A 144179-nucleotide genomic window follows, 5' to 3' on the forward strand; every position below is an offset into this window, starting at 1 on the left:
TAGTGCCCGTCGGAAGTGCGGGGCAAGTCCCGTCCAGGGACAATTGCCAGGCGCGCCGTCCCCATTCCCATGGCTTCCAGGCCCCCAGGGCTCCGTTTGAAAGACTAAGGTGCGGCTTCCGTGGGTGTGAAGGAGCTCAGGTGCAGCCCACGGGCTGCAGGGCTGAGACTCGGCGGGGCGGGGCCGGGGCAGATCCGGCGGTTGCCGAGGCCGAGGGGCGGGCGGGGGCGGGCCTTGGCGCCTCAAGAGCTGCCAGCCGACTTGTCCCTGCTCTCACCCGGGAAAGGAGAGAAGCCCTCGGAACGGTTTCTTTAGTCTCTGGGTTCTCGGTTCCTCTGCAATCCCAGAGTAGCTCCAGCCTCCAGGGCACTGTCAAGATGCGGCCCAGACGGACAGGGGGCGCGCCGCTGCGACTGGTGTTAGTGCTCAGTCAAGGTAAGCGAGGGGTTTGCTCCGCATTGGCTGCAGGGGAGACCTGCGCGGGTCCCGGGGGAAGGCGGGAGGGGTTGTGGTGGACCAGGACACCGGCAGCCGGCGTCTCCGCTCTGGTTCACGTGGACCCTGGCTCTCAGCCATCCGGAGCCAGGTGGAGAGAGACTCCCCAACCCCACGCTTCCCCACCTTGGTGTCCCCATTAAGGCATGTCTCACGCTATCTGTTAAGCACTCTTTAAGGTCACCTCAATGCGAGCTTTGGTGTTAGGCACACACGCACGCGCACACAGATGTGGAGAGTGGAGATGAGTGGGTGTCCCGGAGTTCGGGAGTCCTGCAGCCTGGCTTATACAGGTGCCGTGCCAGACCCGCACCAGTTCAGTGGGTCCCGGGAATCCGGTTCTGGGCAACAGCCTGCACCTCCTCAGAGCCTGGTGGCTGTGCGGGAGCGCAGGAGGCCCAGGTGCTGTTTGTTCAACCCAAGGGTGTGAATAACGCCCCCATTTCTTGAGGCCACAGCACTGATGTTTCTTGCCATAGGGGACATAGAAAAACCAAGCGCCTCTTAAATACTTGGCAAAGGGGAACTCTTCCTTTCTTTCTGCCTTCCTCTTATTGTTGTAACGTCGTCTGTTCAACGAATGTAAACTCAGGCCAGGAAAAGTTCTTTCCACTTTCTTGATCTTGGCCGCCACAACAAGAGAACCGAGCAGCAGCTCCAGCTGCAGGACGGTGAGAGGGGGGCCCACCCGTCACCTGACTTCTTTTGCACTGAGTGGGGGAATGAGGCTGGGGTGCCCAGCTGCTGTGCGACCACTGGGCATCAAGAAGACTTTCTCCAGACCTTACCCTGGGCCTCACGTGTAGCTACTTTAAGAACTTTCGTTTCCTTGGTGAGGGGGAGTGGCATTTGTATTTTGTAGTTTAAACAGCCATCAAAACAAAAACATGGTCTCTGATTTTCAAATGTTTTTACAAAGAAGATAAATGTGTCCTAAACTGTCCTCCTTTGAGGCACTTAGCCAGTCACTATTCTTTATTGTGGAAGAAACCTAATCCAGATGACCATGTAGCATTTTTTCCAGGTCACAGAGAACAGAGAAATAGCCCCACCTTTCCCACCCCCAGCAGGAGTAGGCATCATTAGATTTGCTGTCTAACACTGTTGCTTCACAGATACTTTCTCCTGGGCACCCAAGAGTGTTTTGAGGGGCCATCAACCATAACCTAGGGGTTTCATACAAAGTTGGATTCACATTGAAAATCGCCCTGGAATACCACAACCTTCCCAAAAGCTAATAGACATTTAATTCCAAGCTTTTCATCTCTTTTTAATTGCCCATTATTAACCGAAGCTATGGAAACATAACATCATTTTCTTTTCTTCGAAGTGTTCAGGCTTGTTTTTCAAACAGCAGTGAGAAATACTTTAGTGGAATGTATTGCTTTAAGGCATGAAGTCAAGTACAGAGATTTTAACCTGGAGTTAGTTAGTTCATCAGGACAACTCAGAGCAAGCAGAGGTGATTTAAAATGATACATGTAAAAATATTTTGTATTGTTACTTCCTCCTGCTCCATTTATTTGCATACTCAAGGAACAGGTTTCCTCTTCATTTAGGATGATCATAAGAAAGCTTTGGCATTTGTGATGTCAATCAAGGTTCTTAGGGAAGCAGCATCATTCTTTTGGTACCATGAATATCCAAGATTAACATAAATAGTTGATATTTATGTTATTTACGATATTTATGTCAGGTCAGTGATAGCTGAAATTTTGTATGGCATTACCCTATGTGTATAAAGTTTTTGAGGATTCATATTACTATATACACATAGATGGTTGTTTATCAGTTGTATACATGTACAATTGTGTAATATAAATATCCCAAATTAAAATGTTAGAGAGATGTGTGTGTTTATATATCTCGCATCCTCTCTAGCATACAAGCCAAACACTGCAGAAACTTAAAAACCTCAAATTCTCATTTTAACACTTAGATTCAAATTCACCTTCCATAAACCTTCTCTTGGGTTTTTAAGAAAAAAGTTGTGCTCATAGTTTAGTTCCATTACCTCTCAATGGTCATTCCTTTGTTTAAGTGCTTACAATCATTGAAATGGTAATTAGCGGTTGAGGATGGAAAAGAAAGACCATAAGAGGCCTAGATAATCCAGAAACTAAATAACAGGTCTGCAGAGGCCAGGGAAATGTAATTTTTAAATGCACAGCGTCACTTACATTTTCTATTGTGTTGCCAAGCCAAGGGTAGTCCTTCCCCCTGGTTTCTAGGTTTCTTCTCTCACTATATCAGGTACCCTGCCCCAGAGTCACCCCCTCTTTAATGAATGAATTCAAATCTTCTCCCTCATTTCCCCTCAGGCTGTATATATTTTAATTTCTCTCATAGTTAGCAATTCCTCCTTTTAACATGTAATTTGGCAGCTCTTTCCTCCTGAAATACCCTCCACTTCTGGCTTCTGTTCTCTCTGTTTTTTCTCTTATCTTCCTAGCTGTTCTTTCTTAGTCTCCTTCACAGGCTCCTGTGTTTGGCCTAGTCCTTGTTGGTGTTTGCAGAGTGTCATCCTGGGTCATCTTCCTCCTCATTCTACCAACTTTGACTGAGCTAGTTCCAGCTCAAGTCATATCTCCAACCAGACTTCTCCCTGACTTCCGGGTTAGTGTTTCCATCTGCTACCAATATTTCCACCTGAATGTTGTATAATCATGTCAAACTCAACATGTCCTCAACTGAAGTCAATACTTGTCCTCCAGAATTTTCTCTTACCTTGTCTGTTGTTGCTTAATGGCAGCACTCTCATGAAAACACGACACCAGGAATCTTTTCCTTGTTTTTAACCTCACAGCCAGTCTCCAAGTTCTGTCCATTCTCCTCCCAACTCATGCAACTTGTGCTGCCACCCAGTTTAGGCCTTTTTGTTTGTTTGTTTGTTTTTTGGGGTTTTTTTTCCCCCAGTATCTGCGCTATTATAGTTTTCAAATTAGTTTTCCTGTTTTTGTCTCTTATCCCTCCAGTCCAGTCTCCTCATTGTCACCTATGTTATTTTTCTAAACACTTATCTGTACCCAATCACTCCCTTGCTTCAAACATTTGGTGCCTCCCCATCTCACGAGGATAAAGTCCAAATTTCTTGGCACGTCAGAAAAAGTCCTTTGCCATCTGGCTGCAGCCTACCCATTCAGCCTTTTCTCTACCACACTCCTCCTGTACACGCGTACAAGCACACACACTACACTTATGCATGCACACTATACACACACCCTCAAAGTCATATATGTACATCTATGCACACCCCTCTGTGTTCTGATTGCACCTGACTATACCACACATTTAGTGTTAGCATATTTTCCAGGCTATTCCCTTTGACTTCTCTGCCTGATGCTTTCCCCCCTTTTCTCTCATCCCATTGCTCTGTGTTCTGTGTTACAAGAGACAACCCTAAGCAAAATTATAGAGTAGGGAAGTTTTTCTTTTATAACATAAAGGAAAGTTTGAGGCAACCTCTCGTGGCTGGGACCCCTCTCGGCCCTCATCCTCAGTCCCTCAACAGCCTTAGCCCACCCTCTGATAAAGGAGCCCCATGGCTCTCCAGCTACCATTGCCCAACCTCCACTAAGCTTTGCTGTCTTAAGTAACTGGTTCCCAAGCCGATTTAAATTCGTGGATTAAAGCTCAGGTTTTAGTATTTAAAAACAATTACTCATATGTGTCTGATGTACAGACAGGTTTGGAAGTAACTGCTTAAATATTAGCCCTGCACCTCCTCTTTCCTAACAAATTAAAATTCCAGTGTTGCCTGCACCACCTTGTTGTGAGATGACCACCAAGACAGGTAGATTTCAACACCAAGAGTCAGGGAATGAGTCACTTTGAATGAATTCCCTCTAATGTGGGTGATGACTGCTCTTAATGTGCGAGCAGCCTTGGGCATATTAAAAGGGAGAAGTCTCTTAATGTAAAGAGATGAGCTTCTAATGATGGAATTTTAGATATTCAGCAAAATAAAGACACACATTCATTCAGTGTGTCAAAAATAAAGAATTTCAGGAAGCATGGGGAAAATATTTGGGACCCAAAGTGTCATCCTGACACGTAAATGTTACCACTGAAGTCACACGCTTTAGTCTGGACTAGCAGCCCTGCTTAACTTGAGATATTAGTGAAAGATTCAGTACTGCATAAAAGAGAAAGAACCATGGGTGGCTGTCACTCTAATCATCACGTTAAAGATGTGGAGGGTTTTCTGGGATTGTTTTTATTGTTTTGTTTTGTTTTTCATTTATAACTGATGAAATACCTGGACATACACACACAAAGGAATGGCTCTCTAAAGAGAAGAATCTTCATACCACAAATCCTGAGACATCAATAGATGCTCTGTAAGAAAGTGAATCCTAGATGATCCATAGGTACTTTGTTGATCTGGCGACAGTGCATTCCATAAAACTAGATTTGATCATATTTGTATGCAGTAACTGCTCTATGTAAGGCCATGTGCTAGGCCCAATGTGAAACCATAGCAAACTTGAAACATGGTCCAGAGAAGTCATATTCTTATTTGAAAAACAAGTTCAAGAATGACGGGTGGACACTGTCTCAGCCCCTGAAGGGGGCCTAATCAGCTCCAGACCGTGCCATCCTCCTTTCTGACGGAAGTTCACTTACTGGGTTACCCCACTTCTCTGTACAACTAGGAGATCCAGGGGACGTTGAAGTGTGATAGGACTGAGGCAGTCCTGGTGGTCCCGTACCCCTCACCAGTGTCGCATTAGACGTGGGCGTGGAATGCAACTTTGGCCAAAGAGATATGTAGGGAGATCTGCTCAGGGACGGTGGGGAAGGAATTGCTCATTCCTAAGAGAGACACTGGTTAAGAAACATTGTCAGATCTAGATGTGAAGCTTGGAACAGGTGTAGGCATCTTGCAACCATGATGTCAGCTAGCATAAGGATAAAGCCAATACGGTGGCTTAGTAAAAAGACACAAAGAGAGCAGGTCCTTTCTATTGTCTTTGAGTTTCTGAATTATTGAAATTTAGAGCCATCATACCTCTTGATGTCTTAAAAAAACTTGCATGTAATTTAAAATTTAATTACGTGTTTTTGTTTTGGTGTATTGTCTATGCTTATAACATAGAGATGTAACATTTCTGTAACATAATAGATGTAATATAATAGCATATAATTTATTGTTAAATGAGTGGCACAGAACTAAATGTTGAGTTCAGAGGATGGAGAAAAATCACTGTGACACAGTGATTTTTAAGTATCAGGCCCCCAGAGAAATCTTCATGGGGGCAGAAAAGAAGCATTACAACTCAAATCTGCTGTGAAAGGCATCCAGGAGCTCAGAGTCCAGTTCTCTGCTTTTTAAACGGCTGTGAGTGATAACATGGTGGTATAAGATAGAGAGTAACATACCCAGGAATAGGACCTAGTCTCCGAGTTCCTGGGTCATGTGTTTTAGATGCTTGAATGGGAAAGAAGAAGGTCATTATGCCCAAAACATGTTATTCACAGTGAGTTAAGGCTGAGAGGTTAGCAGGCACCCAACCATGAAGGGCTTTGTAAACCATAGTGAGGGGCCTGGATTTTATCTTGAGGACAATGGGAATGTTTTGAAGGGCCTTAAGCAAGAGAGTGACATAATCAGATTGGCTCCTTAGGAATATCACTCTGGGGGCAGGGAGGTTAGTGGGTTGAATGGAGAGACCAGACTGAAAGCACCAAGACCACTTAGAAAAGAATTGGTTCTGTTTTTTTTAGTTTAGTGTGCCAATTGAGAGATGATGGTGGCAAGCACTCCAACAGTGGCAGTAGGGAAAGATAGCAGGGGACGGATTTGCAAGATGGTAAGGAAGAATGGACAGGATTTGGTGATTGATTTATTATGGTAGCAGCATGAGAGGGAGAACATATGCCTGAAGCCTAGGTTTCTCATGGGGACAACTCAATGGAGTGCTATTTGTTGACACGAGGTGCTGAAGGAAGGCAAGTTAGACAAAAACGATGATCCATTCATGCTGAGCGGTTGAATTTGAGACTTTCAGGTGTATACATCTACTTAGTAGATAGTCATAGTGGTGGTAGCAACAGGAGAGAGAGCAAGATGAGGATAGAGATTTAAGAGTCACAGGCATCTAGAGAGTACAGAAGCCATGGCATTGATGAGTCAGGCAAAGCGAGACTAGGCAAAGCCAGTGCCCAAAGGAGTACCTCAAAAGGATGCCAAGGGAGAGAGAAGGAGCAGCTACAGTAGCAGGAAGAAGGCTGTGGGAAGTGGGGCAGCACAGAAATATTTTGAAAAGGAAGAGTTGGTCACTAGGTTCAACTTCTTCCTCCAAGGCAAGCAAGCCGGACAGCCTTGTCCAGGGCCGTCTCCGTGGAATAAAACAGGTAGAAACCAGAGGGTCTGGGCTGAGGAGTAAACGGCAGGGGAGGAAATGTACATGGTGTCATCAAGTTTGGCAGTAAGAAAGAGGAGAGAGTGACTAGAGAGGGACAAGATGGAAGCAACTGCCTTCAATGAACACGAGAAAGACTTGCGTGGAAATTATTATAATGAGAGATTTTTTTTACTTCCATTACATACGGGACTGCAGGATACACTTATAATCTTTGCAAATTCCCTTGAGGCATCTGTATGTGGCAGGGTCCCTAACAGAAGAGAAACTGGGCACAGATGTCTATCTGAAAGGTATTATCAGAGAAAAGGGAGGGAAAGTGGACAAGCCACAACAACAGCTCTGGCAACAGATGAGAAGCCACCGATGATCATTTGAAGGAAGGCTAAGAAGGTTCTGGGTTATGAAATGGAGGGCATATTAACTGACGAGAGACAGGTGAAGCTAGCTGATCAAGGCACGCAAAGAGGGGAGGAGCTATGGAAATAGGCACCTCCCACCTGCTGATGTGGCTGCTTGATTGATGAGAGAGCTGTTGTGTACATGTTTGTTTTAGAACGTATTTTCCACACGAAAGTACTTGTAATTAATAAGTTTAGTGCCCTTTTTAGGGTCTGTATTATATATAACAATATTGCAGTTCTGGTAGTAGAGTTAATATCAGTGCTTTAGTTAGATTTCCCAAAAAAAAATAAGGTTCTTTTACAGCTATAGATTTATGTTTCTCCAGTTAAGCTTTTAATTCTTTATTTCTATCCAGTATGATAAAGATCCTCAAAGTAATATTTTGAGAAGACACAGTCCCATGCAGCAGAGAATTATTGTTGGTTTTGAAAGGTTCTGTTTGTAAACATTAAAGCCTTTTATTCTGTGTTGCTCAGTGGTGTTTTCAAAGCATTTTAAAACATTTTTAATTAATCATATAAATTAGAAAAAAATTAATGTCTATTCTTAATTTTGTTAAAGTTATAATTAGTTCAAAGTGCTTATATTCAAGTGTTTTATCCAGTCTGTACCTGCTGACTCTCATAGTACATATAAATGACATATACTAAGTATAAATTCAAACTGCATAGTTAGCTAATATTTTCAGGTCCATAGAGTATTGGGACAGTCAATTTTCAAATATATGTTTTTCCTTTGAGAGAGTTGTCTGTTCTATTGCCCACAATTCATAGAAATTTTGCAGTTTTGTCAGTGAAGATTCCTGCATTATTATTCTGTGTTCTGAAAGGGTGACTGCAATTCTTTCTTAGTTTAAAGTGACTAGAGACAGTTTTTATGACAGAAGCCATACGTAACTCCTGATCACTGAAAAGCTTTCTGTGTAAAAATGAGATTAATAGAGCAGTGGAAGTAAAAAGTGGCGGACACTGTATTGTCCGTGTGAGAGGTTATTTCATTGTGTTTTGAAAAGCATGAGCAAAGCTATTGCGCCCGTGGATGTCTTGAACATTGGCAGTTGTCATTCTCCCTGATTCGTTTGAAGGTGGCCTTTGTGTGTCTTTGTGCGGGCCTGACCTTATTTCCATGGATACCATGTAGAAATGCAGACTGAATACAAGCTGGCTTCTGGTCCATTCAGTCAGATAACTCTATTCCAAATTGTTTACCAGATACTCAAGTCCTTTAATCAAATAGCTACTTGGATGCTTGTTAGAATATGAGCACTGAACCTTCTGGACTGTATAACCTTTTCAGAACCATATTCTGAAAGCTAGTGCATAAAAATAAATATTTCAGAATAATTGACATAGTTTTCTGTATACTTACTAACATAGTTCCCTAGGGGGAAAAAAAGAAAAACTTAGCCTTGGCAATCAAGATACTTTAATGTGACCTTTATTTTCCTTTCAGCGTAAAAATGTAATAAATAGCCCGAATTAAAAAAAAAAGTCTTAATGCAAAATTGAAAGATGATTAAATAAATAATTTATGTAAATGTCATAGTGTTTTAGTCCATTCCAGCTGCTGTAACAAATTACCACAGGCTGGGTGATTTATAACCAACCGAAATCTATTTCCAACAATTACAGAGGCTGGGGAGTCCAAGATCTAAGCGCCAGCATGGTCGCCTGCTGGTGAGAGCCCTCTTCCTGGTTCCTAGCTGGCAGTGCCTTTTTGTATGTCCTCATATGGTGGCAGGGGCTAGGGGTCTCTCCGGAGCCTCTTTTATAAGGCACTAATCCCATTCACGAGGATGAAGTCTACGCACCTCCCAAAGGCCCCACTTCCTAATACCGTCATCTTTGGGGTTAGGATTTCAACATATGAGTTTCATGGGACACACACATTCAGATCGTAGCACATAGTAATTAAGAAATCCCTATATTATTACTCTATTTAATTTTGGCCCCAAACAATCAGACTTTAATACATTAGGGTCATTTTATTATTATTATTATTCTTTCTTTCTTTCTTTATTTTTTGCTATGGCTCAAGTGAGATATGACTTTAGCCCTTTTTAAGAGTACAGTCCCATGATCTCTTCCCTTTGTCCATGTTCTCTCTCTGAAATACAATTTAACTTCTGATTGCTATCCTGCAGATCATTTAAGTCTCAATTTCTGTGAGGCTCAAGCACCCAGGAAGCCTTCCCAACCCTTAATCCAGTCTAGGTGTCCTCCTCCCATCGACCCTTTCATAGCAGTTGTCACCTTCTATTTCAATCATCTGTTTACTCGGCTCTAACTCATACAGTTTGCAAACTCCGAGAAGACATGTCTTCTTCGCTTGCTCCAAGTTGTATTTTGTTGAATGATGGATGAATGTATGAGACATGTATGACAGCTACTGGAACGCAGATTGAAGACACACTTTTTGAATGAAAGCCAAGCTGAAAACTTTCTAGTTCTTTCCAATTAGTATATGCAAAAATCTCTCTATTTGCAGGTTTCTCTGAATCTGCTAAAATATTCCTTTTGTAGATTATTTTTTTTCACTTTGACAAAGTTTGTTTGCTTTTGAAATGTTTCTCTTTTGTCTTGAAATGTCTAACTAGGATAGCTATATTTACAAGTAACAAGGGGAACTGAAGTAGTAGGACAGTGCAGACATCTTTTGCCCCTTTTCCTATTCTGAACCCTTTTCTGTTCTCATAAAGTAGCATCTTCAGCTTGACTCTCTCTTCTAATGAAGACTCTTTAAGATCGCCTTCCATCTTATTTATTTTTATATTCCCACGACCTAGCATGTAGTAAGTGCCCAGAAAACGATGGGTTAAAAAAAAAATGTTAAAACTAGAATTCATATAATTATGAGGTAAATATGTCCATTGAAATACTAAACTTGATTAATAATTTCAATTTATAGAAGCTTTTCTTTGTACAACAGAATTTTGAATATTTTAATAGAAAAATGACATGCTAAATATTCATCTGAACAGAAAAATATTTGTATATTTTTCTTTTGATATAAATATAAATGTGATTTTTTTCATATATATATATACTGACCATTTATATGAAAATAAGTGATTTACTTGTTTTCACTCGATAGCTTTTGGATATACTTTTCCACATGAGCTTCATATTTATAAGTTTACATTAATGCATCCGGCCATATCATGGTTAACTATTATCCCTTTGTTGGGTATTTAGGTTGTTTCCTGTGGGTTTTTTCTTCCTACTGTAAATAAGGTCACTATAAATATCATTGTACAAGAAGCTTTTTCTTTTCCTTTTTTTTTTTTCTTCCTTTGGACGATTTCCAGAAGAGGCATTACTGGGTCAAAGATTATGTATTTTTTAGCTCTTGTTTCATATTGAACAGTTTAGTCATCAATAATGTGTGAATTTATCAATTTCACCAACAGAAGATTTTAATTTAGTTGTAGTTTCTAAGGTTTTTGTCATTTGATGGATGTAAAGTGGTGCTTCATATTTTAATTCTCATTTCTATTCATAGGGGTATTTTTTATGTTGCAATTTAAAAAATTCCTATCTTTTTAAAAACATGTGTACATTAGGATGTTTTAGAATTTAGACCTAGAAAAAACCCCAAGAGATCATCTAGTAAATGCCTCATTTTTATAATAACCAGCTTTGGAAAGGACAAAAGCCGAGGACTCCAACGTGCTGTGTGCTAGCCATCATTACAAGATACCCCTTCCAAATTTCTTCTAAAAATCTCTTTGACAAACTTCCCTTTGTCACCTATTCCCCACAGGGTGATTATAGTCCATTTTCACTTGAGGACTGGCAATCTTCTAGTATAGTTAAAATTTCCTTATTTCCATGGGTTAGAACCCTTTAGGGGAAGAGAGAAAATACTTGCCAGAAGACTTGATTCTAAGTAACCAAATTTGGAGATTGTTCTGGTTAGCTATTGCCAGGAAACAATCACCCTAAAACTTAGTGGCTTAAAATGGTAACCATCATTTGTTATCTCTCATGGTTTCTTAAGTAGGTCTTTAAGAATAGCTTGGCTGGGCAGTTCTGGTCAGGACCTCTCGTGAGGTTACCATCAGAGGGGAGGCGGTTCTTTCTTTTCATGAGGTCTCATCAGGTGTTTCTCCTGCATGGCCTTTTCTAACCTAGACTCAGAAATCATGCAACTGCATCTGTTTATCAAAGGAATCACAAAGTCCCACCTAGATTCTGGGGGAGAAGACTTCCTCTGCCTCTTGATGGGAAGATTGTCAAGTAATTCCCAGACATGTTTTAAAAGCACCCCAGTAACTTCATCAACTTAATGGTACTTACTACAAGACTGTGCATTGCTTAGATCAGAGTTGTTCAATGTTGGCATTATTGACATTTGGAGCCAGATCATTATTTCTGGAGACAGGGTGTCAGGCAGGTGGCTGCAGGAGCTGTCCTGTGCATTGTAGGATGTTGAGAGACATCACTGGCCTCCATCCACTAGATGCCAGTAGCCACTCCTACACATACAGTGTAACAAACAAGAATGTGTCCAGACATTACCAAATGCCCCCAAGGGACAAAATAGTCCCCATTTGAGAACCACTACACTAAACAAACATGTGTTAAACATATTTAATGTTCATAGCGTCATGGGAAAACTCCAGCTCTGAAGAATAAATTAAATGCCATTTTTCTGGGTGGCTTTGGATAAGTCACAAGCAAACTATTCCCTGCCTTACTGGGCCATGGGGAGAATCAAATGGGCTTATGAATGCAAAAGTAGTTTGCACACAGTAAAAGTATATGTAATGGTATTTTCTTTTTAAATCCATCAACTTGATAGTCATTCATTTTTATCATTCATTTTTTAAAGGGACATTTATGGCATGCCTATCATACGGCAGTAGAGTGTTAGACACTGGGAATTGCAGAATTCCACGAGAATTCAAGGCAACCCCTCCACGAGCTCTACTTTCCATTTCTAACATCAATTGTGTAGAAGAATGATAACACCTAGATCCTTACTTAATGTAAAATTTGACACTCAAAACAAAGACTTTTAAAGAAAAATGGCACTTTTCTTTCTTAATGAATGCAAGGGGAATGTTACCACATTACTATTTTCCAAAAGCAATTAGTTGTAAGGGTCATTTTGTGCTTTTGGTTTTATACTACTTTCTTTTTTTGTTAAGCACTATAGCCATAAGCCAGATATTATAGAGCTTAAATCTGTGTACAATATGTGGTCATTTCCAAAGGGCCTATAATTTCTAAGTTTAGTTGCCTTGTTTTTCATAGAACAGGGGAGAGCTCTCTACATTATTTCTGCATTGTTATACTTTCAGCATGAAGACCATGCTATTGAAAATGATTTCCTGTGGTTATGTATGTGTTCAGATGATCTAATGTGACCTATGACTATTTTCTGTTGTCATACGTATTCTGAGTAATGATTAGCTACACTTTAGAGTTTTGAAGTCTATTTTCTTAGTTTCAAAGTCAGGGTCTGAGTAACCCAACTTCCTGCTTATGTGGCTTCCTGGAGGGTCCATGGACTGATAATGTTTGCTTGGCTTTTGTGGTGCACTTTGAGTATGCCTCAGCAAAATGTAGCAACATGTCATCCTGCTATCCATTATACAGCAGTTCTCAGAAACAAGTGGACATTTATCCAGGATATGTTTTTCATGTTACAAGTGATATGCCTTTTAAAATGTCTCAAAAAATATGCTATTGTCAGTAGCACATAATGATAATAGTAAAAAAAAACAACAAAAAGAAAACCCAAAAAACTAAAACAGTCTTTATTAAGTATCTTCAATTGCTAGGCATTGGGTTGAGAGTTTTATATGCATTGTCTGATCACAATGAGGTAAGCACGTACATACTATTTATTTCACAGATGAGAAAGCAGTGGCTTATATAGAATGAAGAACTTTCCCAAGGTCACAGCGCTATCCTTAGGCACTCTAATATACTATTGGTTTTGCCCAATATGGAGATTTTTCAGTTAAGAAAAATGCTTTTACTTTTAGCACTGGTATACTTTTTCCACCCCATCACCCCAAAATGCAGTGAGTCTTCTTTTTAGGATTTTTCTATAGCTAGGTAAAAAGCAAAGTTAAATGTTCTCTAAAATTGTAAATAAAAAATAAGATTTGCATGCATATTTTAATGCATATTTATTAATCTATCTTTTAATCCATCTATCTATATGTCTTCTCGTAGCCTGCATTCAAGCATCTTCCTTTGAACCAGTCCAGAATTCTGAGTGTTTATATATTAACTAAACTGGTCTTTATTAATTTCCAATATATGCACAACTTATTGTTAGGTGGAAAAATGAAACAATCTGCAGTCTATATGTTAATTCCATTGGTTAGTATTGATCCACAACTGTGTGCTAGTCACTAGTCCAAGTACTGGGGGATATAGCAGTGAACAAAATAGATATAAAGTCCCTGCTCTTAGAGACGAAGGCATATTTACCATAAAACAAGTGACGTTTAAGCTTCAGGGACCCTCACTGTGCAGGGCCCTTCCCATGTGTTCACATGGCCTGATATTTTTTTTTAAATATACAAAAGTTAAGATCACTGTCTTTTTTGTGCCCTAACATCACATGCTTCAACAAAGATATCAACAACAAACTAGTTGATAAACATCAATTCAAAGACTTTCTGGATTAATCTCTATAAAAGAAAACTTGAGAGGCCTTGCAATATTGTAGCTCCTGTATGATAATGGCAAACAATCCTAAATACTTGCATGACATACAAATGAGAAGTTATGAAAATGACAAGAACTTTTCTTAACTATAAATAATAAATAATTTAAAAAATCAATTTAAAAATTGAATATTTTTAGAGAATACAATTTTATAAAATTATCAAGTGAAAACATGATCAAAAGATATAAATCCAAAAACTGTAGGAAAAAGGTATAACAGAAGTGTGCCAGGCAATCAATAAAATGTATGTTAATTTTTTTATTTGTCAGCTTTTAAAAATAAGTAACTTGCTAGAACTGCTTTTCTCATTCTAAATGAATATTTCATTTTGTACCTGAATTTGTTTCACAATTTTGTAACGTTTTTCCTTAAAAAGCCATTCTCCCACAAATTGTAAAAGCTTTTATCGCTACAAAACTTAGATCTTCCCCTACAGATTCTAATAAGGGAGGCAGACAAATGAAAAATCAATATATAACATATGAGATAGTGATGCTCTACTAAAATACAGCCAATTGGGGGGACAGAGAATGCCAGGCACGTGGTAAGATAACAAATTACCACATATGCCACATATGTAGTGGTAATATAACATTTATCTATTATCTCACAATTTCTGTGGGGTCAGGAACTTGGGCATGCCTCGCTGGGTTCCTTTGCTTCAAGGTCTCTCACAAGCTGCAGTCAAAGTGTCGATCAGGGCTGAGGTCTCATCCAAATGCTTAAGCAAGGAAGGATCCACTTCTGCGCACTTTGATTGTTGGGAGAATTAACTTTCTCCTGGGATGTTGGACTGAGTGCCTCAGTTCCTTGCTGGCGTTCAACTGGAAGCTGCCCGCAGTTTCTTGCCATGTGGGCCCTTTTGCTTTATCAAAGCCAACAAGAGAGAGCTCTGCTAACAAGATGAAAGTCACAATAGTATGTAATGTAATTGCAGAGGTGATATCTTATGACACTTGATTCTATGTTTTGAATCTTCAATTCTAGTAGTTCAAAATCATAGGTCCTGCCCTCACTCAAGAAAAGAGGACCACACAAAGGCATGAATAAAAGGAGATGGAGACCATTGGGAGCCCCTGGCTACCACAGGTAGTAAGAAAAGGGAGCTCTGATAGATTGATGTTTTTGATACAGAAACAAGAAAGCAGTGAGAATGAACATGACACTCTCTGGGAAACGAGTTTTTGCATGCACAGGGAACAAATACAAGAAGCCTGAAGTCAGAGTGTGTTTAAGAAGAACCAGGAGTCCGGCTGAGTGAGCTAAAGGGATAGGGCAGGGGGAGAGATCAGCCAGGTGGAGGAAGGGGTAGTGATGCTGCTATCAGGTCAAAACTTACACATGACAGTAGCTGAGTAACATTTGGAGGCAGTATACCATAATAAGAGATGCAAATGATGAATATCAGGGGAGTTAGAAGAAGGGTGTGTGCAGGCTAGGATGTCAGGGAAGACCCCCCAAAAAACTTTATAACGACATGGCCTGTGAACGGAGAGATACTAGAAGAAATACTAACTTCAGTTAAGCCTGTTGTTTCCATACATTGCCTGAAGATATGTGAGGCATATCTTGTTACTGAGCAAGTTATTCAACAGGAGCCGACTTGCTAAATGTACAAAAATGCTACTGAGAGAGAGAGAAGTTTCTGCTTTCACATAGAAGGAATTTAGGAAGAAACTATTCCAATAGAAAGTGAGTCAAGGAGCTGGTATTCATAGTAGTTCTCTTAGTCCTCTTGGTCACTGAGAGGCTGTGAGCCTGCCAGATGGCAACTCAACCTCCCAAATCCATTTCAAAAAAGAGATTCCATTGAGTTGTTAGTAGGAAGCACTAAGTTATAATAAATGGACTTAAGAAGCAATTGCAGTAGACTTTTGCAGATGTTTATTTCCTGCCAGGTCAACACATGTGGAAAGGCCTCAGAATCACCTAAGTGCCACAGTACTCCAAGACTTGATGCACTGTGTCCAAAAAATAAAAATAAAAAATAAAAAACTTGGATTTTTTTCCACATAAAATATATGAACCTTAAGTTATAGAACGGGCATTAGTATATATCTCTCTTGTATTTATATATATGCATCTATGTATTGACAGAATTGTCTTTGAAACTCAGAAGGGTAAACTGAAATTTTCTGGTATAATCTGATTTCCCCATGTCTTAATCGGCTGGGGCTCCCTTACCGAAAATACCACACGCTGGGTGGTTATAACAACAGAAATTTATTTTCTCACAGTTCTAGAAACCAAAAGTCCCAAGATCAAGGGGCCATCAAGGGTTGGTTTCTGGTGAAACCTCTCTTCCTGGCTTGTAGACGACTTCCTTCTTGCTGTGTCCTCATGTGGACTTTCCTCTGTGCAAACATGTCATTGGTACTCTCCCTCTTCTTATACGGACGCCTGTCCTGTCAGATTAGGGTCCCACCTTTATGACCTCTTATAACCATGATTACTGCCTTAAAGGTCCTAGCTTGAAATATAGTCGCTTAGGAGTTAGGGTTTCAACATATGAATTTGGGAGGGAGGCAATTCATCCGTGACACTCCCTTAGGCTTCACAATATATTAATGGTTTTATTTCTGACATTGGAAACGATGCACATATTTCTTTGATAAGAACACAGAGTAATTGTCAAATAAATGATTCATGCATACACTATATTAAAGAAAAAGGTGTCTACAAATCATGAAGCAGCAAATTATTACCTAGATATTAGCTGGAGTCTCTCTGCTTCTTAAAACTGAAATAAGATTTGTTCAAATCCCTATTCCACCCTAACAGGAAAATACAATGCCCTCCCAACATTTTTCCAAACTCTCAGGAAGTGTCCATTTTCATTGTCCTTCAGCCCCCCAACTTCCTGACTGCAGAGTTTTTGTTCTCTATTCTGTCAGGCCTGGTATTTGATTTTACCCTTTGTACATACTAATACATTAGTCTTTTACCATTTCATGGAAGCTGCTAGATGCCATGAGATTCCTGAGTCAGAGAAAAAGGACTTTATTAGAGCACAGCTAGCAGCACGAGCATGCACATGTTTCTGTCAGCTCCCCGTGCGCTTCCCCATGAGGTTCCATGGTGGCTGCTTGAAGGGGCCTACGTGGATGCCAGCATAAGCTGTAGGGTGCAATAAAGTGGAGGAACACTGAGCTTGGTGAACCTGCTGTTTCACAGCAAGAATTTGGCAAACCTGTTCTTTGTCCTGGAGGGAGATGTTACCTCACCCCTCAAGGCTGCTCACTGCAAACACACCCCCCAGAAATGGCCCAGGTAAACAACTGGCAGGATCTTATATTCTTCACATATCGATTGTATTGAATTGAATGGTGCCACCCCAAAAAGATATTTCTATGTTCTAGTCCCCAAAATCTGTGACTATTACTTTACTTGGATAGAGGGTCTTTGTAGATTGCTTTGTGGAGATTATTGGTAGAAACATGAATGCCGAAGCCACTTCTGGTGAGTGTTCAGAGGAATTGAGGACCATGTAGTTGGAAACTGGAGGCAATGTGTTACTTATTATGTAGTGGCAGAAAATTTGGCCTAATTGTGTCCTACCATTATGAGGAAAGTGGAAATTTCAAGCAATGAACTTAGATACTTAGCTGAGGAGATTTCCAATCAAAATGTTGAAGGTGCATCCTGGTTTTCTCCTTGCTGAATGTAGTGAAATGCAAGATGAGAGAAATAAATTGAGGAAAGAACTGTTAAACAAGAAAGAGTAGTACTTAATGATTTCAGAAATTCTCAGGCCTATTCAAATTTCATTTAAAAAAAAAAAAAAAAAAAGCTGATGTTCCTAGTTAGGAAAGCGTGTTCTGAAGAGAAGGCCAAGTGTTGCTGGAAAACGTTTTGCTGCACAGATTGGGTGTGTGATTCATAGATCCTTTCAACCATCTCAGCAGAGGCCAGGAATAGGGATAGAGTTATCCAGGAAAGATCTGTGGAGAACTCCCTTGTCTAATACTGCGGGTCCCCATGACATACACAGCAGACCTACAAGGTTTTTAGGAATGTTATCTCAGCAGAAATGCTGCCATCTTGGACTGAAGGTGACAGAAAAGCAGAGGCCAATAGAGCTGTTATAGGCTCAGAGAACGGAGCCTGGAGCAACAGAGAATTAGTCTCAGGAGTTGAAACCTAATGGAATTTGACCTGCTGTGTTAAACTTTCTTGGTACCAGAGATCCCTTTATTCCTCCGAATTTCTCCCTTTTGAAATAGAAATGTCTATGACATTCCTGTCACACCGTTGTGTTTTAGAAGCAGATAACTTGTTTTCTAGGTTAACAGACCTAGAAAGATACCTACATGGAGAGAAATTTTGCCCCAGGACAGATCATACCCGGAATCTCACCAATACCTGATTTAGATGAGAGCATTTCTCCTGGACTCTCAAGCACAGTTCTCTTGGGAACTTTTGCAGTCACCTAAGAGTGTTCCACCTATGTCATGGTGACTCCTGGACCTTCCTGCTACCCTTGTGATGCCCAGCTCACTGTTCTATGTATGCCCCTGATCCCACCAACACCTCTGTAGCTTCCAAGGACCAGTCCCCACCAGGCATGGGAGAAATGGGCTCCACATCCTTTAAGCAATGACACCCTGTGCTTGCACTGTTACAGACCTTCAGGCCTTAGAGTTCTTACACACACAGACACACACACGCATGCACACACACAGTTGGCTCTTGAACAACATGAGTTTGAACTGCATGGCTCCACTTACAATTAATTTTTTTCAATAAACATACAGTCAGCCCTTCGTATCTCTGGGTTTCACATTTCTGGAGTCAACCAACCATCGTTGGAAAATAGTATTTTTGATCTGTGGTTGTGTATCCATGTAGGCAGAGGGCTACCTTAAATTCTATGAGGATTTTCAACTGAACAGGGTCAGCGCCCATAACCCCCTTGCTGTTCAGTGATCAACTGTATGTATATGTGTGTATGTGTGTATGTGTGTATATAACTTTGTGTGTGTGTGTGTGTGTGTGTGTGTTTATGTATGATTAATTGGGATTTTGTTTTTTATGGAGATGTAATTGACATATAACATTATGTTAGTTTCAGGTGTACAACATAATAATTTGGTGTATGTATATATCGTGAAGTGGTCACTACAATAAGTTTAGTTAACATCCATCACCATACATAGTTACTAATCTTTTTCTTGTGATGAGAACTTTTAAGATCTACTCTCTTAGCAACTTTCAAATATACTATACAGTATTATTAACTGTAGTCACCATGCTGTACATTACATCCCCATGACCTATTTATTTTATAACTGGAAGAGTTCTTATATTTTTGTTCACTGGGTCATTTTATTAACAGAGTCATTTCCCCCTAAAATGCCAGTATTCATCTGCAGGACTGGGCCAGAACATAATCTGAGCATCCTAATAAAAAACACCCCTCTGTTCTCAAATCTACCTTTTCCTTTTGGCCTAGATTCTCTCCCCTTAACATGAATTTCTTCCCCTAGCTCTCCCTGAACCTTTCTATAAATGAGCCCCTTCTATTAAAAGCCTGCCCCACCAGCCCTTCAACCTATGTAGATATGCTTACATTTTGCATTGGCCACACAAATTAGACCCTCCTGCTATCTTTTACACCAAATATGTGTCATTAAGTTCTGACGATATCATGGAAGTTGATAAACTCCCCTGCCAATTTTTTGTTTTTTAATGTAGAATGACATGTTTTGTTTTCTACATTTATTTCCACGCTTGTCTTCAAAAGATTGTGTTCCTTTCTGGCTCTACTACATACATTTTGAGAGATAAACTTGGTTAACTATATCTAATCCCCAAACATATAGTTCTCTTTTAAATTACCTTATAACTTAAAACTGGGTTTCAGAATAAAGTGGGACAATGAATTCCATATATGCTGAAACTATTTTTTTTTAAGATTTTATTGAGGATGGGGAACAGGACTTTATTGGGGAACAGTGTGTACTTCCAGGATTTCTTCCAAGTCAGGTTGTTGTCCTTTCAATCATAGTTATGTAGGGCGCAGCTCAGCTCCAGGTCCAGTTGCCAGTTGCTAGTTGCAGGGGGTGCAGCCGACCATCCCCCTTGCAGGAGTCGAAATAGCAACCTTGTGGCCGAGAGGACGCACTCCAACAAACTGAGCCATCCTGGAGCTCAGCGGCAGCTCAGCTCAAGGTGCGGTGTTGAATCTTAGTTGGAGGGGACAGAGCCCACCATCCCTTGAGGGAGTTGAGAAGTTGAACCGGAAACCTTGTGGTTGAGAGCCCACTGACCCATGTGGGAATCGAACCAGCAGCCTTCGGCGTTAGTAGCACGGAGCTCCAACCGCCTGAGCGACCGAGCTCGCCCCTGGAACTAATTCTTAAAGTATTAAGATTTCCCAAAAATCTGTTTCATAGGTGAGCAGGAACTTCAGGACAGGAGGTCCTTTAAATTTTAAAATGAGAGGAAGGAAAAAGAAGTCTGCATTAATCAATGTGAGCTTAACTATCTGGTTTGCCTATGGATATTAAAATGGCCACATGCCAGGTTATAATCAAGGGTGAAACATTAACTTTCTTTTATTGTGGACAGAGAGCAAATTAGTTAACCCTCTGGCAGATACAAGGCTTATATTTATGGTAAGTTTTGTTTAGATGCAGTGAAATACTTGGGCTCGGTTACTGTCAACAAATGCATAGCATGTCATCTTTGATAAACATTTTGTTTGCTGCACTATTATTACATTCATAGGCACTTACCTGAGGAGGGAAGATTTACACTCTGGGTGATAAAAAATATGCCCCTGGCGGGGCAAAGCTAAAGTCACCTTGAAACTCACTACATCTAATATATAGAACTGGAAATGTATGAAAAACATGAAACAGTCTGTGACTTGCTGTGCACTCCCACACTCTTCTCTTGCACGTCCCCAGGCTGCTAACTAAGCAGGATGCTCTTTGGGCCTGGAATTGCCTTCCTCTTTATGTGGTGAATTCAGCTCGTCCTCCAAGGTCCAGATTCATTGCCACCTCTTCTGTAAAAGCATCAAACTTAAATTTACCCTTTTCTCAAACTTTGGTTCAAGGTTCTTTGTAGTTCTCTAGAATTTAATACTCATCATGTCATGATGTAATTATTTGTTTTTCACTCAAATAACCAGAATGGAAGCTCAAAGACAGCAGGGATCTTATCCATTTTGTCCATTGCTATATCCCCAGGGCTTAGAAAAATGCCTGGTACAAAGAAGCAGGATAAATATTTTTTTGAACGATCCATTTGTTAGTGTGTGTAGACATGTGGGCATGGTGGAGGCGGGAAGGAAACACAATGAACCTAATATGGTTGTTATTTTCCACATGATCCAATTAAGTTATGAGGACAGATGTAGGAACATATTACTATAAGCCTTGGGATTGCAAACAAGAAGTAGACATTGAATTAGATGGACTACTTCCATTAAAGTTACATAAACTAATTAGCAATCATAGGATAAGTGTGAAACCATGCCATAGATATGAGTTGTAACTCTATATTTGAAGAGAAATAAATATAGTGAACTGAGACTTCTGGCTTTATCTTGAGGAAAGTATTTAAGTAGCAGGAAAGGAGATTTAGGATCAATGGAATAGTGATGGAAAATGAAATGTTTTGTGAGGAAAATGAGCAAACCATTTGTAAATAGATATCCTAGTAAAGAAGGTTGAGAAGATGAGTTAGAACAAGATTCAGAGGTCAGCCACCAAATGTGTGACATTGACCAACAACAATATTTAACCTCCATGAGTTCCAGTTCCCTTATTTGTACATTGGTAACATTAGCTAGATTTTTCTGTTTTACAGGGTTGTCGTAGGAATCAAATGAGTCAAGATGATTCTGAAATAGGCAGGCAGACATAGCATTAAGAAATAGGATACAAAATGGAATATATACGGAGGGTGCCAAAAAAATGAATACACATGTTAAGAAAGGAAAACTGTATTAAAACTGTAATACTCAATATATACCGGGAACAAAAGATGAATACAAGTCACGTGTGACTTCTGCAATTACAAGAGGTGCTCAAAGTAGTTACCATCAGAGTCCAGACACTTCTGATTACAGTGAACTACTGCTTGAGCATCGTTGACCAAAGTGTCCACTTGTATATGTATTTTTGGCACTGCCGGTATTGTGGTTTAAGTAATAGAAGAAAAAAATACTGGAAGGAAGTATATTTAAATTAACTGCACTTGCATTAGAATGATATGACTATCAGCAATCTTTCTTCCTCTAATTTTCTCTATATTCCACATCGTCATTAAAGAACATATATTAATTACATTTTATTTTATTCAAGAAATATTATCTCAGGTGCTGAGAAAATGAGAGTGAAAAAAAGTCGTAGGTGTGCGCTCCCAAGGAGAGTCTTCGTAGGCAGAGACAGACAGAATCTGCAGGTACATAATAAGATCACTTCAGATAGGAAGTGCTGCAGAAGTGGTATAGTGTGGGACAGGGTGTTGCTGCTAGATAGAGGAGTCAGGGGCAGTCTCTACGAGGAGAGCAGAGACCTATTTGAGCAAAGGCCTAAATGATGACTAAGTGCCAAGACATCAATGCCAAGTAGGGAAGAATTACGTCAGCAGTGGGCCAAGCAGATGCAAAGGCCGTAAGCAGAATGAGCTACGTGTGTTCGAAGGGCAGGAGGAAAGCCAGTGGGGCTGGAACACCTTGAGCAAAGAGGGTAGTGGAAAGTGAAGTCACCAGGTACACAGGGGCCAGATCATGAAGGGCATGGTAAGGACACCGGGTTTTATTCTCAGTATAATGGCCAAACATTGGGTATTTTAAGCAGAGAGATAGAATGATCTGGATCATTGAAGAATATTTTGTATATGTGTGTATATAAAATAGTATACATATGTATATACGTATATACATGTAGCATATAAATATCAGTATATGTACACATATACATATATATGATAAAATGTAACTGTTACTTGAAGAAATGAGCTCCAGTTTGCTTATTTCTAAATTGGTAATAATAATCATATATATATATACATATATATAAATATATATGTATATATATATATCCATACTTATATATATAGTAAAATTTAACTTCTAGATGATAAAATGAACTCCATCATGATTTCATGTCATTATATGATCTGCCAAGTTCTAATTAATAGGGAAAAATATGAGGTCATTATACATACAGCTATATGTGGTCTTTCCAGCATTAGACATTTTAAAAGTGGGAGCAGTTTGACATCACCTCCCCAAGCTTTTACTAGTATGTTAGATAGTTGGCAACATATTTAAATAGCATTTTTGAAAGGGGTGAAGTTAAACTATTGATTGGAAACACCAGTTTTCTGAATGTCTCTTCTGATTCTCTACTTAATTTGCTGCATTATTTTCTTATGCATTTTATTTCCTCAAAAGCAAAAATGGAGTAGTGGTACATAAGAACAATAGATGTGAAGGAGAAAACTTGCAAATGTAGACTTGTGTAGGTTTTGCTACAGAGTATTTCAAAATTATTATTTTTCCTTCTCTTCCTGGCAGCACATATTTCTAAAATATAATGAGCTGAACCCTTTACAGTGAACAAATCCACGGTGGAATGATTTGGGCACCTAGAGAAGCGCAGTAGCTACTTTAAGTCCCCAAAGCACCATTGTTGACTTCATTATTCCTTTGGAGCACTCTCCATAATCTGCTCCCAGAAGTATGCAGACACAGTGGAAGAGCAAGCCCTTTCCTCCATCCTTAATGTGCCTGAAATAACAGACTCATGAAATACCATGCACTTTCAGGGCTGCGCAGAAAGTGGGCTATTCCTTTGTGAAAGCATGTATTAATGGAACTTTGATGTTGGTCTTAAGAAGTCTGGCTTCTTTGTCTGCAAAGATAAATACTAATCACAACCAGCATGAAGTGTATTCCCATCTCAGTAGAGAGCATAAAGATCCACGCGACCTTCTTTCTCCAAATGAAAGACTGCCAGAATTAATGCTGTCAGTGTCAGAGGGAAAGACTTAATCAGCCTTACTCTTTCCCCTCATTACCTTTCCATTAGAAACAAGGTTTTTCAAAAAAAGTCGATCAAGACTTGATCCTTCTTGGTCTTTTTGGTTTTTGAAAATGATTATTTCTTGAGCATTCAGAAAGAAGTATCAAAAAGCAAAACCACTTTCGACAGATCCCACTGGAATAAAAGAAATATGATATCTTTCCTTACATTTTCATCTTCAAAAACTGATCTCTTCTGAAAGAAAATGATAACACTTTTCAAGGAGCTGTAATTTTTCTACCTCCTTTATTGTAGTCAGCCATGTTTTTTCAACAGACATTTCCTATAGAGTCCATGTCAAGATCTTCAAGGAGATTCAGAAGAAATAGAAGATAGCCTTCAGACCCTGCCCTTGGGTGGCTTAGTGTTAGAAAGGACACTAGAACTGAAGTGACTGAAGAATCCCTAGTGGTAATACGTTGTTTAAAAATTCAAGTTCTTGAATCAGACTACCTGTGCTCAAATCCTTTCCTTACCCTTATCACTTTCCACCTGTGATACTTCTCTCTGGAACCTCAAAAGCCTCTGGAAAACAATTATAATATTAGCAGCTATCTCTGAGGGTTGCTTATGAGGATGAATGAGATAGTGAGTCATGCATATAAAGTACTTAGCGTAGAGCCAGGGCCCCACAGAAGTACCTAAAAAGCAGTATCTAGTATTTCTTGATAAACTGATAAGGAGAGTAATTATTATGTCAAACAAGTTTTTTTTTTAATGGCCTTTGAGAATTCTATTAAGAACTTATATTCACCAATTGTAATTATGGACCATGTTTTTATTTTTCTTAATAGGCATTTTAAATTGCTGTATGGCATACAATGTTGGTCTCCCGGAAGCAAAGATATTTTCCGGTCCTAAAAGTGAACAGTTTGGCTATGCAGTGCAGCAGTTTATAAATCCGAGTGGCAACTGGTAAGAATATTCTCTTCTTTATGATTTTAATAAAAATACAAATAAGGTTAATATTTGACTGCAATTTCTTGTTCAAATTGGTGCATGAATATATTATTAATGGGTAGGCCTCAAATATTCTTAAATAAGGTATCTTTCTTTGAGAGTTGATAACTCTCAGATTGATAATGGGATGATGTAATGGTACATTTTAAAAAACCTGGACAGAAAATTTTCTCTAAATATCCCATAGCAAATTCATAACATTGGTTTTGACTGTTTAATAGATGATAGATAGATAGATAGATAGATAGATAGATAGATAGATAGACAGACAGACAGACAGACAGACAGACAGACAGATAGATAGATAGACAGACAGATAGATAGACAGATAGATATTGTCTCCATTTCTTAGACCATAATCTGGTATCCATTGAGCTTTATAAACGTTCGACTAGCTGATGCTGTCTCTGCACCATTTCTACATGGTAGAATTGTTCCGTAAATTTTCTCCTTCAGGAAACCTTTGTCTGCTGGCTTCATTCTGAGTCAGCCTTCCCTACTTGGTGTGATAAGGGGTCCTCACAAGCATCCGTGCAAAATGTACAAAGGTACCTTTCTCTAGTGCATTTAGCATGTTGTATTTTTGCCAATAAGTGTCCCCAGTTATTTAATGCTGTGAAATGGTTACATTTATAAACCACTTTCATGGATATGGAAATATATAACCCCATTGCCAGTTTAATTTTCCCATAATAGTTATGAAAATAACCTCAGGGAATATCAGATGATTCTGAAGTTGTCGTTAGGCAGCAGAGCTGTAGCTTGTCTTCTGCCACATTGATGGACCGGGTCCTGCCACTGGTACCTTATCTCCCTGTCGCAGCAGAAGGCTCCAGACTCAACCTGGAGCTTTGGATCTTGGGTCCCTGTGGAAGTCTTTCCAATGATTAAATGGGCTGTTGTTGGCTGATCAAACAAGAACTATAATTTATAACCTTTCTTTCTGTGTGAACTTATGTTTGATGCTCTAAAAAAATTGAATTCAAAGAAACATTTAGAATCCAAGTTGTTTACATTTTGGAGTATGCCTATCTATGGTGGGGAAACGAAATACAATTATCCCTCGAGAGGGTAGTGTTTCTCCAAAGGCATCTTGGAGGAGGTGAATCATGAGGTGGGGCTTAAGGGACATACGTGAATAGGCTGGAGAAGAGCATTAACTAATGGGAGGAGACTTGGGAAGCAATGCAAATTTCAGTTTGTCAGTCATCCGGAAGGATAAGAACAGTCTGGTTGGAAACACAATGAATAGAAGTTATCATTTGAGTGTGCATCTCTAACTAGTATCTTATTAAGCGTTGACAGTTGTAAATCATGGTAAAGGAGTCTAGAAAGATGTTATAGTCAGTATAGTTCTATGTTGGAATCTGCCAGTTGAAGTTGCTAATGACCCACAATTTTATGTATCCAGCCCTGAATCTTTCCTTAACTGCAAACAACCATATCATATATCTCCACTTTAATGCCTAGTAGACATATCCAACTTACCCAACAGTAAACAAATATCTGTCTTTCTGCACCAGCTGATGAGTCCAAAAATTCTTGACTCCTCTTTTTTTTCTCACCTCCCCCATATCTCTTCCATTAGCCAGTCCTATTGATCATACCACCAAAATAAATGATAATAGACCATTTCTCACCATCTTTTCTGCTGCCCCCTGATTGAAGCCAACACTAGCCTTGCAGGCACTGCTGTAGGTCTCAACTCCTGCTGCCTTTCTTACCCATCTTTACTCTCCTCATTGCAGCCAGTGTAGACTTTTTAAAACAAGATGCAAATAATGTCACTCGCGAGATTAAACCCTTCTCTGGCTTTCCACTATAAGCAGAAAAGTTAAAATTCCTTAAAGGATGCTTCATGGTCTGGTCTCAGTCAGCCTCTCCTATCTCTTGTTTTACTCCTTCACCCTTGTTCACTGTGCTCCAAGAATTCTGTCTTTTGTCTGCCCCTTGAACACACCAAACTCATTCCTGCTTCGAAGCTTCTGCACATGCTTTACTCCTGGAAGGAACAGTCTTCCCAAGATCTTCACTTGGCTGGTTGGTTCGCATCTTTAGCACTTCACCACACCTAGTCCCTCTCCAGCCTTTTGTGTTGATTTATTTTCTGTATAGCAGTTATCACTATCCGAAATTACCTTTGTTTATATGCTTATTACCTGTATCTTCCCTGTCTCTGAGTGTAGGGATATTGTTTTGTTCACTGTGTGTCCTCAGAACCCAGAGTGGTACCTGGTATCACGTAGAAACTCAATAACTATTTGTTGAATGAAAGTCTTATTTCCATATGATTCATTCAAGGAACTCTACAAAGTAAACTATAGTAGATTGATTTAAGTATGAGCTGAACAAGACCTTCAGACGCACTCCACTCTGATGGTCTACTTCATAAGCGTGACCTTGCTGAGGACAACCTAGCATTAAGCTTGAGCTTATTCTTTTTAAGTAACAGTTTTTCTTAGTTAGTGTAACTCTAACTAAGAGAAAGAATCACCATCGGTAATAGATGTATTAGAAATGACAAGCCTATCAAGGATTGTAGGGCAACTCAACAAATGGTTACATTGCAGGTTGGAAGTTGAGTAAGACCAAAAGGGACAAAAAGTTGACGGGAACCTAGTATGCAGAGGTGTGGGAAACTGTGAGGCAACCATATCCTCTTTCTCTCTCCAGAATTCCTACTAAGGATACAAAATATTGTTAAAGGGCAAGTGCATTAGCCCTGTGGTGAGATTCTGGTGCTGATAGAGTTATGTCAAGACCAAGAACACCAGACATTTCTAAATCCTGCCTTGGCCATCTCATGACATTCCGGAAAGACGTATAAACATAGGACAATGGTTCTTAGGAAACAAGGTACCACTCTCTTATTGGCTGGGCTAGTGCTTTCAACTTCATTGCAGAGCTTTCTAGTAGGGTGCAGTATTAGCTTTTCAGGGCCTTACTTCCTTCAAGCTCATATAACCATCCACTGGTATGAGCACACCCCACCACACAAGAGGAAGAGAAGGGAGAGCACCTGTGTGACCTGAAGGGCTAAGCCCTGTGGAGGTGTCAGCAGGAAGGAAAGAGAACAAAAACTGGCCTGGCATGCCAGGCGGGGCCTTTCACTGATCTAGTCTTATAAAGCAGAGAAGCAGAAGAGGCCAAGTCATGGACATGATCTTTAAATCCACTGCAGGCTAGATACTATGTGAGGTGCTAAGTACAAAACAGACCTTGACTTTAAGGCGTGTGGGATAGTCTGCGAAGAAGATTTACATGCAGAGTAGGCAGCCGTGAATGTTGCTGAAGACATAATAATTGCCAACCCCTTGTAGCTAGCCGTGTGTGTGTTCTTTTAGTGTCACTAGCTATATTAATTTACTATTAAGAGCTTATTTTCTCTTCCCAAGGCCTGAGATATTAGAGGGACAAGGTTCCTTCCTGACCTCTCTCTTTACAAAGGTGTCTTGCCGCAGAGGGCAGAGCGTGGCAGGACCCAGGTGAGTGGGTTTTCCCACTCCAGTGCTGGAATGGGCCGCAAGTAGGACAAGCAGCCTTCACAACTCTCGGGCTCAAGGAAAATAATATGAAGCTTAAAATCCAGAAATGCCTATTTGTTTTGACAATTGGCAATGTGCCGTTCTCCACTCCTAATTTATGACAGTTGCATAGACGTTATGGAAGTAGCAGATGTGGGAAGGACTGTTTAAACATTAACTTTCCTTCTGATACTAATCAAGTTAACTTTGGCACAGAAAGTGGTATTACTATGAATTCCTTTAAAAGCTATGAATCTTTTTTCTTTAGACTATATATATATTATATACATAACATCTGTTATGTATATAATATATATTGTTATATATATAATATATATTGTATATTATATATTATATATAAATGTCATATATAATATATATTATATATAACATATGTTATATACGTTATATAGTCATATATATTTTATATAATACACACCTGCACACACATATATATTATATAGGTATATAATGTAACACGTTTTATATATAATATATAATCATATATATAATACATTGCACACATATATTTTATATATAATATATCATATATGATATATATGTTATATATTATAATAATCATACGTCATATATATTATATATACTATATATACACACGCACACATGCACACACAATTTTATTTTCTTTACTCCCTTACTGCTGCTGATTTGGTACTGTTTTCCTCTGCTTACTTTGACTTTCTTTACAATCTGTCTTGTTGAGCGCCAACTCCATGTCTCAGCCCTTTCCTTCCTTCTGACAACTCACAGCTCTCGTCTGAGTTTCCTTAAGTCACACTCCACTGTTTTTAAAGTACAACTTTAGCTGTTCCATATGTCCCATGTTTATAAGAATTTATACGCACATTTCATATTGAGATCTGCAAGATTTTAACAAAATCTTTTATTATATTTTTATTACACTGCGGAATTTACTCTAGAAATAGTGGTGATATGGCTTTGAGATTTCTAGAGCCTTTTTAACAGTCTCAACTGAGCTAGATAGTTTTCAAAGCAAGATGACCTCCCAGGCAAAGCGCCAGAGTACCCCTCTGTCCGTAAGTACGGTTGTGGTCTCTTCTCCCTTCCTGGTAGGCAGACAGTCATCCTGCCAGGGAGCCTTCCCTCATTTTACACACAGGATGTTCAAATGTAGATGATGCAATTCTTATCACAAACAATTGCACAAAGGATTGAGATACGTTTAAAATCATTTCCTGGAATCTTATAATTATACACACTAGTTCTGTTTGTCTACTCTGAAGGCCTATCCCCAAGAACAATCTGAGCTCATTTTATGACTCAAACACCTTAGAACATTGCAATCACTTGTGTAATGAGGACTGTCTGGGAACTGAGGGTATTTCCAGCTGTGGAAATGTATGTTCTTGTTCCAGGGACGACTAGTGCATGCTTATTCCTTAAGAAAATAGGAGAAATACAATGAACATGTGTCATGGCCAACAAGAAAATTTCATCTACATGTGAGCTTATATTATAGTTTTAACTTTCTAGTTAAGAAAAAAGCTTAATAAAGTTCTATGTGTGCTGTAAATACAATAGATTGCAAGAGATATGTCTGTAAGAGAATTTTAGATAAATAATAAAGAAGAAACATTCAATTTTATAACAAACATCAAAGATTATGTCCTATAGTATATCAGTGATAACAACGCCTGGTATTTTTTCAGTATCCTTTTCTTCACCAAACACACACTATTCAGAATAATTCTAAGAGCTTTGTAAAATTATTGTCCCTGTTACAAATGAGGGGACTAAGACTTAGGTTAAGTAGTTTGCCTAAGATTACAGAGCTAGTTAGGAATAAATCTAGGGTAGAGAAATGCAAAACAGAGATAAAGTGTGCTAAATGACCATATTTTTATAAATCTTCTAGGAGAGTGGCAGACTGCAATTGATAAATAATTTTTATAAATAATTTTACAAATAATATTTAAATATCATTTCATATAAACTTTATAAAGTAAGAGAAGCTTCCTTCCATATTTTCTATTGGAAGTTCTGTTACAGGAAAGTGTTTCCTGGACCAGGGTGACAGTTAGCATCTGTCTTTTTATTGTCTCATGCAGAGGGATTTGTCATTCTCATGTAAGCCAAGAGCAAGAGCAAGGATTTTACCCTCAGCTTCACCACCACAAGCTGGGCGACTTCAAGAAAGTCACACAACCTCTCTGGGGCGCACAGAGAGTCCCATCATGACCAAACCTGTGTGCTTTGAGCACCTTGAGACAATAAATGTAAAGCACTTTGAAAACTAAACCACTGGGCATATGTGAGGTGCTCTCAGGAGCACTGTATAAAAATATATAAGAAGAAAATCAGGATTAATACCTAGCTCCTCCCTACAGCTCTCCATCCGCTGCTCCTCAACCATTTCTCATCTGTCATGGGTTAGCGTCCATGCATATTGGATTGGCTTCCGTCCATTTCTTCTTCTTGGCCATGAATGCTATTCTGATCCCTTTTCCAAAATAACCCTGTCATTAGAGCCTTAAAATATTAGCCAATATCATCCTTTATGTTTCTTTTTAAGTATAAAATTCTCCTGCCATTAGGTTGTCCTGGCAGTGACATTTAACATGCTCACTTCATTAATTCACAGGGTTTGTGTTTATTTTAAATCCAGGACATATGTATTCCATTTTGTTCTTCCATTACATTTTAGTTATTTTCACTAATTTATAATTTAGTCCAATTTCTTTATTCTGTAAAGGTATTAGAAATCTGACTTTAATATATTCTTTCCCTTTTATTTTAAGTCTGAAAAATTTGTCCATATTTTTATGAATGATCATTATGCTACTGCCATATAATTGAACCATTTCTCAACACTATTAATGTAGGTATGCAAATTGGCATGTCTCCTAGCAACAATGACTTGCTCTAGGCCGGTAGTAAGGGCAAGATAAATAGGGAACCAGTACCTTCTAGAATCCCATGCATCACCCTAGTGTTGATTCACCTGTGTTTGTCACACCATAGTTGTTTATTTTTTCCCCACTGAGTTAAAATAATCTTTATGGCTAACAGGTTTTAATAGTTTGTGTTATTTATCATAAATAAAAATCTATAGTGAAAAGGGCACTTTAAATATTCCCTGCTCTGACTTGCTTTTTTCTTCCCCACTCTGGACATGAACTTGTGTGTATGCCTACAAACACACATACACACCCATGTGTTGTGACTTGTGTGTGGGAGAGATCTGTTAGCCCAGCATGGCTGAAGACCTTCAATGATCTGTGAAAATCCCCTGTGCCTCACACAGTCGTCTTATCACGTTAAGCCTTCCCCTATGTTAATACCTGACTATCTCTTTCTGGAATAAAGTTCATTTACAAAAGTGAATGGCGCTTACACATACACACCTTCCTGGTGGCTAGTTGCCTGAAACTTTTCCCTCCGTCTAACTCCATCTGAAGAGGGAGCTAGAGAATGCTAAATGGCACAGGTGAAACCAATTTGTTAATTTGTTTATGGCCCATATGGTGGGAAAACAATGAGTACCTCTCCTCCAGAAGAGTTGTAAGCAAATGAATATGATAGAAAGAATCGCAGATCTAGGCCTTGTTACCAGTTAGACACTTAGACTCAGTACCTTTATATGAAAACAGGAATAGTTATAACACTTGTTCTCACGGAGAATTTATGAGGATCACAGAAGTTAATGCCTATAAAAAGTGTTTATGAACTGAGAAGCAGTTTATAAGTGTTGATTTTCCAATTTTTATCACTGATAAAACAACCATCTGCCAAAGTACCTAGCTGAAAGGTACTATCGCATGGGCTTTAATTTATAAAAATGTGGTGATCTTAAAATCATTTCTCTTCTCCCCGCCGAGGCCCAAGCATTCATGTCATCACAAGTCTTTAAATTGAATTATTTCAGCTTTTGATTTTTAACTTCAGGAAAACTGCATGTTGGATGAGTCAACATAACAGAATCAGTGTTTATTGATTAATTTGCTTCCAGTGCAAAGGCTAATTTATGAGACAGCAGTAATGCTTCAGATGTTTTAGCCATAATGAGCTTGGTAACAATGCAACCAGGGTAACAAAGACCTTGGGGGTTTAGCCCTGCCACCATCTGAGAAAGGGCATCTGGTAGCCAAAGATGTCTGAGGCAACATAACGAGGCCTAGATACTCAACATTGCCTTTCAAAATATGCCAAGGAGTATAACTATTATAATAACAGTATTTCCTAATAGAAGCTAAAAACGACCTCTTTTTCCCTGTCTTCCTCTTTCCCAGAGATACAAACTCTTCACGGATGAATTCTTTCCATCATAAATTCTTTTTAGTTACAAGCAGGAAACAGGTAGCCCTACGGGACTCACCAGACCCCGTGTGTTGTCAGTGGCCTGGAACTAAACAATATAAGGAATAATATTTATATTTATATACTTAGGGTTCAAATTTCTCACATTAAATGTGCGTATTCTAGATAATTGGCTTCTAATCCCAAGTAAAATATCCCCTTGGATGTCTGATAGATATCTCGAACTTAAAATACCTCATGCTGAACCCCTGAGCTTCTCTTACCTCAAAACCTTGCTCTACGGACAGTATTCCCCTTACCTGGCGATGGCCACTCAGTTCCTTTCAGTTTCTCAGCCAAAAACTCTGAGGTCATTCTTGACTCTATATTAAACAGCTAACCTCACAAGAAATAGTGCTGGTCCTACCTTCAGAATATACCTAAAATAATGACACTTGTCACCACCTCCCCCTCTACCATCCCCGTAGGAGCGCTCCATCACCCCTTGCCTAAATGTTTACATTTGCCTCCTAGCATCACTTTTGCCCCAATGCAGTCTTTCTCAACAGAGCAGCCTTCAAAATCCTTCTAACGTATGTCAGATCACATCACGACTGTGCCCCAAACCCTCTAGTGGCCTCTTCATTTCACTCAGAGGAGAGCTGAGTGCTTACAATTTCCTACAAGTCACTATGTGACCTGACCCCGTTACTAATCTGACCCATCTCCTCCCACGCCCCGTTTGTTGCACTCTGGTCAGCCACAGGGCTTTTGCACTTACCCTTCCCACAGCCTGGGCTACTCTTCTACCAGAGTCTTAGGGTTTATTCCTTTATTTCCCTCAAGTCTTCTCTTAAATGTCACCTTCTCAGTGAGACCTTCCCTGACCATTCTAATAAAAACCCAACACCTTCCACCCCACACTCCTAACTCAATCCTGTTTGTTTTCCCACAAAACATGGATCACAAAATCACCCTATGTTTTACTAATTAAACTTATTCTCTGTATTTTCCTAGTAGAATAAGCTCCACAAGGCCAGAAATTTTTGACTGACTTATTCATTAATGTATCCCCAATACCCAGTGCCTTGAATCAAGTCTGGCACATAGTGGGTCTGGCCACCACGTACAGCCTCATAGATTGTATACTGCTCAAGGCCAGGGCACACCATTCATATGGGAATGGCACCCCCTGCAGTTGTGCGAATGTCAGCCCCATAGAATCTCAATAAACATTTGTTGAATCAAAAGAAAACATGTTTTTCCCTACTATTTTTAAGTACCTCAGTTAATAACCCCTAGAAAAATTGCTTGGCGAGTTTAGAGAGACTCACAGACCAAAGGAAGATATTTATAACAGCCCCTGAATTGTGGGTTTAAAACTACCTATAGCACCATAAATACTGTTTACTAACGTAACAAAGTATTTTGAATTCCAGTGGAGGTGGGCAAATTGGCTGTGTTTTGAAACTCTACATAATCACTATTTTCCCACAAGATAATTGAACAGTAAGTGTTATTTTAAGTAGTCTTGGAAGAATTCCCGGTTTCACTGTAGGAAAAGAGAAGTTTATATCTTGGGATTTTGTTTTGTTTAGAGACTCAGCACACACGACTGTTCATGCAGCTCTTTTGTCTGTCTGTGATATAGTGAAATCCATTACTTCAAAGAGGCTTTGCCACACTTCAGCAGGGTTTACCCACTCACTTTTCCTGTTCCCTACCTTTGTAACATTCTCTCCTGGCGTGTCTCTTCCTGCTACAGCTGATTACCTGAAATTTTATAGGTAAATACATCAGCCTCCCTCATCTTCCTGTCTGATTAATTTAAGAATGTCACCGTTGCCTTGGAGTAGCCGCTGGTGACGTCATCGCCTTTCCTTACAGGATGAGTTGTCAGGAAGCAGGATTTCACCGAGGCCTTTGGGTAGAAGTGGGGAGGAGACTGGAAATGTTGCCAATCAAGGAGGTGGCCGTGGTTTTAGAAACAGTCTTTATAGTCACTGGCATGACCCGTAGGCTACTAATTCATGTGGTTCGTGATATTTAAAAAATGTGTCATATATAATGAGGATACCTTGTTGTTCTTCATCAGTCACCAGAATGGTCTGGTTTTCACTGTTTTCGATTGTCTGTGTTAAGAGTTTAACGTGGCCTAATCCTGGCAGAGATGTATGTGTATTCTGTGAGAGAATTTCAAGGACCTTCACATCCTTCTTGTTAAGTGGCACACACTGTGCGGCGCTTGCCTTTGTCTCCTTCTGTCTGATTAATGGAGGAGGGCCTGCCCTCACAGTGGTGGTGGAGGTTTCCCTCCCGACACAGACTCCACAGTCAGCTTTTGCTGAAATAAACACAAGTGTGATGCATGGTAAATATGGGAAACCGAATCAGGAACACGTCCTGAGCTGCGAGGTTATCAATCCTGATTTCTTAGAAGAGGTGGAAGGAGGTGAGGGGGTGAGTGTCCAGGGAGGGAAGGCTTAGTCAATAGGAAACAGCAGGTAGCCTTTTGAGCTTTGTCACCAAGAAAATGGACAGCTGGTGGTGCAGCTTTATTGCCAGAAGCTCTGAGGGAGAAAAAAGGGTTAAATTTTAGATGAGAAACACTTAATTTTTGTTCTTTAGTGTGTTTCTCTGGGCTGCGGTGAGGATGGATGGGAAATGTTCACAACAGAAGTTACTCAAATTGCCACATTTGGTACTATCTGAACGTACCCTGTTCTTACCTGTGTTGTAAACAGTGTATCTGGAGCCTCCACAAAAGTGTGGATGTGCTTTTACAGGATGACGTTTGGCTGTCCTTCCAGGCTGCAGCCTCCGTATACACCACAAAGCCACACCTCCATCACAGTAGGTGTGGCCTGACCCTCAGTTTCCACTTTCTACTCCTTGATGATTCTGGAATCTAAGCCATCTTTTCAGATAGTTTTCCCAGTCTGGGCCCTGTGCCAGGCCTTCTTGCAGCTACAAAGGACAAATGACTTAGGGTGAAGAGCTTGGGCTTCAGAATCAGTTATATTTGGCTCTCACTAAGGGTGTGGACACGAGTAAGTTGCTCATCTCTCTTTGTCTCCGTGGTTCCATCTGTAAAATGGAGATAAAATAATCTTAGGCTCACTTTGCACATTAAATTAGATAATGTTTTGAAAGCCTCACACACCTTACCTGTTGTCGTTAAGATTTGCTGTAATTAATAGAAATCCCCAGCATGCCAAGGAACAGACACACTTCCTACTAAAGTTTCTTGCTAGAAAGTGCTATTGTGTTCCCTACAAAGACTCCACAGTCAGCTTTTGCTTAAATACAAGTTTGATGCATAGGAGATACGTGGAAATTGAATCAGGAATAACTGACAGAACAGTAAGAGTATAATGCTTTCCTCTCTGTTCCTCTCATCTTGGTTAAGTTTTTTCACCTCTTTTTTTGTTTTTCTTCTTAACTTGGACAAAAAGAAATTCTCAGTAAGAACATAATTAAAATTTTTCTACTTAACTGTTTCTCAACCAAGAGAGTTCTCTTCAATAATAATGTAGGATCATCCATTCATTTGTTTATTTGTTTTTTCATTCATTCTTTCAACAAGTAATTACTCCATGCTACAGCACAATTCCTAGCGCTCGTGGACAGTTCTTCTCGAGGGGAGGATTTAGTCAGTAGGCAGGCAGTTACAGGGTACTGTGATAAAAACTGGGTTAGGGAAAGTCAGAGGCTATGGCGGTACTCAGGAAAGCCACCTTGTCCAGATTCAGAAAAGCCTTGGGACCTCCTGGAGGAAGTGGTGTCTAATGGGAGACTTAACTAACGAGTAGAACTTTGCCAGGCAGGGAACAGCATGTGTAAAGCAAGAGAGACTCTAATTTGGTGGAGAAGCTGAGTTCAGTATGATTGAAATACAGAGTTTCAGAAAGGTTCATGGAAAGAAACAGAGTTGGTGAAGTGAGCAAGAGCCAGATTATCTCCTTATTTCTTTCTTGTACTTTAAGATGTGTCCTACACACAAAAATCCGAGGTAATGCTGTGTAGTCCCACTATGGAATGAAGACCAAGGACCTGTGCAGATGGAGAAAAACAAGCAGCTGAAAGACAGTTTTCACAGTACAGTCTTCACAAGTTTCCCAGTTTCCTCTGAGTTGTCATGAATTTCCTCTAAGTTGTCATGAAGACCATCAGATATGCTCAAGCATGCATTTCAGATCCTGCTACTGATTCTCTCCCTTCATTAAGGCAAATATTGGGACTTACCAATAGCCAACATTTAGATGTCTATATTTTTCAAAAACCTTAACCTATATGCCTGGTATTATTATAACCCTATCTATAGGTAATATTTTAATAGGTAAATCATGCTAAATTATCTGCTCATTTAAAGACAAAACTCTTTCAACTCTAACCTTAATCAAAGTTAACGGAATTAAAGTATTCAAGAATGCTCTATAAAATATAAGTTTGAGAATAATTATATAAGATGAATAAGAGGAGAAACTTATTACTGAATCATTAACTGTCTCTCAAAATAATCCGTATTTTCCTCTTTCCATGATTGTTCTTGCTGTTTTCTCTGCTAAGAAGGCCGACTACCACCTTCATCCTTTGATATCCATTTTTGCATCCTTTGTCCATTTTAATATTTGTTCCAGAGGGGAACTTATTCTTGTCGTTTCATTCATTTTTATTATTATTACTTTAGTTGTCATGTATTTAAAACATTTTACTAGATTTAGTTAACAGAAGTGTGCCTTAGACTTCTTTTTTATCCACTGTAGCACTTAGCTTGGGGCATGTGTTGTTTAGTTGATAATGATAGGATATTTATACAGAAGGCCTATGAAAGAATTTAAGTTTCATAGATTATCTATCTGTGACAATATATGAAACTTCTCAACTTTGACAAAGAAAAAATGTTGAATCAAATATTCTTCCTTAATAGCTGAATGCTGCTGAATAATTAACCTGCTACAGTTTCTAAAAATCAGACTGTTTTGCATTTCTCTGTGACCAGACTGTCCATTTCTCTGTGACCAGAGAGGTTCTACAGGGAAAACCATAGTCTCTAGTTGGGAAAGTTCTAAAGGAAGTGAAACTAGCCAAAGGGAGGATGTGAGCACCCATCTCTGACCTCTATATCCTGTATTCTTGCTGTAAACATGATACACACAAGGGGAGCCCCATAGTACAGTTGCTTTGTAATTTTGCTAAGGATCCTCTTACATAGACAATAAACATAAAGCCACCTAGATAACTCATCTGTATGTTCCCTAAGTAATATACGAAAGTACTTAGGGAATAGAAACACTTAACAAATGTCAGTTTCTGTTTTTGGTTTTAATATTGTTTCCTACTTTACAGTTTTGCTGACCAATATGACAGCCACTAGCCATTTCTATTGTTTATATTGATATGTGCTCTAAGAATAAAGCAAACACTGAATTTCAAAGATTTGGAATGGAGAAAAGTAATGTCAAATAACTCATTAATAATTTTTATATTGATTGCATGTTAGTTTGGATCTATTGTGTTAAATAAAGTATATTATTTAATTTCACATGTTGCTTTTTATTATTTTATTAATGTAGCTACTAGGAAACTTAAAATTACATACGTGGCTCACATTTGTGGCTTGTATTATATTTCTGTTGGGCAGCACTGCTTTAAAGAGGCTTCCCTGGGTGTTGTGGCAAGACAGCTGTATTGTAGACATTCATCAAGGATCTGATCAGCAAAGAGGAAGGAAAAAGATCAAATTTTAGCTGAATAAATATGAACTATTCACGTATTAAAAATTGAAATCAAATGTGGTTTTCTTTTTCAGTTTTGTGGTTAATTTTATCTTTAAGAAACATTAGCTAACATGCTATATCTAATGAAAAAAAACTTTCTATTTCTAGGTTACTGGTTGGCTCACCTTGGAGTGGCTTTCCTGAGAACCGAATGGGAGATGTGTATAAATGTCCCGTCGATCTGTCTACCCCTACGTGTGAAAAACTCAATTTGCAAAGTAAGTTGTAATTAGCATTGTGATATTTTACAAATACAATCTGATTTGTTATATACACGATTAAAAAAATAACAAAACCAATGATAGCTCTATCTTAAAGAAATACAGATAGCTTTTTTTTTGTCTTTATCTCTTTAGTCATATGGGCCCAATTATATCCAAATTTCCAAAACAGTTTGAAGACTTGATTTAATAAGGTGCCTGGGAAATATGCAGCCTCATGTACCATCTACCCCTCCCCAGACTGTGAACCAGTTTCAGCCAGAGTTTAGGATTATTTTGCTGATTATTTACAAAAATCTGAGGCTATCCACACCTCTCTTCCTCCTTAAAACAAACCATTAAGTATAGAAATGTCAGTGCCAGGACTGATCTTAGAGGTGCTGAGAAACACTCTGTGTTTCTGATCATGTCTAAATGATTTCATGCTAATAAAATATATTCACAATTGGGAATTATCTGTAATTGTTTGTAATTGCTAATTTAATTATCCACATCAGCTGCTTTCTATTAAGTGCAAAAAGTTATTAAAGGTGCAAGACTGGAAACCTAAATGAGTCATAGTTCCACACAGCATTTCGTGATGCAAGTAAAAAGTTACTTAATTTGATCATCTCATCATCATCATCATCATCATCTTCTTCTTCATCATCATTCAGAAAAGCCAGCACTGAGGAGTCTTAGAGTTCTGAAGAATTAAGGCATGGATTAGGAACATACAGTGTTATGAAAATCAAGGGGAAAAGAGATTCAGAAACAGTGATTAAGACTTACAAACAAAGGTGGGAGTGTTTCTTACATGTTTCCATATACTTGCTTTCCAGCACCATTTCTGGCTCAATAAACCTATTTTTAGTGAGGTGCAAGGAATATTAGTGGTGTCAAATGATAGAGGTTGAAGAATATGAGGATTGATTGCAGACCATCCTTGTATTTAAGGAAGCTGTGGGTGGTCTAAATGAGTGCTTGCCAAACATTTTGAACACTCACCATACATACATAACATATGTGTGATACGTACATAATATATATGATGCACATATAATAGATATATATGATACAGATATAAATATATATACATATATAAAATCTGTGAAAATAATAAAAATATATACATTAGGGGTGAGTGCTCAAAAGTTTTATTATATCACCCCTAATGTTTCATACCCTCTAACTTTTGAACACTCACCTCTAATGTATATATTCTCTTTTAAAAAATTATTAACATGTACATGTACTGACATATTATCTTCCTAAATAAAAGTAAATTTAAAAGAATAAAAGCATACACATAGAAACTTTATTATTTTCTTTCTGTGCTCCATATTATCATATTTTGTAACATTCTCGTCTAGAGTATAAATCCAATGGTGTTGAAAGGAGAACATAGATTACAAAGAATTCAGAAGTGGGTGAGTAGTGAACAAGTACAAGCAGTGAAAGTAGACTTTCCATAAGTTGAGTAGTGAAGAAGAATTGGGGAAATAGTTCAATGGGGCAGCAGGTTTAGGGGAAGATTTTCTAATAAAAAGGGGGTGATCTTATTTATAGGGAGAGTGGAAGGAGGTGATAAAAAGAGAGTGACTCGTAGTAAAGAATAGAGTTAACTGGATGGAATTAACATCACTGGTCCCTGAGAAAATGAGTCTTAGAAAAAAATGGTCCCTTCTCTAAAACACAAAGGAAAGAGAAAAAGTCAGAGTTCCAAGAATGGACTTTAGGTAAGCATGAGCGAAGCTGAGATTATCCTTTGAATGTGATTCTGTTCTCTGCAGTGTAAACAGGTTATTCAGAGAGTGATGGGACATGAGTTGAGTTTGGAGGCTTGAGACGAAGGATAAAGTTTTCCAACAGTCAACTTGAGACATGGGTAAATGAAAGTGACAGTGTTGGCTTGGCAGAGATTAAACAGCATGAATAAATGACATTATTGAGGAGAATTGCAATGTTCAGTAGCCGAACAATGGATACAGTGGGTGACGCCCCGGTTCAGTGGCAGAGAGGAGGCTGGAAATACTTATTATTCTCCATGATTAGTCTCATTATTTCCTTTTAAAATCCACTCACCTTTGAGCCAGATTCTACCACATGGCATTCCTTGATAATACTTTAAGGATATTTTTTTCTGATCCAGAATGACCTTGGAAGGAACTAGGATGGCCACCTGGAGACCAACTGGTATCCTCAGAGGTGTTTTGTTTGGCCAACACTTTGTTTTTCAAAAATTTAAATTTAAATGCCTCTAAGTTATGCCCTCTCCACACCCTACCCATGAGTGTCTTACGTCTGCAGCCTCCCACGTTCACAGGAGCTCCCTGATCACTGAGGCCTCTCATTCCGTTATATTTGACGATATATAATGCAAGCACCTGGAGAAATTACACTAAATCTCATGCTATATATACACATGAGTGTGTGTAGGTTTCTTTTAACAACTTTAAATGATATGGTAAAAATTTCGTCGCTCTTTAAACTGTTTTTCCCTTTGAAAGCTTTCACGAGCATTCCCAATGTTACTGAGATGAAAACCAACATGAGCCTTGGCTTGACACTCACAAGGAACGTGGGAACCGGAGGATTTCTCGTGAGTGTTTACTTTTCAAATCCTCATTCCCCTCGAGAAAGTACGAAGTCGGTGTCTCTCACCATCCCTCCTGTCAATTCAAATCTTCAGGCGTAAATGTTAGAGCTTGCTTTTGGGTCAGTCATGCTATATAGCTATCCAACGTGAAATAGCGCTCTGGTGATGTGTAGGCTTCTGAAGATATTCAGCAAAAACCATCGCCACAGAGTGTTTTGGAAAAGGGGAACAAAAGTGTCATCAATTCCTTGCCCTTGGAAAATGTGCCTGGTTTTGTTGATAACAGCAGAATTCAGGTCTCATTTCTCCTTCCTTTAAGAACATTCAAGATAGGTTACCACTAATTCCGGAAGTAGGTTTCAAAGCCAAAAAGTATTTTTGTTTTTAATCATTTCCTCTAGCCTTTGTCTAATCTGATATTATTGAAGGCATAGCTTGGTCTCTCATCTTATTTTATGTTAGTGTTTACTTTCACTTTGTTTCTAGAATATTGTAAAAAGACATCACAAATCAGTGAAATGGAATGCCTTATTTAACAAGTTGGGACAATTAGTTGGTTAATAACTTGCATATCCAACTATACTTCAAGTGAATTAAAGAGTTAATATATCAAAGTAGAAGAAAGTAGAACTTTTCTGAGTGAAGAATTTCTGAGTTTAGAACTAACAGAAGAAATAATATAGGAAATTGTTGAAAAGATTTGACTATATAATAAAATTAAAACCTTTGCACATCAAAAAAAACTTTAACGGCAAATGAAAAGCCAATTTTATGAGACATTTCCACCAGCATACCCTAGATGTATCACCATGTTAAAATAGTCTTAGAAAGCTTATTTTAACATCTCATTAATTATAGCTATACCATTGACATGCTAACCTAGAAGTCTATGTGTATGAGTATAACTGGATTATTCTAAAATGTAATCAATTTTGAACAATATCATTCATCTTTTCACTAACAGATATTAGTATTCAGACAGATTTCGGCCCACTAAGTAAATTAAGTATTGCTTATAATATGTGTTCCTTCAGTGCATAAATGAATATTGCAATGAATTTTTATGGTTTATAATATTCCAAAGTCCTTATAATAGAATCACTTTCATCTTTTTTATTTGCTTGTTTGTTTTTAAAGAATAAATTCAGAAAGAGAAATATATTGATATATAGGGGTTAGAGAATGTACTTCAAAAGTTTTTAACCTGTAACTTCAGATAGAGTAAAATAAAATTGCATGAGAATTTGAGAGATTAATTTAACAAAGTAGGGAGCAGAGAGGGAGAGGGAGGTAGCAGGGAAGGAGAGGGGGGAAAAGAAAGAAGAAAGAAAAAAGCCAAAACTTCCTTTACATACCTAAAAGATCAAAACCTTAAGATACTCTTAAGAATTATTTGGAAAAGACTGACAATCATCACATTTTTTTGAACCTTCTTAAAGTTCTGGGCTTTAAGCAGGAATGAAGTTTTGGCATTAACAATTGGCATATTCTAATTTCAATTTCTTAATGCTGTTTTCCATTGCTTTTAAAGCAAAAGAAATAATTTTTTGAATATTTCATGAGTTATTATTTTTCATGGTGATTAGAAAAAAACAACTTGGGGATGGAGATATAAGAATCAATAATTGGTATCTGTTGTTTGATAAACTACCAAAGGCATCAATTATGATTTCCCCCTAATTGGCAAAATGAACCAGTTTTATAGGGGGGAAAACTAGCCTTGTTCATTGAGCATGAAATCTGACTACAGCTGCTTTCTTCTCCTTTAAGCTACCAACAATTAAACTGGGTCAGATAAATTTCCTTTTATTTTTCCAATAGCTTTTTGCAAGTCCACTCTTTTCTGTTCAATTTTAATAACCGGTCCACAGCTCAACATAATGTCAAACTTTGTAGATGTTTAAGATCTTGGCTTGATTTCTCTTTCCCATTTTCTTCCCTTTTACATCTAATAATTTTAATATTATTTGATCTAATATTTCCAGTGTGCTTTAGCCATGATTTAATCAAGAGTCCTTGGCATTTAAGGGCTGCTGAAAAGGGGAGACTTGGGATTGGGTTAATGGAGAGATGAAGAATTGAAGCACATATGGTGTGGGCAAGAAGACAAAGTGCCAGCCTGGATGACTGAAGGTTTCAGGGATTGGAAATAAGTGTTCTGAAGTCCTCAAAGAAATCTTTTGTAGCAAAGTTAAAAACTGGCAGTTCATGGACCTCATTTGTATTTATTTAACATACAGAGTGTTGTTGTTTTTTTTTAAAACGGGATTTTCACACAAAATTTGTCCTCGCTGACTCTCCTTGAAAATTTGGGAGCTCTGGCAACACCAAGCCTGTTTCACACCAATCAGTGGGCAGGAGCCGCAGTAGCTGTCCCTGAGTATAACACATGGGCTTTTCATGCACCTTGGTGTCTACCTGGCCCCAAGCACCCTTGTAGGTTTCCTACCTGGCCCTTGAACACATTTGGGTTTATGGTTTCTACTGAATACCGTGTTCCCCCCAAAACCAGACCGGGTCTTATATTAATATTTGCTCCAAAAGATACATTAGGGCTTATGTTCAGGGGATGTCATCCTGAAAAATCATGCTAGGTCTTATTTTCCAGTTAGGTCTTATTTTCGGGGAAAAATGGTAGTACACCTGGAAGGGATAAGAGGATACTAGCTAACAATTATATACCACTTCCTATTTACCCAGCACTGTTCTAACTCTTTTATGCCTATCAACCCATTTAATCTTCACAACAACTTTGAAAAAATAGAAGATATGAGTATCCTCATTTTACAGATGAAACACCTGAGACCCAGGTAACTGAGAGATAAGAAATGAACTTCACACTCATCTTTCTTCTGGGTGTTCTCTGGAAGGAAAGCACCCCTTTGCTCTGGCTTGGTGGGTGACCCGATAGGCTCCTCCCTCCACAGACACCTGCCCCTGACGGTCCCAGTGCCCCTCTGCCCTGGAGAGACCTGCCACTGGGCACTGTATATCTGCCATCTCCCTCACTTCTGCTGGCTCTGGCTCACTTTCACTCAAAGGAATTTTTTACCTGTTAGTTTCAAGAGTTGACAATTCTTACTATCTTGTGAAAGAATAGAAATGATTTTTGAGTTTCACAAATGGAAAGGTAGAGGGTTAACATCACCCGTGTTTTGTCTCTCATTGTTCTAATGTTTGTGAAGGCATGTGGTCCCCTGTGGGCGCAGCAGTGCGGAAGTCAATATTACACAACTGGAGTTTGTTCCGACGTCAGTCCTGATTTTCAACACTTGGCCAGCTTTTCCCCAGCAGTGCAGAGTAAGTTAAGAATGTGCAGAGGGTGGGAGCAATGCCTTGCATTAAAAGAAGGGAAAGCATTTATCAATGAGTGCCACCCAACCCCTCAACTCTGTTTTAAGTCTCATTTTCATACGGGCGTGAAGTCTGACTTACCTGTGGAAATCTGTTTCTCTTATCATCCTCTATGTAGCCTGCCCTTCCTTCATAGATGTTGTGGTTGTGTGTGATGAATCAAACAGTATCTATCCCTGGGAGGCAGTAAAGAATTTTTTGGAAAAATTTGTACAAGGCCTGGATATAGGCCCCACAAAGACACAGGTATGGACATCAATAATCCATAAATTCACCCACAGCTTTCTTTCTGAGAAAATATTGTTAGAGATGAGATCTTAATTTTCACATTTGTCAAATCCCCATATTAATTGCATACGACTATAATGGTAATCTTGAAAGTTAATTGACACTTGTTCTACATTGAGTTATTCATGTACGACTTTGCCCAATGCTGGTCTTTGAGTTTAGATTTCTCTTTCTGACACAGGCATTGGACACGGAATATAGCATTTTAATCCTCTTTACTTCTTTATTGTTTCCTCTTCTAACTCATGAATTTATCAGTAAATTTTACAATCCAATATGTATTTTTTTCTTTACACCCACTTGGACTAGTAATGAATTTCTTTTGTTTACTCCTTGCTGGTAAAACAATTATCGTTGAATTCTGGGATTTTTGTACATAAGTTTCTATATAGTGTAATTCTACCATTTATTATTTCATCATCTTTTACCATATTCGAGCCTAACTTCCTTTTTTTTTTTCTCTACATAGGACAGGTCTTTTCATCAATATAGCTCTCTATATTTTAAGGAGTCTTTAATTTGCTTTTCTGTCTTCTTGAGGTAGGCAACCAAAACTCGGGAACAGAAGCTTCATGCTTCTGTAAAACTAACTAGCATTTATTTTTAAAGCTCTGGAGTTGTTTTTCTTTCTTTCTTATTGGTGCTATTTCATGGGTCAGTGCATTGTAGCAGTACATTGAACCAGTATCAACAGGGACCAGTTCACAGAGTTACCAGTGTATCTTCTTGCGTTGCATATGATTCTCCAGTGTTCAACATCTAGTAACAATTGTTGGAACATTTTCCCCCAAATACTTTGCAGTTATCTATATTGATGTTTGCTTTTCTGCTTTCCTACACAACATTATATAATCTTGTTATACTTTTTTCCCATTGACATTGCTTGTTAATACCACGAGGACATTAATGTCTGCCAAATCTTTGGAGGTTTCAGTGTGGGTTTTCACCAGAAAATTCTGTTAAATAAGACTAGGTAGAGCTCTGGTTTCTGGAGTGTATCACTTCACTGGTAAGGCCGCTCATAAGAGAAGTTTTCCTATGCATCTGCTTATTTTCTCTGTCTCTAAATGAATTACCCCCATAACATGACTTATTTTGATAGTCTCTAGTATGAAACGCACGGCCCCTGTCTTCTTGTCATCCTATCCCAATGCGTCTTCTTCATCTCTAGAGGTGGTTTTACTTAGTGCACTTATTGCTTTCTAAATGTGACCTTTCTGTAAGTCTTAATATACCACATTTCTTTAAATCCTCTCATTAGCCTTCTCCTTTCTCACACAGAAGTTCTAGGGCTATGTCATGGGAGTTACAACCATCTTCCTCTCATACTAGAATTTGAAATCCTCAGAGTTATTTTTGATCCTTTCTTCTCTCTCAAGTCTTCCAATTTATCCTAAAGGGAGGGACCAAGTACTATCATATTTTTGCCATCTACCCAGTGGCTGGTTAACTGCCTTCATTGCAAAAGTAGATGATTAAACTCAGAAATCCAGGCCTTGCCCCTTCCGTCTTCCGTGTATGCTGACCTGTATTTCAGAGACACTTTTACCACTGATCTCTTATTGCCACTTCCTGCTCTGGAAGCCCCAAGTCCTAGGCATAGAAAGTGATCAATGCTGAGGACAAAGTCATCAACAGAAGTGTTTGACCATCTTGATATGAAGGATTAGGATTATGTGCCTGAATATCTTGTTCAGAAGTTGTTCTGTCTCTCAGTTCTCTCAAATCACTCTCTGGAATGGCGTTTTCTCAGAAGGCCAGAAACTCTTGCCCCACATGCATATAGAGCATCTTTCCCCTTGTGATTAGAGGAAATGTAGCACAATAAATACATCCAAATTGAGTGCATTGTTTTTTCTTGTATTTAACTCTAATTCTTTGTTTATTTTATAATTATCCTCAATTGATGAGATGTAATCTTCAATGAATGACTTCTTATAATTCTTTACATGTTTATATCCATTGTTAATTTAGAAAATTATATCATTTTAATCTTCCTCTTATGAACTTTATTCTAATACTTATCCATATTAAAATAGTATAGGACAATGCTTAAAAATTTACAGCTATAACACTTGAGAACCAAATTATACACAATAGTACTTTATCTTGCTTATCAATAAGTACTGTTACTGTACATTTACAGCCTCTAACAAAGTCATTCCACTGGAAGAAAAATAACTTATGAACAAAGTCAGAATTGATTTCCTTAAGTCAGAGTCTAGATGCACTTTTGATTTTCATTCTATTGGTTAAATAGAAATGATTTATAACTTAATGACAACTCTTTAATAAACTTCTGCTCTCTTGCAGGTGGGATTAATTCAGTATGCCAATAATCCAAGAGTTGTGTTTAATCTGAACACTTATAAAACAAAAGCTAAAATGATTACAGCAACATCCCAGACATTCCAACATGGTGGGGACCTCACAAATACATTCAAAGCAATTCAGTATGCAAGGTAAGTTATGAAGCGAATAGGCCAATATTTTGATAAAATAGAAGTTCTTATAAATAACAAAAAGAAAAGACAAAGAAAAATAATATACCTTGTATCCACACTGAAATCAGAAATAATAAAGAAAAGTTTAAACATTCTGTAACACTTTGAGAAGGCAGTAGGACATGTAATTTAAAAATCTTTGATTTCTAGGATTTTCATGAAATATTGCATGAGTTTTTAAGATTTTATATGACATAAATGAAATTAAAAGACCTTAGGTTAAAACAGTAGGAAACAGAGCAATCTGGAAGTATTTGTTAATATTTATCATGGCTACAAACAACTTGAGCTAATGGAGCACTTCATGCTAATTAAGAATGGCCATAGAATCTTAAATGTTAATGACCTAGGAGTCTGAATCAAATTGAATGGGTTTATAATACTCATTACAATCTGGAGCAACGTGGATTTTACAACTATATAGCACTCTCCTAATTCTTAGCTCAGTTTCTCTCTTTTTGACCTTGTCCTTCACTCTGCTCGAATCAGAAGCCTTTACAAAAATGCTAAACACTCTCCTATTGGGGGAAGGGGGTTATCACTTTGTGAGGGATACAAATGATAAATGTCTAACTATTACATTGTTTCGTACACCTGAGACTAATAAAAAAATATTATTTTTTAAAAAAAAGATTAAAAAAAAAATGACAACAATCAGCACACCTTCCCTTAAACCTACTTCTTGCCTTTTTCATCTTGTTGTTCATCCCTTCCTTCTTCTTATTCCTTCTTTCCATTAATTACTTGAAAGAAGTGTCTATACTCCTTCCCTCCACTTCTTGAAACACATGGCTCTGCCACCAGGTAAACGTGGCCCCTCAATCACCCAACAACGCAGTTGTCCCCTCAAGCCTCACCCTCTTTAGCTTCTCTTGAACATTCAGTGATGATGAGCACACACTGCTATTCCTGCTCCTGTTGCCATGACACCACACACTTCTAGAATCCCTTCCAATTTTTGTCAACAATTTTGCCTCTTCACTGGCTCTTTTTCCTATTTTTCTTTCACTAAACAGAGCCCTCTTTTAATTATAGCCCTTTTCTCTTAGGCATTGTACCCGTTTTCACAGTATTAGTGTTAGACCTGTGTAGATTACCCTATCGCTATGTCAGCTCTGAACGCTCCCAAAATTCACACAGGGACCCAGGTGATACTGAGTGTTGGCTCACTTTTCAAATTCAATAGATCCTAAACTGGCCTCATTCTTTTCCCTACCCCTCCTCATGACTTTGTTATTTCGATTCATGCTACTGCCTATTCCACCAGTCACTGAGACTAAAAACTTGATGGCTTTCTGTATTCTTTCTTTTCCTCCTTATGGGGGGGATCACTTCATAGATTGTATAGATTTCACATCTGATCAGTCACCACATCCTGTCATTTCTGTTTCTGAATTTCCTCGTATTTGCACCTTCTTTTCTCTGTGTGTATATTTCTCTGTGTGTATATATACAAAATATATTTTGTATATTAGTGTTTCTATAAACTGGTGACTCTCCCTATATGTCTTGAAGGACTATGACAGAACTTGGGTGATTAAAAAAAAAAAGGCTAAGAGATAAGAAGTCCTTTTAAAACACCATGTCAAATATAAAAGACCCACAGAAAAAGTTAATGGGTTTGATTATATCAAAATATAAAATTCCGTACAGAAGTAATATCACTAAAATTCAAAAGATGATTAATGAGTTGAAATTATTTATAGTATATATGCCTGGATAATTTTCTTTATTAACAAAAGATCTTACTAATCATTAAGAAAATGATGAATACAAAGAAAAATGGGCAAAGATAAAGAAGTATCGAGTTCATAGAAAAAGAAATTCAAATGGCTAATAAACATATAAAGTGCTCATTATCCCTTCATAATGAAAAAAACGCATATTAAAACTGCGGATATATATCATTTGTCACTTCTCAGAATGCCCCGAATTAAAAAGTTTAATAATCGTCACTGTTAAGGAAAGGAAGTGGTGAAATGTATTGTTGTACACTGATGGTAATATAAATTCCTTGAAGTTTTTGAAGGTCAATTTGACATTATCTATGAAAACTAGAAATATATATATCCTTTGTTCCAGTTATTTTATCATACATATACATTTGAAAAAGTATGCCAAGATATATACACAAGGACATTAATTACTTAAAAAAAATCAAAGTGGCCTAAATACCCAATAATGGGGAATTTGTTAAATAAGCTATGATGCCTCCAAACAATGCCATATTATACTCTTGTTAAAAAAAAAAAACCAAAGGCATCATACGTGCTGGTATGGAAAGATCTCTATCAAAATGAAAAGCAACTATATAGAATATGATTCCATTCTTGTAAAGATTCAAGGGGTAGACTCTGATATACACCTACATAAAACATTTTCTAGAAGGAAACATAAAATGATAATAATGAGTACATTTGGAATAGGGGCTCAGTATCAAATTTTTGTTTTATATGTTTACAAATGCTTTGACTTTTTTTTAACATGTGTATTACTTTAAAAAAAATTTGTGTTGGAAAAGTAAATGATGCAAATTCAATGAGTAAAATTTATGACAGGAATGAATATCATTGCGCTATTGATTAGTATTAGTGAATTTATTTATTTATAATTTACTTATAGGATAGGGAATATAATCAATAATGTTGCATAGATTATGTAGGGTGCCAGGTGGATACTGGACTTATGGGAGGATCACTTCATAGATTGTGTAGATGTCTGACCACTGCACTGTATACCTGAAGCTGATATAGAATAATACTGAATGTCAACTATAGTTTTAAATATATATATATGTTTTACTATATGTTTTACTATATATAGTTTACAACTATAGTTTTAAATATATATAATATTAAATATATATATACATATATATATATATTTTTTACATATATACATATATATATATATATTTTTTTTACATCACAGGATGTAAAGTACAGCACAGGGAATATAGTAAATGGTATAGTAACAGTTGTATATAATGTTAGAAGGATAGTAGACTGGGAGGGGAGTTATCACTTTGTGAGGAGAATAGATGTCTAATCATTATGTTGTTTTGTACACCTGAAGCTAATAATTTAAAAAAAAACAACTAAAAAAATAGTATTAGTGAATTTAATTTTCTTATCCAAAGGTAATTAAGTCTAAGGATTCCTGATATAAATATGTACATGCAAGTAATACATACACACACCATGTAACCCATGGAAATTATTTTTAATGCCAAGCAAGACATATTTTTATGTTTCTCTACAAACTATAAGTAGAATGTACTTAAATATGTCTACAGAACTGACGTGGAGAGAATGTCTAAGTCACTATAGGTTATGCTTAAAGAAGTCAGTTTCATATTTATATTTCTCATCAGAGGTCCACATATTAACTTCATCTTTTGATAGTGAATCTTTAATTTTATCTACCACAGAGATTTCGCTTATGCAGCATCTGTTGGTGGACGACCAGGTGCTACCAAAGTAATGGTGGTTGTAACTGATGGTGAATCACATGATGGTTCAATGTTGAAAACGGTGATCGATCAATGTAACAATGACAATATACTGAGGTTTGGCATAGCAGTAAGTGGATTTTCTTTTTAACTGTCTCTCAGTTGATGGGTAAATGTTTCTTTATAACATCACTTCCTAAGACTACCTTTCTCGTTGGCTCTCAAAACTTTATATTAAAAAAATTTTTTACTCTATCCGTGTTCTTGCTGGTTTTCAGTACCATCAAGTAAGGAAATGTGGATTTAATCCTCCAGAGGACCTACTGTGTTCAGAAATAGCCCAGAAAGTGCTAATTAGATAATTGGAGTATAGCAGTAATGACCTTTTTTTCCTCTCTTTTCAAGGTTCTTGGGTACTTGAACAGAAACGCCCTTGATACTAAAAATTTAATCAAAGAAATTAAAGCAATTGCCAGTATTCCAACAGAAAGATACTTTTTCAATGTGTCTGATGAAGCAGCTCTGCTAGAAAAGGCTGGGACAATAGGAGAACAAATTTTCAGCATTGAAGGTAAAAGAATTTCTTCTTTCCAAAACTTTTTTCAAGAATTCTTGATTTTATTACCACCTATTTTCTCTATTAATGTTAACTTGTATGCCTTGTATGAAAAGAATTCTTATAAATCAGTTAGAAAAATAGGCAAAAAACATGGATAAGTATTTTATAAAAGATAAAATACCAATGACCAATAAACATAAGAAAATATCCTCAATTTCAGTAATTATTTTAAAAAATAAATCAACTTTACTTTGTACCTAAAAGATAGCAAATAATGTCTAATCTTGGAGAGATTATGGAGAAGCAAAGAAGCTCATACACTGTTGGTAAGATTATAAATTGTATAACATTTTGAGGGGCAATTTAGTAATATCTATTATAATTGTAAATAGCTTTACCTTTTTGCACTAGTAGTTCTATAATCATAAAAAGCTTTCCTTTTTTTACACTGTGTTATATAATTTCTGAAATTCTTGAATTTGTTTACAAAAACATGTATACTTTAAAATTAGAAAAATATAGTGAAGATTTTTAGTAGTTCAGATTTTGAGGAAACATTATATTTACCAGTTCTACAGTAATTTACTTATATGGCCTTGGAGAAATATCTCATGTTCAAGAACTCATTATGTGGAGGACTGGAACATACTGAGTGAAAAATCCCACATGACCCAAATCCTGGATCCTGCTGGTCAACCTAAATAACTTTCAGCAATAAAGAGCACATTTTATTGAGCACCTACTATATGCATCATGAACTGCTTCTGAAATTGGGTCCAAGGGGATTGCATAAATTAAGTATTCATTGCTCAGTCATATCTTCATCTCCTGATTATCCACGGGAAATTTCTATCCCAAAAGTGATGTTAGTTCTTAAACATCCTGTGGTGCTTCTAAGTTCTTTAAATCATCCTCAAAATCTAATGTGCCCTGAGAAAATAAAAAATTATTTGGCTACCTATTGTAATAATGTTGGTTGTTTGTGGTGGCATGAATATGAACAATTGTAATGCAGTCTAAAAGCTAACTAGTAATGATTTCATGTGTTATCTGCTAGTATGGATTTTGGGGGAACACTGCTCTACTTTATTAAAAATCATCTCAACTCATCTTGCATAAGTTATTACAACACTTCTGAAATAAGTTAACCATGTTGTGTGATACAGTTTGTCTTCTCTATATTAGAGTGGCAGTCCAGGAATTTAGCTTTGTTTTTGCAAAGATTAGTGAGACTTTTCTATTTTGACCACACTGTATGGAAAATGAGCACTAATTGCGTCTTATGGTTCTAGTGTCAGAGGCAAGCATATATGTTGAGAGAGGACAAAATTCCCAGTAAAATTCCTACTCAATCTTGAATCCTGGTTCCTGAAGCCTAACCCAAATATGTTTAGCACAGCCTTCACTACAGATCAATTGCTGAACTGTTCCCAAAGCATCTGAGACACATGTGTATTTATTAGTACCAATATTTAAAGGCTAAAGCTAAAAATTCACGTAGTTTCTTAGCTAGTAATGATAATTTGTTTTTTAAAGTCCGTCACCTCAGTTTTCATCTTACCTCATCCCATATATTGAGTGTTCTTTGATATCAGGAACTGCATAAATATATCAATGAATATATTAATACATAATCAAGATAAATGCTGTTGATGTAAAAAAACATCCAAACCTATAGAGATTTGTTTTTTTTGAGCCAAACTGACAATTGCTAGGAAGCAAAAATCTCAATGGATTGAGAAAATTCTCCAGAGAATGGTAGTTTTGCAGGTTATTTTTTCCATTAGAATCAAAGGAGGAGACGTAAGAAGGGTTACGTGAAATCCATTGGTGATAGAATAAGGGGGTGGGAGAAAGCAAAGCCGGGAAATCTCTGGGATTGGATAAAAAGTGAAACAGAGAGACACATACCTGTTTTACATTGGTGGGTACAGTATCATTAATAATTAACATTTATAGCACAAAGAGATGGTATTAGGGAACAGATAACCATAAGGGGACTGTGGTCTCCTGCTCTGGTTCAGTGGGTGTGCCCTCAGTGGTCTGGAAAAAGAGATGACTCTAACATTTCAAAGGTATGTTATCTTAGATGCCAAAAGACAATAGACAGGCTCATTTAAGGTAAAGCTTGACCTTTGTCAAGGAAGCTGCCGGCCTGGGATGTGACTACCCCCATGATCTGGTTTTAGTTAGGAATTTTTATGTTCAGATCATCCTGTGGTTACTTGTGGTGTCTCAGTTTGTAGGGCCTGCCATGCAGGCCTCCCCTGAGCGTGTCAGGTTTAGTGTGTGGCTCCTTTTTCATCCACAGTTCCAACTTCAAACAATACCTTGGAAATATTGTGTGTTTCCATATCTGCAGAGTACTTTGTTAGTGATTTCTTACTCTCAGAATCTACCAGCTCTGTATTTTTGAGTAAACACTAGAACAGTGTGTGTTTGTGTGTGTATGCACGTGTGTGCGTGTGTTGAAAATTTGATTTAAAATTGATGACAATGATATAATTTTTGAAACTGCTATTTCCAGGTACTGTTCAAGGAGGAGATAAGTTCCAGATGGAAATGTCACAAGTGGGATTCAGCGCAGATTACACTCCTCAAAATGTGTGTATATCACATAACTTCCCGCCATGACCTAATGATTCTGGGCACGGTGGCCTTATACATAAAATGGGAAAAACAGCCATCTAGTGATCAACAGTTCTGATTCCTAGTCATAATCACTTAGTTTCTTTGTGCTGCTGATTTGCAATCCAAAAAACAAAAGTTAATAATGCCTTCCCTTCCCCATTTCACAGGGATTTTGTATGGGGGGGGAAAAAAGATAATATACGAGAAAGCCTTTGAGCGCTCCAGGGAACAGGCACTGTGTTAATTCAAGGTATTGTTGTAGGAATTTCCCTTGAATCAATGAATTACTGGAAAAGTTTGTAAAAACGCAGACTCTTGTCATCACTGTCATTGTTGAATTCTGAGTTGCCATAATATCTCCTTGCTAAGAGCAGAGATACACAATAGTTGAAAAAGGAAGGAATGAGGAAAGATGTGAGATGGGAAGTTTTCTTAGCTCAGCCAAAGTCCACTCTTCTTTCTCAGAAGCATCCATCTCCCTGGCCTCTGATTCTAACTCTGCTCAAGATACGAGCAGAGTAGTAAAAAGGCAAAGAGCTAGGTGACATTAAGAAATATTCAGGGACAAATATGAACTCAGAGGATTTGAGCAGCATAACAAAGGACCAGACACAGCTTATTTTCTCTCTGGAATTAAAGGTGCTGCCTTTTTCTGGATCACCAATTGTTAGAGATGTTCATAAAAGTTACAGGTCTTTCCCTCAAAATAAAATAAAACAAAATAAAAAAAATAAATGAATCCACACACACAGAATTTTGCACACAATTTCCTGAGGTTTTGGTACACTTCCTGAGCCCCTTGCTGCTCCCCCAGATTCCGAGTCCTAGATTTATGACAATTATTCACATAGTTTCATGGTCTCTTATTCTCAAAATGAAACATACCATTTCCCTATGTGCTATTTTTAATGGCTTATTACATTTCAATCCAAAATCGTATCATTCATGTTTCCCAATATCTAAGACCAACAATTTTAAAATAATAAATCCCATCCTGACCAACCCGGCCTTTTGCGAGGGTTGATAGCTTTGAATATTCAGATTGGGCTCTGAGTCAGTCCCCAGTAAGTCATCTCCTCGGCCCGCCCCCCTAACCAGTGCTGACCTATGGCTGTTTTCTTTACATTAGATGGAATGTCACAGCAGCAAGTGCCTTTGGTAGCTGTGCTGTTTTGAAATAAGTGGGATAGGATAGAGTTGATAGAGGAACATTTGAAGAGGAGTCAAGAAGAATGAAGAAGAAAGTTGAAAATAGAATGGGTCTGACAGGGGTGGGATAGCAGCGCCACCCGACCTCTTCCTTCCTCTGTCAGCGGCACTTCCGATTTCTCCAGCCTGCCTCATACCAGACTTTTCTTAGGAATCTGTGACTGGAGGCTCCTTTCTGACTCCTTTCTAAAGGCTCACAGCTCTTCAGCATTTGCAAATATGTGCCTTTGAATGAAAATTTGAAGATGGCTATGTGCTCCTCGTGACTACAGCTTATTACAAAGATTTATCTATACAACGTGTGGTACTAAATAAAGCTTGAGGTAGCACAGCCCTCAGGAAGCCTTGTCCGGCACAAATAGATTAAAACAGTTCTGAGATATATCAACATACATTTGTATCATTTTACTTCATCATGCTCAGTTTTGTTTTCCTTAAATCAAGATGATTTATTTCAATGGTTTGCTTACCCTGCATTCTTATGATTTAAAGGTGGTTTGTTTTTAATGATCTTCAATTTTTAATTATCTTAGGATATTCTGATGCTGGGTGCAGTAGGAGCTTACGACTGGAGTGGAACTGTTGTTCAGCAGACATCTCATGGACATTTGATCTTTCCTAAACAAGCCTTTGACCAAACTCTGCAAGACAGAAATCACAGTTCATATTTAGGTAAGGCATGGCAGCCTTTGGCTCAGCACATTTAAGTTCCCTTCCTTTAAACCAGCTCCTGGTTGAACCTCAGAACCAGATCAAAACAGCCCTTAAACTGTCATCTATTTATTATATTTGTGACACATATTTGTGTTGCTTCTTTGCCAATCAGGCCTTCACCCATAACCAGTTAATGAAATGCTATATTATACTCACTAATCTCTTCTGGCTGTTCAAGCAGTTGTTATTCCTGGGACATAATTGTGTTTCTCCAAAGTGGAAATAGTTCCTAAGAGCCAGTACAGTTAGTAGTAGTCTTATATTAATTTAGAGTTCTTTGTATTTTTGTTCCTACAAAAAGCAGTTACCGATTTTGAGTACTACTACAGGATGGGCTGTTCTATCGATGTAAACATTTAAACCCTCCCAACAACTCTTTGAGTGAAGTTTTATTATCCCCATTGTACCTTTGAGAGCCAATGAGGTTAATGACTTGCCTAAAAATGTGAATAACTTAGTAAGTGGTAAATCCACAATTTGAACCTGGAACTGTCTGACTCTAACGCCTATGTTCTTTCCACCGTGCAATATTGCCTTTTGAATTCATTTAGCTATTCATTAAAGAAATATTTGTTGAATGCCGGGTTCATGAGTGGCTGATGGGAACAACCCAGAATCTAGGGCTCTAGGGTCTACCTTTATAGGTAGATGTCCACCTATGCAGGACAATCAAAGGGCAGAAGCAGTTCACCTTAGAAAAGGAAGACGTGCCCGTGATGATATGCTCAGGACACCAGGAACTGTGCGTCACACCTAACGAGAAAGGCCCTCGGTCATCTCTACTAACTCTGCAGGCCTATCTGGCTGAGGTATTCAATGGTACCTACTCTGTAATTCCTTCTTTCTAGGTTATTCTGTGGCTGCAATTTCTACTGGAAAAAGCATCCACTTTGTTGCTGGCGCTCCTAGGGCAAATTATACTGGCCAGATAGTGCTGTATAGTGTCAACGAGAACGGCAATGTCACAGTTATTCAGGCTCACAGAGGTGACCAGGTAAAGTCCATTGTTTAGTAGATAAAATTAATTTTAGGGACAACCAGGGAAGGTGGGGAGTGGGAAACTGGTAGAAAATTACTATTTATTGAGTGCCTAACTGTGGTTGGCTCTGTAATTTGCCTTTACTTTAATATTCCTTAAATCTTTACAAAAGTACTGAGAACTACCATCTCCTTTTGAGAGGTTACTGACAGAGTAACTACCTTTCTAAGGTCACTTGGTTTTCATGGGGTTGAACTGTCATTAAAACCCATTCCCTGGTGGCCTCAAAGCCTGTATTGTTTGGCTACTTCCCACTCCATATTTTTGATTCCCCAGATTAATGATGCATGGGCATTATTTAGTCATGATGACAGACACCTAACCATTGCTTTGTAGGCAAGCGCCTACTAGGAGCCAAGGATTTGGAGGCGACATAATGAGAAGAAGGGAGCAGGATAGCTGAGCTACTGCATCTGGGCCTGTCAGTCTGTCCTATTGCTTTGACCTCTCTGAAAGTAAAGCAACCCTCTTCTTTGCCATTTTTTTCTCACGTATGACAGTTTCGTAGTCAGAAGGTATCATGACTCTTAGTCATGGTCCACTAGAGCTAAGGCCAGCTGATAGATTCCTATTTCCTTACTAAGCAGTTCTGACACATGGGCTTGGCACATATTTGAAAAGAGCATCATGGATCTCCAACAACCAGGAGGAATTTTTCTTCCTTGAGTATCCACAGGTTTCTCTTCTCTGGGATTAAGTCTGAGTCCATAGTCTCTATGGATTTACCAGGAGTAAGAAGACCTGAGTCTTTGACTTTCATGACCAAAAACCAGCTATGGTCACATACTTTTCCTTCTTCTAATATGTTAAAGAAGGGTGCTTTTATTTCGAGAAGGAATCATTTCTTATTCGTTTTCAAATCCTTAAGAGGTATTCACAGAGGCATACGTTGAACATCAGTTGAATGGGACGAACATTCGAATTCCCAGATTCCCAGCCTCCTTCATTTCGTTTTATCTCACCTAGTCCTTGCGTCCCAATCTATCCGGCAATTACTGTCCTGACCCAGATCATGCCGTGGACACATATATCACTCATGTTTTCCCACTCCTCTTCTCCTAGAAAGCTCCCTGTCATCTTTTAAGATGCAATTCAAATAATACTTACTCTTTCTAACCCTTCCCGACTCCCTTGCACTCTGATTACACAGCATTTGGTACTTGCGTCTATAATAATATATTTTACCATGGACCCACAATTATTTGTTCCACTTCCCTCTTCCCCTTCCCCTTCTCTATAATACACCCCATATAACTTTCAAGTGTTTCACTTTTAAGTGTGGTCTTCAACCCATCAGCATCAGAGACACCTGGAGTGTTTGTCTAAAATACTGTTTTCTGGATAACATCCGAGGCATTGCATCAGACTCTTTGGAAATGGGTCTTAGGAATCTATATTTTAAAGATACTTTCTTGGTGATTTTCATGCACACTAAGGTTTAAGAGCCTTCGATGTGATACAACCTGAGAGAAGGGACAATGTTATCCATCTTTATGTTCCTAGCACTGTATAAGTATGTAGTAAACACTCACTTTTTGTTTGTTGGATGCATAAATAAAAGTTCAGTGTAATGGGAGGAGGATATCAATCCTCTGGATCCTAAAGTTAATATGCTTTATTACTCCAGATTGGCTCCTATTTTGGTAGTGTGCTGTGTTCAGTTGATGTGAATAAAGACACCATTACAGATGTGCTGTTGGTAGGTGCCCCAATGTACATGAATGACCTAAAGAAAGAGGAAGGAAGAGTCTACCTGTTTACTATCACAAAGGTAAAAAACATTATTACACTGACTTAGTTTAATTTGCTTTAGTATTGGCAAATGAAAAGCTAACCTGCATTTTTGCAGATTAAAGAAAATGTACTAATATCATAATAATGCTAATTTTCATATATAGTATGGTTTATATTTCATCAATTTGAGGATTTCACCATTAAGTTATAATTTTAAAAATCACATTAAAAAGCATAACCTAGAGCTTAATATATAGTGCCATTTTCCATGAGAGGTCTTTGAATATGTGTTTTCTTATTCAAATAAAGTTGTTATAAATTCGTATCATTTTGTAAACACACACACACACACACACACACACACACACACACATACACACATTTGTGTATTTCCCAAGTCTCTTATCCAATTATTCTTTGCTGTCAAGGGATAACAATAACAGGTCAAAACTATCTTGTTAACATTTTACAGTGAAAAGGACAAATTGTACCAGGCACTTTGGAAACCTCCATATAATCCTGGATGCTTTCTACATTAGTTTGTCAGGAAATTCCATTGCTTAGTGTAACATTTAGGTATATACCCAACTCTTGGAATTTCTAGTCTTTGCACATAAAACTTAGCATACTCTAACATGGAAAACACAGTTTTTCCAACTTGTAAACTGAACTCTCTAAATCCATGCACATAAATATAGTGACATAGAAAATTAGATGACTATAGAAGGGAGAGGATGGAAAATGACAAGCTGATATTAATATAGTAAATATTATGTTTAACTATTGTGATATTTTTGTCCTACCTTATTTATTTAAATTAATGTAAAAATGAGTTCTTGAACAGAAGCAATTAAAACAAGTCTAAAGCATTTAAAGAATGTATAATTGAGTATGCAATAAGGGAAGGGCATATCTACTTGTCTGAAAATTTAACAAATCCCAGTTTCTTAAATGTTTCTTGCTTATCAACTATTCTGAATTATCATTAATTGCTGAAAGTAAGAAGATCTCCTAATACTTTATCAAACTTAGTAACAAATTGATTTCTAGAAGATTATATAGAGGAAAAAGAATCAACACCTCACCCAGTTTCATGGTTGAGGAACATTGCTTTCTTGTGAAGTCATGAAATATTTCCATTCTTAACTTCAAAATCTAAAACAATTGTGTCTTTTCAAGGAAATTTCTTTGGGTAGAACTATTTAGTGTTTCTTATAATGGGATATTAACAGTCTCATTTTTCACTCCCTATACCATTATAATTATACCACAGTTCAGTAATTTTTAAGTAAAAGCCTAAATTAAGATTTTGTATTTTATTTTGTCTCTACCTTAATTTTATTCAAGATATTAGTAGTTTTTCACCAAAAAATGTTTAAATCAAAAGGTTTAGAAACAGGTGAAAATACTAAATATTGAGGAAAAATAGAGACAAAGGAATGGATACTTTTATACAGGTTGTGTAGCTACAGTAAACAGAATTGCCTCCTTTGACCTTGGTGTATGAGCAGACACTCTATGGCCTTACTAAAATTTTTATTTATAATTCTCATCATAATTAGAAAATTTCGAATTCTAGGTTTACAACCCTATCCATATTTAACAATTTGCAAATTGGTTTGGGCATCATTTGCTCTGAATTTTAATTATGAAAGTTGTAAAGTTTGCTTTAATCATCCTCCATTTTTTTATCCCTTTTGCAAGGGCATTTTGAATTGGCACAAATTTCTTGAAGGCCCCAAGGGTGTTGAAAATGCTCGGTTTGGTTCAGCAATTGCAGTTCTCTCAGACATCAACATGGATGGCTTTAATGATGTGATAGTTGGTTCACCTTTGGAAAATCAGAACTCTGGAGCTGTGTACATCTACAATGGCCAGGAGGGCACCATTCGTACAAAGTATTCCCAGGTAATCCCTGAGTTTCATGGTGATGTATTTACATGTGAGTGTCATCGTGTTGGAGCTAGAGACTATCACGTGGACCATCCAGTCCTTCCTTCTTCTTTTATAACTTTGTTCACTCATTCAGTAAATATTCAGTGAGCTACTACTGTGTGTCAAGGACTGTTATATTCATTGGGGATGCTGTAAAGAACAGGACAGACAAAACTGCTCTTCGTGGATCTTACATTCTTGTGTAAGAGACAGAGGAAAAGTATGATAAATAAAATAAAGTGTTCCAGATAGTAATCATGATAAGAAATTTTTAAAAACTGAAATAGGGAGTCATTTTCAGGGATGGGAGGTGTCAGGTATTTGAAAAGGTGACCAAGAAGGCCTCACTGAGAAGGCAACTTTTGAGTAAAGACCAGTGAGGTAGGAGAGGAATCAGGACCTGAATTTGCATCAACTCCTTCCCGGTTCACTGATCTTTCACTGCTTCGTGCTGGTTTGTGATTTTATGTTAAGATTAATGCTGTTTCTTTGATGAAAATATGGCTGCAAGAAGGATAACCAGATTAGATAAGATGTGATTGAAATATCAGTGGAATTTTATGAAGAACAAAGCAACCTGGGAAATGGCTATGTAGAGAATTTAACAATGCCATATAGAAGCTGCCTTTTTTCTGTTTCGGTTGCTGAGCACTATAATTTCTTGTCAAACTTGCTCTTTCAGAAAATCTTAGGATCCGATGGAGCCTTTAGTAGCCATCTCCAGTACTTCGGGAGATCCTTGGATGGCTTTGGAGATTTAAATGGGGATTCCATCACGGATGTGTCCATTGGTGCCTTTGGACAAGTTATTCAGCTCTGGTGAGTCAGTGAGAGCCAGACAGACACAAATCAGCTAACTGAAAACTGACCTGCTAAGTAGAACACATTGCTGTGCTGGTTATTGTGGAAATGCCACATGCATTATATAAGACTCTGGGACGCTTCTGTGGCATGGTTTGCATAAGGGAAGCAATATGTTTTCCTTGGTGAGAGAAAAAAAATATTTGCCTAACATTAGAACTAAGTTTCTCATCTCTATGTGGTGAGCAGAAGTGCATTGAAAAGACAAAGTCCTTATATGGGATCCAGGAAGTTTTGAAGTATTATGTTCAAATAGCCTTACCTCAGCTCACGGAAAGGAGGCCTCATGAGAATGCACTAAAAACACTGAGCACTCAGACCACACAAGTAAAGTGCAACTTCTCATGTGGTTAAAAGGCATCTTTTAGAATTATTAGTCATAAACAAGAAGCCATTATTTAGCTTTAGCTGACCTCTCATTGACCTCAGTAGGAGTTGATGAGCAAGGGGGTGAAGGTGGCGGGAACAAGAAGGGGTTCAAGGACCATGTGATTCAAGGACAAAAATAAATACATTGGATGGGTGAGGGAATAGGATCAGAAAGAGAGAATTTGATCAAGAGTCCCCAAGAAAATATAGGTCAGCCATTCATTTGTTTCTGTTGAAAAATGTGTTTTAAATGTCAAATACATCAAGAATAGAAAAACACTACATATCGATGCTGTGTTCTTTTTGAGTTTAATGATACTATTTACAGTATCTCACTTGTGCTTTTAAAGGATGAAAGGCACTGTTTTTAGTGCATTATTTTAATGAAATCCTCTGTGGAAAAAAATACAACTCAAGGATGATATTTAAGACATTAAAAAATATGAAACTATATTTATTGAATAAAATCAGTTAAGAGTAGCTTACCATTAGAAAAATACAAGGTGTGATAACCTAATTATATGACTGATTTTTAAACAATAAGAAATCCCACATTTCAGTGAATACCACCCTGTAGCCATCTTGGTAGCCTTCTTCCTTGGTTGGCTATATCCCTACTATGCTATGACACTCTCTTTAATATAGTCAATAATAGCCAAACTTTTTTCTTTAAAGGTGGATTTGATTCTTCAAAAAAGTTAAGACCCATGAAATCAAATCAATTTATTAAGGTTCCGTCAAGCTAGGTTAAGACCATTTTGTGGTCACATTCCTATAAGGTGCTGAGACTGGTTTTTCTGGTGACTTCCTGAGACTAATTTTTAAAAAACAAGTTTACGAAATAATTTACATCAGTTCTACCTCTACTGGGATCAGTGCTCAGCTTCTCAAAGAGATTGACTTAAAGAAAACATTCACTTAGACATGATAGATCCCGTAAGTTTGAGAACATGTTGCATTTGTTATGAGATGTTTTATGACTGCTTTGTTAGGGGACCTGATAGATTTATGATTAACTATCTTAATAATTTTTCGATGGACTCAAGTCCTGAAATTAAAAGAAAATGTTTTCTGTCTTCTTGTGGTACTTTTCAAAACAGGTTAATTATTAATGAATAATTACTACTTGATTTTTTTGTAAGAAAGTTAAGGGTGTACACAAGGGCTCATTATGGTGAAGTACAAATTCCACTGGCCAAGGAATTAGACCATGGGCTCCAAATCTCTCACTTGCTAATAACTATTACTCAGCGAACTGGCAAGTTACCAAATGCCTTTGTGTCTCAGAGTGTTTCATTAATAAAATGGAGATAATATTTGTTCTCCCCCTTTCACAGGAGTATTGTAGCAGCAAATGAGGTCATGTGTATGGGAAAGCCCTTCAGATATCTAAAGAGCTAAACTAGAGTCAGAAGTCTGTAGCGCCCTGCCTGAGATGGATTCCTCAGCCACATTCTGGCATCAGGCTAATTGTCACTGTCCTCGTCTTAAGCCACACTTCAGTGACTCATTGCCAGCCACTGAGGCAACAAGGAAACACCCACAACCGCGCCTCAGCCCTGCCACCCCCACCTCACCACCTACTCTCTCCCCTACCTTTATGAGAAGAGAGAATATCACTGCATCCGAATGGCAACACAACGGAGACCATGACTTTGTACTTCACCTGCAAAGAGGTTACTGATTCTCATCCTGTGCTCAAGCGTGCCTTCATTAAACAAAAAATATTAAGTGTGAATTACGCTAATACAATCACAAAAAGAACATTACCTCTACCTGCCATCTTACAGTTTTCAAATATGAAATAGTGCTAAAGTGCTTAGATAGAGAGTAGAGAGAATAACTGGATAATGCTGGCACTGGGTCCCCTATGTAAAGGTTGTATGCGCGCTCAGCAGTATGTCACTCTGTTTCCATTTATGTCTTTCAGGTCACAGAGTATTGCTGATGTATCTGTAGACGCTTCATTCACACCAGAGAAAATCATTTTGTTCAACAAGAATGCTGAGATAAGCCTCAAACTGTGCTTCAGTGCAAAGTTTAGACCTACTAAGCTAAACAATCAAGTGGGTGAGTAGCCCTGAGACAATCTGTATGGAGATAGGTTTGCTTATAGAGCTTTAGTCCTGAATGTAACCTGTATGTTGAGTTTGTAGACCAAAACAAACAAGGGTCTTAAGTGGCAGACATTTAAATTCTCATACATTTGAGGTGCCTGAGAATGGTTAATTAGGTATGGAATGTTTGTTTAGATCTTCCTCTGTCATCTCTAGAAGGTGCTATTCTGCAGAAAGTTGTAATCTCTATGGCATAATCGAGGGCTTTCCCAACGCTAGCTTTCAAGTGTCGCTTACCCACAAGTCCCTTACTGAAAACCTTGGGCACATAGATTACGCTGGACTACAGCCTGTATTAAAGGAGAACTCTGCATGTTGGCTCTGACATGATCTAGGTAGTGTGTTCAGTACAAGTACCAAATATTGTTCCTATTCTTGAGGAATTAATAAGCGTGAAACAATGAGAAAATATAAAACAATTTATGATTTATGCACACTGTTTTCAATTTTCTAAATAATCCAGAGAAGTGAGTAAAAGTCTGAGACATGTTGTGTCAGCAAGTGACAGTGAGGAAAACTGGGCAAATGTCCACAGGATTGTCATCGTCTCTCTCCTGGTCCATGGCTTGGTCATCTTTCAGGGCTTGGGTGAGGTCCTGCGTCCTCTCTCAAGTCTTTTGTAAGCACTCCATCTCCCCTTCATTTCTCCTGCTCCGGTTGTGTCCGCACCCTCCACATGTAGCAATTGATTTAGTACGTGATTAAACTCTACCTTCTTTCATTTGCTGCTGTTTCATGGGTCCTAATCTCCCTGCATCAGCTTTTGGTTCTAAACTTCAGAAACATGTAGTTCCTGCATGTATGTCATTAAATGGTATACAAACTTAAAGACTAGAAATATGGAAGTAGGCTAATTCATACCAAGAAATAAATAGATTACGAACACACAGCAGAAGTTAGATTCACATCTTGGCACACTTTCCATATTTTCCTACTTTCCTTCTCTATCTGGCCTTTTTTCCCATCAGATGCTCAATCACTGACCCAATTCTGATTAGCACATCTCACAGACCTGCCTTATAGCACATCCATCTGAGGAGCCATGATAGTTCAGTCGAAAACCATTAACTGTGTAATCATGAAGTGGTGAGATGTAATGTACAGCATGGTGACTATAGTGAATAATACTGTATTTATTTTATATTTTGAAAGTTGCTGCAAGAGTAGATTTATTTAAAAGTTCTCACAACAAAAACAGTTGTAACTGTGAGGTGATTGATGTGTTACGTAACCTTATTGTGGTAATCGTTTTGAGATTTTATATGTGTGTGTGTATATATATATATAAAATCATTATACTTTATACCTTAAACATAAACAATGTTGTATGTCAATGATACCTCAATAAAGCTGGGGGAAAAATATTAAGTGGCTAGTCTGCCTAAAAGATTAATTTGGAAAATACATTAGCTGGCAGAAATGGCTGGCTGGTCACCTCTCCTGATGCTGTAGCATGGATTTGTCTCATGTATCTTCCTTCACTTTTTGACTGTATTTAACCCCTTCTGTTGCCACACACTTGGTAGAGAATTTCTGCTTTCGGAGAATTTCCTCCCCTTCTACTCACTGTCTAAGGTCTCTGGGTCCTGTTACTGGGTACCTTTCTCTTTCAATCCTTTTCCTTGATGCCTTTTGGTCCATAGAGACAAGCCAGTCATGATCATTTGTTACTTAACTGCTTGGCTGGCAATCATAGTATGTAAGATATGAATTCCATCTTCACAACTTTGGAAAGTGAAATTATAAAGCATATGGTCTTTTTTATTTGTTTCATCAGGTGCTCATTCCAGTTTCAAGTTAACAACACAAAAATTAGTATATTCCCTATGAGACTATTTATCATTTTTAGCAAGCTGCTTGAAAAAAATGACATAGTATTATCATGTGTACTAACTTTGTTCTAGCTACGATCATCTCCCTATCATGTTTCCTCTACATATTATTTTTACCACTTATTTTTAGTTTATTTGATTCTGTTATATTTTAGCTATCATTGTTAAACTCCTATGAGCAAGAAAAAGTATACAATACCGGTAACAGATATTTCAAAGGTAACATATAGAATTAATGTTTTCCGAAGTCTATTCAATCTTTAAAATATTGAAAAGTAATAAAATAAGATAGAGTAACCCCAAATAATGCAGTTGGTGCTATGAATAGTATCAGATCTCTCTCGATTTTGGACATGCAGTCAGCAGACTATAGTTGAAGGTTCTGATCGTTTGGACATTGAGTACTAACATCAGTTTTGATCACATTTGCTTTTCATTTCCATTTCCCTCAATTATATAGGTGAGTAAATGGAGGTCCAAAGAGGTTTAACAAATTGCATGAAGTCATACAGCTCATAAACGACAGAATTAGGATTCAAACCAAGTGTGTCTGATTAAGAACTCATTACTGCAGTGTTGCATGCCTTTCTCTATGTAAGCATCTAGAATATGCCAGGCACTGCACATGTCCTCTTGGAATGTCTCTCCATGTAAGCATCTAGAATATACCAGGCACTGCACATGTCTCCTTGGAATATCTCAACCAATCCTCAAATAACAGTTATCCTCACAACTGCATGGAAGCAGCAAAAACATAGGGTCTGATTTCAAAATCATCCAAATTTTATTTCTGACCATGCCCTAGCTGTGTGAACTAAGGGGAATTATTTCACCTCTTTTATTTTGTTTATTACCTGAAAACTAGGGTAATAATATCTACTTTCCAGGTTTAATGTAGAACTTGTAAAAGGTAACATAGAAGAATGTGTTTAATTGTAGGTACTCAATAACTGTTCCTTTCCTTTTGTATTACCATGTTATGGATGATGTTTGGAAAACGATGTTTGAGGGAGTAATTTGACCAACATCATGCAGATTTCCCAGTGGCAAGTTCACTTCTCTTTCCACTGCTTCAAGCCACATTTCTTTAAATTACATTTTTTTGTGTCTACAGTCACATACATCATACCAGAGCTAGAATTACAAGTGTCGTAGGCTATCCATGATTCACAATCCATCAATTTAAAGACCATTTTATATTTTCTCGAAGTCAGAGACTTTATCCAATAAGACAAAGTAAAGCAGGGATGCTTTTGCCTTAAAATTTTTTTTTATAATAACATTTGTTTATGATTTTTATCATAGCCATTATATATAACATCACAATTGATGCAGACCTCTATTCATCCAGAGTAACCTCCAGGGGGTTATTTAAAGAAAATAATGAAAGGTGCCTGCAGAAGAATATGATAGTAAATCAAGCACAGAGTTGCTCTGAGTTCATCATCCACATACAGGTGAGGCCTCAGGGTCATCCCTTTTCTGCTCATTTCTTCTTAAAGTCTAATGAATGATGAAAATCTAAAATGGAAACTTAGGAGTTAGAATATGTTTGTCCTTCTAATCAAATGCTTTTCTAGTTCTATGAACAGGAAGCATATTTCCTTTATGCTAATATATATGGTCATATTTTATTATAAGTTAGCAGCATTACAACTAAAATGAGATTACAACTAAAATGGCTAAATATAAGATTCTTAAAGAAATCAAAGGTACAGTGCTTTATTAAGTGTTTAACAGAGAGAACTTTTAGGTGACAGTAAATTTTATTTTGCCATTTTCCTATCATCGAAAAAATTTATTCATTTTTAAGCCACTGAAAAGGACAATTCCAATTGTATTTTCCACTACTGGATTTAAATTAATATAAGTGAAGGATGTTAGATTATGAGATAAAAATTATTTGCTCTAATCTTATACCATAATTACTACAGTTCAAATGGATTTTGAAAGTCTCCCAAGTAGGAAAATTGCTCTCAGTAGAAAACTTCCAACAGGAAATTCATTTTGTAAATTATATGAATATTTCCCCAAGAAAACATATAATGGTATTTTAAAGTATAATTTACTCAGGAAACCATTTTTAAAAGAGCTGTTTAAGAACTTCTAGAATATGGTTCTCAGAGTTTAAGATGCGCAAGAATTGCCAAGGAAACTTTTATAAAATGCATATTCTGGGTCCCCACCACCAGAAATTTGAGGGTTTGAAGGTTTAAAGGGCACCCCCCAGATATTTCTTATGTAGATAGACGGTGCAGAGACCAGATCTCAAGAAATGTTAAGTATAAGAGTTAAGTGGAGGCTTAGATGAATTAAAATCAGTTGAGTTGTTTATTGTTCAAGTTGAAGGTTTCTTATTTGTGAAGGCCAGGACTCTTTCTGTTGTTGAGGGCCAATTATACAGATTATTTAAAGGAATAAAAGCTGATTTCCATTCTCTCCTATCCTTGAGCTAAGTGGTAAATCAAATTAAATATGTAATCCATTGTGGGGGCCTGAAGACAGCCAGGCTGTTGTTCGTATATAGATCCTATTCACTCTCGTGTGCACTTGTGAAGTTTTTAGACGGCGTGTATTATTTTGGTCAGCTAAGAGATGTTTCAGTTAACACGCCCTATTTGATATCAATCCCGAAGTCCATCCTATGTGCCAACTGAAGAAGCATTGCCTTGGAGTTGGGAAGCCATCCTAGTAGTCAGGCCCCCCAGAAGGGCTCAGGACAATAGTAAGTCCTGCCTGTGAATGAACTAAGTGATAACCGAAAGATCACTTCTCAGGAAAAGACAAATTCAATTTTTAGTGTTCCTCATTTGTCCATTGTTCTTTCCTGACAAGACCTGGGAAGATGTTTGTGAGGACTGCTAGATAACACGTACAACCCCGTTTTGGCATTTTTACATTTTTCATTTGCCAGGAAGCCTCAAAAACAAAGTGGCCCATGACTCCTGGAACGTTGCTCGTCCTCCCATTCTATACTAAACGCACAGTGGAAGAGTGGTGCTTAGAGCCGGGTGGCGTCAGCTTCAGTGACTGCTGAGTGATATGTGCCTCGTCTTCTCTGTGCAGGAGCAGTGCAGCTTCTCGGTCTGCTAGAGCCAGAAGTTGGGGGACCTGGTTTCAGATATGGGCATCACCTTTATCTGGTTTTGTAGCAAAGTTAGGTTCTGACGAAGGAAGGGAGACTCGTGTCCATTGCCTGCCAGCCAGCCCAAGTACCTTCCCTTCAAGGTCCTAGTATTCGCTCCCGGAGACTTGGTCAGGACCCCTAAGGAGTCTTGGCAATAGGAACTGAAAGGACATAGCCAGCAACGCAAGAGCCAGGTGCTGACATAAGGGTCTTCGGAGCATTAAAACTGGGTATATCGTCTATATATAATGGTGTATAAATAATGAGACTACTGCTGAGCTTCACTGGGAATTTGCTGCTTCCGATATTTCCTGAACCCATGTCACTGACTTTCTTAGTAGTGGACAGGCTAAGAGCAAAATTAGGACAGTAGGGAAGAAGCGAGATTCTTAAAAATTCAGAACAAGGATATTCTACATAATTGAGAGTGGGCTGTGTTCTTAACTGTGGACACCTTTGTGGTCGTTTTCTTGTTTTGAAGCTGCCATGCCCTAATAAACTGTGTGTTGTGTGTATGTGTGTGCGAGTTAGAAGCCCTCGGATGTTGTCAACGCCTTGGACCTGTGTGTGAACATCAGCCTGGCAAACCCTGGCACCAGCCCTGCCCTCGAAGCCTACAATGAGACTGCCAAGGTCTTCAGTGTAAGTGCGGTTTGCCCTTCCTAGAATTCAGACCGACTAACAGACTTTCACAGTCCTTGCAGTAATGGTTGAAACATGCTTAGGACCTTAGCCTTTAAAGTGTTCATTTTCTAAATGCAATAGAATTACTTATGTGTCAAGTTCACCAGCACATAAATTCCACGAAGGCTGAGATTTTTGACTTCCTACTTCACTGCTCTACTCCCAGCCCCATCAGCAGTGCCTGGCTGACCCACCACCGGTGCTCAATAAGTATTTGTTGAAGAAATAAGTAACAATAAAGCAAACGCCTTGGGCTCACCGCCCAAATAAAATGTTACGAAGACCTATGAAGTTCTGTGTCACTGCCCACCCCCCTCAGATCCACATTCCTCTTGCTCCCCCAGACATCAGAACCTGGAGTTTTGCATTTATCAATGCTAAACATGTGTATATCCCTAAAACATTGTTCAGTTTGGCATGGTTCTGACCTTTCTGTAAATGGAATCATAGGTATTCTTCCACAATTTGCTTTTCTAACTCAAGAGCAGATGTCTGAGGTTGTTCTCCCTTTTTTGTAGATCCCTTTCTATAAAGACTGTGGTGATGATGGAGTTTGCATCTCTGACCTAGTTCTAGATGTGCAACGGCTGCCAGCTGCTCAGTAAGTTTCACTTTAAAGCTCAGTATAAAATGCAGAAATAAAAGACACATTTGGTTATGTTATTCAAATGAATGTTTATAGAGGTTTTTTTTTTCTACAAAAGAAATACCATAACTAATAAAGACCTTTAAAATCTAAATTTTAATGTATACCATCCATATAAGAGTGAAACAATACAAAATATAAAACCATTTGTATTTGGATGGTTCCTTTCCCTGTAATGTAATTAAAGAAGAGAACCCAACAGCATTTATTTATTGTATCATTTTACAATGAAGATAGTTTATTATTAAGGAATTTTCTCAGTATTCCAAATAAATCTAAAGAGTTTATTTTTTTTAAAATGAGTGAAGTATTTGAATACTGGTCTTTTTTCCCCGCTTACTGACTTTTTCTCCTTTTTCTCATTTTTGAACAGAGGAAAACCCTTTATTGTCAGCAACCAAAACAAAAGGTTAACATTTTCAGTAACACTGAAAAACGAAAAGGAAAGTGCATACAACACTGGACTTCTTGTTGATTTTTCAGAAAACCTGTTTTTTGCCTCCTGGTCCATGCCGGTATGTGATGACACCCTGGGCCTACCGCTGTTGTGTTTCCTACTTGTAGTCAATTACCCTCTTCCTTATGTGCAAACCTCCCTGTCCTCTGTGTTGTCTGAAAAAGCCCTTTAACCACGATCAGCATGATAAGTCCTAACTTTGTGGCTCCCAACTAGTTAAACCTCCTGAGAACATAGCCTAGCTGTCTGTATATAGGCCAATTCTGCTTCAAAGTTCGGGTCAGTTTTTCCTTTGCCCTGAGACTTGGCAGCAGTGGCCAGATACTCGCATAACTCCTCTTAGCCGTCTGTGTGATGAGGCTGCCATGGTGCCGCTCGGATGCTATGAGCGGCACTTGCTCTGAGAAATTAGAGTCCCGCAGCTGAGCCACAAGTCTTACGGCAGCCAAGATGACGCATTCCAGCGAGGTCAGTTCATCATCTTGACTTGATCACTATACCAGGAACACACTTGACCATGAATGCCCCTGATCCCTCCTTGGGCACCAGCAAAGAAACGGAGAGGAGGGAAAAGCTGAGATTTTCTAAATTAGCTACCTTCTTGATGAAAGAATTCCAAAATGGTTTCAATCCAATTTAAAGTCAATGTGCATTTAATAGACTTAGTGTTCTCAGCCTATTCTGACTTCAGTGTTTAACTTTCCTGTGCAAAATAACTTGTTAAAGAGGAAAAAAAAAACAAACAGCAGAAAACTAAAAAAGATTCTTTAAATTATTTAAAATATAAAGAAACACCAACGTGGAATTCTGTTTTCTTCTTGAGAAACTATAAATTTCAAAAATATTAAGAGAAAGTTATGTATTAAGGACAGCATTTCTGGTTATTGGATTCAAGTTATGTTGTGCTTCTGAAATATAGGAACTGTGATTTACTTCTGGGGGGAAATTTGAGTGTTTGAGCACTCCTTTGATTTGTTGGGTGTCCTTCTTAGCAATGAAAATAGTATATTAGCCACCAGGACAATACACAATTTTCCAATCCCGAGGGACAATAGATTACTTCGGTGTGAAGCAACCTCACTGCTAAAACGTCCACGTGGTTGATACATCCTTCAGCATGCACACACACGTTATATACTAATGGATCACTGTTTCCTTGGTCTCGTTCAGGTTGATGGGACAGAAGTAACATGCCAGGTGACTTCTCAGAAGTCTGTTACCTGCGATGTAGGCTACCCTGCTTTAAAAAGGACACAACAGGTACAATTTGCATTTCCTCAAACCCACCCTACCCCCTCCTCAGCACTAGTGTTAATTCACCAACATACCATCTCCTTTATGACGTATCACCATTCGATAGGCATCACAAAATAACTGGTTGCGTGTTTACAGGAATTTTTTTAAAAATTGAATGTTTTAAGTTAATAATAAAAATGGGATTTCCCCCAGGCAGTTCATTCCAAAAACCATATACGATATGGAAATTTCATTTTTTTCTGAATATGTTGACCAACACTGGTCAAAGTGCAGTACAGAGCCCCAGATATCATTTGTTAATCCCTGGTAAGCCAATTTCATGCAGCACAGAGCTTTTAAATTCAGACAAGTATATATTCTGTGATGTGATGACTTGTATATTTTGATGGAAAGTTAAGCCCTTCTAATTCTAAATGTGTGGCATGTGAAAGCAAGGTGGACAAATAAATAGATGTTCTACAAATCTGAAAGCGTAAGGTATATAAAATTCAGAATCAAACTGGAGTGAGTTTAGTTTTATGGGAAACTTTTTTTTTCATGTGGGCCCCTAAGTATGAAGCATCATAGAGTGATGAATTTTAATTTTGTGTATAGGTGACTTTTACTATTAACTTCGACTTCAATCTTCAAAACCTTCAGAATCAGGCATCTGTCAGTTTCCAAGCCTTAAGGTAAAACATAATGAAGTCGTGAATGGAGGATGGATGGCTTTTATAATATTTCTCTTTAAATAATTTCCTAATGCTTGCTTCAATAGTGAAAGCCAGGAAGACAACAAGGCAGATAATTTTGTCAACTTCAAAATTCCTCTGCTGTATGATGCCGAAATTCATATAACAAGGTAGGTGAAACAGTGGGACACCTAAAGCACACTGGTTTGTAACACATTTGGCTCATGACTAAACAAGTCCTCTATTTGCTCATTCTTACCTGGAGAATTTGAATTAAAATGTTTCCCCCTTATCAACTAAAACAGAAGTCTAGGGACAAATGGTTCCCTAGGGAACTTGAGCAACTCCATAGGTCTTTTCACCAAGAGCACCACCAGCAAGGCACAGAAATAATCCTTCTGCAACCTGCCAAGGAGAAATTGCTCTACAGGCCCTCAGACGAGCTGCAACCTTCCCAAGATGTCAAAGTAGAACATTTAGAGCGCTGAGAGTTGCACTGCTTCCTTCTCTATGCCTCTTTCCTACTGTCCATATGCGATCTCAAGTGATAGCCCCATTCCTGGACTTTGAAATCCCAAGCACAGTGCTCTGCACATAGTAGGTCCACCATAAATATTGAATCTAGTCCCCAAAAATGTGTTTCTAGGTAGAAAATTCCTGCCATAACAGATTAGGAGTTTCTTGCAAACAAGAGGAAATGAGGCATTTTTCAAAGGAGATCATGAAGAAATGCTTTATTCCCTTTGCTTGCCTGCCCAAAGCAAGTAAACCTGAGAGCACTGGCCAAAATGGTACTGGATGACACCAGTTATAGTGATATGTTCAGAGATAGGTGTCCCGAGAAGTGAGTAGTAGGTGCTACTCGCCACAGGTGCTAACAGGTGGTATCAGCACCTTCACTCCCACTGAGAAGTGGTCTCATGAACACAGATACACTGGGGCACAGCAATGCTGTGCACAGGCCACACGTGACAGCCCCTCCACACCTGGGAAGCAGGTCTCTTGCTGGTGAGGCAGGAAGGCAGCTTCCCAGCACAGATGAATGACCCCTGGACAACACACAGCCGTGTATTCCCAAGAAGCCGGGCTGCCAAGCATCCAGTGACAACAGATTTCTCTGACGCCCACCACAGCACTCCAGCCCCTGGAAGCATGGAATATGGGGCCCATCCAATAGATCAATGAGCAAAAACAAAAAGGAAAATGTCATTATGGCTGGAGCCTGAGACACATGAGCAAGGATGAAAAGAATGCTTCTGTACCGAGTGAGTTGCAAATAGCAAAAGCAGAAACCCAGTACAGTCCAAGTCTTCCATTCCTGAAAAATTAATCAGCAACTGCAGATTGCAAAGGACCCTCAGTTGCTAAAATAAGTCAGTGAAGACAAATGCAGCCAACCAGATTGATAGTACCACATTGCCTTAATTTTTTTCTTCCTACCTATATTGATTCTTTCTCATCCTAAATGCTTTTTCTTAATACAGCCTTTTTATGACTCCACTCTCCCACCATGACCAATTTTTTTCAGATATTTTAACATGCAATAAATGTAAGATTGAAGTGGGACTTCACTTTTACTAACTAACATCTTAGCTACGTATTTTTGTGATGGTAAATTGGACTCTAAGACATTCTTTCAAAAAGATGTTCTTTGGGGCGGCCACTTAGCTCAGTTGGTTGCAGCGTGGTGCTGGTAACACCAAGCTTGCCGGTTCAATCCCCGCATGTGCCACTGTGAGCTGGGCCTCTTTAAAAACCAAAAATGATGTTCTTTAAAAAGTATGATACAGTTTAAAAATTAATATGGAGAATTATCAAGAATAAAGCTAAAGTGGCTCTTAATCCTACCACCCAGATAATTCCTCTACATGTTTTTTAAAAAGAAAGAAAAAAGACATTAAATGTACATAAATAGACAATCCAAACATTACAGAAAGATCCACAATGGAAAATGAAATCATCCCTCCCCACCTCCTTTAGTCACAACAAAGATGACTAACTCAACTGTTTTCAGAATACCCTCCAGATGCAGGTGTGTTTATCTACAAGGATATATGTATAACACACACACACACACACTTTATTTACCCAAATGGAATGATAAAACTTTTCTATACCTTAACTTTTTATTTAATCCTAGAGAAATTAGTATCAGGACACAGAGATCTAACTTGTCCTAATTACTGGATGGATAATAATATATGTGATCAATTCAATATTAAGGAAATATTTGATGGTTTTGCATTTTTATTTTGTTTTGTTTAATCATCACAAGCAATGCTATTAAAAAAAATTTTTTTAACAAACATCTGTGTAAGCTTTTGAAAAAAAGTCCTGCCCAATTGTGTACTGAGTGTATCATTAGTAACCACTTTCCAACCATCTAAATGTGCTATCTATACATTTCCTGCTTTATATATATTGTATAAATATGATGGGTGGAAATGGGTGATAACATAATTATTTCTAAAACAGGATCCCCCAAGTATTGCTAAGTGCTATTATAAATATATTGACCAACACTTAAGTAACTTAAGGGACACTTACGTAATAAATGGAGAAATGTCAGATGTCTTTAAAATGCAAAAGTAGAGCATATTAATGAACTTAGAAATGGGGTGTACTCTGGGGTTCACATGAAGATCTCCTAGAAGGCAAAGGGAGTAATTCATGCACAGACAGCCAGGCTTTCTGTTTCAAATCCTAGTCAGTTTTCCCATTTTCCATGTAAAGCTAACAGGTCTTTGTTTCCTCTCTTATATATAACCTTGACAAATACTATATATATCTATTTAAGTCTCCCTATGACATATTTTCCTTTTGAGAAATAGGAAAATATGAATTTTTTAATGAGTCATAAAAAAGAGAAAGGCAAGATTTTCAGTAAAGAAATTTTAAAAACTCTCAGAAAATGTGCAGTCCAATTTTTTTTTTAAGCAAATAAGAGTTAATATCCTATGATTAGGATAGATTTTTTTTCTGGTGGAAATAAATATTGCTTCTCAGACTCCTGCTCCTCACCCCCAACGAAGCTGCCCTGGTTGGAATCTAATCTCAGAGCCCCAGAAATGAGTGCGAAGAGGGTTGGGTATCCAGTTCCATTCCAGTCCTGATGGCCCTGTGGGATTCCTCTGGCGGGGTCATCACTTCACTTGCAAACCCCCTTTGGCAATCCGAAGCCAAGAGGTCACATCAGCTCAGTGTCTCTGGGTCTCTACACTAGTGGTGGAAACAGACTGACCCACACAGTTCAGATCCAAAGCATTAGAGTAGGTTTGGAACTAGAGAAAGAGAGGGAGAAGGAATAGTAAAGAAATGTCCTGTTTCACAGGCATCCAGTAATAAAGTCTGCCAGAGCTAATGCCCAATGCCCTGGCATTGTATTTCAGCCATACCACGTGGAGAATCATCGGGCTTACAAATCCATTCATCCCATCAACAGGGACTAAATGTCCAGTATGTTAACACTCCAGTCACTATAGCACCAATGTGGGAAGAATTCTGCTATCAGTTCTAAAGTAAGATATTTGTACTTACTTTAGAAACTTCACAACTGATAAAGATATAACAAAGATTCTCAGCAGAAAGATCATGAAGGAATAACGCTTTTAAAGGAATCTGTTTTCACCTTAGAATTGTACACTGCACCATAGCCCATAATAAGTATTTTTTTTCATATAGAGTTTTTGTACCTAAATGTAAACTGTTTTGCTTGTAATATAAGCTAGAAGATACTTAAAAGAAATATTCAGTTTCAAGAACAACAGAAACTAAAATGTGTGGCTTTACAAACATCCAACAGATTTACCAACATAAATTTTTATGAAGTCTCCGCGGAGGGGAATGTTCCTTCTATCGTGCACAATTTTGAAGATATTGGTCCCAAATTCGTCTTCTCCATTAAGGTTGGTAAGGCTGTCATAAGGATGGGAAATCAGGAGGAAGGGGAAAGAAGAAAATGAGGGTAGGAAGAGAAGAAGAAAGTAAAGAAGTTGAAATGCATAAGCGGTTCTCCAACTTGTGCGTGCAGTAGAATCACCTGGGGACTTGCTAAAACGCAGGTCACTGGGCTCCATCCCCAGAGTTTCTGATTCAGTTAAGTGTGAGGTCAGCCTAAAAGTGTGCATTTCTAGTAAGTTTCCGGTGACGCTGCTGGTCTAACTGCCCTACTTTGAGAATCACTAAGATTGATCACAGATGTTAAACATCTGGACTTTGTGCATAGTATGTGTCCTGGGTAAGGGATAATTGATACATTTGGAAAGAAAATGTTCAATATTAATCAACAGAGAATTAATATAATGGCATTACTGTGGACAAAAGTCTCTGGGATATCATTAGTATGCCAGTTTATCCTTGAGACCACTTCCATTTAAGAAGTTTACCATTTATATACCAATACGCGTTTTGTGCAGTCACGCTAGGTAGTATCTAGAAATATTTTAAGATCACTTTCTATTGTCTGTTAGTAATATAACATTACAGAAACTTTGGAAAGTGGGGGGGAAAAAAAGAATTCATCCACCACCCCCAGTCTACACAGGTTTTTTTGTACATTTCCTACTTGTCTGTTACATGGTTGCAACCCTGCAATTTGGTGGTTTAAAAAAAAAATCTTTAAGGGTCTTGATTTATGATCCAGATACTGGAATTTATAAAATATGCGTGGTATTTGGCAACTACTTCTCTAATGAAACATTTAGTCAATTAGTAGTAACAGATAACAGTCAGAGAGAGTGTAGTAAGTGCCAGCCTTGTGTCAAGGGCTTTACCTATGTTGATTCATTTAATCCGAGATCACTTATGACGTGGGCAGGGTTATTATTTCTATGGGTGTTATTTTAAATGTTTAACAACCAGCAGGGTATGAGGACTGGCCAATTGGAACAGACTCCCCACCAAAGAGAACAGATGCTATACCTGTGCAACCTACTGAGCTGATTATTTTACAGATGAGAAAAACGGAAGCACGGGGAGGTCCAGTACCTTGCCCAAGCCACACTGCTAGTCAGGGGCAGAGACGGACTTCATGCCCTGGCAGCCCAATGCCACAGATGGTGGATGTTTGTAACCATCTCCTAAGTCACAAATTACTTACCAGTTAAAATTGTCAATGTTGAGATTTTTCCAAGAAGGGAAACACAGTGACCCCAAGTGTGACTGTCAAATACTGACTCATGCCCACCACTTAACAGTTGCTCTTCATCAAGAGGGAGGTTATTGGTCACTTTCTCTGTAACATGTGCGTGATGCAGTGGTAACCAGAATGTTTTCTTCCATACTCTGTAGGTGACAACAGGAAGTATTCCAGTAAGCATGGCATCTGTCATCATCCACATCCCTCAGTACACCAAAGAAAAGAACCCACTGATGTACCTGACTGGGATACACACCAATCAGGTAAGGGCAACTGAATTGCCTATAAAAATGAGCACGTTCAATATGGAGACACCCCACGAGGTAGGGGACCATGTGTGTCAATCTACAGATGGGAAACCAAGAAGACCCCTGTGCATCCCGCGTGCTGAATAACTAGCCATCCGTTTCCTATTAGAAGCAGGATATTGTTGTAAGAAAACAAGTGTCTGAGTCTAGGGATTTACAAACGGCAGAAATGATCCAAAAGCCCCATCCTGCCCAGGTGAAGATCTGATCTTGTCAGAGCCTTTTCACAGAGCAGACTGGGAAGTGAGAGGTTAAACCCACGGCAGGAAATAGGTCTACACCGTTGCAATTAAAAGCTGGTCTTCAAGCTGTCAGCCTGGACATTTACCCTGTAAGTACTCAACCCTGGCTGCTCATTTTTAAGTAAGAGTGATGCCCAGGCCCACCCCAGGCAGCTGAATCAAAACCTCTCTGGCTAAGGCTCTAGTCCTGGTGTTTTATCTTTAAAAGCCCCCAGGTGGGTCTAACATGCAGCCTGATTTGAAGAGCATTGTTCTTGCCAAGCCCCTTGACTTTGGCTCAGCACTTACTTAGCTGGTTCTAATGTTGTTGCTGTGATGTGCACAGGTGACTATAGGAAATCAAAATCCTAAAACGTTCCACAGGAGAGAACCCTGAATTGAGTCATTCACAGTCTCGTTACTGCAAATTTGTCTTCATCCCACATGGGCTCTACGAACCGGTGCCACCCCGTCAAGTCATGTCAGGAGCATCTGAATGCTTCCGAGTTTATGTCTGTCATGACCAGAAGTGTGGCCAGGTCAACACAGTGAAGGAAGCCTAACAGTCCCTCCCTTACCCTGACATGTGACAATGGGATTTCCTAACAGGTCGTAAGAACATCATAAAACTTTTCTGCTTCCTGAGACTGACTTGATGTCCTTTTTTGCAGGCTGGTGACATCAGTTGTAATGCTGAAATAAATCCACTGAAAATAGGACAAACATCTTCCTCTGTATCGTTCAAAAGTGAAAATTTCCGGCACATAAAAGAACTGGTGAGGGCAGGTTAACAGGGTGACAGTTTCCTTCAGCGACTCTTTGTTTTAGCTGGAAATCAAGGACCTTCTTTTCTCCTACCACCTCGTATCACAGAACTTTCTTATTTTGTTTTGAATGGCCAGTATGAATCAAGATTTAGAAATACATGCTCAAATCTAGGTTATCGGGATTATTATTTATGCCGTTATTATAAAATACACATCCCAGTTTTCATGAAATCAAAAGGACTCCACGTCAAAGTGCTGTTTTAGCGGCGTGCACTTTGGAGACACTGCAAAGAACTGTGAGGGCACTGGGCATATGGCTTGGAGATGAAGCTCCGTACCTCCCCTCCCGCATAATCACTGGTGTCTTGTATAGCTGCTGGGACGTCTGTCACCAAGCACCCTTCTCTGTTTCTCAGTATGTATTATCTCCTTGCTCCAGAGCTTATGCCCTTTTCTTTGGGAAAGAAACTAGTCTAGCATCTAGCATGGTGCTTGCTTGGCACTTTTTAAGTATTTAAAAAACTAAACATTTAGCCAAAAATGAACCCACAGTTCTCCCCAATGAACAACACTGAAATTTTGGTTTCCTTTTTCTGAAATTGTTTAATTTCATGAGGGTGGGGGAAACAGGAAAATAGGAGAATGAAATACATATTTTTTTAGGTAATTACAGTATAATTACAGTATAAGTGTGTTTTAAATCTAATATGTAAAAATGACCAGTAGAAACTCATCTCAGGGTATGCCAAAATATAACTCTCAGCATTTTCCTTACTTTTGTGAAAATGTTTTGATTTTGTAAAAATGACAATTGCTAAATGGGAACAACATAAAACATGACACAACAAAGAAACTAAAGTTCTCTAGAAATCTAACAGCTGACCACTCTTTTTAAATTTTTTTTGATTAGAACTGACATTCAGTATTGACGAACCACCTCCACACCTCTCAGCATTAATCAATATAGATAATGTACGCTGCGACATAAATGGACCATGCTACTCTTCCTAGGCCAACATCTCATAGACGTTTTAAAATAGACTATTTTTAGAGCAGTTTTAGGTTCCTAGCAAAATTGCGTGAAAAGCCCAGAAATTTCCCATTTACTCCTTGTCCCCACACAGGCACGGCCTCCCCCTCCATCAAGCCCCCACACACCAGTGGTACATTTGTTTCAACTGATGAACCTACATGGACACATCACCATCACCCAGTCTGGTTTCCATTAGGCTCACTCTTGGTGCTGTACATTCTGTGTGTTTGAGCAGATGTGTAACGACAGATCCACAATGACAGTACCACACAGCGTAGTTTCACTGCCCTAAAATCCTCTGTGCTCCACTTATTCATCCCTCCCTCCCCCCTAAACCTTGGCAACCAAGGATTCTTTTACTGTCCAGCTTTTTATTTTTTAATCTAAGAAAAGCATCTGTATCAGTTGTGTTTAATGAATAAATTGTACTGCATTTTTCATAAGTGCGTTCAATGATTTACTTAACTAGTACATTGTTGATAAACACAAGTAACTTAGTGTTTTGTGTTTCGCTGTCAGCAATAGTAGTTCAATAAGCAGACTTGGTGAGCTTTTCTCCACACTTATGACTATCTCCTGAGGCCTTCCACACAGAGCAGAAATGGCTGGGGCAAAGGTGTGCACTTTTTACATTTTGAGGCACAATGCCAAAACCTCTGGATGAAGAGTTCTAACTACTAAGAGTTCGTGAGATTGCCCGTTTCCCTAGATCCTTCCCAGCACTGGGTTTTATCTAACTTTGTACAATTTTAGCATTTATTTTTTAAAGCCCATTCTAACCCTCCCTCTTCTTTTCCGTTGATCCCAAGAACTGCAAAACTGCTTCATGCAGGAATGTTACCTGCTGGCTCAAAGACCCTCAGGTGAAAGGAGAGTACTTCCTTAATGTGTCCACCAGAATTTGGAACGGGACTTTCGCAGCGGTAAGTATTAGCTTCATTTATTTGGTTTACCCACAGCGAGGAAAAATAAGACTTCATTGTCAAATTCATACCCTTTGACAAAATTAGTATTTTGGCTGATGTCAGCAGTGCCCAAATAACCGAGAGCAATCTTACCCTGGAAAGCAGCATGCTTCCACCCCTTTGAAAAACTTGTCCAATTTGGCTGTGCCTCAGAATCACCTGGGGTGCTTGTAAAGCATCTGATGCTTAGACTCCACGCCAACCCACTACATCAGTCTCTGGGAATGCTGTCAAGATCCCCTCTGCTGCCCTTGGGGTACGAGGGGCCACCTGCTCTGTCTCCCTCCCCATGCTCTTGACATTTTTGACTTCGTCTCCTTCACCACACCCAAATCCAAATGCACATGACCCTGTCTCCTTCCTTGAACTCCCAGCTAATTGTCTGCCTGGCTCTCAAACCACCCAGATGAATCTAACATAAGCATCCACCTTCCTGTAGTAGAGCCAGGTAACCACTCTGCTCTCCTGTTGGACCCTTTCTCTGCTGAAAGTTCAGTGTGCATACAACTTTTCAAGTCATCTCAAGCTCATGAAAAGAGAAGAAAGTGCCAAAACAGTGTCAGTGTTTTTCCACTTGGCAGGTGTAATAGTAGTGTATCTGCTTTCAGCAGAGATTTTGGTAGCCAAAATTTTAGTCTGGAATGAAAAATATAAGCATAGACAGAGCTCCTTACATATGACTGCACAGTGGCTAGCTATTCCTTTCACCAACACGGGCTCTGATTGAGGCAGAAGAGAAATAAGTCTAAAACCTCTCGGGCCTTTGGCTCTCTGATTCTTTTGTTTTTTTGTTTTTTGTTTTTAACTAATAAATCAGTCTGCAAGGTGCTTACCAACTGGACTGTAATACCTCTTTTCTAACCATTTCATGATCTCTCCAACAAACCCCGTGCCTTGCTATGCAGTTTTTATATAAGGTTATAGAAAACTAAGCTTCCTCAGAACTTGTCTCTGGAACCAAAATATAAGCAATATTCTTGGATAAAGACAAAACAGAAAGAGGAATAGTGAAAGATGGGGGGAAATAGAGAATGGGGTGGTGGAGGAGTGATAAGTTGAGTTTTCCTCTTGCTTTCTTTTATTTTGTTCTCTCATTAGCTGCATTTGCTTTCAAGCCTTCAGGACACCTAAATCCTGTAAGATGCAACGCCCGCCCTTACTGATACAGTGCTCCCAGCTGCTACAGTTCAGTGCTCAGTTTCACCAACTGGTTCTTGGCTCCTTGGATTTGAGGAACAAATGTTTTCATAGCAAACTTTGCCAGCTGGGAAGGAAAACTGACTGTTGCAAATCAAAATGTAATCATGCCGACTCTGCAAAACACATTGGGTTTTCCTTTAGTTTGTTTAAAGCTACATCATTTTACTGTAAGAGTTTTAAAAGTACCTTCCCAAAGGCTTTCAGAAGGAGCCGTTTCATTTCTGGGAGCAAAATTCTGAGGGAATGTAGTACTTACGGTTTCAACGTGGTTCTGAGCTCTAAACTGAGAAAACACCCGAGAGTCACTGTAGTGTATCAAGTCCTGCACGTTTCCTCCTTCATGAAGTCAAGCGTTTATCCCCACCTTGTTTTCAGCTATTTCAACAGCAAAGTGGATGGTCTCAGACCACCGAGGAGATCCAGTCTAAAATATGGATCGCATTTCCTATATTAGAACCCAGTAATGCACTGCCTTTCTGATGCTGTGCAAATCAACTTAACCTTTCAACTGATTTTATCATGAAGTGATTGCTTGGGCCTCTTTATTGATGGCATTGTTGGCTGCCAGTTGTAAGGAAAAGCCCTCCTGAATGCTAGTTACTTCACTCTCACATGTGCATAGTACATCTACCACAGGTTGTTAACCCCACAGAATACTGTGTACCTGTGCAAACGACGTCACCTGGGAGAGCACAGATATCAGTTGTTGTAAGGAAATTCTTCCATCTTTAGTCTAGAGCGACAATGAAGCCAGCATTCACTTAATAGATTTTTTTTTAATGTAAACCATTATCAATACTTGTCATGTCCCCCCAATAATAAGTGTTTAAGAGAGCAGGGATCAGGGTTAATTTCTGATGTAATCTTCCATATTGAGAAAATTAAGACTAATCAGATTGAACCATGGAAAGGAAATAAATTGCTCACTTTTTGGATATGCATTCTCTCTTTCTGGCTCCCAGATATAGTTTAGCAAATTACCTCATGGAGTACACTGAATCATAAGCCCTAGTAACCAGAAAAGCTTCGTCCTAGTAGCCAGAGTGTGTGAAGGCAGTTCTCACACCTGGCTATTGTATTCTATTTCAATGTAAGCATCAGGCCCAATATTTGCATTATAAAAAATATACACATCAATGTTTCCATTGAAAAAGATTATTTTTCTACAATAGATCCAGGAATACATGTAAAGTTTTTTCGTATTCGGCAGTTACTAGAAATACCAGCATAAAATGTATGTCCTTTCTATCTGCCTGTCCCAGGTCCAGTATTTTTTGATAGAAATGCTTAGATTAGAAAATCTGAAATTATTACTCATGTTATATAGCATGACAAAAAGGTTCTGGGTGTATGCTGCTGACATGCATGGCCGAGCTCAAGTGTACTTTTAAATAGTACTATTTTACATGTGTACCCAGAAGAAAAGTTCTCTTTCCATTTTAAGCTGATCTTCTATTGCATTATGTGATTTATTCAGGTAAATATATAAAAATACCACGTTTGCAATTTCCCCTCATGTCACAATCTTCATTAAGTTTTTAAAAATTAACTATGGTCTTTCCTAATTAAAAACTTCATTTCTAAACCTTTGTTTTTCAACACTGTTTTCAAAGTTCGAATCACCTAGACAGGTGTTTTAACCTGCTGATGTCTGGACCCCCATGCCCCAGAGATTTGGTTTAATTTACTATTGCGGGGCCCAGTCATCCACACGTTTTAAATTCCCTGGGCACCTCTCATGTGTGGTCCTGTCACATATCACCGATTTCAGCACATGGAGCTTCTTGAGTATTCAGCGTTGGCATTAGCTCTGTCGTTTTCCATAAGGAAATTCATACGAGTAAGTAATAGTCATGGTAAGTTTTACAGATTGACTTCTGCTAGGATAAAATACATTCTTTATTCTTGTGTTCCAGTCGACTTTCCAGACAGTCCAGCTGACAGCTTCCGCAGAAGTCAACACCTACAATCCTGAGATATATGTGATCGAAGAAAACGCTGTTACGGTGAGCACATTCCATCCTCCCCACGGCGGTTGAGTCTAGGAGGCATTCCATTTCTGAAAACTTAGAATAGTGGTTCTTCTCACCTAACGTGTGCACAAGTATCTTAATGACACTCTAAAAATCTGATGTTTATTACACTGAGACTTTGGCAAGGGTGTTCGGTGATATACTTGCCCCCCTCCATACTCCTCCCCCACCCCCCCGCCTCCCATGTTAGCAAAACTGGATCAGAAGTGATGATCCAATAAAAGGCTAAACAAAAGGGGCTCCATCTTGCTCGTGGCTCCCTTCTCCAGTTCTTTCTTTCTCCTCATTGCTTCCACAAAACAGTCTAGATCTTAGGCCATAAAAATCTAAGTCTTGCTTATTTGAATCATGTATTGTAGTACGGAGTACTTTTTAAAGAGAAGTGAAGTATGCTTAATAAATAAGACATTTACTGGAGGATTTTTTCATAGTATTCCTTATAGCTAGACACTGACACTGTGTGAAATGTCCATTCATTAGGTTTTACATTCTAGAAAACTATAAATGCTCCCCTTGATTAAAAAAAAAAAAAAAAAAAGGTTTTGCAAAGAAATGGACTTTCAGAGAAAACAAAGGCTCAGTGTTCCAAGGGCTGGCACAGGACAACTTTCCTTTGCATTGAAACTCTGGTTAGAATATGCCGTATTTAGATATAGCGGGATTTCCATGCCTGGCTAATCTGTTGGCAGAGCCCTGAGCATTTTCCTCCCAAAGCTTTTGTTAGAAATTGGAAGGCAATGTAAGACTCTTCCCCAAGGCGCGCTTGGCAGCTGGCCTCACAGCCTATGAACTTGGTGAAAAAGCCAGTGGCCCTGTGAACTCTGGACCTCGCTCAATGCCTGAGGATAGAACTCACAAGTGCTGCTGTCCCACTCTTGTCCCAGGGAAAATGATTCTACACAATCAAGGATGATTTTCTGCCTCTGGCTTAGGACCTGCTGTGAAGGCCCACACCCTCGGAGATGTCAGAGGCTGGGGTGTGGAAAATCAGAAACAGAGCCAAAGGAAATGTAGTCTTCAAATTCAAGTGCTCTGAACTCAGCCTGGCAGAAAAGTACTATAGATGTTGTAAAAGTCTGTTTTAGAAAAGTGTAGTGTTCAGACAATACCTGGACCTCTGCTGAAGTTTTGGGGTTTTTTTTTTAGAATGCAGTGTTAAATAAATGTAGTAGCTAAAAACACAAATTAACAATTTTAATGAACCCTTTAGGAAATTTTTCTTTTCCTGGTTTTCTCTGAACAATACTGATAAATAACAGGACATTACTTTATTGTGTCTCTGAAAATATTTTTTGAATCCAAATAAATATTAGGTAATTTTTTGAATGTTTGGAATCCAAATAATAAAGTGACATATCCCTATAGGTAAATAATTGATTCTTAAATTTATTTGACTCCAAGGCCCATTTAAAAATTTTATAATCATGGATCCCTATGGATCCATGAACTCAGATTAGGAAGTTCTGCAATGGAGAGAAGTAGAGATAAGACTGCCATTAAGCAGTGAACTATATGAATTTAACTTTATTCCTAAATTTATAAAGCCTTTTTTTAGTTCTTGAAGTTACAAATGAGAAGAAATATAGTCACCAAAAGGCCAGATTCAAGTTTAGCCCAACTCAAAAGTTCTGTGACAAATAGCAATTTATCTGCCACTGTAATTCAGTGTTAAATCAAACATTAGGTTGGTGCAAAAGTAACTGCAGTTTTTGCAGTTATTTTTAACCTTTTAAACCGCAATTACTTTTGCACCAACCTAATAAATAATGTTTTGTCCCCTTGGTTTGCTCCAAAATATAGGTCTTTAAGAATACACATGGTGGAGGAAATGGTTGTGATTCTCTCTACAATTGAAAAAAGAATATGTGGTTTTACTATTAAAACTCGTAGGGCTGCCATTCTGTTAGTCACAAAACTTGCCAGAAAGTGGATATAAAGAATCATAGGTAGCCTCAAGGACAATTTTATAGCTGAAAAGGTCAATTTGAGCCCTGAGATATTACTTCTTTCTACTTTTTAACAATCCGTATCAAGTAATCCTGAATGGGAGTTCAGAGACAGCAACGGTACAAAGTTGTTGTTTAATCACAAGGGATTCGGGTTGTTGATTGGTTTGACCTTTGACTCCCGCCCCAAGACTGAGCTCCAAATGCTTTCCCTTGACGATGAAGTTGTATGTAAGAAATTGAAACTGCTGTTTCATAAGTAATGAATGCATCTGAGACGGTCAGAGATGACATAACCCCTAAATACTGATGCAGTATTTAGGGAGGACCTAGAAAACTCGATTCCTTGACTGTACTGTGCAGGAACATTTTCTCTAGAACTTGTACTGCACGATGTTTAATTGAGGAACATGATCGTGTGCAAGTTACGTCACCTCTGTAGACTATAATTTATAAAATTAGAATTTGACGAGGCCATCTTTTTTTTTTTTTTGGTGCTAAAATTAGTTAACTCAATTGTTGTGTATGTACATTTGCAGATTCCCATCACGATAATGAAACCCCATGAGAAAGCTGAAGTACCAACCGGAGTTATAGTAGGAAGTGTAATTGCTGGAATTATTTTGCTATTAGCTCTGGTTGCAATTTTATGGAAGGTAAGAAAAGTTTCTTATTTAAAAATAAGGGGCTCCTAAAGACTTCTGCCTTGAATTTCTTGATTAAACAGCAACCTTAAGTTTTATATGGCACCTCCTCCATCATAAGAAAAAAGGCGATGCAAGTTTATTTGCAAATCTCACCCATGTCTTTGAAAACAATCAGTAAGGATTTTATCTCCTTGGTCTTGGTCTCTATGCTTTTTTTGCCCCCAACCTTCCTTTCATCCAGACCCGTGAATGTTTTATTCAGCTGCAATTAAGCGGACCCTGAAAAGTTTTAACTTTATGCAAGTCAGTACATCTCTCTGGGCATTAATTTCCTCACTGAAAGGTTATACCAAGTGAGTTCCACAGTCTGCACACCACCCTGTCCAGAACCCAGCGATTCCCAGAGATTTGGGAAAAGTGGGTGGCAAAGGGGGGGTCCAAGACCCCACACGAAATAAGTCATAGATCGTAACATTTTTACATCATCTTGCAGCTTGGCTTCTTCAAAAGAAAATATGAAAAAATGACCAAAAATCCAGATGAGATTGATGAGACCACAGAACTCAACAGCTGAGCCATCCAGCAGTTCTCACTGCCTTGGGACCAGGCAGCATCACGGCCCGGGTTTGCTATTTGCGCGAATGGATTTTTCTTTCTCAATCCCAGTGTTTTATAATGTAATAGGTAAACTAGCCTGATATTTTATTTTAAGAAAACTGCAGGTCAGTTTGAAAAGAAGAAATTGTGGGGGGTAAGGGGTAGGAGTATAAAGGGTAAAAGATTTATTTTATATGGAAAAAGTGACCTTTATGTTGGCTGGTCCAGAGTTTACATTATAACGTGCATCATGTCAAAGGTGAAATGCTTCCAAACATGAGATGCCTTACAGAAAAATAAAATCTTTTTCAGAGTTTTGGGAGTAGGGAAACCCAATCATGTAAAATAATTGTTTTTAAACAGCAATAACAAAAGTGGAAGTACTTGGTACAGATATATCATTAGCTTGTATACTGATGTTGATGGTGAAAAAAAAAAAACACACAGGTCTTCAGCTTATGCTGCTCATCCAAAGTTACCACAGAGAGTATTTGACAATTTTGTTTATAAATTAGGTAAAATTTGCTCTTGTCAGCCCACAGCGGCCTCCTCAGAGTCCCTTTCTTGCTATGATGTACTTATCAAAACCTGCTTGAGTAACTGGTGGGAGCCTAGAGTATGCCTCCTGCAAAGGAAATCTCCATTAAAGGGAGAAGTGGTCTCCCATCCAAGTACTAACCTGGCCCGACCCTGCTTAGCTTCCGAGATCAGATGAGATCGGGTGCATTCAGAGTGGTATACGATGTTTCCCCCGAAAATAAGACCTAGCCAGACAATCAGATCTAATGCATCTTTTGGAGCAAAAATTAATATAAGACCTGGTCTCATTTTACTATGAGACCAGGGTCTCATTTATAAGACTGGGTATAATATAACATAATAATATAATAATATAATATCCAGCCTTATTTTACTATAAGACCGGGTCTTATATTAATTTTTGCTCTGAAAGACGTATCAGAGCTGACTGTCCGGCTAGGACTTATTTTCGGGGAAACACAGTAGTGCCATTTGCGACAACATGGATAGATCTTGAGGTTATTAGGCTAAGTGAAGTAAGTCAGACAGAAAAAGTAGAGAGCTATATGATTTCACTGATATGTGGTATATAAAACTGAAAGCAACAAAAGAACAAGATAAACAAAAACTCATAGTTTAGTGGTTACCAGAGGGTAAGGGGGGAGGGGGTGGTAGATGAGGGTAAACGGGGTCAAATATATGGTGATGGAAGGAGAACTGACTGTGGGTGGTGAACACACAATGGGATTTATAGATGATGTATTACATACAGGATTGTACACCTGAAACGTATGTAACTTTACTAACCACTGTCACCCAATAAACTAATAAAAAAAGGGAGGGGTGTGGGTGGAGCAGAAGGCAAAGCATGAAATTAGCAGCCTGTGCCAGAGGAAGAAGTAGGAAGTTTCCTTTCTCCTTGAGGATGCACAGCTGGCTGACTTGACTAGCTGGCTGGCAGGAACCTAGTAAATTTTTGAAAGATGAGTACCTTCTTTGGCATTTTTCCTCCTTCCACACTGACCCACTCTCCCACCTCCTGGTGCCCCATCTTCTAGAAGCCCACTGAAGCCCGCTTCCTCTCCAGTAGTCCAGAGTTATCCATCTTCCTTTAGCCCTTGTCCAGATCTCCCTTTCCCTCAGGGCAGCTGCTCTTCACTAGGGGTGACTAGGAAAAGTCATGGGTTTAACTTACACACTTGCATGAATTACTGTATAACCCCCCTAACGTCAGGGGGCTGTTTTCGTTTACTGCTAAACAAGGAAGAAAAACAAACCTCAGTGAATTTCTAATTGTTGGAATTTCAGGCAGTGTAAACAAGGTAAAGTAAAACGTCTCAGGAATTTGCAGGGAGGTTCAGAGACTCTGGAAACCACCCAATTAGCAGGTGCATCTCCGCTTGTCTTTTTCCAGAGGACTTAACCTTCCAGGATGACTTTCACTTGGGCACATTTGCTCAGAAGGTAGATTCTTGGGTCCCAATTCTGAGTTTTATGTGGTCGGGTTGGGGTGAGGCCCAGTAACCTGTATTTAACAAGCACCCCGTCATTATGGGAGTAGGCCACCTGAGGAACATCACCCATTTCTCCTTCTGCACCTGCTTTTCTGTACTTCTGAGCCCAAACCTTCTCAAGGAGGTGGGACTGGGAGAAGAAGGGCACAGGTGAAAGCAGTGGGCACTATGCTATGTCAGCAACTGCACACCTAAAGCTGAAGACAAGTCACTGCCTCTATAAACGTCAGTGTCCTCATTACGAAATGGGAAGACTGGGTTGGAGCTCGACAGCTCTTACCTTGCAAAGTATAGGATCTGGATTTCTTATACGAATAGACCATCCTCCACGAATTTGACTCTGAAAAGAAGTCACAGGAAAACAGGCGTTTGCCTGGCTGCCCTCCTGGCCTGGCCCTTGACGGCCGTCCAGAGCTAAGCACAGAGTTTAGTGAGTTATTTGGTATTTAGCAAAACAAAGAAGAAAAAAATTAGCCTTGTCAGGGGTTTACCACAAAAACAGCATGGTATTTTCTAGTTAAGATGTGCTTGAGCCCAATTCTTATAACAACTGTGTGGATTCAAACACTGTTTAAATAAAAATTTTATTTAAAAAATGGAGGAGAAACTGGTCATTAAGTTGATAAAGAATATTTAGTACGCCACGTAACTGCTGTATATATGCATACATATATATACACACTCCTGGTCTTCAATGTGCTATACAAAGAATTATAGCATGTCATCCTTTTATTCTGCTCCGCCTCACCTCCCTTAGGTACGCACTACATTGAGGTCACATACACACAGTGACTCGACTTAGGAAATCTGCCTTGATGGCACTGTTTCCATGAAGTACTTGGATTACTATAAACTAAAATATTGGCCAGTTGTCTCTGCACCATTTATGACACTAGAGCAGCGTTTCTCAACCTTGGTGCCACGGACATGTGGGGCCAGGTCCTTCTTGTGGGGACTGTCCTGGGCACTGCTGGCTGTGTAGCAGCATCCCTGGCCTCTACCTACCAGACGGCAGGAGCACCCTCTCTCTCTCGTCGTGTTCAGAAGTACTGAAAAGAAGGTGCAGAAGGAGAAATGGGTGATGTTCTTCAGGTGGCCTTCTCAAAAAATGTCTCCGGACATTGTATTTGGCCTCTTGGAAGGCAAAATCACTCCTATTGAGAACCACTGCACTAAGAGCAAGTGGCCAAAATAGGCAACTTCTGCTATCAGATCAGTGGTTTGAAGCAGAGGCTCTACTTCCTAATAGAGTATTTCTCAAGCACTTTTCTGCAAAGGTGACTATTCATACACTGTTTGAAAAAAAGTTATGTATTCCTATTCAGCCATACTTTTGTTTTGAAACCATGCAGAGTGTGGGGCTTAAAAGACGTTGTCTTAAAGTTTCCATTTCATAAATGGTAATGTAGGCAAGATCTACAGAACGTGATAAAAACTGAGCTGCTTCATGCATGGCTGGCACACAAGCCTCATAAAATAGTATCAGAGTAAAATAGTTTGTGAAGAAACAGTACTGAGATTTGAAATCATACATTGCTCATTTTAGCAGCAAAATGGAAACTTCTAACTAGACAGAAATTTTTTTTCTAGCTGGCAGTGTTATATAAAGTAGTAAAAGTTATCTATTAACTGTGAAGGGTAAAGAAAATTAAAACCAACTTATCACACAAGTGATTATTACTAAAAATTATTACAAAAGTTGTAATTTATAGTGTATCTATTTTGATGTACAGCTATAACTTAATGTAGGAAAATCCCATAGATTAAGACATCATTCAACAGAAAGCAGGAGTCTTCAAACTGAGCTCCCTGGTCCATCTTCATTATTTCAATTTTGCACACAGAAAATAATTCACAACATTTTACGACTATGCCCTTTGTTCAATAACACATACCTATTTTAATCAATTTGAAAGACTAAACCTTTAAGAGGTAAAAGGTAAATGTGGGGATAAAATTTGAAATAAAAAAAATGTAAACTTCTTCTTTGAACCTTAAAGAATGGAAATGTAGCCATTATATAAAAATAGAGATGGTTTCATATGTACCTGATTTATTTTAGCAAATAAAGGTAAAATATAAATGTATATATTGCACAATGTTAGAATTGTATATTTTTTAAAGACAAGTTGTCTTGGATATTTTCTTTATACATAATGTATAAATCTTTGTTAAGATGTAATAAGTACATTGTTTTTGATTAACTAGTGTTTTTTTACTTTTTTTCTCTCCACCAAAAATATGAAAACAAATGTGTGCATGTTTGTACATTGACTTGTGCAATTCATTTGATTTCTGAGAAACAAAAATCAAATTGGAATAGTAATCAACGTGAATTAAGAACTTTTCTCATATTAAAGTGTGAGAATCAAGCAGAAAAGTATTATTTAATTGTAAACTACTCTTTTCATACCACATTACTGAGTAGCATTAAAATCGTTTTGAAAATAAAGCTGTTTACTTTGGATTTAGAATGTTATGGCTTATGTATTTCACTATATTTAAGAACTCACTGTGATTCACAACACACTCAAGACTCACCATAAGGAGAGGACGTATCCAGTCTCTTGCATGACTAGCTTTTTTGTAGGAACTTAAACTGCCTTCTTAGTTTAGGAACTAGGTGTAAAGCCCTGCTCTGCACACTGGTCCACAGACAGGCAGTAATGTACCATCTGGAGCCTGTTAACAATGCAGATCTCAGGTGCCACTCAGAACTACTGAATTCTAATGGAAGTTTAATGAGATCCCCAGATAATTCATATTACATTCAAGTTTGAGAAGCACATCTTATCTCGAAATAAATGTGTGCTTGAATGGAATAAAGTAGAGAAAAAAAGAGTCAGCCGAACTGCTGCAACCTGCAAAAATAGCCATCAGCATAGAGGTGTGTTGTTTTGTTTTGTTTTTTAATTTTAGTAGCAAGCAGGAAGGTTTCAATATTTTTATCATAAGGATTAAATATGCATAAAGAATGAGCTGAAATTATAAAAGAAAATACGTATCGGGATCACAGACTGGCCATCACTGTATAGACGGCACATTAATGCAAATGTTGGGTGGTCTGTGCTGCCACTTAAAACATCAAGGCACAAATGTCTCCCATTCCTGCATCAGGCGATCTCACTCACCCTCCTCTATTCTGCTCATCTCAGTTCTGGTAAGCCACGTCATAAGGGCAGCTTACTGAAGAACCACCACCACTTAGTGTGTTTGGCATGCACCATACATTAAAGTACAACTTTGGAGAAAGAGAACATTAGTTTTTGTTTGTTTTGTCACAGATAGGTTAGGAACTGCTGCTTAAAGACCTGTATTTAAAGCTACCATTTTGTCCCAAATTGGAACATAATTTTGTATTTACTCATTTTTAAAATATTAATTCCTTTTACTTATCACCTTTTACAAACTACAAACAGCATTTTTAAAACTTCCCTCGTTCTGTCATAACCCTTTAATATTTTAAACTAAGATACCAATTAAAGAATACAAATCATCTTATTCAAAATCAGGGACTAATTTTCATCTAAGGACCACCCCAACCTATCTTAAAAATGGCTACTAACTAAAAACTGAACTTTTTGGTTCTGTGCAATATAAGGTTAACGGACTACAAACCTAGAAAGACTCAGGTTGCTCTTACTACTATAGCCCTGGCTCTACCGCCCTCTGCTGGGTGAGCTATGTAACTACATCACACAAATCATTGCCATCTAAGTCTAGTTACTACCATCTGTGAATAAACTTATTAAAATTAGTATTTATTATTAAATATATGCCCTATGCTGTACATTACATCCCCATGACTTATTTTATACCTGGAAGTTTGTACTTCTTAATCCCCTTCACCTATTTCACCTGCCCCCAGTCCCTCTCCTCTCAGGTTAACCACCAGTTTGTTTCCTCTGAGTCTATTTCTCCTTTGTTTTATTCATTTGTTGTTGTTTTTTTAATCCCACATATTAGTGAAATCATACGGTATTTGTCTTTCTCTTATTTCACTTAGCATAAAATCATACATCCAATAAGGGGTTAATATCCAAAACATATAAAGAACTCATACAACTCAATCACAAAAAACAAACAATCCAATTAAAAAATGAGCAGAGCACCTGAACAGACACCTCCCAAGACATACACATGGCCCACAGACACACAAAAAGATGCTCAACACCACTAATCATCAGGGAAATGCAATCAAAACCACAATGAGCTATCACCTCATACCTGTCAGAATGGCTATCATCAAAAAGAAAAAAATAACAAGGGTTGCCGAGGATGTGAAGAAAAGGGAACCCTTGTGCACTGGTGGTGGGAATGTAAACTGGTGCGACCACTGTGGAAAACAACATGGAAGTTCCTCAAAAAATTAAAAATAAAACTACCTTATGACCCAGCAATTCCACTTCTGTGTATTTATCCAAACAAAATGAAAACAGTAATTCGAAGAGCTCTATGCAAGTCCACATTCATAGCAGCATTACTCACAATAGCCAAGATATGGAAGCAACCTGAGTGCCCACCGAGAGGTTTTTAATATACTCAATGCTCAGTCACTATGTACGCGGTCACCGGATGGGAGTAGGGAAGGGAGTGCAGAAGAAAATTTTAAGTATCAACTAACAGTATAACAAACAAACCTTGTTGCTACTCAGTTTGCCTGGTTTTACAACAATTTTATGCTGATTTGTATATTGATTAACAATACTATTAACTAATAAAGCACAATAAGTATCATGGTAAGATGACAGTTCTGAAATACTAGAAATCTCTGTATTACGAAATACATGTTTTAGTTATTACCACTGAATTTTAAAAAACACAAAAATAATGCTTTTAAACTTTTTAAATCCTGTGTTTATTTGGCTTATTTTTTAAATATATCAATTCTAAAAATATATCGTATCATGCCTGTCCAATAATGACTTTTTATACTTCCCAGTTCTGCCAACATTCCCGTAATGCTTGCCCCATAACGGTGACATCACTGGATATGCAGGTGGGGGGGGCGGGGACAGGTGCTGAGACAAAGTCAGGGAGGCGGGGCCACATGTCAGTGAGTCGAGTTACAATTAGCACTTAGGCATAGAATAAAAGGGCTGCCACAAGCATCTTTCTTCACGTTTAAATTATTCTTCCAGTTTTTTCATTAAAGCCTTTCCTCTATGTCTAGTTCCAGTGTTAGATACCCACTTATTTTGCTTTTTTTCCTCCTTCTTGTCTCACCGGTATAACATGAGAAATCGTGCTCAGTAAACTATCTTAACTTCCGGAGAAAAAAATCAAAATGTAATCAAAGATTAGGTTACCAAACTTAAAATGCAGACTAAAAACCTAAATGATTTAATCACTTGTTGCCCAAAAGCATTCTTTGTTTCTTTTCCAAGATGACGATGATTCTTCATACATTTCCTAAAAATAGAACCATAATAGGTATTCAAAATTAATCATTTTAATAAATGAAAATATATTTGAATAATGAAGCAAATCACTATCACAACTTTTTAAATCTGTTCCTTTTAACAATCCAATAAAAGTTTATATAAGGGCACTGAGTGCAGAAAAATGAATAAACATGTTCCCTATATGTAAGGACTGCCAATCCAGTAGGAGAAACAGCAAACAAGAGGCCTTAACAAGACAAGGTGCAACCACACACAGAACAGAATAAACGATGAATTCTATTTGGGACAAGGATGGGAGATGGTCTGGGCAAGGTTGTGCCGGGAAAACGGAAGGTCTTTAAACTTTTTCTTTCCAAACACACTTACATCTTTAACATTTCTAAATATTCTTGTCCAAAGGCAGAAGGGATATTTTCATTAGCTGTGAAACTAAGTGACCACCCACAGTGAAGTAAATAGGTCTGAGCTGTGCTCTGGTGATAACTGCTCTGCGCCCTCCCTACCTGCCCGCCCCTTGTTGTACCACAGATAATCTCAAAGCACAGGCTGAGACTAGAACCAGACTAAAATTCAGATAATTTTTGGAAGGGAGGGGGATAAGAAAATAACATTTTCTCTTCTCACTCTCTAGTCAGTTCTATTTCTGTAGGGATAGGAAGCCAAATTCAACTGCTCTCTGAACCACTGTACACCCCTTCCCCCTTCTATAGATAGAAAAGCACAAAGAAAGTCCCACTAGTTCTCAAATGATAATAATGACAGTATGCCCCACCTCTTGCCCGCTCCCTCAATTTGGGAGCCTATCCCTTCATCTACTTTCTGTCGGCTGGCCATCCATTCTTCCTCCTTGGTAAGAAAGCTACCTCTGCCACCCAGGCTCACAACTCATTTTGGAATGCTCTCCAACTCTGCCTCTTTAGGGACTTTCCTCCTGGTCTATCAAAATTGTGGCAGCCTTGTTCACAGCAAGCAACCAGATATCTGAGCTTCACATACCCTTTCCTCTAATCCCACAGCTTCCCCTTATAACAATGGGCTTCAGTTTTTAGTCAGAAAATATGGCCACTAAATTTCACAGGCCCTGGTTCCTAGCTCATCTCTAGGAAGTAGTGACCACGGCTCCTATGAAGCACTCACCCTCTGGTCCTCTGCTCTGGCCTTCAGATCCTACCGAGCGATTCGTTCGCTCCTCAGCTTTGCTACCGGCATCAAAGCTGTGGGCAATTCTAGACCCTTAAGTCATTACACACTTCAGAGTACAGAACAATCCCACTGTCAATGTTACTACACCAGGGGAGAAATGAGGGAGTCGGGCCTTTTCCTCTCCTCAGAATGCTCTATATAGCCAGAGAATTGTTGGCACATATTGATGGGCTTTATGTACTGACAGAAAACAAGGCAGAATTTCCTGTTCTTAAATTCACTCACTATGCATATTTTCCAAGGAGGCAAAACCCCACCCTTCGCTATAACAAAGGAGGAGCTCTAGGAGAAGGTTCTTTTGCCTTGAAGGATCTCTGTTTCAGCCATTGCTGAAGTAGCCATGCGTTATTCCCACTTTCCAAAGCAAAGACCCTCCCAGTCAAGGGAATTCTACTCCAAGGGAAGCTGCCTCATCTATGAAACACTGGAACAGTCCAGACTAGGGAGGCTAATTGTTACCACTTATTGAGGCCTACTCCATGCCATGTATTCTCTGGGGCATGGATTTTTCATGCTTACAAACCTTGGAAAAAGAGATTATATAAACACTCTATTTCATAGATAAAGAAAACAAGACTCTATAAAAGTCAGGGAAGACCCATGAATACAAACTCTGTATGGACTCTTACGCCCTATCCTTCAAAAATTCCTCAGAAAAATCATGTCCAAAGGCAAAATTAGATTATTTTCTTAACTTACCTTTTTCCATATGGGTACCTTGGCTTTTAAAGTATCAATGGCATAGCTCACAGCTTCGAGGGATGCAGCCCTGTGCGCTGACGACACAGCAATGATAATGCTTGCTTCTGACACTGGAACTAAGCTGTAACAAAACGAAGGAAAAAGTTATCCTCTTCTATAAATCTACATGTTAAAGACTCTATTACACTTCGAAAAAAAAATTCCAGTGAAGCACACTTGTAACTAAACATTCAGTTTAGTTTAGAAAACAGAATTCATCCCTGTTGCACTCAGCAGCAGGGATACCAAGGTCATGGCTAATTTGTTAGCATCTATCCACCCACCAAACCTGTTTGATGGGCACCAAAAAGAAAAGGACCTTTCACTAACTCAACAAATATCTGATTCAAACGAACAAGACACAGTGACAGGTAATGCCTAGAGAGACAAAGCTACCAAATAATGACTATAACATAGAATTAAAATATTAAATAGCAACAAACATTAAATAATAGAATTGATAACATTAATAAAATTAGTCATTAATAACAAAATAATAACTAATAAAATGTGATAGCTGTTGTTTCAATTGCGGGGTTCTTTTCAAATCCTGGAACTCCACACTTCTTAGTGGTACAAAATGGCAAACTAATTTAATGACCTTCAAAGACATTTACATAAAAAAATAACAATTTCTTAATAGATTGTCATATACACAGAGTCCAAACTACAAAACAATTCTTAAAAGATTACAAAACAATGCTCAAGGATTTCAACACACATTAGCAGAAGCTATTGGGCTCAGGGCCCAGGAGTTTCGGCACTGTGGATTCTGTTACAGTATCTAGCACTCTCCAAATGTTACAATGTTAACAAGCAGCCTTAAAAGCATGGGGAGGTGTCTCCAATGTCTGCCAAAATAACACACACTCCCTCACCCTAAGACAGACTCCACAAAAGACTCCAGAATCACAATTAGTAAAAAGGTGGAAAACAATTATGCTTAACTTTAAATTGACAAAAGAAATCATACCCAAGTCTATGGAACACCGCTATGTGTCTGACTGGCCATTTTTGCCTAAGGACACTACAAATTTTTCTGACTTCATTTTCTGCCATTGGTAGATATGCTTCATATTCTAAGCTAATGACTTTTTTCCCTTCAAAATTATTTCTTGTAGTCCCTAAAACAAACAAACAAAAGAGCAATTAAAATAAGGTTTCCCCTTACAATAGAAATTGCACATTAACAGAATAAAAAAAGGATTATTTTTAATAGACAGGTCGCATACCAATTTTTCCAAAAATTACTTTGAAATGTTTTAAAAATGAAAACTTGATTAAAAAACAAAAGATAATTATCACAAAGATAACAAAATGGCACTAATTAGGCAAGGTAAACACTCAGAGAAAACAAGATATATTTCCTTTTCTAACAGCATTTGACACTTAAAAGGAAAACATTATTTTCCCAGGATTTTCATTAAGTTATTATCATCACCATTTTCCCCCTCAGTATTTATAAAACACAGAAACCTCTGTGCTAATGACAACTTTCATCCTACTTTTTAAAATGCCTTTAACATGTTAATTTGAAAATTCCTAAAATAAAACAAGAGCTAAAAAGAATTTCTACCCACCACTATGGGTAATTTTGGCTTACTGCTCAGTATTTTGTAATCCCTTGTGAACAACGAACATGGGAAACACCTGCAATTTCTATTGTCTTGTGCAGTCCATAGATGCTGGGGAAAATTACAACTCACCTACAAACAGGGATATGGCACCACAGAGTGGAGAAGTCACCAACTGTGAGACTTCATCTACTGAAAGTTTCTCAGCAGTGAATTTTATGATATCTTTAGGTTTCTCTTCAACTTCATTCACATCTTTCCTAGAAATAAGACATTAATAAACCTTAAGATTCGCACTAAGGGCAAAATACCCAACTTACAGACTGTATTTCAATTCGTATTTTTTCTACCTTAGAAGTATTAGGAAGTATGATTTGATCTGAATGATAAAATTAATCAAGGAAAATTTCAGCAAAACTCAATATATTTAAGTACCCCTAATGAATCAAGCACGATACAAAAAGGAATTTACCTGATCAAAAGGAATTAACATGATCACTTAAAAATGTAATCTACCTCATATGACAATTTATTCCAAATCTGGAGTTGCTCCTGGGAGATCCCATCACAGTATGATTCAGGTATTGACACCATTCACACACACATCACCTCTAACCACTATATTACCAAGCACCACACCTAGAACTGCCTTTTCCTTTATCTAAAAAGGAGTGAGGGAGTGTAGATATGATGGTGACTTGTTTCATTTCACAACGGGGCACAATCCCAGTTAAGTAACTGAGGAAATAAATAAACGAACCACATGCCTATTCACCAGAGGTTGTACAAAGTCCTCTGCCATGCATTTCTCCATTTGTTCATCGAGCACTTACTAGTACACACTCAGGAAGGGCCAGAGACTAAACCCACACACTACACATAGACCAGGGAACAAAAAACCTGGCTTCTGCACTCAGGGTGCTTAAAGTGGAATGTGAAAAACAAAGCAATAAATAGGAATCACAAGTAGGGATAACTTACGGAAATAAATAGGGCTCTTAGACAGCAGGAGGGTGGGGGATAAAAGATCCTGCAAAGCCTCTCTCAAGAAGTAACATTTAGAGGTGAGACCTGAAAGCTAAGAAGGCAGCCCTATAAAGAAACGGGACCGACCCACAGCCAGAGACAGAGGCAATGGCAAATGCAAAGGTTCTGGGACAAGAAAAAACCATATCATGTTCCAGATACTACAGAGGCCAGGGTCCCAGGGAGCAAAGGAGAGAATGGATTGGCTGAGACTGGGCAGATAGGTCAGACCTTGCAGACCACGAGGAGTCTGGATATAATCATAAACCCCGTGGAGCTTCATCCACATTGGAAGACGAGAGAAAAAAGGCTAAGAGGAGGTAAGGACTCACTCAAGGTGATTCCAACCCTGGAATCTTACTAAATCCAATGTTCTTTTCCCTATTGCTTTCCACCTACTGAAAAGAAAAGAACATTTATTCACATACTACTGGATTGCAGGATGTTTCAATCTCCTGGATATGCCACCTGACCTTCTTCCAACTCTTTTTCTTGCAATAAGATATACACAGCCCAAACACAGTCTATTAACTTCAAACCACACCAAGTTCCCACAACTAGATTCCATAAGGGTATAGATTCTAAAACTACATGTTATAAACCCTGTCAAACACACTCAAGTAATCTCAATAATATTGAATAAACTTCCTAATCTTTCCAAAGAACAGCTCTAATCTCAGTCTCTCTCCCCACACCTCCCTCCCTCCCTCCTTCTCTCTCTCCTTCCCTCTCTCTCTCTCTCTCTTTCTCTCTCTCTCTCTCTCTCTCTCTCTCTCTCTCTCTCTCTCTCTCTCTCTCTCACACACACACACACACACCCTATCCCATTAATGGCAGCCCATTGTTTACTGAATAAATTCTGAACTCTGAAAAATAGCATTTTTCAAAAATCACCAGTTTCCAAATAAAATTGAGATACATATCTAACAAGGAATTCTATTATTTCCAAATAGTAGGACTAAGAAAGATCCAATCTCTGTGGACAGGCTGGGTAATTTGCTTTGCAATATTTATTCTTCACTTTTTGGGGCACTGCCCTCCAGAAGAGTACAGGAAAAAATCCTTGGCTTGCTCCTTTCTATAATAAAACCAAAGTTTTACCATTAAGTATGATATTTACTCTTGATTGCAGAGAAAAACCCTATCAAATTAAGAAAGTTTTCTTTTATTCCTAACTTACCAAGTTTTTAATTATGCATGATTGCTAATTTCTATATTACTTATTCTTCAGTTGACAAAAAAATTAAGCCTCATTCTGTCTCTCCAGAATATACTGACAAATATTCCTACACACGATCCTACTCAGATATGGACTATGTTGTTTGGAAAGATGGAGAGATGATATGGGTTCTACAGCCACCTGCAACACAGCTGTAATAGTGATGCTGTTCATTTATACACCTGGAAAACGGCAAGCTTTCTTTTCAGGCGCACTCATCTTTTTATTTTCCAGCTATGCAGTTTTTCAACATTTCTCTGTGCCCAGGTGAGCTATCATCCAGTATTAGTAAGCATATTTGTGAAAAACTACACAGGGAATCCAATAATTTGAGTTCAAATGCTGGCTCTGCCACTTATTAGTTATGCGATCATAGACAAGTTTTGTAACTTCTCTGAGTTTCAGTTTTTCCCTCCTGCAAAATACAGGTATTAATGCTCCAGCATCCAGCACTGTGCCTGACACAGAATAAAATTTCAAAAAACCATGTTAAGTGAATTGGATGAATATATCAAACTGACATTAAACTGCTTATAACAGAATCCACGCAGAAATGATAGGCAGGTATTTGTAAGTCTGTCTGCACCAATAAACAATGGCTGCTTTAATAAAGAGCTGGTGCAGACAGACTTATGAAGAGTATACAGTTAAAGTAAACCATACACAAGTTATCATCTGTATGATCCTTCTCCATATGATTGGTTAAGAAAAACATTTCTCACATACTCAAGTGGCTCAAAAGCACTACCCTCCACTAATGGGGGGGATAATGGCAATTTCGTCTCCTGATTGAAGCAGGAGGAGCTGATCTCCAAGCTCGACATATTCTTGACGAACAGCAAATATCACCTGATTTCTGACGTCAGCCAATCTGAGGGGGAAAAAGTATGATGAGTAGTTATCAATGCTGTGTTAGACCTCAAATTTCTTCTGCTGCAATTAAAAACATTACATAAATATTACTTTATGAAGCATCACCTGCAAAGTCACTAAAGTAACCCATATTCCGCAGAGAAAGGACATATTCACTAAAGAACATACTTAGTCACCAAGAACACAGTTAATTGCTAACAGCTCTTTTTTGGATGTTGTGTGTCTCAGGGAATTAAACAAGCAAACCAAAAAAAGGAAAAAAAATACCAGACTGAAGAAACATTCAGGCCAGGTTAAAGAGAAAACAAAAAATTTTCCTAATCCCAGGAGCCTCTGCCTAAGTATATAGGTACACTAAGTATATAGGTACAGAAGTGCTCACACCACCAGGTGTCTCCTAGAGGTAAAAGGTTAAAGACAACAAAGTGAGACAGAGGCCCCATCATGTGTCATTGATTATCAGGGCACTTTGAGAGCAACTTAAAAGATATCAAATCAAGGACTAGTATTCCTTTCGAAAATACACTGTGGAATATCTTTTATACAGCACTAGGATTTCCAAGTTAAACATCTATGTGGATTTAAGTGACACTATTACTATTCTTGAAAAACCTTCAAATAAGCCACTTTTATACTTTGCTCCAAAAAGAACTTGAGGTAGGAACAACAGCAGTAAAATGACTGATTTTCAATACCAGAAAAAAAGTATTACACAAATTCAAATTCAGCAGCAGCTGGGTTTGTTTTCTCTCTTTCTTTTTTTAATCTTAGAAATTTCTATTTTGTGTTTTCTAAAGAAGTGGTGGAACATAAAAGTTTAAGGCACACATTTTGAACAGAATTTGTTAACAATTTTACTTAATGTTATAAAAATGCAGAATCTACATTTTCAGTATTTTGTAAATCACAAAAACAAATATAATCATGTCCCTTTGTGAGTATCCCAGCTTATTGTTTTTCAGTAAAATATGTTTAACCTTCCTTAAGGAATTGTGCATTTTTAAATACTAGAATTTACTAGTTGTAGTTCCAGACAAATAGAACTATGGACCCTTTCTAACATTAAGGAAATCAATGTGAACGTTTTTTCACTTTTATCATTTATTAATTGACACTTTTTTGAAATATTAAAAAGTGTTAATTATATGCATTCTACTAATTTTTAACTACCTGGGATGGCGTGTTTCTATTTCATTCCAAAGCTGCAATGCTTTTATTTCCTGTGGCACAGAAATGGTCTCGGAACGAATTCCTGTTATTTCAGCGCTTTTTGCAAAATACAACACTTCAACCTGAAAGGAAAGAAAATGCCCTTAATGACAACCCATAGTCCTTTTCTGACAGTCCACGCTGAATTTTCTAAATGTATTACTTTAATCAAAAACAAAATTTCTAAGTTAAAGACAAATCATCCACCGAAATTTCAGTATATCTACAAGTGCAAATTTTGGAAAATATTTATGTTTTAAGCACAATTCTGACTAAGCTTCTGGATGCTTTTTAGTTTTACAAATGTAAGTGTGCCACAACTAAAATCCTAACAATATATTCTTAGAAACCATGAAGTCGGTCTTTAGTTGACATAAAACTCTAGCTCGTTTTATAAACACTGAAACAGTGAACAAATGTCTGAGTCAAGAGGTGAATGACACAAATAAAATAAATTAAAATAAATGAAAAGAAACTTAAAAACACGTCTTTCACGGTTGTCATATGACCTTTGAATCTAGTCTGCATTACACTGAACCCAGCTGCCGAGGATTAAGTTATGTAACAAACCCTGACACTTAAAGCAGGTGGGTTTGAAATACAGGATAAACTGGTATTTCTTAAAACAAACCTATGCAGCGGTCAGCCTGGCATCTAAGGGATCTGACCAGGAAAAGTAACCCACTTGCCACTCAGTGAAAATTATTCTCTATGAAATAACCAGAAGTTTGCAAATAATCAAGGGTTTACAAACAAACGCACAGATTCTTAGTTAAGTGCGTATCTTTTTAAGTTGAAAACTTGTCTTCGACAAAACGAATAATCTGAGAACCCAGAGCAAACAAAGGTCGAGAGGGTGCCCACAGAAACCAGCCAGTATTTAACGCCGTCACCCCAACACTAAGAATTCGGGAAGTGGACTTGACCTCTGCTGGGGCTACCAGAGCAAAGCCTCCAAAGCCAGGAGGGGCCACAGAGGCCCGGGGCGTTAGGCACGGGCTAAAGTGCCTGCAGGGGGACGCGGGGTCCAGCTGAGCAGGGCTGAGGCTGGGGAGGGAAGGAGTGGGCAGGGGGGCAGAGAAGTCCCGGAGGATTCCCCACCTTTACCTGGCACCGCGGAACCATCCCTCCGGAGCTCGCTGAACCAGCACCCTGGCGGCGGGGGCGGAGCCCCTCGGCGGAGCGAGCGCGCAGGCGCAACCTGACCGCTCCTTTCCGCCCGCAGGGGGCATGCGCAGAACTAGCTCCGCCCGGGGGTTCTCTCCGCTGGGCTCCAGCTGCGGGCGGCTCCACGAAAAGCTTGGTTTTTCACTCGCGAGTGGGTTGCGGTGGCAACCCTGAGCTGAAGTTGTCACTAAATGGGAAATGGGCTGGACATGCGTGCCAGTCACCTCCGACGAGAAGCAGAGGCGTGGGAGAGCAGACGCCAGACTCTGCTAGACACTCGCTACCTGCGTTATGGAAGTTAGGCTTTCCCACGCCTTTAGGCTTCCCTTTAACACTTTTTTTTTTAATTCTACCCTGCCATCCAGTACATGATTACTGTTCTTTAAAGACTTAGGGCATTCAACTTATCAGAGCATTCGAATTGTATCAAATTTACATTTTTCCTGCAATTTGTCTGCATACTATCCACGGGACCTTTCCAACTTTTTACCAACAAGAACTCTATTTTAAATTGCTTGCATCGTTATGTGGATATAAACTAAGCGGCCCTTCCCTTGAAGCTCATAGTAGTAGTTGTGAGACAGTCATAACCCATTAATGGTAACTCGGTGTACCAAATGTCATACAAGGGATGCATGTTAACATTTCATGGGGTGGAAGGGAAAATGTCTGGTCACCTGAGAAGTGTGTTCTGGGAAGTCGTCACTGAGGAGACAGACGCGTGAGCTAAATCGAATAGAATGAGGAGCAGCAAATGATGGAGTGAGGGTAGCAATGAGAGAATTTCACCAGCCTGTGTCAAGCCAGAGGGCTACAAAGCAACATGATGAGGTCACAGAAGGGCAACTAGTTGGCAAGGCGAGTGTGCCCCCTGCAAGGAAGTAGTGGCAGATGAGGCTGAGGATACCAGGTAGTAACCCATGGTAAGAAAAATTAACAGGGACTGACTTAACGCCAACATGTATTCAGGTAAAGTTCCTAAACATCAAGGATAAAGAATTATATTCATATTCAGACAGAAAAATGGGAATGATGACAATGGCCTTAGACTTGTCCATGACATCCAATGCCAGGCAATGGCGGTGTGCAATATTTAAAAGGCTGAGAACAAAAACATGACCCAAAATGTTACATACAGCCAAGCTGGTGCTCATAAAGGCCAAAGCCTGATACTCCTCAACCTGCAAAAACTCAAAACATGCAATTACCCAAGAATCCTTAAAAAATCTCCTGGGGCAAAAATCCAGTCAGTCAAGAGAGTAATCAAACTAAAAAACTCAGTAAAACAGAAGTTAATGGTAAAAAAAAAAAAAAGTGAGATTATAATCCATTTAAATATAAAACAAAAACATCAATTGTGTGATTATGGCTATGGAATAGGAGTAAAATGTAAATGATATCAGAATATTTTTTTAAAACTGCCCCAAATCGGACATGTAGTTACAAAACATCAATTCAAGCCTCAATATTTTTCATAATCTTTCTTAATTTTAGAAGGAGCTGTTAGGGGCAACTATGTCTTGTGAATAAAAATGTGATGATTTCTAATTCCTTCAGTTTCAGTTATCTTGTTGTTACATTCAAGTAACAATAAATTAAAAAATTAAAAATAAAAATAATATCATTACAGTTTTAAAAAATTATGTAACTTTAATGCCCAGAGAAGAGGGATGGAATAACATTCATAACACTGATAATATTTACTGTATCTGGTCAGTGGAATTGTGGATGATTTAGGAAGTACTTTTGCTTTCCTCTTTTTAAATTTGTGTTGCTTGACCTTTAAAAGTAACTTGTGTATTTTATAAATATTTAGTAAGTGCTTGTTGTGAGTAAGGATGGAGCAGGTGCACATTCCTTAGGGTCAAGAGGGAATGAACACTGGCCTGATCTGAGCTGTGACCTAAAGGATGAGAGGAGGCAGCCTTGTGCAGTGCTGGGGGTGGAGCATTCTGGATAGAGGCAACCTGGCTTTGGGGTAGAAAAAGACTCTGCATCTTTGAAGAATAAAAGGGAGGCCAGTATGACTGAAATATAAGAAAAAGGTAGAGAGGCTGGTGACATGAGTTTGAAGAGATTAAAGGGAATCTGAACCCAGATCCTGGGAAGTCCTGAAAGCCAGTTTGGATTTTATTCTATTATACTTGCTGTGGGAAGACACACACACACACACACACACACACACACACACACACACACACACACTTTCAAAGATAGGATTCTGCATCTACTCTGAGCCATTTTGAGGATCCCAAACACAAACAGGGTTGAAAAGGAAGCCAACGTGATCTTACCCATGGACTTTCAGGTATGGGAGATAATAAATTCCTTATTTTGCCCAAGTATATTTTCTGCCATCATTTTCAGCTATTAAATAGTATCTAGTCCTAGATATCTGGTCATATGTTTTGGCCCATTATCAGGAACTCTTCATGAAATACTAATTGGCATACTTTCTGCACTTACTTTAAGTAAGTAAGCTTTCCTTAAGCAAGTTGAAGCCTATACTCACGTGGTATGTTAAAAATATAGAGGAAATCGACTTTCAAATCTCAGTCCACATGTACCCCTTTATTATTAAGAGTAGCAGAATGTGTGAAAAGTGAAAACATCTCTGTCTGAGGATGTTAGAACAGTGTGGTGTGAGATCTGTAGACATTTGACTAACATCTTTAACATATTTTTGGTGGTATTTGCATTTCTCATTAAAAAATAGATGCAGTAGTTATTTTTTGAAAGACTATTCAACATAAACCCTTCTAGAATTACTCACTTTAAGAGATCACTCAGAATTTCAAACACCTTTCTATACAAGTGGCTTGTAAAGACATGAGAGTTTACTAATAAACAGCCTAGCAGTACCTTGCAACTTGTAGGTGTACAAAATATTATTGAGTTGGTTTTGTGATTGAATGAAATTATTAACAAAATATCACATTCTTCTTGTGTAATTTTTTCATTGGTCGTCTTGAATAAAAACAAAAAACCCAGCATAAACTATATATACTAGTTACTTTATTCTAAGTTCAAAGAAGCACGCCCCCTTGTGGTTACTTATTCCAACTGCAAATTCTTCACCTTACAAGTGGAAAATAACTTTTTGCAAATATGCCCTTCATTGACCATATTCTAAAACCAATATACTATCTTCCAGTTTTACATGGCAGAGGAAAGCTAGATCTCAAAATTTTATTTTTGCAAAATCTAAGATAGGCACAACAAATAGGTTAAAAACAAAAGAAAAATGCACCATACAAGGGTCGTTATCCAATGAAAAACAAAGCTCTTTTAAGGAGCAATGGTGTGGGATTTAGAAAACTCCAAATATTCACTTTCCTAATACTCAATTTCCTAAGAAGGAGACCTGAGGAAAACAAAAACCCGAAAAATCTTACTAAAGGGGAGTTGGTGAAGCACAAATCTTTATAGGAATAGAAAACCCACCACTTCAGAAATAATAAAAAAAAAAATTGATCTGAGGCAGTTGCAGGTGCAGGCGGAGGCTGAGCCCAAAGCCCTTGCTGGATAGCCCAGGAAAAGTCCTCCTTGTCTTAAAGGTGCTCAACCCCACCTTGTCTTAAAGGTGCTCAACACACCAGTCAGCAATTTGGGAATAGAAATGGCTGATGCAGGGCTGCCTCTCCTTAAAAGTGGTAAAAGTCTCTGATGCCCAAATCTAACCAGATGTACCAGATGTTGAGGATGATCTGAAGCTCAAGTTTATCCCTGGACATAAAGAAGATATTCTGGACATTATGAAGTAAACCCAGTTATTTAAAACAATAGTGAAAGAGAGAACAGAGACAAGTTTGACCCATGGAGGATGCATATAAACCTAGCTGAGAAAAATCCCTTTCAACCATATTGGCACCCACCCCATGCCCTCAGGCTACAGATAATTTTTCCATCTCTATACCTTAGCGGTGGGCAAACCTTTTCCATAAAGGGTCCGATAATAAATATTTAGACATCCCAAGCCACGTGATATCTGTCACAGCTACTCAACTCTGCTATTGCACCATGAAAGCAGCTAGTGACAATATGTAAATGAATAAGTGTGGCTCCATTTCAATAAAATTATTTATAAAAAGAGAAGATGGGCCAAATTGTGCCATATTGTCAGCCATATTTGCTGATCTTTGCAGTGGTGTTCATAAAGTAAGGAAAACAAGACGGGCATTTTTTCAAAGAGGAATTCAATCACATTAAAATCAGCATAAATAGGTCTAGACAAATATTTCCATGTTAAGTATCAGTAAAATGAGAAACAAACAGAAAAAAATATATAAACAAATAAGGGAAAATACATTTCAGCAAAAATTAAAACTAGTATGAAAAAATGTAGTATGCAAACGATAGATGAAGGAAAAAAACACCGCTGTAGAAAGCAAATCCCCTAACAAAGGGACATTCCTCCAGAGTGATTAACACTATGAGAGAATTTATAAGGACACAAATTTGTATAAGACTTCAAGGATATGATAAAACTACAAGATAGAAATAAAGGTTATAAGGAAACATTGAGGATGAACATATGACCACTATAGAACAAAGCAATAAATATATAAGAAAGAGAAAAAATACAACAAGCAGCAGAAACTCAATTATTGGCATAGAACAGCACTGTCCAGGAGAACTTGTCACAATGATTGGGATGTTCTATAACTGTGCTATCCAACAGAGTAGCCACAGTGCCTACTGAGCACTTAAAATGTGGTGAGTACAACCAAGGACCTGAATTTGACATTAAACGTTTTTAAATTAATTAATATTTAAATAGCCCCGTATGGCTAGTAGCTATTTATTGAACTGTAGGTCTAGAGGAAATGCTAGAGACAATGACAATGAACCCAGAAAGAGAAGAGGATAAACAATTACAGAGAACATAGTAAATATAGTGAAGATCATAGAACATAATCTGTGTCTCTGAATGAGAAATCTGAACAAAGTGAACATGACATGAGTTTTAAATCATAATCGATAATTTCCCCAAATAAAGAGGAATTTATACTACAGAGTCAAAGCACACAGTGTATTCCAATAAAATCCTGAAACCTCATAATGGACAATAAAATATTTTTTGGTCTTTATGGAATTTTAAGGATAAAATTTCTTCAGGTATCCAGGAAGAATAAAAAAGTTAATTAGAAGTAGAAGAAAATCTAGCTACTGTTTGATTTCTTCACAAAAACATCCAGCATCCATACATTTTGTCAATGTCTACAAAATGCTGAGGGAAAGAAACTGAGCCTAAAATGTTCCTCATTCTGGCATACTGTCATTCAGCTATAAAGACAACGGGCAAATATGGAAGATTGTGGGAAATACAGTACACATACACACCGTATTACAAAACCTTTCTCATAATAAAATTTAATCAAACAGCAAATGGAATGTAAGCCATTGTAAAAAAGACTGAATCCATTTAAATATATAACCAAGTTTAAATAATCATGGAAACTATAGTTATGGAATATTCATGCATTTTAACTTAAGAGGTAAATGTTACAGTATAATAAATGACCTTAGACCTGGTTCCCCAGAAGCACAACCTGAAATGAGAAGTGATAATAAAAGTGATTTATTAAGAAAATGTTTCCAGGTAACATTGGTTTAGAAATGGGGGCGGGGGGGGGAAGAATGAATAGGGATGGGAAGGAAGGCAAACAACTGTGCAACGATGTAAGCTCAGGAAAAACTCCAGCAGATCATAGATAAGAATTCTGATTAAACATGGCAGGTTGAGCACGTAAGTTTACCTCTTCTATCTCTGAAACTTTATGATTAAAGGAGCAAAAAGGCCTAAATCCACTGAGACAAATAGAAGAGACAACAATAGAAAAATGTTGGAAGCTATATAGTAGATGAAACAATTTCAGCCCTGGTCATGATGGAGTAGCTGGATGCAGGCTTACCTTCTCACAAAGAATAAAATAGCTGGCAAGACATAGCAAACAACTGTCTGCAAGCACTGGATAGCAGGGCTAAGGTCCTTGAGAGAAGGAAAACACATGTGCTGAGCCTATAATAAAGCTGAAAAAGCTTTATTCCAGCTTTTTCTTTGAGGGCATGTTCCAAAGCCTGGCACAGAAAGAGAGCTCAAGAAGAGAACAGGTAGATCAAAAAGAAAAGAATGGAAAAAGATACACTGTGAAAACACTAACTAAAAGAAATAAGAAAATAGATTTTAAGACAAGAAGTATCATAAGATGTAAAGAAGGACATTACATCACAATGAAAAGGTCAATTCAAGAGAAAGGTATAACAGTCCTAAATCAGTATATACCAAATAACATGACTTCAAAATACATAAAGCAAATATTGACCAAACTAAAAGTAAAGGTAGACAAATCCACAATCATAATAGGGGATCTCAACACATGTCTATCAATAACTGATAGACAAACAAGCAGAAAAAATCAAGAGGCAAATAGAAGATTGGTTACAACGATTAATTGACTTGATCTAATTGACACATAAAACACTACATCAAACTGCATAGTTCTAGATTGACAATCTTTTTCTTTAGGTACTTTGAAGATGTTTCTCCACGGCATTCTAGTATTCATTGTCTCTTCTGTTAAATTACCTTTGTTCTTGTGTACATAATTTTTTTAAGGTTTTCTCAGTGTTCTAAGAATGGTGTTTCACATACCATGTTTCCCCAAAAACAAGCCCTAACTGGACAATCAGCTCTAATGTGTCTTTTGAAGCAAAAATTAATATAAAATCCAGTATTATATTATCTTATATTACATTACATTATATAAGACCAGGTCTTATATTATAGTAAAATAAAACCGGGTCTTATACTAATTTTGCTCCAAAAGACATTATTAGAGCTGATTGTCGAACTAGGTCTTAATTTTGGGGAAACACAGTATTTTTTCCAATTTTTAGCTATTTCAATTGGAAAGGTAAATCTGGTCCATATTACCCTATCTTAGCTTTTTCCATATAATTTTGGAATAGAAGCCAGAGAGATGCATTCTGGTTTGTATTTTGGTCGTAAGAGTCTGGTTGCCTGAAGTTCTGTGCATACAGAGTGGTGGCTGGGAATTCAGGGTCAACATTTCTAAGTATAGGTTTTAATTTAAAACTCTTGTTTTTGGTCTGTGTTCTCATTTCCACACACAGCACTGTGCTTCTTCTCCAGCTTCAGGTTTATGAGGCCTAATCTAGATCTCCTTAACTGTATCCTTCTCCTTAATCATTAAACTATGTTCCAACTCCCTCTATCCTGCCTCATTAGATACCAGTCCACACAGGCTGTTCTTCTCCTTCCAGGTATGCACTGATACTTCTCCACTGAGATATTCTCTCTCTCTCTCTCTCTCTCTCTCTCTCTCTCTCTCGCTCTCGCTCTCTCTCTCTCTCTCTCTCTCTCTCTCTCTCTCTCTCTCTCTCTCTCTCTCATTGTGGATGTATCCTATTGAAATTTCTTCCCTTTTATTTAAATTTGCATCCAGTCAATCTTTGATATTGATCACGAAATCTTGCCTTTATATTTTTAATGCTGGCCAATTCTCTTAGCACTCTATTTTTATTCAGGAAATCAAATTATTTACTAGAGTTCTAGGCATAGCAAAGCAATCTAATGCTTATTTAGGATTATCCAGGTCCAGACTTCCTCACATTTCACTTAGCTCCAGGAGTCTATTTTATTATTTGTTGTCTATGTCAGGTTCTGATCACAAAAATTAAATTATAGGCCTTTTGTATTTTATGCACATTTGAATTAAATGTATTTGAAGTTCATCCAACTGAAAAACAGTAACAAAGTTTCATTTGTGTAGTATTTGAAATAACAGTAATTTAAACCTAAATACATTAATTAAAATTAATTAGTTCAATTATCAAAATCAAAAATTTCTACTTTCAGAACTGGCTCTGAGTGCATGCTATTTTTGCTCTTGCCACATGATGGCACCACTTCAGCTAATAATTACAAATCCCATCTTCCAATATACTTTGTATTAAATTATGCAACCTTTGAATGCTACGGAGTCTTCAGAAATTATCCCTCGTATAAACTGTGATCGCCCAGTGTGCAGACCTGACCAATCTGATAGTTTGACTTTGAAGTACAGTCTGTACTAGATTCTCAATGCTCCCTCACTGTAAAGAATGGGGGACATGGAGCTGTTGTTTCCTAAAAGATTTTGCCAACAGGGTTCAGAGATCTCCCTAATGAAAAGCCAAGGGAGGTACAAATTACAGCGTTCTGCTCATACAGATATTTAATTCTGAGTTAGCTAAGAGCACTTACCCTGTGTGACTCCAAATGCTGAGAGATCAAAATGTGGCCCAATCAATGCAGACATAATCCCCTCATTTATAAGGTAAGGCTATCAGAATAACCAAGGAACACAACTTAATTATACCCAAGAAACAGTTATTTAGTATTTTTTTCCTCCATGCCTGTAGGGCCTTAAACATTCAGGTCCCTTTCTGACCGTGACTCTACCTTTTATTGCTCCTTCCCCTGAGGGAAAATAGCTAGCATTTTTGAGTGTCTTCTGTGCAAACCACACTCTGTGCTTTGCATTTTTTAATGTCATTTAATTCTTACCACAACCCTGCAAGGTGAGTATAATCATCATTTTACAGATGAAGGAAGTCCAGACATTTACCTGGGATCATTCGTCTGCTAAGTAACAGAGTCAGGGTTTGAATCTGGGTCCTTTGGGCCACAAGGCCACATGTTGTCCTTCACCCAGGATGCTTCAGGTCTCCCTCGAAAATGTGCACCTACACCCTCTACATTGCCCATCTCCCCATCGGAATTGGCATCTCACCCATCATTATGCCTCCCAGTTTTCTACTAGAGAGAATTTTTATATTCCTTGATTCTTTATAACTGTTTCAAAATAAAGGTGAAAGCGCTTCCTGTCTCTGTTATGGTCCAGTGTCCTGACTAATGTGCACTTTGAGTCACCCTTGAAGGTTCTGAGGGTTTATGGGATAGAGTCATTCCACAAGAATGTACAGCCTGGGGCTCCAAGGAGTGGGGTCAAATCCACATTGTCATTTTGGGACTGAAGAGGAGCACCTGAAGGGATGAGTTCACTCAGTGGGCTGGCCATCCGAGTAAAGAGAAGAGCTTTAGACTCTCAGGGTGGGGAGGGACCACGAAGATCACCAAGTCCAAGTAAGTGAACTTGAATGCATTCTGTCATGTGCCCACTAAGCAGGTGGCCACCTGCTCCTTGAATACCTTGAATACCAGAGAATTCTATAGCCCAACAATCACTTTCAGCCTTTGACCAGTGTGACTTTTCTTCTTTATATGAGGTCTGACAATGAAGTTCGCGAACTCATCCTAGAAAAAGTGCTACATACCTCATTGCTGAATATGATTATGGTTACCTTTGAAGTGCTCCCCTTGGGAAGCTGTGCACTGACACCAGTGTCTAACCCACCCTTCAAAGCAATTTTGGAACTCTTTTTCTGGAATGGCCATCAGAGCTGTTGTTTTATCACCCTTAATGCCCGGAATGTTATCAAAATGTCTTCCTTTCAATATTTCCTTTAGCTTCAGGTAAAGAAAGAAGGCATTGGGGACCAGATCAGGTGAGCAGGGAAGGTGTTCCAATACAGTGATTTGTTGACTGGCTAAAAACTCCCTCACAGACAGTGCCGAGTGAGCTGGTGCATTGTCGTGATGCAAGAGCCATGAATTGTTAGCGAAAAGTTTAGGTCGTCTAACTTTTATACGCAGCCTTTCCAGCACTTCCAAATAGTAAACGTGGTAAACTGTTTGTCCACTTGGTACAAATTCATAATGAATAATCCCTCTGATATCAAAAAAAGGTTAGCAACATCATTGTAACAAGTTCGTGAACTTAATTGTCTGACCTCGTATTCTTCCATATAGCAAGGATGACCAGCTGCCATGGAGATGGAGGTGGCCATAGCGGCTAAAGCTGGCAGAGGAGTTCCCACTTGGTCAAAACCGGTTCAGGAGCTGAGCCAAGACCTGTCCCTGGAGAAGGGCCATCAGGGTAAGTGTGGGCAGGGCAGATGCTGGAGGACAAAAGTACTGGGGGAGACACCATAAGCTTAAAGATTCTGGAAAGTATTTTGACTTGTATTTTATTTGGTTCAACTCTTTGAGGTGAAATATAAATGTACATAATGAGCTCTGATTAAAGTTGTCAGAACAGTTGAATCAGGTAACAAATCAAGATCCACTTAAGAGAAAACAGTCTTAAAATGTAAATCTGGGAAGACCATCATTATGCTACATATTAAAGTCTTCTCGTGCACTTCATGCATAAAATTATTTGAAGTCATCGAAAGTGTCTGGAAAAAACACATCTAGGACAGATAGGCCCCAATATTGTATAATTTTCATTTCAAAAATCTAAAATAATCATTTCCACCAGAGGGCGCCAATTGATATCTTATTTTCAGAATAAATGAAAACTTTGGAAATAATGGGCTGTTAAACATATAAACATTTTATATGTATGTGGTTACACCAAACATTTCAAATAATTCACACAGTATACCTTCATTGTTACTGTCTCTCAAGAAAATAACATCTTAGGTTTCACAAAAGAGCAGTTCCTAGCTGATGTAAAAAAGAAACCTTTGATGCTGGAGTTCAGAATTGTTTAAGTTTTAAATAATAAATGTTAAAAATGCATTTTATTCATGGAGTCAATATTTCATGTTATCAATGTTTTTACAATTTGCTTACAAAATATGAAAATTGGGCAAGACTGCTTTGCTTTAAATGACAAAACAAAAATGCTTCAACTTCCCCCTTTTTGTGGAGACAAATCTGTGCCTCAGCAATATCCCGGGATGTTGCTAAATTTATAGGTGGCTCAAACTGGAGAGATCCTCCAATTGCTGCTCATAGGAAATCATGAGTGCATCTCTGCTAATTTAACTGTAGCATGAGCTTCAGAATCGGCAGGAAAATCTGTTTACCTCCTGGGGATACAGCATCAAATCCGTCCTTTCTAAGAAGTGCAGGGGAACCTTCATCATTTAGCACAATTTTCCATAGTATTGGTCTCTGTACAGAAAGGAGTACGTGTTTAGCAATGAAAATAGTATTTATCGATTACCTGATTGTGCCAGGTGCTATGTAATGACTGTACCAGGCACATTTCCTTTTATCCTCTTAACATCCAATGACAGCATTATTAACACTTCCATTCTATAGCTGAGAAAACTGAGTCTCAGAGAAGATAAGTACTTGCCCAAGTTTCCTTGCTCTGGCGGGACCTGGATCTGGATCCAGTTCTGTCCTCCTTCCGGGTCCAAACTTTTAACCACTTTTCTTTATGTCCCTCTGGAACCCAGAAATAGCTCCATTATATTGCCAGCTCACACCTTAGATTTGGGTCCTAGAATGTATCTAGAGCCCTCAGATTATGTTGGAACAAGGGTGGATCTGGGACGTCTATGGCCTCCTTTGATGGGTGTCATAGGAAGAAGAAGAGATGGAGAAAAGTTATTTCCAAACGTCCACTGGCTCTCGGAGTGGCATCAGCCATCTGCAAACACTGGGCCGCGGATGGGCACACCAAGTCACATTCCAGGACTTTTCTTTGAGCAACTGGGAAAGCAGACTCACTTCTGCTGACATGTGATGATGTGAGCCCTGGGTGGGTCTCTACCCTGAGACTCTTCCATCTACCATTTCTCATCCAGAGAAAACAGGGTGAAGCTAGAAACGAGGGGACGCCATTTGAGCCAGGAAATCAATGCAGCCTGAAGCCAGATCTTCCCTCTTGGACTATTTTAGTTAAGTGAGACAATATAGTTTCTCACTGGCAGAGCCCTTTTGGGTCAAGTTCTCTGTCACTCATAACTGGCGATGCCCTTGCTGACTCAGCCAGATCGGTTACAACAGTGTAGCAGGATACTGAGCAGGGCTTTCCCGGACTTGGCACCACGGCTCAGAATAGAGAATAACACATGTGAAATCGCCAAGTCCCTGTACTCTGACAAGAAGAGCCAATGATGGACTGGACACCTCCCTCAGGGCTTATAAAGAGACTACAGAACGGACCCTCCCACATGTGGCTGTCCCTCCGCCCCCAGTCTGATGGGCAGAAAACTGAGGAGAGGACAGGGTGAGAGCCAATGGAGTCGTTGTCCTCGGGGAAACTGTAAGGTTTAGATAAGAGATGATTCACTCCCCTTCCCGGAGAGAAGCGGAGGATACTCCTGTCACCGAGGCATGTGATAGGGAGACTCCAAGAGGACAGCTCAGAGGCTGGGGCCTCCAAGACTCACACTCTTAGTGGAATGGATGGAAGCCCTGGGAGGTATCTGTGTGGGCAGTAAGCTGGCTGAGTTGTCCCTGTACCTACCAGGGTGGGAGAGAAAGCACCAAAAGAGAGACAGCAGGAGGGAGAGAGGGTGCAGTGTCCTCTACCACTGATGGGTGGCAAAGATGGGCAAGATGACGGTGGGTAAGTGGATACCGCAGAAAGGCACCAGGTTTAGACAACCTGCCTTGCCCACAGTGGTGAACTCCAGGCAAGAGGAGTCCAGTAACAAGAAGCTGTGGGGTGGTGGCACAAACAAATGGAAGGTGAAAGAGGTGGAGTTAGAGCCGGATTTCCTGGTCGGGAAGGGTGGAACAGATGGGTCCTACATGGCTCTCAGAGTCATACGTGGACCACACAAGAAAGATCACAAAAGAGGGAAGGAATTTAAATCAAATTTGAGGTTGACACTTTAAAATAACTGAGTTTTAATGGCTCAAAGTGACTGCAAATTTATGGGATCTATCCCAGATGATACGAAGTGACAAGAAATGGAGAATGAATGAAGCATGGTTGAAGGCAATGACTGGAAAAAAATAAAACCTTTATACAGTTGTACCTCACTGATTTGAGACTGCTCAGTAACCCTAATTGGATACTGAAGAATTCCTTTCTCACCGTGCAGATAGTATCTGAAAATGGACCAAGAGGCATGAGAGACTTTGGCATTAGGTCAGAAGTGGCGATGGCAAATCCAGCACCAGTATCTCTGTCCACAGTAGTATTGCATTGTTGGTCTTTCTACAAATCCTACTTCAGGAGGCTTTGCTAGAACAGATTGTGGATGGAAAGGCCTAGGCCAACGGGAAGGTCAAGGTATATACCCAGCGGTTACCCAGTTGCATTAAACTGGACAACTAGCCAAAATCAATTTAGATTCTTATCTTGAGAAGATATAAGAAAGGAATCATTTTTTTATTTGAAAATTACGTCTCATTTTTTTCTATATGTTGGGAGGTGGTATTGTTTTTATTTTAAGGTATAATTTTAAAAGATTACTCTCATCCTTAGAAGTTCTTCAAGGGTTTTGGGGACCTCTAAATAATTTTGGAAAGGCTCCTGGGATACAAGAGAATGAGAGTAGAAACCATAGGTTTTGCACTCAAATATCTAGAGGGACCCAGCAAGCAGGGAACATGACCAGGGGAATAGACTGGGTGGAGCTGTGGAGACCCGCAGCGCCCGGGCCTCAGCAGATAAAGCAGCTGCTGCTTAACTCCAGTTTACCGTTGCCATGGGAGCGTGCATACCCAGTTTAGCCAACTCTTCAATTTTTCAAGAGAAGTGAAAAATTCAGGGTTTTATATAAATCTCATCATTTTAAGTGTTGGAAATTATTCAAAAATGTTCAATAGTACTGTATGGGCCAAATGAAACATCTGCGAGCTGATATGACTGGTGAGTTGCCAGCAACCTCTGGCATAGGTAATGGGAGAAGGTGGTCGGAATTGAAAAGTGGAATGAAGGCTCAGGGCCTGTCAATCATTATTGCTCCTAAAATGAGTTCTTAGACCAGAGGCATCTCTCAGCCTGGAAATAGAAACTTAGTAGGAGGTCTGCGGGACAGAGTACACAAGACAAATTCTGCCAATGCTGAAGAATGAGGCACTGGTGCCCGGGGATGACGTCACCTGCCTCACGGTACACATGAGCTACAGAAAGACTCACTTCAGGCCCCACTGAGCGCAGGTGAGGAGGCTGACTGCCAAGGAAAGCCAGACCTGCTTTGGTAACATATAACTCGCAGGTAAGACCAAGAACAGTTTTTAAAAAAAGTTAAAAAAATAAAAATAAAAAGGACAAAGGGATAGAAGAGAATTTCTCAAACCTAGAGGTGTCAGAGACACCTTGGAAGAAAAGAAAGATACAAATGCAGGGTTCCTGCAAAAACATTTGAAGCCCTTGGGATGGCTGGTTTGCTCAGTAGGTTAGAGCGCAGTGCTGATAACACCAATGCTGCCGGTTCGATCCTCGCATGGGCCACTGTGAGCTGCACCCTCCTTAAAAAAAACAAAAAAACAAACAAACAAAAAAAACATTTGAAGCCCAAAGGAAGAATCTTTGAAAGCCAAAAGGCCAAATGTCTTCCTCCCTTAGGATAGTGTCCCAGAAGCTGACTTGGGTGTGGGTGGATGGGGACATGTTCGTCCATGTACAGAAATGAAATCTGAGTTGGTTATGATTAAGTCCGAGAAAATGCTGGCCATGAGGTGAACATCCTACTTAAACATCTAACCCAGACAGGGCTGAATATATAAATTTGTAAGACAAGAACTCATCTAGCATTTGAATTATTGTCATAGTCTCCTAACTGGTCTCTCTGCTTATGACCTTGACCTCTACAGTCTGTTCTCAACATAGCAGCCAAGGTGATCCTTGTAAGACTTAAATCTGATCGTATCACTCCTCTGCTGAAAATTGGTCCATGGTTTCCCATCTTATTTGGAGTAAATGCCAGAAGCCTTAAAATGGACGACAAGGCCCTGATCTTGCCCTAGACCGGTCTTATCTAATTCATTTCCTCCAACCCCACACACCTTGTCCATTCTGCTCCAGCTACGCCAACTCTCAGCCATTCCCTGAACACACTCAGGACCTTTATACTTCCTGTTTCCTCTGCCCAAAGGGCGCTTCTCCCAGATATCTGCAGAGTGTACCCCCTCACTTCCTGCTCAGTGTACACCACCAGAGCAGGCTTTACTAACCACCCCCGCAAAGAGCAGCCCTCTCAACCAGCTTTCTCTTTGCCCACAACTGCTTATTTTTCTCATGTCACTTATCACTAACCAGTATATTGCTTTTATTTGTCTATAATCATCTCTTCTCACTAGAATGCCATTATATTTGTTTATTCGTTTATAATCATCTCTTCTCACTAGAATCTCAACTCCATTGTAGTTTGGTCCCCTGATGTATCTATCCCTAAAGTCCAGAACAGTGCCTGGCCCACAGTAGGTGCTTGATAGATATTTGTTGAATGAAGAAGTGAATGAATGAATGAATGAATGAATGAATTAACAAAGCAAGGAAACTTCCAAAACATGAGAAAATTGACAGTCATAGATTAGGGAACTATTTAGACAAGTTTGAAAGAAATTTGGAACCTTTGGGCTATTTCCAAAACTTTACCCTTGTCTATTCCTCCACTGCGATGAGTAATGTTAGTGACATGAAGTTGAAAGAATGGGTGGTTGCTTTCTGGAAAGAAGGAAGGCTGACTCCTCGAAAACTGTTGAAAGATCAGAAAGGAGTAGATAGGGTTTGGGCTTGGATGAAGAAATTTGCTCTGAACTTGGCCAGTAAAGGACCCATATGTGGGTTTACAACTGAGAGGACATTGTGTCTGATTGTGCCAGAACCTGGAATCAGGACCTATGGTTTTTCTGGATTTCTTAACTTTTTCTTTAAAAAGTCCATGATTTAGATATACTTCTTCAGAAAGCTGGCTGTCATCAAGATCTGGTAGTGACAGCTGTCTTTAGGGAGTATTAGTAGGCTTTCCTTATTTGCTAAGCATTTTATTGTCTTCTGTTAAGGCATATTTATAAACGTGCGGAGATAAGGGGCAAGTGACTAACACGTTCTCTCCCCCAGTTTCTTACTCTCTCTCTCTCTCTAAGCCATGGATATGTCTGTGGGTAAATATGCGTAAGTATATTTATTTCCCTTCACAGACTTATGCTCAGCCACCCTTTGCTGCGAGGAGTGGATGAGAAGGGGCTGGGAACAGGACGAGTAACTTAACTCATGACCTAATAGTAGGCATTTAACATCACGTTAATCAAACAGCCTCGACTGGAAAAGACCAAGGGACAAAAATGCTTCCCAAGTTACAGTAATAAATGTGTATATCTGAGATGGGCAAGGCCTTACAATTGTTAAGACTTGTATTTGCTTAATGTTTTGAATTTTAACTCTATTTAGTTTCAAAAGTTTTTCAAGTTCCAGTGTAGAAAACAGAGCTTTGTTTTTAGAATAATTTATTTTAATTCAAGCTTAATAAACTCAAGATGGGGAAATGACTCAAAAACAATGAAATGTGTTTTTCTAAGCAAGCGTATTAGGTTATAATACAAAGAAAACATGTGAAAAAGGCCACAAAGAATACAATTTTTAATTAGAATATTTTATGGGCCCAGTTTTTCTTGTAGAATATATAGAATTATGTGCCCAATTCTCATTAAATGTAACAAAAACAATGCATAAAAGCACAAACACTCAAAAGTCAAAATGGGACTTGAGACTAAAAAGTTTCTTCATTTCTTGCAATTGACCAAAATCTGATTTAGGTTGTCCTGTAACTGATTAAGCTTTTCATGGTCTCTTTACAGTGAGATAATTCCCTGCTCTTTAACTCTATCTATGTATCTCACCACTTCACAATTCTGTTGCTGCCAAAGTACTTCATATTTCAGACACTTAGAATCCATTTCTTCTATTCATGTGGAACAAAGAGAAATGATTGAACACCTTCGTTCAACCCCTCCCCAAGGAAAAATAATGACATGTGAACCAAATGTAAGTCAAGGATTACAATTTACAAGACGCGATGACATGTACATAAATAATCCCACTCTGAGGCTTGGTGTGATCTTCGTTGTACAAAGTTCCATAGGAATTGAAAGAAGCTATCACCTCAAGAAAGATCATTTTTATGGAGGAAGTCACATGTGAGAGGGACATCCAAGAGTATGCAGCGGGACTAGAGACAAAGAAAGGAGGTGGGTGCTGTTGGAAGAATACAAAACAAGGAATTCTATGTGGAAGAAATAACACGAGCTAGGTCACTGAAGCAGGAAAGGCCAGACATGTTCTGGAAATGGAACTAGTGAAGACTTTTCTGACACACAAGGGTCGAGCAACCAAGAAAAGGTAGATGCGTACGGAAGAATAACTTTAAATCAGATTGTGTAGGTGTTTGAACGCCAAGCTGAATTAGGAATAATGTCATCTGCAAGAAACAGAAAACCTGATTAAAACATACAGACATTTATTGTTTCCTGAACAAGAAATCCAGAAACAGCAGTGTCCGGGGTGTGTCAGCAGCTCAGTAGAGTTCTCCTGGACCGGGATCTTTCTACCTCTCTGCCGTCCTTAACATGAACAAGTCAGTGGCCAGTTGCAGCTGAAAGAGAAGCAGAGGACAAAAGTTTCTGCTTTCCAGCTTTGATAGTGGGGGTGGCAAAGAAGAAAAGTGTTGGGAATGGCTGTTGCTTTAGGTAGCCTATGTGCCCAAGCTAGGGAGGTCTGTATGGATCTGACAGGAAACACACTAGCATTAAAGATTTTCAGAAGAGGACCAACACAGAGTCAGGCTTTAGTATGATGGAAAATAGCTTAGAGACCTGAGCTATGGTGAAAAATAGCTTAGAGACCTGAGAGACTGAGGGAAAAAGGAAAAAAAATTAAGAACATGTCTCATCTTAACCATCTTGAATTTAAGGTCTTTTTGAATGTTGAGATTTTACCTGTAGATTGTTGTGTAATTTCCAAGAGGGGCAGAGTTTGATGATGGGAGTGCGAGTTTTTGTCAGTTTTTGTCTCCAGCCTTTGAGTGGGTTTAAAATCAAACTTTGCCCACTGTACTGTGCTGTAGGTAAGCAGCACCACACCAAAGTTATAGATGTCTGTGTACCTGTCTGCAGACATCTCCACTTGGATACCCAAAATCATCTCCAACCTATCACTTCCCACAATGCATTTAAATGGTTACCATGACTGAAAAATGTTATGGGCAAAGGCATAGTTTTGTACTGAGTTGAAGCATTTCACATTGTTAGAAAGTGCGTTAATATCTATTTTAGAGAAACATGAAACAAACACAAGTTACTCTAAGGCCAAATTGAATTGGAATAAACTTCATTCTCTGTGCTATCCACATTTATAATGTGTTTATAATTCAAAGATAACATTTTGATTATATACAGAGCAAAAAGTTTGACATGCTATTTAAACTTAAACAACATAGGAAATTTATTAGTCACTCTATTAAAAACAAGGGTAATTATGAAAGAGTTTGCCAAAATTTACATATTACCTTCTGAGTCTGGTTGGCAAACCAATCATGAGGCAGTGAAAGTTAATCATTTCCCTACCATCAGTATGACAGCTACTAGAATGGCCGATGGAAACAAGGTGCTTGCTCTATCCCATCACTTATTCTCTATCTGCTTATGCTGTATAATTTTTTATGCTGTATAATTTGTATAAACTGTTTCAAATTGGTTTTAGATTGAAATCAAGATATTTAAATAAATGAGAACAAGATACGCTAGAAGAATGGTTACAGGACCGGGAGTCTGGCTTTCATAATAAAGAGTAATGGAATCTGATGCCTAAAATATAATCTGTTGCAACCACAGCACTGAACAGGCCATTGTTCCCATTTCCTGAGCGTCGGTATAGCAGAGTGGGGAGGAAAAAGGCTCTGGACTCAGAATGTCTGGGTTTGAATTCTGGACCCGACACGTACTGGTGGTGTGACTCTGGGGAAGTTAGTTAACTTTTCTGTAACTCAGTTTCCTCCTCCACAAAGGATTATTGTGAGGAGTCAATGAGGTCACCCACATGAAGCAGTGCCTAGAGTAAGCTGCTGCTGCTGCTGCTCCACTGCTCCACTACTAGTGCTCCTATGCGACGACTACTACTACCACTACTGTACTACCACTACGAGTACACAGTACTAATCCTGTGGCCACTACTGTGGCTGTTGCTACTACTACTCTACTACTATTGCTGCTGCTACTCTACTACTACTACTATTACTCCACTACTTCTACTACTACTATACTACCACTGTCACCACCAGCACTACTACACTATTACTACTACTGTGCTGCTGCCACGACTGCACTATTCTACGACTACTACTATTACACTACTACTGTGCTACTATGCTACTACTGCTACTATGATGTTACTACTGTCACTGCCACTCCTGTGATAGCCAAGGTGGAAATATCTTCTTGATAGTAAAAACAAACAAAGGCCCAAAGCTTGTTTTTGCAAAGAGCCTCAAATGACCTGTTTGGCAATGATCTCAGGTGGCCTGTCAACAGCATTTGGCGTAATCATTTTCTACTCCTCAATTCACTGTCTTCCCTTAATTTCTAGGAGACTACTCTTTTGGTCTGTTATGTCCCCATATCACTGGCTGCTCCTTCTCAGCCTGCATTGCGGGCTCTTCCTCTTCTTCCTGAACTCCTAATACACTACAGTATGAATGTTAGTGTTAGTATCAGTGTATGAGTCTGGGGCTTAATCCTTGGTCCTTTCCTTTTATCTTTAGTCATTCCTGAAGTGATATTGCTCAGTCCCATGGTTTTGAATATCAGCTATGTGCTGAGGACTCAGCGCAAACCTTTCTCTCAAATGTTAGCTTTGATATCAAACTGCCTATTTCACATTTCTACTTAGATGTCTAAAAGACATTTGAAATAATATGGCCAAAAAGGAAATTCCAGATCTTCTCGTAGAAATCTGTTCCAACACAATCTCCTATATTTCTGTCTACTGCAACTCCATCATTCCAGTCTTTGGAACTGAAAACCTCAGACTCATCATCGACTCTTCTCCTTTCCTTCTCTCCATCCTTTACCTGTGCATCAAGAAATTCTGTTGCCTGAACCTGGAAAGTAGATATGGGCTCTGATCCATTGACACCACCTCCACTGCTACCACCCTGACCCAAACAAACATTATCTCTTACCTAGATATCCAAATTAGCCTCTATGGTGGATTGTCTGCAAAAATGGCAGCAACCATTCCCCTTGCTATATCGTACCCCATTGTAATGTGGCTTTGTAGCTTTTCCAATCAAGATGTAGAATCTATTCCTCAACCCTTTCATCTGTGAAAACCTCATGACTTGCTTCAACTAGTATAATATGCCTCCAGTGATGACGTGTTGGTTTTGAGCCTAACCCTCAAGAGACGTTGCACACTTCTGCTCAATCTCTTGAAACCCTGCTGGTGTCACATAAATAAGCACATGGTCCAGTCACCCCCATTGTCCAAACCATTAGCTAGGCAACTCCCTGAAGCACAGCCTGTAACTAACCTATAGCTGACTGTAGTTCAGACCAGTAGAACTGCCCACTTGAGCCCAGCCTAATTTGCCAATCTACATAATTGTGAGCTAAATAATCGTTCTTGTTTTCAGCCACTAAAATATGAGGTGATTTGTCATAGAGTAATAATGATGGAAACAGCTTCCTAACACATGTCCCTGCTGCTACCCTTGGCCTCTAAAGTTTATTTTCAGGAATAACATTTTAAAAACACAAATCAGCATGACATCGCTCTTTTGCTCAATACTGTACAATGGCTGGCTTTACTGTGGCCTGTAAGGCTTTAATTCATTTGGCTTCCTGTTACTGCTCTACCCACATCCCCTACTACTCAACCCTTTGTGCGCTCCATTCCAGCCCTATCGACTTCCTTGCTGTTTCTTGAACACACCATACTCCTGCCTTAGGACCTTTGCTCTAGTGGGTCGCTCTGCCTGAAATGCTCTTTCTCCAGAGAGCCCCTTGGCTAACTCACCCAGTATCTTCAGATATTTTCTCAACTGTCATATTAATGAAGGCTCCTCCACTTAATAAAATATCCTGATTCCCATCCCGAATATTCCCAGTCCTCCTTATCCTGCTCTACATTTTCATTTTTTTTCTTCCACATTTATTGTCTTCTAAACTACCATATAATTTACTTAATTATTATGTTTATTATTTGTTGTATGTATCTTTGTATTATTCAGGGTTCTTCAGAGAAGCAAAACCAATAGGATGTATATCAGTGTAAATAAATAAAGATATTTATTTTAAGGAATCTGCTCATGTGATTGTGGGGCCTGGCAAGTTTGAATTCAACAGGGCAGGTTAGCAGGCTAGAGACCCAAGGAAGAGCTGATGTCGCAGCCAAGGTCTGAAGGCAGCCTGGAGAGAGAATTCCTTCTTCTTCAGGAGACATCAGTCTTTTACTCTTAAGGCCTTCAACCAGTAGATGGGTCCACCCAAATTATATAGGGTAATCTGCTTTATTCAAAATATGAGTGATCTCATCTTTAAAATACCTTCACAGAAACATCTAGACGAATGTTGGACCACATATCTGGGTGCCAGGGCCTAGCCAAGGTAACCCATAGAATTAACCATTACTCTCTTTACTGAAAGGTAAGCTCCTTGAGGGAAGAAATATTTATTTTGTTCACTAATACATCTCCAAGTGCCTAAAATTATACCTAGCATCGAGTTGGCACATATGTTACATGAATCGATGAATGAATGACTGAGTCTTAAAAAATAGAAGTAAAACCCAATAGGAATATTGTCAGAGTGACTGGAGTTTGGTGGGTTAGTCCAGAAAGCTCACTGAAGAATGTGTGCTTTATGCATAGTTTTGAAAAGAATCTGGGATGTAATTTGGCAGAAGGAGGAGTAAAGAAACTCCAGGAAATCAGAGTGATGTGTATATTGGCTCAAAATAAGGAGAAAGCAAACAATGTGCGCCCTCTAAGATAACCACTTCTTATGGAAATAAGAGGGACGGTTTTCAATCATCCCTGAAAAACCAAACACTTCCTTATTATCTCTTGAAGTTCCAGAGCATCATTGGTCTGTCTATAATAGTCAAAAAACTGTGCTCTCTCAAACATTTGAATTTTTTCCAAGTGAAATAAAGCATTTATACAAAGCAGATGCACGCAACATAACCTTCATTTGTGATTTTCCTATAGCCACAATAAGATCATGACAAATGGAAGAAGCCATGCCTTAGATCAAATTAGCACTTGAAAGTCAAGTACAATCTGAAGACAGTATTACAGGTACCAACCAAACCTGGGCAGTTTTCTGTAGAAACAAGCAGAATCCCTAGTGCAAACCTGCACCATATTCACACAGGTGCAAAATTCTCCTAACATTTGATACTAATAAGGACATAGGAAAGTCCCAGGCACCTATTATTTGTATTAACAATCAGAAACTACAGATTGGCTAGAGAAGGTATTTTTAAAAGTAATTATTTCTCATCGTAGAGAATTTAATTAATAACACAAAAATAATCTCTGGTGATCTCTCTGCATCTATAAGTCTCTCTACCTACCTACCTACCTACCAATGTTTCTCTATGTACTCTATCATGTCCCAGTGTTTTGCACACTAAAATGATCCACTGGCATCCAAAGTCTAATGTAAATGTAATTCACCCTTCTGCTCTCCGAGTCAAGATCAAAATGGGCTGCCTGCTGGATTCAGAGAATGGAAGCCTGCAAATTAATGGCATGTCAACTCAAACTGCCCTTAAGATTCCAGTGTTTGCAAATCTCTCTGTGACCACAGTTTAGAAAGTAGTCTTCATTTTGTTTGTTTTTGTGAGACTGCAAAGGCTTTCCCCTTCTCAGGGGATAAACTGTCAAAGTTGTATATAATCTTTGAGAACAAAAATCTCCAAAAGTCAGGCTGTCTGGGTTAGGCAATGACATCTCGGAATATTCATTGTTCACTTTCGATAGCAGCACAGGATATTGGGGAGGATGATCGAACTACAGCAGCACTTTTTATATAAGAGCTAAACCACCATTCATTCATCCATTCACAAGAAATGTTTATGTAAACTATGTGTAACTCTTTCTTTAAAAATCTAAACATTAATACATAAGCATATACTTAAACATTAACTCCAAACTTGGGTACTTACACTTTGAAAGGAAAGGAGCGATGGGGCATATACTAAATTTCATATAATATTCAAATGGATTTAAAACATATTTATAGAGTAGATCATTTTCATCTACCAATGATTAGCAATTATTTTCTTGTTAATTAGTAAGCAACGAATGCTCTAGAGCAGGGGTGTCCAAACTTTTTTCAACGTTTTTCACCAAGGGCCCTATGCGGTAAAATACACAAACAGCCGGGCCACTCACTCGGGGTGAAGTACGTATTGCATCACCTGGTTTATTTAAGTAAACTAAACATATTTTTGGAATTTGCTGCGGGCCAATTAACAATGGATTGTGGGCCGCAGTTGGCCCGCAGGCCGCAGTTTGGACAACCCTGCTCTAGAGCAAGCAGATACCTGAGGGGTTATCTAGAAATTTTTATATAAAAATCAGTGTATATGAGTTGTGTTTGCAAAATGTCCCTTACCCATTGCTAGAAGCATAATCCAAGTTTATTCCAGAATCCCTAGAAACCCACGATATATTTTGTGATCCTCTAAGTAGCCTAAGTTATTAAAATAAGTTCCTGTTTGGCTTTTGCAATTCATCTCCATCTTTGGAGCACATTACGTTGTTGATCAGATATCACTAGAGTCAGAAAAATGAAGTCCAGAAAAGAATAAAGTAAAATAAATCACATTTAAATTAATCATCTTAAAAAGAGAAGGGAAATGCTGAGTATTTTATTAGCACTTATAATAAGTTTTCTGTTCTTTTTTTTAATCCTAACTTGCTTGGATATCAGATATCCATCCTGGTCATTTTCTTGTTGGAAATTTGTTCTATATAACAGAAGAATATCACCAATAATCTTTTAGAATAATTCACAGACTCATAAACTTTTACAGTATAATCTGTAGCCAGATAGACTCCCACCAAATACCCTTCTGAAAAACAGCAACCACTTTCACAGACTTTGTCTGGATGTTTACTGTGAAAGAGTTTAATTTCTTCCAAGTTAATTTAGGTTTGGATTAGTATATGATTTCTTCTAAAGTGGTGCTGGGTATTTCTTCTCCTTACTGGGCAGTTTTAGGAGGCCAAAAAAAATTTTTTTTAAATAGTCAGAGTAGTTTGAATATCAGTGGGAGTAGTGATATTCTGAAAGCTTTTACCCCTTTTGTGAAATTATATGCCAGAAAAAATCTATTCTTCCTTCGCTAGGCCTAGCCTAAGTGGTTGAAGAAAGAAGAGCATTTATGATACTACATAAAAACATCTCAATATAATTTACCCTGAATTTGGCCTCTGGTTAAGAAAAGCAGAAAAGGTAAAACTGTATTCTAAACTCATCTACTCCACAAAGATACAAATAACTTGACTCTCTTAGTGGAAAAACAGAGGTAATGAACTAATCTATGCTATGCAGTCGATCATAGGATGCCAAAATTTCAGTGGTCCTTATACGAGTATATCATTTGCTTTAATCTCTTCATGTTTTAGATGCTAAAACTGAAACCTAGAGGGCTGATATAACTTCTCTGAAGTCAACAGCAAGTGAGTTGCAGAACTAGGGTTTCAAAGGGTAGTTCTGTAGATCTCTTAATCCCTCATCATTCATTAATTGTTTATCACGTGCCGTGCACCATCACAGGTAACATAGCGTTAAATATATATAATGTAGTATTGAATTTTAATTACCATTTTAACTACAGCACTCATACTGTGCAAGTGAAAAATTATACAAGAATAAAGTAAATCCAAAGTCTGTGAACAACTTTTTCTATTTTCTCACAGTATAAACAAGAGCTTCAAAAAAAAAAATAAAAAGCAAAGAGAATACAGGCAAAAGGCAACTAATAATACCCACAAAATTGTTGATGGGTAAAAACAGAACCCAGAAATAAGAACAGCCGCGTATGCACCTGTCTCCTTTGTTCCCTTATAAAAGAGCAGAAATAATATCCATTACAATATGAGGATACAATGATGATTGTTGATGGCGCAGGAAAATAGTTACAAAATGATAGATTTAAAATATAGAAATGCTTTTCATTCAACATGAGTCATTGATATTTAAAGACTCAAAAGGATAATCTACTAATCCATAAAGAGTATTAAATTCGAATCAGTCCATCTAGCTGTAATTCTAAAATATTCCATTTCTTCTGGAAGACAATCAACATAGTTCTTTTCTATAGAAGCCCCTCTTATTTGTACACTCCATCTGTCAAGCTGTCCCAGCAGGCGTGCATTCAACAAATGTTGGTTACTTACCACATGAAGGACCTTGGGTACTGCTAGAGAAGTAAAAATGGCTAGGACAGTCTCTGGCCCCAAGAAGTGGACGATATAGTTTGGAGAGATGAAAGATACAGAAACACTTAGCTATGATTCAAGTCACCTGAAAGTCTTCCTAGAACCAGATGGGTTCTAAATTATTTTGTACTTCATAAGTAAGTATCATTTCATATTTTTAACTCTATAAGCTAAAATTAAATAAAATCACAAATAACGTACCTTGAGATTGTCCAAGCAATGCTAAACAGACATCACAGCCTTTGTTTTCTGGCCCGACATCTGTCTTCTCCAGTCTTTTGTTGTCATCCAAATCCTAAATGAATCTAGAAAATAACATTCTATGGAATAGAAACCACATTCAGAGGATGACATTTTCATATAATCAAATATGAAATCTTACTTAAAGAAAGATAATTGCCTTGAACAATTAAATAGCTAATACAGAGCGTTTCATTTACTGTTGAGGAAGCTGGTACTTTGGAGGCGGCAGTATAAGGTATTTAGACTTTGAAGCCAGACCCCAGGTTCAAGCCCAGCTCTCCTCCTGCTATATGTATGACTTGAAAAAAATCTCTTAACATATTAACTTCCGGAGGTTTAGTTTCCTTATCTATAAGATCCAGGTAAGACCCTTTGATGATGTACATAGTAGGTATTCAATAAATGGAAATGATTCCATTCAATTTATTTCTATATAAAACTCTCAAAACACCACCAAGTGACAAAAAGTTCATGTACAGAAAGAAAAAAACTGCATTTTAAACATCTTTACATCTTTGTACCCCCAACCCCAACCAGAGTAAGTGAATGACAGTGATACCCCAGCAGGAAAACCCCACCCCAGATCTACAGCCCCTGGGTCCTCCGAGGCTAGTGAGGCTAGTGAGGCCACATACTGTCTCCATCGACGCCGTCATTTTTTCCCCAGCTTTACTGAGGTATGATTGACAAGAAAAAAAAACCTGTATCTATTTAAGATGAACAATGCGCTTTGGTATATGTATACATTATAAAATGCTTACCATAAGCAAGCTAATTAACATACCCATCATCTCACAGCTACATTTCTGTGTGTAAAGGGAATACTTGAGATATGCTTTCTCTTTGCAAATTTCAAGTACGCAGCATATTATTAACTAGAGTCACCATGCTGTGTATCAGATTCCCAGAACTTATTCATCTTATAACTGAAATCTTGTTCCCTTTGACCGACATCTTCCCATTTCCCCACCACCCAGCCGCTGGTAACCATCATTCTACTCTTTGTACTGAGTTTACTCTGTGCACATTCCATATATAAATGAGATCACGAGGTATTTGTCCTTCTGTGTCTGGCTTATTTCACTTAGTGTAATGTCCTCCAGGTTCATTCATGTTGCAAATGGCACGATTTCCTTCTTTTTAAGGCTAAATAGTATTCCAAAAAAAATTTTTAGGGGTGCCAAAAAATTTTAGGGGTGCCAAAAAAAGTAGGCACTTTGGTCAATGTTGCTCAAGCAGTAGTTCACCATAATCCGAAGTGTCTGGACACTAATGGTAACCATTCTGAGCACCTCTTGTAATTGTAGAAGTCAAACATGACTTGTGTTCATCTTTTGTTGTTGGTGTATGTTGTGTATAACAATTTTAATACAGTTTTCCTTTCTTAAAATGTGTTTATATTTGTTTGGTACCCTCTGTATATACCATATTTTCTTTATCCATTCAGCCATTGATGGACACTAAGGCTGTTTCCATATCTTGGCTATTGTAAATAATGCTGCAATGAACATGGGAGTACAGATATCTCTTTGAGATACTGATTTAATTTCATTTGAGTATACTATACCCAGGGCTGGGATTGCTGGATAATATGATAGTTCTATTTGTAATTTTTAAAGGAAACTCCATACTTTTTCCCATAACGATCATTTCAACTCATATTCTTACAAACAGTGCATAAGGGTTCCTTTCACACCACATCATCACCAACACTTACATTTTTATGTTTTCGTAATAGTCATCCTAATAAGTATGAGGTGATAGCTCACTGTGGTTTTTATTTGCATCCTCTTGATGATTAGTGATGTTGAGCATATTTTCACGTATCTGTTGGCCATTTGTATGTTCTCTTTGGGGGAAAAAAGTCTATTCAGGTGTTTTGCCCATTTTTAAATCAGGTTATGTATTTTTTTCTGTTATAGAGTTGTATGAGTTCCTTATATGTTTTGGATATTAACCCCTTATTTGATCTATGGTTCGCAAATATTTTCTCCTATTCCATAGGTTGCCTTTCCTTTTTGTTGATGATTTCCTTCCATCGTTATTTTTAAATGGCTCCCCTCCTCTTCCATTATCCCACCATCTGGATATACCTTCTTCCTTCTCGCCCTTTCTTTACTTCTTGTAGACTACATATTGGTACCTGTGAACATTTTCTCAATTAGTCACAGGGATTGGAAAGTTTGCTGATCTTGGCAGAAATCTCAAGATTCTTCTTTCTGAATCCACAGTAAATAAACACCCTTGAACATTAACTTGGTCAATTTTTGGAGCAGGACTGTCATTTATCCTGATGTACTTCTGATCCCCTTTGGCCTTTCATTATTTTTCCTGGTTCAGAAAAGGCCAACACATCGTTCAGCCAGCGTGTAGCTTTGGTGAGAATCCTAGTGAGACAGAAGACACTAGGACAGTTTCATGGGCTCCATCTGTCACCTTTCTGTAGTCATAGTTTTCCCTTTTTCTTAATAGAAAGGAAATTAAAATAGAAAAAAAAAGAACTGAAATAACGCCCTGTTGAATTTAACTCCCCAGGATCCATGAGATATTCAGAGGTGATCTGTAAACCACAGGCTTGTAAGGAGATGAGCTAAATTCCTGTTCTCTCATATACATACAATGTGCGGTAATACTTTGGCACAGATGCCCAAAATCCACTTGAAGCGAGAAACATTTCTGGTCTTTAATTTGTCTCGAAGTTGGCCTTTTATGACACTTTAATGTCATCCTTGTGTTTTTATATGTATTAAAATTTATAAATACAAAGGCTCATTTATGAGGCCCTTTGTTTTCCTATCAGCTGGAAGAGAGAATCTGAGTAATTTAGGAAGGCAGGGTTTGTTTAGCTGGAATAAGAAAGGAAATGGTCAAAGCTGAAATTGTTTAATTTTTTTCTTGCTGAGTAACTGCAGAATTACAGATGTCTCTTGAATGCAATAAATTAATTTCAGTCGTGCTTGTTTATTTGTACACATTTTGCCAAAGTAAAGGCCTAATCCAAAAATTAATGATTTGGGGATCCACTGGGTATTCTTCTGGACACAGTTCCATCATTTTTCACGTGAACACGCAGACGAACTCTCCTGCAGTACAATATGCAGCCTGCTGAGTGAATGATTAGGCAGCTAATGCACGTCAAGGCACAGTTAACCTCACAGCTTCAAGCTCAGGCAAAGTTTAGCTACTTAACTCAAGTCATCTTTAAATGTAATTAAGTCTACTGGGCTCCAGTTAGGTGGAACCAAAAACTAGAGGAGTTGGGTTATTCAGTGGAAATAACTGGTTACAATCCACAGACAAAAGTAATGAAAGTATTCAAGGGAAGAAACTTTTTTGTTAAAAAGAATCAGATGTTGTTATTGACTTTTTAAAAAGTATAATAAACTGTTTCATAATTTGCCAAATACTATCCACCTACGTAAGTTAATAAAAATACCAATGATTAGTTTGGGGGGAATCTGATTAGGAAGAGTGGAAAGTTACATGCGCTTGGCTAAGAGGTACATTTTCTCTTCAGCACAGTGTCCTTTATGTGCTTCTCCACCATGATACACAGGAGGGAACACCAGCCTGCTCTCAGCACAGGGCCCGTCTGCAAACTGAATCCCGTACTGCTGCAACGAGTCGTCTCTAAGATCATTCCTGTTGCAGACCTGGAAGAATCAAGTTGTGACAGCTCATTTGCCTCCCACCAGTTCCTCTAAGGATAATAGCTCCAACTGCTTTATGTAGTGACATTCTCCTACCCCTATAGCAAATTTTTATTATGTCAGTACTCAGCATCCTTAGTCTGCTCCTCTCCTGTTTACCTAGGCTAGATGGGAGAATAGTGCAAGTGGCTGGCCTGTACATTCCCCTCTCAGTAACAAAATGTTTTCAAGTTTGTTGCACGTCAGTCACCGGCTACCCAGGCTGGTGATCTAGCAAAGGCTCTACTTTATTGTATACTGTTGCCTCAAGGCAGACCTTACTTACCATTAGCTGGAACTGAATGACCCATGGAAGCATGAACTCCGGTATATTAACATCTGCCCATAACCTCTCATCCCTCCATCTCTTTCACTCCCTAGATTCCAGAACCCTTGGTCTTAAACATCTGCTCCCCCACCCCCATCTTCTTTCTAGACCATCCTCCTGGACCTCATCATGGTTTCCCAGGGTTTCCCTTTTTTTCCACCATGATGAATCACACTATAATCTCCTGTGCCAGCACCCTGAATATTATGGCCCTATTTTTCCTGCTACACCTACTGTGAAACCTTTACCTTTAAAGCAATTCTTAGGCCAATCCAATGTGCCTTTTGGACCCCCACCCCTGGGAAGCCAAGCACCACTAGAGAAAAAGCACATAAATCAAACTGATTGGTGCCAGAGCAAATTGGTAGACTTCAACCTTTGCTTGGCTTCATCTCTGTTGATGATCTTTATATATGCACACGGTTGACTTCCTTTCTCGTTTTTTCTATAGCATCTATTTCACATCTTTACCACTTTCCTCTTTATGTACCACCGTATCTGTTCTTTTTCCACACTAGTATGATGCTTTAAAGCTCAACTCATACTTATTGTACTCCTTTCTTCAATTTCCAATCACATTTCAACTCCCCTGTGCTCTAGTTTGCTTTGAAATTGCTCTAGACAAACATTTTAATTGTCCTCTTTGTTGCTGAAGTCAATGGATATTTTAAATTCCCATCTTACTTAACCTGTTTATATCTTTTTCTTTATGAAGCTCTCCTCCCTTGGCTCTTGATTTATTTTTTTTCTAACTGCTCCTTCTCAGCCCCCCTTTATAATTTTTCTTCCTTTGCCTGCCCTTTAACTATTGTCATGCCCTAGGCTTTACCATCTTCTCACCCCTTGCTCATAGCCCATAACATACTAACCCTATACCAATAAGTACCAAAGGTATACCACCAACCTACCCTGTTTCTCCAGGTTCCAGACCCATACATCCAACGATCCACTGGGGATTCAGCATTGGTCTTTGCTGTTAACAGACTCAGTTAGTTCAGCCTTGTGAATTCATATTGTTGGGCCTATGCAAGCCTCCATCCTTGCCAAACGGCTTCTCCATTCACTTCTGCAATGCCTGTTATGACAATGTTAGGATGGCCAATGACAGAGTCTGGCTGATGTTTACTGCCAAGTCATTTTGATTACCTGATAGCTTAATGTCTCTTCTGTGAGAGATACCCTCTGGTGGATATTAAACATGAGATACAAAGATATTCACACTTTATGTCCACTCCCATGCATCTAATTGTCTCTCACCTGAAACTTTCTCATTTCCAGATTCCTGAAGCCTGAGCCAGACCATTGGGCACTGCCAGTAAATCTGTGTATACAATGTATATTCTAACCTCAGGCTACTGCTCTTTCTACATAAAGGGCATGACCAAGTCTGCTGCCTGAAGCTCTATTATGATTTCCCCTTACCATTGACTTTCAAAGCCACACCTGAGTGAGGGTATAGTGTACCACCATCCATTTTGGGCTTGCACTCACATTCCTAATCTGATCTATCTATGAACCAAGTTGGGTTTTTTTTTTTTTTGTCCTTTATTTCCCGGTCATAAGGAATCGCAACAGTGGTAGGTAACGTGGGTATCTGGGCTATCAGCTTGTCGTGCTTGCATTTTCTCTACTGGTCCCACTGGTGCTTTATCTTGGAGGTCCTACTTCTATCCTAAGATTAATGTTGGACTTACTTGGCATTAGGATTTGGTAGGTTTTTACAATACTCATGAGAGTACTCCTGATGAATGGTCATTTGATATCCCATGGTCAGGTACTCTGTCTCTACCAGAGCTCAATAACACACCTGAAGCTATTTTTTGCAAGGTATTACATTTTACACTGCAGATCAAATGGCTTTGCCCCAGATCTGGAACATTATCATTCTCCCATTGAAGCTTTTCATAAATTCCATATAGTGTCTCTTCCTACCAGTTATACCTCTAATAACACAGTGTCTTACAAGTCACACAGTCAGTACAGAAGATCTGTTTGCACTGCAACTTGGAACTGATGCAGTATTTTCCTGCTTTGGACCCATCTCAAATCTGGCAGGCTTTGGTGTCACCCATTATATTTGTTGGAGCAGAATTAAGAGGAGTAGAATGGCTACCTCTGAAATGTAAAAAAGCCTACCAGATATTGTACTTCCTTCTCGGGGGGAGGGAGCATACAATCAGCAATAACGTGTCTTTTCCTGTGAAGGTGATGTTCCAACCAGTGGACACCCCAGACCACTGGACATCAAAAACTATGGCGACCCCTGAATTTTTGTTAAGTTCTATCTCCCTCCCTCTGGAATGCATGTATTTTACCAAGGCCTTCAATGTATTTCCACTTTGTATTCATCTTCTCTCATAAGCATGATGTCATTGATGGGCTGTGCAGTAAGCCCAGGTTTCTTTAGACTACATTGTGACAAAGGCCAGGAGGGTTGCCATAGCCCTGAGGCAAGACTGAAGATGTCCATTGTGGCTTGTTCCAAATAAATGCACATTGATTATGAACCTCTTTTCTGATAGGAGTGAAAAGAAATGAATTCACCAAATCAATGGCAAATTACCACGTTCCTAGATTTGTGTTAATCTGCTCTTGTAAACAGACATCTGGCACAGTAGCTTCAATAGGAGCTACTATTTGGTAGATTTCACAGCAGTCTACTGTTACCTCCAGGATCTGTCTGATTTTTGCAGGACCCAGATTTCTGAATTAAGCAGAAATATTTTGGGGACCACCACCCCTGCTCCTTTTAGATCTTTAAGGATAGCACTGGTTTCTGTATAACTCCAGATGTGATGTTGTTTTTGATTTACTCTCTTGGCTTGAGCGAGATAATTTCCGAGGCTCCACTTGGCCTTACCCACTATGACTGCTCTTACCCCAGGGGCCTAGGAGCTGGCATGGGTTGTGTCAACTACCAATTTGTTTATTTCAGCTATGTATTTGAGACCATGGAAATGGCCACAGGATGGTCTGTGGATCTAGTAGACTCACTGGGAGCCAGATGTGGACCAGATCTCCACTTATCACCTTCCCCCTACATTCCACACTCTAACTAGGACCCATAAAGTCACTTCAGGTTACCAGGTACCAATGTCAACTCAGACCCTAAATCCAAAGTCCTCAAAATATATGTATATGTTCCTTTTATCCCCAGAGTACATTTACCTGAGTAAATGGTGGCAGGTCCCTTTAGGAAGAACTAGGGAATTGTGATTGTATATGTTCTGCTGTTGCAAATCCTTCTTCCTGGACTCTCCTATGCTCTAGTTTGCTTGTCTTCAGTCAATGGGTTCTAGTTCTAACAACTGCGCAGATGAAAATTAGAAAACTACCAAGTCTATTAATCACCCATCCTTGATTTCATTTGCCATTAGGAACACCATGCTATTTTAACCATATCCATAACTCTGTGGGTTAGCACCCCTTCCCATTCCTTTTTGTCACTCGTTACAATCATTGCATCCACTTGGATTCTGTGGGTAAAGTGGTGCTACTTGTTCTATATTGTTTGAGCATCCTGTCATCCACATTACTATTTGAGCCTAGTTCTATAATGGCATCTCCTACCATCTCCCTGCCTGCAGAGGGGTACCACCAATGGAGACCTGAGTGATGCTGGTACCCCACTCATTAGTACAACGCCTTATTGCTTATCCTGTGCAACATAGATTTGATGGGTGTTTTTGTGGTATATCCAGTCGAGCATGCCCACTTCTCTGAGCCTTTCAATCTCTTCTTTCCCCATCAGCCATGGCATTTTGGCACTGTTACCTCACTTAGAGTGGGCCACCATTTCTCCCATGCTTTTGCAGTCATCACAGTAACTAGTATGTACCAACATCAGGATGTTAAATGCTGTATCCTATAAACATGACCCCAAATTGACAACTTCTCCCTTTTCCAACCCATGCTCCTCCTCCCTCTGAATCCAATCCAATGCATACTCACCTGGCTCAGGACCATGGCGGGGGACCCAACTCCAAAATCACATCCCAGCATCTACTTTCTCAGAGCATTCATGGCACCAACTATTAAAGTTTGTGTTCCCTGGGAAGCAGACTCTGAGACCAAGACTGGCAAATAGGATACTAGTAGGTGTGCTCTTGGGATCAAGACCTGTGGAAAGGAAGGGAAGAAAAAGATCAGCCAGAGGAAGAAGCCTATCTGGGATACAGCCTCAATGGAAACCAAGCTGATCCTCTGGGTAATTATCCTCTGGGTAATTCTGAAGATGGGATTAGCCCTGAGGGATCCCACGTTGGGGTAAAGGGACAAGGTCTTTATGTTATAGCTCCCCCAGATTGAATATTGGCTTTCCCAGGAAGGGGGTATGGCAGGCACTGAGTGAGACCCTCTTCCACTGAGGTAAACCTGAAGGAGGCTGCCAGCCAAAGACTATTTTTGACAGCACACCCAGCAACTAGGGTAATAAATCCTTCATTCCTTAAGGGGAATCTGGGCGGGGCATCACAGCCTCCACAACACAGTGTTAGAGTGTACTCATACTAGACAAGGCATGTCTGCCAGACCTTCCATTTATCATCTTTCCAAAATTAGATGAGGTTGAAAAATCTTTGGAGGGCATCCCACAGTCTGATCCAAGAGCTTAGGAGTCAGGGAAATTGATATGAGTTAAAAGAATATGACCATGTTTAGGCCATGGTCTATTTCCAGAAGCAGAGCTCCACAAAATTTCTTCACACAAAATACTATATATCTCACAACTGTAGTTGGGAGCCCAATGAAACTCTGTCTTAACTTTGTGTCAATGAACTTGCAAAGACTTAAAGTCGTTAGGTAAGAGGTTGTACGTCTTCTTGCCTTGAAGAGGGAGCCTAGGTCAATCACACAGTTTCTCATGATGGAAATATAGGCAAGGAGACCAGTACTGGGGAATATGCTTCCTCCTAAGTGACATGTTTGTCACTTATGCACAGGGGTTGCATGGGGCTTTGTGGGAGAATCTAGCCAATACTAGTCGAAGAAGTCTAAAGAAAAGCAAAAGGTGTAGTTCATTTACAAGAAGGTCAAGTCATGGACCTCTAGGCAGGAAGGTGAAGTATGGTGTGGGGCAATGGTCCTAGCATCTCAGGATTTTCTCCACATCTCTCTCAGTGCATGTGGTCTCCTGGGCGACAAACCCAACAAGTCGTGAAGTTTTCCTAGTACATCCCCAATGCTAGAGCCTTGTGGTAGATATTGAGCCTGGCCCACTAATCAAGGTTCAGCCCACGCCCAAAACCCTATCATTGTCATAAACTGGAACAAACCCCATCTCCTGGAAATCCACTAGAACTGTAAGTCCTCTTTCAGTGAGCTGAGGCCCAGCATTCAGCACAAGTGACTCCAGTCGTAGGATGTAGGGAGAGAGAAGAGGGTGGGGGGCCAGAATCACTAGCACCAAGGCAACCTCTTCCTCTTGGTAGGGATGAGAGAGGTGGTGAGAGAAATGTGATCCCTCTGCTAGTCTCACATCTGACATCGCCAGCCTGTAGAACAATGAAGCAGTGCTTCATTGTGAACTCATTGCATGGGACAGTCCTAAGACTTTTCTAAAGAAGCCATCACAGAGCCGGACTTGGGCGAAGAAGCTGAATCATGCAGTTGACCTCCACAGGGTCCTCAGACAGTACTGGGATCCAACTCACAACGGTGTGACTCAGTATGCCCGAAAAACACCCTGATCACTTTGTTACCCTTGCCAACTATAAAACCAAGATGGCTAGACATGCTCTGGGCTCCTATTTGCCCAGAACTTGGTTTATCCTGAAATAATTACCTACTCAGGAAAAAGGCCAGAAGGTTTTTCAGGTTACCATGATACCTTTGAGTTTGACAGTACGGAGCAGGGAGCAGGATTTTGATGAAATTGGCTAAAGTCGTATTGAAATGTGTAGTAGTCACCCTTAGGTATCGTTACGCCATTAGTAGTCAAGTTTAAGGCCTTCATCCAGTGACTTTCAAAGTGGGAGCTTGGACATATTTCCCACGTTAACAGTACCCAGGGGATGAAGGAAGGAAGGAAAAGGGACTTTTGTGTATTGCCTACCTCTGAACCCTTGGGGAGAGAGGAAAAAGTTAAGGGCTCTGAATAGATAAATCTTTGTCTTGAAATTCTTCACAAGGTCCCCATCTCTTACAACAGTAGTTCTCAATCCTCCTATTTTTATAAGAAATATTTTATAATGTCCTTTTTATTATCCTGAAATAAAATGTATAGATAAGTATAACCTTCTTATATACATTTAAGATAAAACAAAGAATTTTTTCTAGCTGTATTGTGACGGAGAAACAAAAATAAAGTAACTTATAATAAAATATCTTTCAATAATAAATACCTAGATACAAAAAACACTAATCTACATAATAAAGTAGACAAACACACCTATATGTTGAGTCCCCACACATGTGACAATTACATATGCTGGATGATGCAGCATACATATTGAAAATCCAAATACCAAGAGTAGTTTTACTGTGGCAACATAATTTCCTGAAACTATAAATAATATTTGGACATTTAAAAAATATTTTTTCCTCAATTTACAGGTAGTGACATGAAATGTTCAGTGCATACTAAATTATATAAAACATTTGGCATTTTTATGTAAAATGGATATTGGTTCTGGACTCAGATCATGATAAATGGGTTTTTTACCTACATAAATGTCTGGTGGACGTGGGAGATTTCTTCATTGCATGGAAATGCTCCATGAAAAGGAAGACATCTAGCACCCTTGCCCCTTCCCAATAAAGGCCAATAGCACCTGGCAATCGCCATGACAGCCCCCAAAACCCTCTCTCAAATTTCCAAAATGCCCCTGACAGCAGTGGAGAATCCCTGGTCTGCAGGCTCAAGTGCAGACTCCCTTGCTGCATTAGTCAGCTCAGGCTGCCATAACACAATGCCAGAAACTGGGTGGCTTAAACAACAGAAATTTAATTTCTCACAGCTCTGGAGGCTGGAAGTCTAAGATCACGGTGGCAACATAATGGGGTTAGTGAGCACTCGCTTCCTGGCTTGCAGATGGCTGCCTTCTCACTGTGTCCTCACAGGCAGAGAGAGAGAGAGAGAGACAGAGACAGAGACAGAGACAGAGACAGAGAGACAGAGAAAGCCCGCGCTCTGGAGTCTTTTCTTAGAAGGACTCTAATCCTATGTGATAAGGGCCCTACCCTTATGACTCCATTTAACCTTCATTACTTCCACAAAAGCCTTATCTCCAAAAACAGTTACACTGGGGGGTTCAGGTTTGAACACATGAATTTGGGGAGACACAATTCTGTCTATAGCACTAGCCCATCCCAGAAGGCCCTGCACCTTCCGCCTTCTGGGGACATCCTGCCCTGCAGGCTGCTTACGCTCCCCCGTGCACACTGTGCTGTTTGCACCTTTGCCTGCACTGCGTTCTATGTCTGAAAAGACTGACCACTTCTTTGAGGAAGGCTTTCCTCCCCTTCCAGGCTGGGTTAGGTACTCCTTCCTTGGATTTCCCTGTCTGAGTCTACCTTTAAACCTAGCAAACTGCATAAGCTAATATCGTTCCTTTTTTGTGATTTCCTTGAAGATCTTACGTCTCGTCCATAACTGAATCCCCATCGCCCAGCACAATGCCTGACACCCTACCCAGTGGCTCTCAGTTTCCATGTGGTGGAATTCTGAGTGGTTAGAATCATAGAAGCTGATGGGCTCACCAAAGAAGTGAGTAAAAAGAGAAAAGTAACTACATACAGTTCAGTGATAGAAAAGAGAAGGAATGTTCACGTAGGATGGAAAAGAAGGAGGAAATTTCAGTGTTATTGAAAATTATGGGAAGAAATAGTCAAAGACTATGTAGCCAGCTGGTTTCTGCACTATAGGGAATTCAGATAATTAAGATATATAAAATAACGTCACTTTTTTTTTTAAAGGTCAAGTCATTGGTAACTCAAAAGAGAGTTCCATCAGAATAGTGTTGAAGAGGAACAGATCATGGGGGTTTAAGAAGAGATTCGATGGCTGGGAAACGGAGGTACTTGTCATAAACCACAAGCTCAAAGCCCCTAGAGGTACCTGAAAGGTAGCGCTATACTAATATTTCTCAACATACAACTAGCTTTGTCTTTTTAGATTACAAAAGTAAGTTTTATTAAGAGAAACTGTCAAAGCCATACCTGAAAAGTTTCAAGAGAAAGTAAAAATCATCCAAAAGTTTACAGTCCTGAGGTAAACACTTTATAGTTTGGTGAGCATTCTACCCGTCACCTTTCTATATAATTACACATTTTTTTCTTTTTCTTTTTTTTTTTTAATGAAAATGGGCGATTGTTTCTCTTTTTTTAGTTAGCACCTTTGAAAATTTATGGAACTGTTTTTATCCAGCGATTGCAAAGTATTTGTATAGTCATCGAAACTTTCAGGTCCTCGTTTCTTCACGTGTTGCAGATGACTTCATTAAAGGAGAGCGATATTTTACTGATCATGGAAATGGACCTAATTTACTCTGGGAAACTTGGCTTTCAAATGACATGTGTTTGATTAAATAAAGTGCAGACTTTTCTTTGGTTTTAGTATTTTTGTGAACAAACAGCTTTGCTACTTTCTTGTCAGGGTGGGGCAGGAGAGGGCAGAATGTTGCCTCAGTGTTTGCCTCACTTTTGTTTTCACTGAACTCTAAGCTCTGAAAGATCAACCCGGAAGGGAGGTCATGACCACTTAAAGATCTTGCCTTTAAATTGTGAATTAAAGGCCTGATGAAAATCCAAGGACAAAGTGCTCTGCTCTGGTTTGGGCGGGAGGCCTCCTTCCTCCCTTCTCCCCAGTGGCATGGAGGGGGTCCAAGGCGTCTCTTTGTGCCTCTTGCTTACCCAGCTGTGGGCGGCAGCCTCTGGCTCCTGCTCTGAGTGGGATGTGAAGGTAGGACCACGCCTTTGCTATGAGCTCTTGACTCTCCCTCCCTTGCATGCAGAGGAGAGTCCTACACTGGGAGTTACGGGAAGTTAGGGCTCCTAAAATGAGGGACTGGATAGTTTACCTTCAAATATCCTCCCAGATAAAATTCTGTTCAACTCTAAAACAGAGGCTCTGCAGAGGCAAGGAAGCTTCCATTTTGCTCTCAAGAACCCTGAGGAACAAACTTCAGGGTGTATGTTCCAGGCCAGCGTCTGTGGTGCAGCTCCTCTGTTCCGCACATAAGCGTACTGGCAACTCCTCCCCTCCCTCGCACTCCATAGTTTGATTTGAGAATCAAATATTTTCTGCTTATGTACCAAGAAAGCTTGAATCCCCTCATCTAGAGCTGCAAAAAAAAAAAAGAGTCAGATATAACATATGGGTTTGCCCATGAGATCTCAAAAGAATGTTGCTTGTTCTGATATAAAAATTAAAGATTAAAAGAAAAAGGAAATGCAACCAGACATTTAGATGCCATGTTGGACATTAGAAATAATTTTGAACTGCCTAGACAATTCACATATGAAGAAACTGGGACTTTACAAGATCAGTTGTTTTAAATTAGGTCAAACTGCAATACAGTGTCAGAACCTGGAGTAGAAGGGACATCTCTTGGCAACCTGTTTGGTGCTTTCTCTCTTTTATAATTCTGCTGCACACTCCACCATAAGCTCTCTCAGACAAAGCACATATATGAATATATGTATATGTATATATAACACCCACTTTCAGCATTTATGCACATAATGGGGTCCCTGGGAATAGTTTACTTTTCTCCTCAAAAGTGCCCACAGCTGCTTATTCTGAACATCTGGAATAATGAAACTCTAAACAAAATATACCGTGCATAATGCCAGGGGCACTTAATCCCTCTTTTCAATGAATTACCAAGAATTCAGTAGACCTAATAGAACCAATCTTTAATATCACAGCTAATATATTGCAATACAAAAATCTCCCTTGAAATAGATTTATTTGTATGGAAGCTTTGTCACATGGGCTGAAAACAAGCCAGAGTACCACATCCAAAAGCAGTGATAAATGGCCATCCCCGGACAGGGGAAGGTGTCCAGTAAGGCCTGTATGATATTGGAGTGGAACCAGGTTAATTTAATATCTTTATTCGTGGTCTGGTTGAGGGTGGGGGGTAAACTGTATCCCCTGCTAGTTTGATAAATGTGGTAAGTTGGCAGCTGTTTAAAATTGTAACGATAGACAATATAATGCACCATGGAAAAGAGAGGCTGGAAATATGGCAGAAAATCATGAAATGGGATTCAACTTGGAAATATGAATGCCGACACAAGTGGGAATTATAATATGAAACAGGGAAATTGTCCAAAATCTGGCCTGAAGGGAGAAAAAAAGAGCAAGTAACAAAAATCAGAGTACTTTTCATTCCCAAATAGGATCTACCATTTCCAAGAGTGGGGATTAAAACTTTACATATTTGCAAATATTATACAAGCCAGAGTGCGTAGCTAGGAGGATTGTAACAAGACCACAGAGAGGCACATCAGGTCACCAACCATTTGAGGCCACTCTAATAGCACCACAGAACCAGCTGGTGGCACTTCCAGAAAAGCCAGAGTTGCATTAGCAGATCTATTATATAGCCTCAGGTGAC

General features: G+C 38.7%; 2 protein-coding genes and 1 long non-coding RNA gene across 3 annotated transcripts; 1 reads left to right on the forward strand and 2 right to left on the reverse strand.

The window, feature by feature from the left end:
* The first annotated feature begins 284 nt into the window (after nt 1–284).
* Nucleotides 285–88486, forward strand: ITGA2 (integrin subunit alpha 2). Its single transcript, XM_033111129.1, has 30 exons — nt 285–435; nt 24793–24913; nt 38649–38758; nt 41251–41342; nt 44525–44639; nt 44812–44939; nt 47295–47443; nt 50916–51066; nt 51342–51507; nt 54023–54099; nt 55869–56007; nt 56898–57043; nt 58716–58859; nt 60527–60730; nt 61440–61576; nt 63918–64057; nt 67242–67393; nt 69595–69705; nt 70266–70348; nt 70767–70908; nt 72021–72110; nt 72702–72778; nt 72865–72948; nt 76581–76683; nt 78068–78178; nt 79116–79220; nt 81054–81167; nt 84326–84415; nt 86928–87044; nt 87529–88486. Exons 1-30 carry the CDS (start codon nt 378–380, stop codon nt 87607–87609), a joined length of 3537 nt encoding a protein of 1178 aa, XP_032967020.1. The 5' UTR covers nt 285–377; the 3' UTR covers nt 87610–88486.
* Nucleotides 35636–38768, reverse strand: LOC117025276 (uncharacterized). Its single transcript, XR_004423574.1, has 3 exons — nt 38666–38768; nt 38363–38472; nt 35636–35847 (listed from the first exon to the last, which is right to left on the reverse strand). It is a non-coding gene; the product is annotated as an uncharacterized LOC117025276 (long non-coding RNA).
* A 6001-nt stretch (nt 88487–94487) lies between the features above and the next one.
* Nucleotides 94488–102964, reverse strand: MOCS2 (molybdenum cofactor synthesis 2). The gene is made up of 6 exons (XM_033111073.1): nt 102877–102964; nt 101560–101704; nt 98721–98848; nt 97988–98138; nt 96973–97096; nt 94488–95077 (listed from the first exon to the last, which is right to left on the reverse strand). Exons 2-6 carry the CDS (start codon nt 101655–101657, stop codon nt 95009–95011), a joined length of 570 nt encoding a protein of 189 aa, XP_032966964.1. The 5' UTR covers nt 101658–101704; nt 102877–102964; the 3' UTR covers nt 94488–95008.
* Between the last annotated feature and the right edge of the window lie 41215 nt (nt 102965–144179).

This window comes from Rhinolophus ferrumequinum, chromosome 7, assembly GCF_004115265.2.
Source record: "Rhinolophus ferrumequinum isolate MPI-CBG mRhiFer1 chromosome 7, mRhiFer1_v1.p, whole genome shotgun sequence".
Classification (NCBI taxonomy): Eukaryota; Metazoa; Chordata; class Mammalia; order Chiroptera; family Rhinolophidae; genus Rhinolophus; species Rhinolophus ferrumequinum.

What these genes read in the sequence shown, in the direction of transcription:
- MOCS2 (XM_033111073.1), bottom strand. Translation starts at nt 101,657, where the DNA reads ATGTCGAGCTTGGAGATCAGCTCCTCCTGCTTCAATCAGGAGACGAAA. An exon ending in TGCCATATCCCTGTTTGTAG is followed by an intron (nt 98,139 to 98,720) that starts GTGAGTTGTAAT and finishes TGTTTGTTTTAG; the next exon opens with GGACTACAAGAAATAATTTT. An exon ending in AGGTACCCATATGGAAAAAG is followed by an intron (nt 95,078 to 96,972) that starts GTAAGTTAAGAA and finishes TTCTATTTTTAG; the next exon opens with GAAATGTATGAAGAATCATC.
- ITGA2 (XM_033111129.1), top strand. Translation starts at nt 378, where the DNA reads ATGCGGCCCAGACGGACAGGGGGCGCGCCGCTGCGACTGGTGTTAGTG. An exon ending in ACCTGTTTACTATCACAAAG is followed by an intron (nt 58,860 to 60,526) that starts GTAAAAAACATT and finishes CCCTTTTGCAAG; the next exon opens with GGCATTTTGAATTGGCACAA. An exon ending in TTGCCTCCTGGTCCATGCCG is followed by an intron (nt 70,909 to 72,020) that starts GTATGTGATGAC and finishes GGTCTCGTTCAG; the next exon opens with GTTGATGGGACAGAAGTAAC.